Below are 144,179 nucleotides of genomic sequence, written 5' to 3'. Positions count from 1 at the left end.
TAGATAGATAGATAGATAGATAGATAGATAACACTGTGGAATATGGCTGGCAGCTTATCCCGGCCAATACCCCTAAGCCGCCAGATGGAGCCCTCCCTGCAACATGGAGGTGCCCCGAATTCCAGCAGGGCATCATGGACTTTGGAGTTTTAATTCACAGCCCTGCTGGATACCGTGGGGGCCGCCAGAGGACGCTGCAGGGAGGCTCAAGGACTTGTATTTTCCATATAGCCCGGAAGTACGTCCCAGTCACGGGGACAGAAGAAATGATGTACTTCTGGGCTGAAGAAAAAGGAGTTTTTTACCCGACCTGGAAGTGTTACAAAGTCACATGGACTGAGGGACAGAAACACTTCTGGATCAAAGACTTTAAAAGGACTGTGGGAGATCCCAGCAGGGAGCCGAGTTGGGAGGAAGGGTGACTGAGTTGCTGGGAGGTGTGGAGAATGATGATTATTGATTTATTGTATTATTATTGTGTTTATTGTATATAGTGGAGGTGAAGGTGCTTTGTGCGCATTATTATTATAATAAATTAATTATTGGGACTTTTACCTGGTGTCTGATGCATTGTCTGAGGGGGTCAAGGGGACGACAGCGCCCCCTATCTGTCACAACACACACACACAAGGTCAGGCACATAAAACCTTTTCTTACAGAAAGCAATAGTGAACAGCGAGTTAACAACAGATTTCATGTGAATTCTGTTCAAATATGTTGAGAAAGTCAACAATATCCACGGGGTGTACTTACTTTTTCACATGAATGAATGCTGTTCTTAAATTGGTCTGCTTATTATTCGTTGTTAAATAAACAGACAAGGCATAAAGAAGGGAAAGAACGGACCATGAAAAACGAGTTCTGCAGGTTTCATCAAAGAGAGAGCGAAAGTACAAAAGAGGGAAAGACGTTCTGTTGGAGGCAACAAGTAATTTACAAATTAAGAACTCAGTTGGAATGAAGCTCAATAATCGGGGGGGGTCTAGTTCAAAGGGATCGGGTGGATGTGGGGCGTTTATCTGCCTTAAAACTCACACAAATTTAATTCATTAAAGTGAGTCAAAGACATTAAAAGGAATTTGCAAAAATAAATACATAAATAAATAAACGGATGAAAGAATCTCTTGAGGGGAATTTTTCACAGCTTTGACTTCCTTCTTTTAAGTAGGTCAGGCAAACAGAATAGCTTTATACAGTATGAAGGATGACCCCAAACACTGTAACGCTTTGTACAAAAAATATGCTCTGTGTTATCTAAGGGAAAAAAAAATGGAAATGGCAGCCACCTTGTGACTTTTACACCCAGTTCTTAAATCAACACGCCAATCCTAAAACATCAACGTCTGTGCGCCAACCCACACTCTCCAGGATGACCGGCAGTAAATGGTCACACAATGTCCTCTCAGCCTCTCAGTGTCTCTCTTATGGAAAACCATTGAGAAACCAGGACCCCTCCATTTAGGTACAGCGGGAAGAAAAAGTAGAAGTGAACCCTTTGGAACAATCTGCTCGTAAAATGTGATCTTGATCTGTTTATCAAGCATCTACAAGTTGAAGGATGGTGCGGACTGGCTCAAAAGTCTCGGAGTGACGCAGATTCGGTCCAACTCTTAGGAGGAGAAGTAATAACATTTGTTATCAATTTTCCTGATTTAGGAAACTACACCTAATGTCCTCCAAGACATAGGTAAGCTCATGAGCTGTCCTGACTTGCTACGAGTAGTGATGGGCACTTTGATTTAATTTACTGAATCGATTCTTTTGAACTACCCACCTTAAATGAATTCATTCCTTTATTTTATTCTTTTTAGGGATAGCTTGGACTGTAGTCCCATGGATGCTCGCCCAGTGATCGCCTCACAAGTATTTAATTGCATATGATTAATTAAATCATTTGAAATTATATAATTAATTTCATATGTATGCAGACATAAGCAGATTTAAAAAATACATATATATTTACATATACAAAAAAATAAGTTTAAAGTTTCAAATTTAAAATAGGACATTACATTACAGAATCACAAGTGAATGGTAATTGTGTAACTAAAAATGATTTGTTCATGTTAGGTACTGACTCATTCACAAATCAAACAAATAATCGTTAGACTGATAATGTGGTACTGACATGTTCACGAATCAAATGAGAATCCTTAGGCCGTTAGTCTTATCAAATGAACAAGAATCATTAGACCGATACTCAGATCAAATGAAAGAAAATCGTTAGACTGATTCTGGGGTACTGACTTGTTCACAAATCATATGAATGAGAATTGTTAGACTGATAGGTGTATGAAATGAACAAAAATCGTTAGACCGATACTCAGATCGAATGAATGAGAATCGTTTGGCTAAATCTGTGATACTGACTTGTTCACGAATCAAATGAACGAGAACTGTTAGACTGAAACTCGTATCAAATGTTCACAAATCAAGTGAGTTTGAGACTCACGAGTGAATTTGTCACGGTTCTTGCACATGTACTTTACAAGGCAGCAGGAGTGGCAGTGAAACAGAAGACAAGGATTACATCACGCAGAACACGCATACACTTTAGCATTAGTCTCATTGACGTCCAGTGAACAGATTAATTCATGCTCACAAATCTGTTCACATAATTCAATGAAAAAGTCGTTGAAAAAGAACGAATCAATCATGAATCACCCATTTCTACCTAGGAGCTGGCGTTCAGGCAGAGATTGGTGCACACACATCCCAGAAGAAGTAAAAAGGTTTGGAAATGCTGAAAAATTAACTCGTAAAAAGATATCGATTAAATAGAGATGGAATGATATTCGTAAAAAATCTGTCACATGATCAGTTCATCTACACAAAGAAGCCATGTGCTGTCAGACAAAATGAAAGTGTTGGTAACATTAGACATTTTAGGAATAGAAAAAAAAACGCAGCTTTGTAATAGTGATAACTTAGGTACATTGCAACCAACCATTTCTCGAATTTAAGCACCAAGGTTTGAACTCCTTTACAACGTGAGAAATGTATATATTTTACTTTCCTATCACTTCTGGACACTAGGCTATGCAGCAGGACTTATAAAAGCTCTCTTTCTCTCTTTTATTTTTTTTGGCAGACAAGTTGAAATGTAAAAAAGTCAATCTCGTATAATTGGAAAAATGGCAGAAAATAACCAGGCTGTCAGGTGATGTCTTCACAACCACGAGTCATAAAAACGCGACTGCCGACTTCTGGTGGCGACATCCCTTTTGAATAGCGCCAGCAAGAAGAGGCGGGGTTTAATGTTTCAGAATCAGAATTGTCAGTCTTCTAGTGTGAGGGTAGAAGGATAGGAGAAGTAGTGGGCGAGAGCGCCAATCCTTGACTTGGGGTGGAATTACTCTATAATAGGCCCTGAGCTTGTCTCCCATTCGCACATGTGTGACAGCTGGCTTGGCGTTGTAGTATGTGGATGGGTAAAAACGTAGACTTTTGAAAATGCAGGCTCTAACTCTGCTTTGATTACCATATATACTCACGTTTAAGTTCTCTCTCGGATAAGTCAGGGCTTGATTTTACCGTAAAATTTACGGTATGTTATAATGTCGGTCGTATAAGTTGAATGCGGTCCAAGAGATTATGATATGCTAACGTCCACCTGAGAGAATAACCATGGACCACAAGGCCTTTTTTTCTATGTATTGTGCCTACATGACCACACGGTAATACCCGAATTATTTCAAAGGGAGGTTTGCACTGTTTTGTGTTTTTTTTTTTGTATCTCATATACCTTTATTGTAAGAGCATCCCTTATCTACAATAGAGTGTTCGATCAGAGGAAAATATGAAGCTGATATAAAATTCAATATGTCCGAGAAACTAATGCGAAATTTGAGTAAGCAAGAAGACGTAAAAAAAATAACTAAATTTAAGTGTCACGTTTTTGAACGGGCATATAAGTCGGGGTCTGATTTTATGGCGCATTTGATCAGAAGAAAAAAAGGAAGGTGGGTCCAACCATCCATCCATTATCCAACCCGCTATATCCTAACTACAGTGTCACGGCTGGGATTGGCTCCAGCAGACCCCCCAACACAGGGCGCAAGGCAGGAAACAAACCCTGGGCAGGGCGCCAGCCCACTGTAGGGTACACACACACACCCACACACCAAGCACACACTAGGGACAATTTCGGACAATTGGACTGTGGGAGAAAACCGGATCACCTGGAGGAAACCCACGCAGACACAGGGAGAACATGCAAACTCCACGCAGGGAGGACACAGGAAGCAAACCCAGGTCTCCTTACTGCGAGGCAGCATCGCTACCAATGCACCATCGTGCCGCCCTAGAATTATTGTTTTTAATGTAATTAATTAATGTTCTTCATCAGCAATTTTAAGATTGTTACCATATCATGAATGAATCGTTAAACTAAACCGTAGAGATTCTGCTGTCAACAATGACCTGTGCACAGGCCCACCTCAACTGTCTCTCAGACAAGCTTAAGCACTTGAAAACATCACAGAGTGAGCGTAAAAGATCCAATGGCAGCCTACATCTATAGCACCTGAGAATATACAGTAGGAGACTCTGAGGAATGTGAAAAGGGATCAATTAAACATTCCCATATTTACCTGGTAGCACTGCGATAGCAGCCACCTAAAAAGCCCCGTTACACCCCTTCAAAAGAGCTGCTTACCAGAAAATGAAATAGGGGCAAAAGAGTGAATATTCAAATCAAAGATAGAAGTTACAAGCTCATCTCAAGGTGGAAGCGGTGAAGATCCGGAGAGAGAATAAATGTAAGGTGGAAAGGATTCAGACCTGGGGCCTCATTTATAAAGCTTGCATACGCACAAAAAGAGGCTCAATATGTGTGTATGTAACTTCCCTGGTAAATGTCAGGATTTCTCAAAGAAATCTATAGGGTGCACATGCGTATATTTATGTTAACTCTGACCCATGCGTGTGCAACACCGTGAAATGAGGACACCTTTGATCAAGCAGGCAAAAGCAGCCAAGCCAGCTAAACAATGACTCGCACGCATTACAAGCCGTTATTATAATTTGTGTTGAGATGGCAAACACATTACACCTCAAAAACGATGCACATGAATATGATGGCCAAACTCTATCTTTCTTAAGAGGGCTCAATGCTATGTATTTGCACTGGAGACCTTTTCTGGTGTTTTGTCAGTTTACATTGGCTACTTGTTGTCACTTCTCAGGGAGTTGACGGTGGTGGTTTGCTTGTTGGTAGGGTAACTTGATGAACCGTCAGTGTTTCATATGGCAGGTACTATTCATCATAACAGCAATCACATCATTACATGTGCCAGGTGATAGCAGCTACCCACTGAGACGATGGCACCTTACACCTTTCCTGGACCCCCAAAAGAGCACAGGGCATTACAATGCTGTACATGATCTTGCACTCCCAGTTGCAGAGCACAGTCACCTACTCTTGAATGCCAATGGTGAGGTTGCGACACATCAGGAGGAAGAAGCTGCTGTACCAGCCAGTGAAGTTCTGCAGCATTGTGATTGCATATGTATGAGGTTGATTAGCATGCTCCATATATGGGTGTTTCAGGGCGGTGTTTGAGGCGCACTCACATATGCACATTTACAAGGTGACAGTGATTTATAAACCATAAATTGCAAAGAAATGTGTGTATGACAAGTTTTATGAATCCGACTTTTTTTTTGCCAAAAGCATTTTCCTGTTTTTTTGCCCTGTGCATATTTTGACACTTGAATCCCACACCACATTTTATAAATGAAGCCCCTGGCCCGACTTCATATAATGAGGAATGCTCCATTGTTTTCATATAAGTTGCATGAGGTGTTATATCTCTTAGCAAGCTACAGCAAGTTCAGGTATTGAGATATTTTGGGTACTGTGAAAGCCGGCTTACATTTCAAATGTTATTTTAATACTGGATGGGTTTCATCAGACGGAGTGGAAAAAGCAGGAGATTTTTGTGAATGTGCAGTGGTGAAATAGGGGGCATGGTGCAATTAAAAACCAAAATTCAATGGTCAAGAGATTTTTTCGTGAAGCAAAACACTGAGTTTCGCTGTGAATTCGGTTTCGCACAACCCTATTTACAACGCTCAGGCCACATTTAGACCTTCTAATGTAACCATCACAGATACAGGATCAGATTTCTTCACCAATTCTGTTTCAGACATTGAGGTGTAAATTCAACCTTGGAGTCACCAATCAACCACTACCCTTGAGGAGCAAAATATGATTCACAAATGAGGATACAGGTCTGTGGAGAATCCGTTAAAAAATTCTGGCAAAATAAGCCATTGTACGGCTCTAACCCCCGGGCCTTCTTCTTAAAACACCTGCTTACAGTTTCTCCAGGCCGTGCACTTAAAACCTTTGGGGTTTCAGGGAGTGAAAATGAAACTGAACAACCAACTTTAAGCTGAAAGAAAATATAAGTCTAAATGTGTTGTTCTTCATTCAAGAGCTCGGTAGCACAAGGTAACTGAAGATTAATAATTAATTTTTATGTTGTAATGAGCGCTGCGACAGTGGAGGCAGACAGACAGACACAAACATAGACCTCCGCTGCTACTGGGCTCCACACATTTGAGAAGTCCATCTGTCTGCTCTGATGTCTTTCTGTCATTTTGACTATTGCATCACTCTGTGAATTCGCAACAGCAAATCCAGTTGTGGTCCCAGGATGGGAGTTAAAAAGCTGCAGCTATTTTGTCATGGACGTGCATTATCAATTAGACAGTAACGTTAACTTACTTTAGTTATTCGTTTAGATGAGCAGTCAGCAGGTGGGATGATGTGCATCCTCATCTGTGCTTCTACTGGGGTCGTCAGACAGATTTGTTGATTTGGGTGTTTTGAGCCCTGAAATCAGCATCTCCTATAGCTCTTCATTTACAGCTTTCTTAACAGCAGTCCTTTTGTCGGAGCGTGACCCAATGTTTACTTCTAATGCATATTTTGCAGTTTATTTAAATATGAATAGAGCCACCAGTTCTTTCAAGTTTACATTGACTCCTATGGAAGCCGAGAGAGGACGTGCAACATTGTTATTTTTTTTTATCGTTTCCTCGAGACAACAAACTAATTTTATTGAGATCTTGAGAAAATGAACTTTGCTTTCTCGAGATAACAGAATAATTTTATTGAGCTCTCGATAAAACAAGATCTTGTTTCCTAAAAATTATGAAATAATTGTATCTGACGTTTATTGTTTAGCTTATTGAAGCCACGTCCAGCTTGAAATGACAGAAGAGCAGAACTGTATCGATCAGCGCGTCACATTTTTGTTCAATCAAGGGCTGATGCAGGCTGAAATATGTTTATACCTTAGTTTAGAAAATAACGTTAATGTCCATCATTTAAGAAGATGGTTAGCAAACCTTCAGCTGTATAGGCGTTGCAATCTAAGCGAGCCTGATGCAAGGAGCAAAGGTTAAGTTTTGTTTTCTCAAGATCGCAATCAAATTATTTCATTATCTCAAGAAAAAAAAGTTTGTTTTCTCAAGATCTCGATAAAATGAGTCCGTTATCTCGAGGAAACAATTTTAAAAAATAATGATATTGCACGTCCTCTCTCGGTTTCCATAGACTCCTGCACCATCATCATAAGGGTGAAAAACAGTAAGCACACACAGCACCTGCGACATTCATTAACATTTACAATTCATCCGTTGAATGCCAATGTTTAATCTGATGCCATGGAGAGATTGGTCCCTTGCAACAGATTCTGTTCATTTTTAAAACATGCAATGTGCTCTCTGCACATGACACACATTTATATGGCTAATAAGATTTTTTTTAGAAGATTTTCGACTGTAGGCAGTTAATCATAAACAGAAGGTCACACCTCTGATCTTTGCTGATCAAAATCTCTGCCCCTACTTTGAGCGCCATCTTCATGAGACGTTGGATTGGTTTAGAAATGTGAGCCATCTAGTTGTTTCCACCCACTTTTAAGCACAATTCACTCTTGGTTGTCTCCAAACATATATGTTATACACCTGGCATCAGCTAAACTACCAACCAACCAAACCTGCACAACTGTGAGATGTGGAGTGAAGGTGGGATTACCTGGAGAAAATCCACATGAGCACAGTGCAAATGTGTAAACTTCACCCTGTGAACCCTGGACCTTGGAGCTGTGGGTCAGCAGTGTTAACCACTGCACTGCCATTCAATTACAACAAAACCCATTAAAATTATTTATTCTGTTAATGAAAGAAATGGTTACTTGGTAATCCTAACTTCTAAAATATAAAGCTGAATGTGTACTTGTGGGCTTTTGCGTTTGCATTTTCCCCATCAAAATTTTACATGAATTCCCTTTTTGTACACGGGAAGACAATAAGCTATTTGTGTTTCAAATTTTTTCTCCCCTTGACGAACTTTACGTAATGACTGCACCTGCGATTTAGGAGGGAACTGCCAACTGGATTCATTTTCGGGACTTGGCACATATATGAAATTTCGCTCCCGACGGTGGGTTGAGTCAGTGAAGTTTTGGTTTTCCTCCTGAGGAAATGTATCTGGAGAAGTTTATTTCTTTGGAGGAAGTCTGAGCAGGTTTGGAGGGAAAAACGTGCAAGTAGGATGGTGGGGCTTAGGCAGCAAGGTGGGAGGGTGCTCTCCAACATAGGAGGACTTGGGGATCTTCCAAGCAGATACCAATCACATTCAAAGTTATTTGTCAAAGCTGTCTATGATGCCCACCCAATTCCTTCAAACCTCTGTATCTGGAGAAAAGCAAGACAGCTGTTTGCCCTCAATTCGTTGGGAATTGTTCATTGGAACACCTCTTTAGTAGTTGCCCAAAGGCACTTGAGAAACCTGTTATCATTGCTTGAGAAACCTGTTATCATTGGCAATCTTTGAGAGTGTAACCACTGTACTCAACACCAGCAGACACCATTGTTCACCGAAGATGATTACCTCCTTCACCAAGGTAAGAGAGAAACCTAAGCTCAGCTGAATTCTAGGAATAGTCTCCTCACCACAGCCTCTGGCTGGCAAATCAGAGTAGATCTGGGCAAGTAGTTAAAATTTCCAGATTACATCTTGCCTGAAGAAGGGGCCCGAGTTGCCTCGAAAGCTTGCATATTGTAATCTTTCTACTTAGCCAATAAAACGTGTCATTTTGCTTAACTTCCCACTACATCCATAATGGCTATCACAGTACAACACTCTTGTGCAGATTACATAACATATTCAACAATCTGACCAGATATGATCTTCTTTACAGAAGCCACCAAATGATTGATCGTGCTGGAACTCATAATGCCCTAGGAAGAACGAAGAGGCAAATGAAAAAAAAAGAAAACAAAATACCAGGAGGTTGTGGAGAAGAAGGTTGGCAGAATGTCTGTGAGCCAGACAGGGTGGGATGTCTAGACTTCGCAGGGTGTTATCTCTTCCGGGGGATAATGGGGGCTGCAAGGAGTAGGGTCATGAGAGCTGCAGAGAAAACCACCTGGTTGGCTATGGATCAAGAGTGCTGATCCGTGGCAGGTTGCCAAGAGGATGTGATCAACCCTAGCTGGGTGGCCTGGGAGGGGGAGACCTGAAACATCCGAGGACCCCAGAAACATCATTAATGATGCGTCCAGGTGCATACAGAAGATGCATCTTGGAACCAAGAGATTGTATGTGCAATTCTTACCATCCCAGACAAAATTGGGTATTCCTGCTATAATGGAATAACCAAAAAGTCAGATTGCCCTTATGACCCCCCACTGATTGTAGCTCAAGCTCTTCTGCAGAGCAGACACATAAGAAACGTAACACACACAGTGCATGCTAGCTTGGTTAGATAATCTAAATTGTAAAAGTACACCCTGTGATGGACCAGAGCTCTGACATGGGCTGGTTTCTGTTTCCTTCATAAACCTAATTTGGATAAAATTATTCTGATAATATTAAAATAACAATAAATATATATATATTCATTGCATTCATAGTCTAGTCCCGACATGATTGCATGGGTGGTTACCTACCAGGTAACGCATGTGGTTGGTCTGCCATTCGGCAAGCATCCACCATGGATCCATCCATCCATACATATTAACAAACACACACACACACACACATGCATAGTATATATGTATATATAAATAAATTAATGAACCCATCCAATTTTTTTATAGTCATGGAAACTGGAGTTTATGCTCCCAGTATCTGCCAGAAGGCAGGAGTCAACCTTGGATGGATCAATAGGGTATCATGAGCACACTCAAAAACATCCAAACATTTGCAAATCAAACTAACATGCATGTGTTTTGGGATGTGTCTGGGATCTAAAGAACCTAAAGAACCCCATAAGAACACTGGGAAAAGATGAAACCTCTACAGGGATGGTGCTCACAGTATAAATCCAGGACTCCACAGCAGAAGGACTAACCACGCTAGCATTCTTTTAATTTGATCAATGACTTACCAGTCTCAAGATGATGGCAGCTAATCAGTTCCTTCATATTACAGTACAACCCCAATTATCCAAAGTTATGTGGACCGATGCTACCTTGGAAAACTGAAAACTCAGATAAAAACGGCTGGCTGCGGCCCATTTGGATTCAACATTATGGATGTAAAAGGTGTTGCCAGCTTATATGGTAGAGCATCATTTGTAAGCCTCTTTTCATACCTTAGTGAATTTAACGTTTCTCGCCTTTTCGATAGATCTTTATTGTCATTGTCACTTTTACAAAGGAACAATGAAATTGAAGGTGCAGTTGACTCAGTGTGAGGCATAAGAGTTAAGAAGACAAGAAGAGAGAAAATAATAACAAACCGAATAGTAATAAAAGTACTTTACAAAATATACAAATTGCACTTGTTGACTTAAGGTCTATATTGCACATTGGGAGAGAATGATATGGAGCAGTTTTCAGGGCCATGATTGCTTTTGGATAAAAGCTGTCTTTAAGGCGGTTTCTCCTGGTTTTCATTGCTCTGTATGTCTTGCCCGATGGCAAAAGCTGGAAGAGGCAATGACCGGGATGTGATGAATCCTGTGAAATGACTATTGCTTTTTTGCGGCATCGGGAGGTGTAGATTTGTTCCAGAGTGGGGAGGGTACAGCCAATTGTTCTCTCCGCTGTCCTGACGACCCTGTGGAGCGCTTTCCTTTCTGAGTAAGTCCAGCTGCCGTACACAGTCCATACGTGAGCACACTCTCAATGGAACAGTGATAAAAGGCAAGGAGCAGATTTTTGGGGAGATGGTTCTTTCCGAGGAGTCTCAGAAAATACAGTCTCTGCTGTGCCTTCTTCAGCAGCTCCTTGGTGTTGGCGCTCCAGGTCAGGTCATCCTCCAGCTCAATGCCCAGAAACCTGAACACCGGGACCCTCTCCACACAGGTCACGCCAATGATGAGTGGCTGGATGTCAAGTTTGTTTTTTCTAAAGTCAATAACAAACTCCTTCATTTTTGTGGTGTTGAGGAGCAGGTTATTGACTGCGCACCACTCTGACAGCTGCTCTACCTCATCCCTGTATGCCAGCTCACCTTTCTTGCCCGTGATGAGTCCAACCACCGTCGTGTCATCTGCGAACTGTATGATTTTGTTGCTATGGTGAGTCATATATGTAGAGGGTGTAGAGGAGCAGGCTGAGCACACAACCCTGCAGCGTCCCAGTGTTGAGGCTGAGAGCAGTGCATGTGTGGAGACCCAGCGTGACACTCTGGGAGCAACCAGACAGGAAGTCCAGTATCCAACTGCAGGTGAGTGATGGAAGTCCCAGATCTGCCAGATTGGACACCAGTCGTTGTGGGAGGATGGTGTTAAATGCCAAGCTGAAGTCTACAAAGAGCAGTCTGACATAACTCCCCTGCTGCTCCAGGTGGGTCAGGGCAGCATGAAGGGCTGTGGCCACAGCATCCTCCATGGATCTCTTTGCTTTGTAAGCAAATTGAAATGGGTCCAGGTCTGCTGGCAGGCAGGCAATGATATGACTCCACACCAGTTTCTCAAAGCACTTCATGATGACAGATGTGAGTGCCACTGGACAGAAATCATTCAGACTGTTGGTGATGGATTTTTTCGGCAGCGGAGCAATGATTGAGGACTTGAGGCAGGATGGGACAGTGGCCTAGGACAGGGATTGGTTGAAAATCCTAGTGAAGATTCCAGCTAGTTGATCCGCACAGTCTTTCGGCACCTGTCCAGCCATAGCGTTGGGTCCTGCAGCCTTCCTGTGGTTCACCTTCCTCACCTCACATTCTTCCACCATGAGTATGTTGCTGTTGTGAACAGGCGGCCGTAATGGAGCTTCTCTTGGTGTCGCCTCAAAGTGGGCAAAGAAGATGTTCAGTTCCTCTGCCAGAGAAGCCTCTCCCTCAGTGGCCGAGGAGTTGCTAGATTTGTAGCCGGTGATGTGCTGGACACCCTGCCACACCTGCCTGGTGTTGTTGCTCCTCAGATGGTCCTCTATCCTCCTTCTGTACATTGCCTTGGCCTCTCAGATACCTCTCTTCAGGTTCACTCTGGCTAAACTGTAAAGAGCCCCATCCCCAGACCTGGAAGCAGTATTCCTAGCTTTCAGCAGACTCTGGACATCCCTCATCATTCAGGGCTTCCTGTTAGGATAAATCCTTATGTGTTAGTCCCTGGTGACGTTGTACATGCAGAACCTGATGTAATCCAGGACTGTCGTAGTGTAGTTCTCCAATTCTTCATGATCGAAAACCTCCCAAATCGGTTCTCTGGAAGCAGTCCTGCAACTGTTGGGAGGCCTCCTCGGGCCATATGGTAACAGTCCTCGTCGTAGTGGAGATCAGAAGCAAGGACGTGTGATCAGACTGGCCAAGATGTGCTAGGGGTTTAGCCCTATAAGCCTGTCTGATGTTTGTGTACAGCTTGTCCGGTGTTTTTACTCCCCTGGTTGTACACTTTATGTGTTGATGGAATTTGGGGAGAACTGCTTTCAGATCTGCATGATTAAAGTCCCCAGAAATTATGTGAACAGCCTCAGGACAGTTTTGTTTACTGCTGATGGTGTCATGCAAAAGCCCCAGAGCCAAGTTAGCGTTAGCATTTGGTGCTATGTACACAGCAGTTAGCAATATGGCGTTGAATTCACGGAGGAGGTACAGTATATGGGTCTGCATTTAATTGTCATAAACTCCACGTCTGGAGAGCAGTGTCTGGTGACTATGGTGGAATTTGTGCACCAGCTATTGTTCACATAAATACAGTGGGTACAGAAAGTATTCAGACCCCCTTCAATTTTTCACTCTTTGTTATATTGCAGCCATTTGCTAAAATCATTTAAATTAATTTTTTCCTCATTAATGTACACACAGCACCCCATATTGACAGACAAAAAAAAATTTTTGAAATTGTTGCAGATTTATTAAAAAAGAAAAACTGAAATATCACATGGTCCTAAGTATTCAGACCCTTTGCTGTGACACTCATATATTTAACTCAGGTGCTTTCCATTTCTTCTGATCATCCTTGAGATCACCTTCATTTGAGTCCAGCTGTGTTTGATTCTACTGATTGGACTTGATTAGGAAAGCCACACACCTGTCTGTCTATATAAGACCTTACAGCTCACAATGCATGTCAGAGCAAATGAGAATCATGAGGTCAAAGGAACTGCCTGAAGAGCTCAGAGACAGAATTGTGGCAAGGCACAGATCTGGCCAAGGTTACAAAAAAATTTCTGCTGCACTTAAGGTTCCCAAGAGCACAGTGGCCTCCATAATCCTTAAATGGAAGACGTTTGGGATGACCAGAACCCTTCCTAGAGCTGGCTGTCCGGCCAAGCTGAGCTACCGGGGGAGAAGAGCCTTGGTGAGAGAGGTAAAGAAGAACCCAAAGATCACTTTGGCTGAGCTCCAGAGATGCAGTCAGGAGATGGGAGAAAGTTGTAGAAAGTCAACCATCACTGCAGCCCTCCACCAGTCAGGGCTTTATGGCAGAGTGGCCTGTCGGAAGCCTCTCCTCAGTGCAAGACACATGACAGCCCGCATGGAGTTTGCTAAAAGACACCTGAAGGACTCTGAGATGGTGAGAAATAAGATTCTCTGGTCTGATGAGACCAAGATAGAACTTTTTGGCCTTAATTCTAAGCGGTATGCGTGGAGACAACCAGGCACTGCTCATCACTTGTCCAATACAGTCCCCACAGTGAAGCATGGCGGTGGCATGCTGTGGGGGTGTTTTTCAGCTGCAGGGACAGGACGACTGGTTGCAATCGAGGGAAAGATGAATGCGGCCAAGTACAGGGAATATCCTGGACAAAAACCTTCTCCAGAGTGCTAAGGACCTCCGACTGGGCCGAAGGTTTACCTTCCAACAAGACAATGACCCTAAGCACACAGCTAAAATAACGAAGGAGTGGCTTCACAACAACTCTGTGACTGTTCTTGAATGGCCCAGCCAGAGCCCTGACTTAAACCCAATTGAGCATCTCTGGAGAGACCTAAAAATGGCTGTCCACCAATGTTTACCATCCAACCTGACAGAACTGGAGAGGATCTGCAAGGAGGAATGGCAGAGGATCCCCAAATCCAGGTGTGAAAAACTTGTTGCATCTTTCCCAAGAAGACGCATGGCTGTATTAGCTCAAAAGGGGGCTTCTACTAAATACTGAGCAAAGGGTCTGAATACTTAGGACCAGGTGATATTTCAGTTTTTTTTTATAAATCTGCAACAATTTCAAAAATTCATTTTTTTTGTCTGTCAATATGGGGTGCTGTGTGTACATTAATGAGGAAAAAAAATTAATTTAAATGATTTTAGCAAATGGCTGCAATATAACAAAGAGTGAAAAATTGAAGGGGGTCTGAATATTTTCCGTACCCACTGTATATAGCTCCCCTCCTCTTTTCTTACTGGAGCTCTCTGTCCTGTCTTGCCGGTGTGCTATGTAGCCTGCTATCTTGATCGCCGTGTCCGATACGAGTGGATTAAGCCACGTCTCCGTGATCAGCAGGATGCAGCAGTCCCTGATGATCTTTTCCATTGCAATCCGCAGTTTCCACTCATCCAGTTTGTTTGCCAGCGACCTCACATTTGAGGAGAAAATGCTTGGAAGCGGTGGTTTGTGTGGCTGTTTCCTTAGCCTCACTAGCACGCCACCTCGGCTCCCTCCCTTTTGTTTACGTTCTTTGCACCGCCGCCAGCTCCTCAAAGCTGGGATTGTAATCCACGGAGAGCCCGGTGTTCGCGCAATGTCGTCCGGAATGTTGTGGACGAGGAGAAACTCAGATGTCGAGCAACTCTCGCTCCATAAGTCGATAGATAAAATATTCTGCCAGCTACACGTGTATTTATCCAGGCAGGGTGAAAAAACCAAACTCTGAGTCGGAGAGCACACAGCCGCAGCATCTAAGTGCACCGCCATTGTCATTCCTCCATTGCATAGTCCCATCAGCATCAAAATGTCAGCAAGGTGTGGTGTCTTTCTGCTGTTTCGTTGGCATTTGACAGTCTGTATAAGAAATCGTCTGTGGATTTTCTGTGCAGTCCTCATTGTCGCATAAACCCTAAATTAAAGAAACAGGTGAGCATTTGTTCACAGTCAATGCTGGCAACACACTGAAAGTAGCCAAGGGGTGCAGTTGGGGAGTGTGCCACGCCCATATTCCCAGAGTCACCAGCTCCTCGACCACTTGCTCGGCAGAGTTAAGGTTAGATGTCTAGTATTAGTGTGCTTGGTACAGTAAGCTTTTAGGAGTTAAAAGAGAAGTATTCTATTACCCTTACAGGTTGGCCTTGGGTAATGCAGAACTTCGATTAATCTGACCAAATTCAAAATGACCTCACGTGAGCCCCAGAATGTACTTTTTGTTGATGGGGTTCAACATACTGGATCTCCTCTCGCCACTCTTGCTTTCTCTTCACTTACAAAGCTTAATCCCAAAATTTAGTATCTAGTTAGGGGTACCTTCATGAAACATGACGATTAGTTAGAAGTGTCACGCACGTGTGGATTGGGTAAAGCTTAAGGGCTCTGGTAAACTGTAATTACCCACTGTTCCAGGAGTTGGCGCTGTGTTCTAATGCCTTTTCTCTTTCTCCAGCTGCAGACTGAATGATTGACAGCTGTAACATCTCTGATGTCACTTCCGGTCTCTGTCTGCCTATACCTGCCACTTCTTGCCAATAAGACATATGAACGGAAGTTCACCCATTTTGAAGTCTATTCATGTTGGAATCCCTGCCTGAAAAAATGTTTAATCTGCAATCACAGCTCATTTATTTACTCGACTGGATTCCAGTTATACAGCATCACTGGGTGGTGCCTCAACTCATTATTGTGGTCTGTCTAATCTCTTACAGATGTTGTTGTGTACATGAGTGTGTCCCATGATGAACCTGGGATATCGCTTTAGATTAGGTGTCCCTAATACTCTGTACTTACCATGTAATTACTTCTATAACTACAGAGTAACTAGGTGTTATTACCTTGTACTTACTGTGTAATACAGTGTTAATGCTATAATTAATTACTCAATTGTAATTGTTATTCCACAATTTTTAAAAGTACGTATGTATCTAAACTGTAGAATATCAATTTCAATAGCATGTTTAAGCACAGCATTACATTGTGTTACACAGTAAATACAAGATAATAACATCTAGTTACACAGGTAATTAAATGGTAAGTACAGCTTTATTAGGGAAAACCGAGTAATAATTCGAGTAATACCCGAACTTGGCATCTCAATTCAGAATTTGTTCCTGCCTACTCCATAATATTATTTGGAAAGGCTCTGGCTCCCAAAGGCTGCTTTTTGGAAAAATCTGGCTTAAATAAAGCTGATGCCACATTACGTGACTTTTTGTCATGGAGTGTGTCATATGTCAGATTCGCCAATTGCAGTCGCTGATCTCATTGCTGCGCCATTTCAAATCGCAGCCCATGTCACATTTCCCAGCTCAGTGCCCATCTTCGCGCCCCTTTCCCTGACAACCAATAGCATGCTGCCTGATGGGGTTGGCGCTCTACGAAGTGTTAACAGCTGCAATGGGTCCAGAAGTGATCTCTACCCTTTAATCCTTTTTCCTATTGTGTTATGGTATGTAAAATATGAGACATCAGACAGACAAGCTGCTCTTCCATTCGTGAGGTCCACAGCCCCCGTGCTGCCTGACGGAGTCAGTGCTGGTGCCGTATCGATGTAGTGCGAAGAGTTAATATTTTCAGTGTGTTCTGCAGCAGTCTTTGGCCGTATTGTTTTCCCATTCTGTTTTAGTACGGAAGATACGAGACGTCAGACAAATGAGCTTCTCTGTTGCTTGTGAAGTTCAAAACACACATGTTCATCATTTATTATCTCTACTTTCTATGCATTGTACTGCCACCTGATTGGTTCTCAACTTTCACGCTCATAAAGCCTGCTCATCCGACCCAAGAGAAAATCAAACCTGACTGATATCATCTTAGCCACTCACAGCCTACTGTATATACTCATGTATAAGTCGGTCTTGAAACCCGAAAAATCGATTTTATGATCAGACCCCGACGTATACACCCGTTCAAAAATACGACACATTTTTTTATTTTACATCTTCTTGCTTCCTCCAATCTTGCACCAGTTTCTCAGACACATCGAATTGTTGCAGCAGCACAGTTACCAATTTCTTTCGCAACTTCAACGGCGTTTAATTTAAAACCAGCTTCATATTTTCTTCTGATCGAACACTCCATCGTAGATAAGGGATGCTCTTACGACTAAGGTGTAACAGGGTGAGAGATACAAACAAACACAAATCAATGCAAACGTCGCTTCAGAATAGTTTGGGTATTACCGTGTGGTCACGTAGGAACGATGCATAGAAAAAAAAGGCTGTCTGCTCCATGGTTACTCTCTCATGTGGGCGTTAGCATATCATAATCTCTTGGACCAATAGTGTGAGTTTTCCGCATTCGACTTATACGACCAACATTATAAAATACCAGAAATTATACAGTAAAATCAAGCCCCAACTTACTGTATCTGTGGGAGAACTTAAACGTGAATGTATACAGTAGTTTGTTAAAGTCGTTGGGTATGTCACATTAGGCGTTCACAGGAGCATACCATCGACAACCACCGACTGGCTATGATTATGGAAATGAAAGCCACGACCGAACACCACTGGAAAAGTCGTCTAATGTGACACAGCCTTAATGGACGGTTGGGAAGACTTTGTCTCAGTACACCAAAATTACAATTCACACAACAGCTCTGGATGCCATCCCACCAGGTCTGTAAGCCTTGCAAATCCCAATAAAGAAACATCCCAAGTCTCCTTTAAACAACACTTCCAATTTTAAAAGGAGAAAGAAGATGAGTGTTGCTTACCCTCCGGCCACCTGGACCACTGGACTTCTGCCCAGAATCGGCTCTGTGTATTTGGTCGACAATGTTGGATCGTTGCCTGGGCAAAGCTCCCGGTCTTGCTTCTGCAGTTTTTCTGCTCCATTGTTATTATTATTGTTGTTATTGTTGTTGTTATTATTACTGTCATTCAATTGGAAATGGCTGAAAGCGGGTCCAGATCCGGGGCTCTTCAGGCTGCTGCTGCGAGTGAAAGATCTCCGATGTGCTCCGGTTGCCATCGAAAACCCATAAGGCCTGGGACCAGCCAGGGAGTGGATCCTTTGCGCAGAGGGCACCTCGGGGGACAAAGGTGATTGCTGGGTGGGAGAGGTGCTTTTTTGTCGTGCTACCCCACCGCTAAGAATGGCCGCCACACTAAGGGGATGTGGCTTGGGAAGAACGCTGGGTCTTGGACGTTTTGCCGGAGCAGATCCCTTAGCAGCATCTGAAAAAAAGACAACAAGAAAGAAAATTAAAATGTTGGGCCATTTCTTTTTTTTTTTTTTTTTTAAATGAAGAACTTGCCCTTCCATTAACCTCCTGAACTGGTCCTTCTTCTAACCAACTGGATGTGCTCTATTTCTGCCATCTTGAAGTGCCCTTCTATTAAACTCCTGCACTTGACCTCTGTAACCACCTGAGCTCACACCCCCATTAACTGAACGTCACTGTCACCTCCTCTGCCTGCACTTCCATGAGCCTCCTGTACTTGGCCTTCCACAAACATTTCCACTCTTGGCATCTTTCACCACCCCTTCTTATAGGCTCTTGAACGTGCCTGACTGTAGGCCTAAATCTGTTCTGTCCCATCTTGCAGAGTCATCCTCCATGTGGCACCCCTTTCATGTGATTCCTTCCTATTCCTTTTCAAATGGCCGTGCTCCAACTTGGGCCTCATGAACTTGTTCTTCCATTACCTGGCCTCCTGGCACCCATTATAAATTTCCTTTCCTTTTCATCCTGATCGTGCCCGTCTTCCAACTACCTGAACCCGAACATCTTCTAACCCAAGCTCTTTCATCTGAGAACATGTCCGACTTATGAATCCTGTTGCATGAATCCAAGTGGACCTGTTGTCTCTTCCTTCACAGAGCTTGAACAAATTAGACTACATGTAAACCAGGTGCATTCTGGGTAAATGCAGTCTAAGTAGACTGAGCTACCGGTTAAGCCAGCCTTGTTTGGTCACCTCCACATACTGAAGTGAATGCCAGTGCTTTCGCATTTGGGGCTTACTTTGATACTCCATCCCCATCAAACCCCAAATGAGGACTTCCAAGCCAGTTTTAAGCAAGTGGACAACTCAAACCGATTCCCCCAGTGCTGCTATCAATTCTTTTATCTGCCACCAAGTCCCGGGACAAAATCATCATGTACCTGACTGGAGGGATCCCACACTGGATAGGTCATCCATTGTAACCAGTGAAGCTGCAGCTGGGTCCTGCTCTGATCCCGATGCCATCATTGGCACGGCGTATTGTGCTTCCAGACAGGGTGGCTCACTCAGAACAGAGTCTTATCTGAAGGGAGACAAAAAAGAATTAGTACCAGTATCAGGTGGCATCATACCCAGCAAGCAGCGCATCGCAACCTGATCTCCGCTGACCACATCTTTGGTTTCTTCCATTACTAGAGAGCTGGTTGCTTCCATGTTTGGTCCATTTCTGTATGTTTCTCATTACCTCAATTCCTCCTCTCACTGGCATACCAGGCTGGTAAATCACTGCTGTTGTTCATACTCTTCACATATGGGGGCACCGTGCACCTCAGCCGAGGCCTTTGTCCACACCTGCGTAACTCGCAGAACCCCAAACAGCCTGTTGGGTGTGGACAGAAACTCAAGCAGCACACTCCTTGCTCGTCCGCCCCCCTCGACATACGAGTTGCAGTATTGAAATCCAGAATTTGAATATGCAAACCAGCCGAAAGGCTGAGCTGCCTGATACAAGGCGTGCAGCAGAATGGAGGGAGAGAGGCAGCTGGGCAGCCTTACATGGCTTGCACGCACGTCGCTACAAGTTAGCTCATTCGTTTTGGACGTCCTGCCAAACAAAATAGTTTGAAAATAGAAAGCAGATGTTTGTTTGCATTTCAGTTCCATTAGATTTGGGTTGTGGAACTCAAATGCGCATCTGCCTCTCGTTCCCAGAGAGGACAAAGAAAACGGAAGGAAACGGCTTAGTGGCAGAGACTGGCGGTGTTGTCAACACAACTAGGACACTCTGTAATTATCACCTTGGACACATAATCAATGGGCCAGCAGGGGTGCCTATAACGTCCTAACCATCCGCCAAATGGTATCAAGGGTCTACCACACAGACCGCATGCTTGGTGTGGCGACAGACTAGAAGCATTACATCATCTGCCAACAGTGACCGCAGTACCAGCATCACCCAGCAAGACACCAAGCACAACAAGGGGCTGGCCACTTAATATTAATACATCGCAAGTGACACCCAGGCCGCATGCACAGTGGGACTACCGTCTGTGGCAGGGCCCATGATGTCATTTGGCTCAACCATGTGCCAAATAACATCATGGGCCTGCCACACAGTATTAAACCAGACCACATGTCCTGGGTGGCCACATGCCAGCAATACAACGATCAGCTATTAAGTCGGACTAAAGAACCAGTGACTCCCTGCAATCTGCTAAGTGCTATGACAGCCCAGCAAATCCGTGCCAATAGAGGGCAAACGACACCAAGATCATATGCTAAAGAGAAATAGCTGCCCAGACTGGTAACCATGTCAGTTATTGCCCAGTGAGAACTTTTCCTTCACATTATAACATTTCTTACTAATGAACAACGTAATTCAGTTCCATAGCAGTGAGGTTATGAATAATCAAGCAGCATTACAGTGGGATTTAGACTCTAAACAACCACATCGTAGCTCTATAGGTGCCATCTACACTCAGTAGCATTATGCTACCATCTACATTCCAAGCCTGTAACAATATCATGCCATCTACGCTATGACCTATCATTTAGAACAGTGTGCCATGGAGAGCAGAGTGCACTGTGAGAGCTACCTAGGCGTGCCATGGAAATAATGGGATAGCACACCAGGGTCAGAACCCAAGAGGGACAAGCTCCATAGGCGGTCAAGACCTGTCTGAAGAGGGCAGTGCTACCTGGAGAAGTTGGCATAATAGAAGCTCTGCAACCACTATGCTGCAGATACAGCAGTTAGAGCAGTTCAGATGTGACTCCTGGCTACTGGAGTCCATCTGCCCGAATGTGTGTGGTCACCAGCTAGTCTCACAGAGCCAGTGGACAGTGGGCATACGAGTTGCCTCGGAGGAAGATGGGGGCATGCAGAGGGACAAAGCAGCTGGGGATGTGCCCAAAGTGCTTACTAAATGATGTGTCTGCAAACGCTGATCCGAGAGGTGCTTTATTTTTACCAGCTTCTCTGATAGTCCTGACCCTTCAGACAGTTGAGCACATGTATGAGATAGAATGTGTTTGTGGTTAGTAAAATATTGGTGAGCCTTGGGATGTTTTTGGTTACACAAAGTGTGCCATCACAGAAAAAATGTTTGGGAAACACCGATTTAGCAGAATCATCTTGACATCTTTGCTTTGACCAAACACCCAGTGACACTGAAGTGGTGTTTACATTCTAAATAATTATCTTGTAGCTCTATAGTGCCACCTACTGTTCACCCCGACTTATCATGGAGTAGCATTACGCTAGCAACTATGCTCTCACTAGACACCCAGAAACAGTATCACAGCATCTATGCTAGGACCTATCATTCATTAGAATCATTATGACATCTTAGATCTGATCAATAAATCATAGCATTACAGTAGCATTTACGCTCTAAACAATTGTCTTGTAGCTCTATAGTGCCATTTACTGTTCATTCTTACCCAGGATTCAGCAGCATTACACCACCATTACCACTCTAAACCAATCGCTCAGTAACCTTATCATGCCAACTACGCTATGACCAATTCCTTAGTACAATCATTATTACATCTTTGCTTTGACCAAAACACACAGTAGCATTTCAGTGATAATGAGACAGATGCATGTAGAAATAATTCATGTAAATACTTCAAGACTGCACTAAATACCTTTCTTCTTGTGCCAAGGGTATGAACTTCGCCAAATTTTGTAGCAGCGCTACATAAAAAGAGACAACATATCCCAGCGATCCCAGCAGCATAACGCTATTGCACAGTTTTGAATGGTGCAGGGGCTGCTAGGAAGAAGGTCAAGCCTGTGCACCCTTTAAAAATGGAAACCAGCAAGTCACGAGGAATTATGATCGTCCATTTCTCTGTTCATAATGCTGTTCTCACCTTGTTTGGATTACCCATTGATTATATTGGATTACTGTTCCTGTCTGGCTGTATGGTCTGTCTTCTGCCTGCCTGTTTGTGTGCGTTTGTACAGATTGGATACGTCTTCATCAGCAGGAGTGCTCCCAATCACCTCATCCCAAACCACATCGGGAAACTGGTAGTACAAAACTTTACATTTGCTTACAGTGAACCATTCATAGGATTTTTTCACTCACCCATCCATCATTAACTGCCCCTGGTTACGACATTGTTTCTTGTGTTGCCGTTGGATTTGTTACCACCATCAGGGGAACTGGGGAGTATTGTTGCATTCGTGTTTTCATTATATTACATGTTGTTTTTCCCTCATTTGATTAATATATTTCAATATTATTTATCGAGTCACTGGACCAATAACTCTGTCTCTGTGAGTAGGTGTGTTCCTGGAGTGCCCACCATTAAATAAAGAAATAAATCACCGTCTTTCTGAATCTTAGCAGCACCGCGACCCCTGTAACTTACTGTATGTCATGATATTTTTTTCTGTGAATTGATGAATTGCTGCAAATTCAGATATGCGCAAATCATTTTACTCATCTCAAGTTCTGACCGGTGATGAGTGAAGCCCATTGAAATCACTTCACTTAGAGTTTGGAGAAATCTGAAAATGTTCAATAATGTCGCTGAACTCAACAAAATGCATTGACGTCAAAGGGGAAGAAGGAAATCAGTTACATTTGAGTGGATTACAATGGAGGGACAGTCCTTTAAAGCGTTCCTTAGTGCTAGGGAAGTGTCTACCAACTATGCTGAGCTGATTTTTGTGGAAAAAATGTGACCTGACCGCTGAGGCAGCAGTGTTAACCATTGCACCGCAGTGCTTCCCTTAGATAAAAGACATAGAATTAAAAATCAGAGCTGCAAAATTTCTTGTAAACAATGACAGCAGCAGCAGGAAACACAAATTCACTATGGCTTGTCCCCTCAGATTCTGATCACACCATTCATTGCTTTTTGAGCGACAATGGGCTCAACAGAAGAACACCCTTTACAACTCCACTGTCGAAAGTAAAACATAAAAATGCCACACTGAAATTTACTAAAATGCTTATTGATAAGCCACATTGTTTCTGGGAGAATTTCCTTTGGACCGATGAGACAAAACTGGAGTAGCAAGTCACGTCATCTCTTATGTTCACAGATGAAAAACGGAAGCTTTCAAAGAAAAGAACACCTGACCGACTGTGAGACGTGAAGGAGGCTCATGTGATTTTTTTGGGCTGCTTTGCTGCGTGTGGCATGGGGTCCCTTGAGTCTGTGTGGAGAACGATGAAGTCTCAAGACTATCAAGACATTCTGGAGCAAAACGTACTACCCAGTGTCAGAAAGCTCTGTCTCAGTCATAGGTCATGGATCCTCCAACAGGATAAGAAGCCAAATCACACAGCAAAAAGCACCCAAGAATGACTAAGAACAAAACACTGGACTATTCTGAAAAGGCCTTCTATGAGCAGTTATTTGAATCCTATGGAATGTCAATGGAAAGAACTGAAACATGCCATCTGGAGAAGACCCCTTCAAACCTGACCCAGCTGGAGCGGTTTGGTCAGGCAGAGTGGGCCACACGAGACATGGACAGGTGCAGAAGTCTCATGGAGAGCTCCAGGAATCGCACTTGTGCCGTGACTGCAAACTTGGACAACAAAATATTAGGTTAAGGGTTCCAACATTTTTTTGTCCCATCATTTTCTTAGAAACATCCTGTTTAATCCAAACTCTAAAGCAAAGTCAGATTTTTGTTGAATATGGAATAAACAATGATGGGTGCCAATTTCTTTGGCCAGTTATTTCAAAGACAATTGTGGGTTCTCCTTTTTTTAAGGAGGTGTACCAACAAATTTGTCCATGTCTGTCCATGTGCAAGTGACCTGGCGGCTCCAGTTACAGTTCAAAGTGCCTGGTGAGGAATGTGACTCTTCCCTGGGAAGTGAGCTGCAGATGAGAAGTTTGCACAGGTTAGGGGGTCGACATAAGAGGAACAAGAGAGGGTTAGGAAAAGAGGCTCCTGTGGGAGGATCAGATTGCAAAATTGGGGAATTTTGTTCAATGACTGTGACACCCTGTGAAGTGGGAAAGCAAAGCAGGTACCAGACTACACACTGGCTGTCTTGTGGTTCAGGACCGATCAGGATTAGAAATTAGAGACGTTAGACAGGGGGGTACAAGCACAGAAAAGGTTGGCTTTGAAAACAAAAGTGGGTTTTCCATTTACAAGGGCATCATCAAATAGTGTCAGGTGGGCTTATTACACTGTCCTCACTGAAAATAGAAAACAAGCTCACTCAGAATAACATGAAGGATGTCTGGAATGGAATGGGCATCATTGCTGAACTCAAGCAATCTGGGGCTCAGATGCTAGAAGGGGGTGTGGAGAAAGTTAACACCTTGAACCAATTGTTTAATAGATTTTCACATTGTGGTGTTCTGTATCATTTGTTCAGTCTGTTCCTAAGGTACAGCTATAGAAAATATCCTGCACTGCTCCTCTTCCAGAGAAGACTGGTGTCTCTTCACCTAATGACTACAGACCAGTGGCACTTAATTCTCACATCAAAAAGACCTTTGGAGAGGCTGGTCCTGGACTAAATGAGTCCTCTTGTGGTAGACCACCTGGACCCACTGTAAGCTGCCTATAGGACAAAGATTGGAGTGGAGAATGCAATGATCTATCTGCTCCAGAAGGTTGGACAAAGATACCGGCACTGTGAGGATGATGTGCTTTAATTTCTCCAGGGCTTTCAGTGCCGTCTAGCCATCTCTGTCCCTGCAGGTGGATGAGCCTGTGGAGTACTGGATGATGGTCAGGCAGACTGCAGTTTGTGAGACTCAAGGACTGTGTGAGCAACACTAGAGCACCACAAAGGAACAGAACTGTCTACTTCACTCTGAACACCTCAGACTAGAAATATAACAGCAGGTAAAAACACTGGCAGAAATTCTCTTATGACTCTGCACTTATGGGGTCTATAATTATATTAAATAAAGGAGAGGAGTCAGGTGGAGAACTTTGTATCTTGGTGCAAAGAGAATTGTCTGCGTCTTAACAACAGTAAAGCCAAAAAAATGGTCATTGACTTTTGCAGCACCAGAAAGACTCTCACTGTTCAGGAAGTGAATGTTGAGGTGGTCCACTCCAACAAGCGCTTGTAAAACATAAAACAAGAACAAGAAGAATAAATGTAATTACGCAAAAACTGGCAGTGTTCCTCAATGAAAAATGCAGACGGGAAGATACTACACAACAGCACAGTTCTACCAGCAGCAAGATCCACGAAAAATATTTACAAAACAGAAAAACCAGCATATATAAGACAAAAAGAGTACCACAATCTCAACTCATATAAAAATATTTCCACCAAAACTATACTATATAGGATATATATTAGATATATATTTACAGTATATATATATATATATATATATATATATATATATATATATATATATATATATATATATATATATATATATATATATAGAGAGAGAGAGAGAGAGAGAGAGATGGAGATGAAGAAAAGGACTTTTGATCTGACCGGGAAGTTATAGGAGATCATATGGACTGGGGATTGGAACACTTCTGGGTCATATATATATATATATATATATATATATATATATAGATAGATAGATAGATAGATAGATAGATAGATAGATAGATAGATAGATAGATAGATAGATAAATATAGATAGATAAATATAGATAGATAAATATAGATCTATCTATATATATATATTCTTTAATAAAACCCCTGTGTGCGTCCAGGTGTTTGTGTGTTTTCTGGTGAAGTGCGCATGCACAGGGCCACACAGCACGTGTTCAATCTCTTCCTGCACATTCCCTGTGCAGAGAGATACACACACACACACACACACAGGCTCACGTGAGGCAGACACAAACACACACACACACACACACACAGGCGCACGCGTGCATTTTTGCAATGTTACTTTTCTTGGTTGTTTATTAAATTACGGATTTTTCAAATGCTCATTTTTTTCCCTGTGCTTAAAACTCATTAAAAAAAGGTGTTTTCGGCGAGTGGGTCGTAAGACTATAGCGCAAACTCTTGCAGTGTTAGTTTTCTCTGTTGTTCAAGGTTTTCTCAGTGTTATTCAATGTTTTTACATTTAGTTTACTATTATGCTGTGCATTCTATGGTATAATTAACTATATTTGTGCTTAAAAACTTAAATATATATTTACATACAGTTCATATGGTCTGGAACGGATTAATTGTATTTACATGCAATCCTATGGGGGAAATTACTTCAGTTCATGACTAAATAGGGTTCTTGGAATGAATCATGGCCGTGAACCGAGGTTCCACTGTATTACTGTCAGAGAAAATTAAAGGCACACAATACAGTGACGCATATTACAGCCACATACAAGGTTCCTTGCTATTTAATATAGACTGTTCCTACTAATGTTTATGCACTACTGTTCTAGCGCCTGTTATGGCTAATATATATATGACACACAGTATAGTTCCTATAAGTGGGGCCGTGGACAGAGCTGGAGAGAGGACTGGAGGCTGCCAGGAAAGAAAGGCACAGGAACTGTGAGCTTGGACTTTGGGGAATCGGTGCAGAAGGCACTGGGGTTTTGTGCACGTGTGTAAATAATTATTGTAAATAAATAGTGTGTGGTGATGAACAATATGACGTCTGTCTGTGTGTGTCCAGGCCAGCGTTCACAATATATATATAAATATATTGTGAACGCTGGCCCGGACACAGGCAGACAGACAACATAGTTTCACCCAACACACCGTTTATTTACAATATTTACAATAAATATGTGCTCACAAACCCCAGTGCCTCTTGCACCGATCTCCCAAAGTCCAGGCTACACATTCCTTTTCCTGGCCGCCTCCTGTCCTCTCTCCAGCTTTGCCTTCCTTCCTCCCGACTCTCGCCAATGACTGGAAGGAGGTGGCCCCTCTTATAGGAACCCGGATGGGCTCCAGCTGCTTCCCCGCAATCAGTCTTAGCCACACCCCAGTGTGGCAGAAGTGCCGGCTGCGCACCCAGAAGCCATCCGGGTGTCCCCTGTCGTCTTCCCCCCAGCACTTCCTGGTGTGGCAGAAGTGCTGGGCTCCAGGGTTCCTCAGGCACCTGGGCGCCGCCTGGCGGTGGCCACGGGCCCCTACAGGGTTGGGCTTCCAAGCCCTCTATCCGTGGCCCCCCACATAACCAGGACGGACGCCCCCTCGCGGTCTGGGGAGGCACAAGCCCTCCTCTGGTCCTCCTGGGCGTCCCGGCTGGGGACCACAGGGGATATTCCAGCATCGGGGCACCGCCTGGCGGTGGCCACGGTCCCTACAGGGCTGGGCTTCCAAGCCCTGTACCCGAGGCCCCCAACATAACCAGGACGGACGCCCCCTCACGGTCACGGGGACCACAATATATATTTATATATATATATATACACACACACACACATACACACAGGGTTAGTCAAAATTATGTTAACATTTGAGCGGCAGAAACAATTTATTCACAAAACATACTTAAACCTATTCGCCATCATGTTCAACACAAGTACCATATGTGGCACATAAATTGGCCACAAAAATTGTAAATAAGTATATACATAGCAGTATCATTAGTGTTAACATAATTTCTACTCACTCTGTATATGTATATACAGTACAAAAGGAAAATATGCACAAAAATAAGTCAGAAGGCGCTATGCTTAATATACTCTAAGGCTGGGCTCCACCAAATACTCACCACCATGACTTTGTCAAAAGACGATCCCTGAAGTGTCTTTTTATACTCAATGTTGTTTTCGCCGACCAATCCTGAAGCTCTACATTTCTCTCTGTCCAATCGCACATTCACGCGTCACGTCGCATCCACATCTATTAAAATGCAAGCAGCCTCGCTGACGCACTCACACACTGGAGTCGATTCTGTATCAAAGGGACACTAATACCTCTCTTTCTAAACCCACGCTTTGCTTAACCTGCTGGATTCCTTTACTTTCCACAGTAAACTAAACTAAATGCTGTGCAACTCTTTTCTTACTTCAGCAGTGGGTGGTAACGATCAACCAACCGGACTGCGTGTGAAGCCACATAGGCCTCCATTGCGAGCAGCACAGTACTAAAACTTCGTCTTGCAGATACTTCCATCCATCCATCCATTATCCAACCCGCTATATCCTAACTACAGGGTTATGGGGGTCTGCTGCAGCAGACACAGGGAGAAGATGCAAACTTCACGCAGGTAGAACCTGGGAAGCGAACCTGGGTCTCCTAACTGTGAGGCAGCAGCGCTACCCACCGCACCACCGTGCCGCCTTGCAAATACTTAAAAAGTTGTGTTTTTTTTTTATTTCTTTGGTAATGCCCAAGTAGGCACAATGTGTTAGGGTTAAATAGGAGGACTAGCAAGGTGTGGGTTGCATTATCAGGGTTCCTCCTAAGAGTGGATGTTTCGATGGTTTACTCCTGACTTGATTGAGGACCCTGTCCACAATATCAGAAAGGTATCCTCCGTCAATAATGAAACTCCTCGTACTTCAGTACAGAAGTCAACCTCATCCCTGCAGAAGTGGAGGAGTCTAAGGAACTATGGAAGAGGACGAGAGTTTTGAGTGTGCAGGAGATAACTGTGCGAGTCGGTGGGCTTCTAACAGAAATCACAAAAGAAACATAAAAAAGGGAACATAATCTGGCAGACTCATAACCCATCTACACTTTCACGTGTCACTTGGAGCCAAAACAGACTACCAGTAGCTCTGCACCCAGTCACCCAGTGAATTTACAGTGTCATTGAACCCTTCACCAGCCACCAAGTAAACACTCAAGTGGCATGGCATGAACGCCATGCACGGCTTGACAGTTTGTAAATCAGTAAGCAGCAGAGCACTCCCACTACCGTTTCTGCTGTGCCCACAACAACTTGACCAATGGTTTTGCGCTAATAAAACAAGCTTTTTGGCATTAAAGCTGCTCTGGTAGCTTGAAAAAGGGTCAGCACCACATTTCCTGCGGTTTGCTGCTGGCAAACACCTTCACTCCCATTTTTTTTTTGCATGGGTAACTGTGCTTATTTTTTGATTGAGCTGATAAGGCAGCCCTTAGAAACAAAAGGCTATCCAAACAGAACTGGTTAAACAAAATGATTCAGCGAGCCAAGAGCACCCGTGCAGGTGCCAGACTCAAAGGGGAGCTTACCATCTGCTGGCACATCCCAAAAAAAGCCACTCCTCGGTTTCAAGAATTGAGTTTAATGGCACTGTACATACTCACACACAAACACACACACAAACACACACACACTTTCTCCTGCTTGTTTATGGTTCTTCCGCCAGTAACAGACTCTCACCAATTTCTCAAGGACAAGTCTGCTTTCAAATGTCCACAGAAAACAAGGCCAGACACCCCTGTGAGCAGGCAGAGAGTCTGTCTAAACATTAGCACGGCCTTGCAAACTTCTGGGTTATTCTTGGAACACATCTCAAGCTGGTGCCATTTCAAGAAAGAAAAAATAAAAATTGCACCGCAGTGAACAAACGAGCCAGGCGGCCGAGCCGAGCCGCTCTTCGTCTTTCACTTTCCTTGGTGCCGTCTTTGTCCCGTGGCCAGCAGGAAATCCTGAAGCACTTAGCTCTCATTAAGTGATTCAGTCGCTTGTATATTTACTCTTAGGACAAGGAAGTGCCTTCTTTGTTAAGAAGATTGTCGTTTATTACCAAACAAGAAAGAAATGACAAACAAAAAGGCTGGTTCTTAGCACAAATTGCCCCAAGGACCCTAAACAGACACGTGACTGCCGCTCAGTTTTTTTTTTTTTTTAAATTTTGTTTACTTGAAAACTAAAATGCTTGCAAATCGGAACATTGACCTGGCCTCTAGTTCAAGCCTGAACTAGGACAAGGCTGGGCTTTAGGCCATCAGGAAATGCAATAGTGGGCAGCAAGCCACTATAATTCAGTCTCTGGTCATAAGGTCGTGGTGGTCACAAAAATGCATATCTCCTTGTGTGAAACAATCCAATGACCCTGAGAGAGAGGATCATATCAGATCCAGGTCTTTACTTTTCCTGGGCTTTTCTGTTAGTCACATTTTGTTTAAGCCAATGTTTCTAGCCCCTGATGACCCCGACTCTGTTGTTTCACTAACACAATGTCTTACTTGTGTTTCTAAATGGTAATAGTAATTTTCTCAAGCTAAATAAAGAGAAAACAGAAATTTTAGTGATTGGCAATAATGGATCTAATGAGGTTATTAGAAATAAACTTGACGCATTAGGATTAAAAGTCAAGGCAGGGGTAAAGAATTTAGGGGTAACTGTTGGCTGTGACCTGAATTTTAAATCGCATATTCATCAGATCACTAGGACAGCATTTTTTCACTTAAGAAACATAAGTAAAGTTAGACCTCTTATATCATTGAAAGATGCTGAGAAATTAAATTCACGCTTTTGTTTTCAGTCGACTAGATTACTGTAACGCACTCCTCTCAGGACTACCCAAAAAAGACATCAATCGATTGCAACGAGTGCAGAATGCAGCTGCTAGAATCCTAACTAGGAAAAGAAAATCCGAGCACATCACCCCAGTTCTGATGTCACTACACTGGTTACCGGTGTCATTCAGGATTGATTTATAGTTTACAAAGCCTTAAATAATCTGCTCCATCTTATATATCGGAGTGTCTGACATCTTATATTCCGAATCGTAACCTTAGATCCTCAAATGAGTGTCTGCTTAGAATTCCAAGAGCTGAACTTAAAAGAAGTTGCGAGGCGGGCGTCCTCCTGCTGTTATGCACCTATAATCTGGAATAGCCTGCCAATAGGAATTCGCCAGGCTGATACAGTAGAGCAATTTAAAACACTGCTGAAAACACATTACTTTAACATGGCCATTTCATAGCTTCATTTTAGTTTAATCCTGATGTTCTGTATATTCAATTAATTATCATTACTATTCATGATGACTCCAAAATCCTTACTGACCCATTACTTTCTCTTCTGTTCTTTTCTTGGTCTTCTGTGGTGGCGACTTGTGCCATCACCACCTAATCAAAGCACCGTGATGTCCTTACATTGATGGATTAAAGGCCAGAAGTCTACATGACCATCATCATCAAGTCCTTCCATGAGAACCCTAAATACAATGAAGACTGATCATTTATGTTAGGTAGAATGCCCAGAGGGGGCTGGGTGGTCTCGTGGTCTGGAACCCCTGCAGATTTTATTTTTTCTCCAGCCATCTGGAGGTTTTGTTTTGTTTTTTCTGTCCTCCCTGGCCATCGAACCTTACTTTTATTCTATGTTAATGAGTTTTATCTTATTTTTCTTATTTATTTATTTTGTCTTTTTTCTCTTTCTTCATCATGTAAAGCAATTTGAGCTACATTATTTGTATGAAACTGTGCTATAGAAATAAATGTTGATGTTGTGGTTGTTGTTCTCCAGCCTTTTTGGTGTTGCAACCTATTTTTTTCCCATACAAATGTCTTTGAAACCCACTATGGGGAGCAGGATCGATAAGGCCCCTTGGTGAATTCAGTGGGACCATCAGAGCATGGGGTAGGCGTGGAGGATCCCCATTGGTGAATTGAGCTCAATCATCAGAGAGCGAGTCCCGGTTGCGGACTCAAGCACAATTATCAGATCATAGGGGTAGAGGTGGAGGAACCTCCTTAGTGAATCAAGAGCAATCATTAAAGCAGGACCCCCTTGTTGTATCAAGAGTGATTGTTAGAGCGTAAGGTAGGGATGGGAATCAATGGTGAATCAAATTCAACCAACCAACAGAGCGGATCCCCTTTGATAAACTGAGAGTGATCATCAGAGCAAGTCCCTACCTTGGTGAATCGAGTGTGATCGCCAAAGCAAGCCTCTCCTTCATGAATCAACCACAACTGTCAGCACCTGGTGAAGGGGTCGAAGGTCTCCCTTGGATAATCGAGTGCAATCAACAGAGCGGTTCTCCCTTGGTGAATTGAGTGTGATCGTCAGAGCGGGAGGTGGGGGTGAAAGGTCCCCCTTGTTGAATCGATCATGATCCCCAAAGCAAACCCCCCTCTTGATGAATCGATCATTATTGTCAGAGTGTGGGGTAGGGCTGAATGGTTAACCTTCACAAATCAACCACAAATGTCAGCACCTGGTGTAGGGGTGGAAGGTCTCTCTTGGTGAATCGAGTGCAATCATCAGAGCGGGTCTCCTTTGATGAATTGAGTGTGATCATCAGAGTAGGAGGTGGGGGTGGAAGTTCCTCTATCATCAAAGCATGGGATAGGGGTTGAGGGTCCCCCTTGGTGAATCAAGCACGACAGTTAGAGGGAAGATGGAGTTCTCTGTTGTTTGATAGATAGATAGATAGATAGATAGATAGATAGATAGATAGATAGATAGATAGATAGATAGATAGATAGATAGATAGATAGATAGATAGATACTTTATTAATCCCAAGGGGAAATTCACATTTGCTTTGAAATTTCAAACTGTGCCGAGAAGACGTGAATCAGTCATGTAACCCGTTATACCTCACGAATCCTAGTCATCTATTCTGATATCTTCACAGCAAAGAGATCCAGCAACTGCAGTCATTAGGTCTGACATGCTCTCTGACTCAAAGTCACGTAGTGTGCCACCAGCCTTTTCTACATTTCCTCTTGAGGCTAATTGCAAATGATTTTGTTTTATAGTTAGGGACTGATCCCTCCAATCCCACATGAGATATAACTTTCTTAGCTATATCTGCAGAGCAAAGTGCTAAATAATCCAGTGAGGAAATAGTCCTACTGGCAGCATGGGCTGCTAGATATGTTTGCAAATAGAGTAGCAGATGGCCTATATTTTTGTGACCATGCTTAGCGTGCTTAACGTGCCTCAAGTACAAAGAGTGAAACAAGATATATAAGCCATAAGCAGAACTTTTATTTTCTTTAATATGAATTTTTTTCCATTTTTTCTGTGAACTACTTTGCCTTGAATTTTACTAAAACTTTTAAAACGAAGATGCTTGGTCTGTGGAATTACCTGAACACGCGCCACACTATTGCCTGAATCATCCTATGAAGCAAACTAAAAGCTGCAGAACTTTAGCAACTTTGGATAAATGCAGCTACAGTGGTTTTTGCTCCTGCACGGCTTGTGAATTGAGTGGTAGAAGCAAGCAGCATGGCCTGTTCTCCTCTTCTCAGGATGGAAAGTGACAGCAAGACAAATGCAACATTTCTTTGCAAGCCTCTTCTTACTGTGGTTCTGCAGGCCTTGACTCACCCATGAAATAGTTCCGACACAGTGCCAAAGTACACCCCTTTTGTTATCAGCATTTTGTCCAGTTTTAAAGGATACACGAATATCTTTTTAGACATACAAGAATGAAAGGATATACAGGTAATCAAGTCGTAATTAAGCGAGACAGTTCTTGTTTCAACTACCAGGTGGCTCTCCGTCTTATCATGTTCTGCGCTAACCTTCCAGACACCAGGGCAGATCCTTAGCCTCATTTATCCACAGTTTCTCCACAAGCAAAAATTAATATCAGTTAATCGAAGCAATTTGTATGTCTCTTAAGATGGATTCTGGTGTCCATGAAAGCAATTTGGTCTCCATTTTTAAACTACACGATATTGTAAGATGCCATTAAAAATGTAATTTGTGTACTCCTCAAATACATAATAGAATTGCATTGGCAACTATATTTTTGAATACGACTATTACAAAATATTTAATAAATGAAAAAGTGATATCTTTCTCTTTGACTGAGTAAATAAGGAAAGAGTACAAATTGGTCCCATTTTGAAAATTGTCAACTAAATCCCCAAACGCAAACAAATGTTATGCCATGCATGCATTTTCTATTGTGATTTGACAGCTTATTTTCTTCTTGTTACAATATTCTTAGTGGAAACTATGTGAGGGAATATTACTTTAATGCCTTGTGGAGCAGTGTTTCTTAGAAATGTACTTTTGAGTCATAGGCTGCTGCCGGTTGGACGCGAGTTGCTATTGCTTATAATGGTAGTGGGTCACAAAGTGGACATGTGTGATCGTCCTACTGGGGGGTGTATGTGCACGATCAACTCACCAAGGGAGACCGCTCTGAAGATAGCACTCCATTTTCCAAGAGGTCCACCACAAACACCCCGATATGGGAGAAAAAATTGGTCAAGACACCAAAAAGGTGGAGAAAGACTGTTGTAGAACATTTCTAGTTGACTTTGGAAGTCTGCTCTTGATCTAGGAAATGGTGTATTTTTATTATTATTATTATTATTATTATTATGCCTTCATCGTTCCGAAACGGCATTTTATTTATTTTATGGTCGCTGTCATTTTGTTTCCCGGTTACCAGGACACATGATTTCACATTAAATGCTCCATTTACCATCTATGATTTGAATAACCTCGAACTAAAAACAACCCTTTCCTTCATGCATTTATTTTTTTTTTCTCTGGTTTCAGATTTCTAGCTTTTTCGTTTTGACTACGAGTTTGATTGCTGTTTTGGTTCTGGTATTTGATTTCTTTTTGTTTTATTTTTTTGTTGTCTTCACGATAGCAAACTCTTTCTGAATGCAACCTTATCTTTTTTCCTGTTCCAATGAGTTCACGCATTTCTCACTGTTCAGGTTCTGGACAGAGCAGTTTCTAACATGCTGAATTTTGTGGTTGCACTTTCATTTTGAATTTTTGCCAGTTCAGGTTACTCAGAAAAGCCAGCAATGCAGATATGGCAAATTGCCAAAAAAAAAAAAGTCACAAGACTTTATGCCATCCAGAATGTGGATTTGGTGCCACCACTGAGACAGGAGGCATAATGAGGGCTGAAGGCACTAGATATGAAAAAGCCATTGGTGTTCTTTTACACCTTCTGGAAAGGTGAAGTCAAACAAAGGATTAATATCCCATAAAAATGGCATGGGGAAAGAATCCAATTATGGACCACCTCCATCTGGAAAATTTAAATTGCTTTGATGTCCTCATTTTAAATACAGTAAGTGTCTTACCTAGGGAAGCAAGGATCTATTGGTAATCTATCAGCAACACATCTAATAGGATTGACTACTGCAATGCAGTGTTCACTGGATGTTCAAACTGTTCTTTATACAGCCTCTAGTTGATCCAAAATGCTGCTGCAAGAATTATTACAAGAACAAGAAAATACAAACACATAACTCCACTCCTTAAATCCTTACACTGTCTCCCGGTTAAGTTTAGGGTAGATTTCAAAATCCTACTTTTAACATATGAAGCCTTGCTTGTCTGAACTTACCATGACTTGCAAACCTGAATGTACATTAAGATCTCAAGATGGCAGTCTGCTTATGATTTCAAGGATTAATAAAATAGCAGTGGGAGGTTGAGCTTTTAGTTACAGGGCCCCTAAACTGTGGAATGGTCTGCCTTCAGTCTTAGCTTTCAGATCTTGGCTGAAGACTCACTACTTCAGTTTAGCACACCCTGACTAGAGCTGCTGATTAACTGTATAGACTGAATCTCTGTTTTAGATCATTAGCACTAAAACATAAGTTATATGATCGTTATAATTTGTTACTAACCCTCACCTGTTCTGTTTCTCTTCTCGTTACTCAAGAGATTGCCAAGTTATTTTGCCTGCCTAAGGTAAGGTCATCTTTGACGGAGGAGCACAGGAACGGTCAGGTAGAGGGGTCCTTTCATCAGATTGGCTGGCCCAGTGCTAACTCAGCTAAGGAATGGCCAATAGGGGGAGGCAGCTTGATGGTCAAGGTCTCCAGGACTCTGAACAAATCCAAATCCTATTATGTGATATCATCTACTGTTGAATTCTGCTCTGTACTTGTAATATATTACTATTGCACTATTATATTGTATTGAGGATTAAATGTGTTCTGTTCTGTGTATAGTATCTCACCACTTTTTTTGACATCCACTGCACACCCAACTTACCTGGAAAGGGGTCTCTCTTTAAACTGCCTTTCCCAAGGTTTCTTCCATTTTTTTTTTTTCCTTACAAAAGTTTTTCTGGGAGTTTTTCCCTAGTCTTCTTAGAGAGTCAAGGCTGGGGGGCTGTCAAGAGGCAGGGCCTGTTAAAGCCCATTGCGGTACTCCTTGTGTGATTTTGGGCTATACAAAAATAAACTGTACTGTATTGTATTGTAATTGTATTGTACGGCCCGGCAAAGACCCAGAGGCATTGTGGTTGGCACAACTACCACGCAGTTCCAAAGTCAGTTGCGTTAGTAAATTAAAGGAGTGGATGGATGAAAACTACCTATCTTTAAACACCGATAAAACAGAGATGTTAATTATTGGAGGGAATGACGCTGATCACAACAATATTTTGTCATCATTTAACTCAGTTGGAATCCCCATTAATTTTACTGAATCAGCCCGCAATCTAGGAGTTCTCTTTGATTCTAGCATGTCATCTAAAGTGCACATTACAAAGTTGTCCAAATCAGGTTTCTTCCATCTTAAAAATGTTGAGAAATGAAGGCGCTTTCTAAATAAGCAGGATTCTGAGAAATTAATTCATGCATTTATTTCTAGTAGGATTGACTACTGCAATGCGGTGTTCACTGGATGTTCAAACTGTTCTTTATTCAGTCTCCAGTTAATCCAAAATGCTGCTGCAAGAATTACAAGAACAAGAAAATACCAACACATAACTTCAGTTCTTAAATCCTTACACTGGCTCCCAGTTAAGTTTTACTTACTTTATTTTTATACTGTATTGAGGATTTGTTCTGTGTTTGCGTTGTGTTGACCCCCTTTTTGTTTTTTTGACACCCACTGCACGCCCAACCTACCTGCAAAGGCGTCTTTCTCTGAACTGCCTTTTCCCAAGGTTTCTTCCATTGTTTCCCTACAAGGGTTTTTTTGGGAGTCAAGGCTGGGGGGCTGTCAAGAAGCAGGGCCTGTTAAAACCCATTGCGGCACTTCTTGTGTGATTTTGGGCTACACACAAATAATTGTATTGTATTGTATTTCCATCATCTAGTATGGGGAGTTTGTAAGACTTTTTATTTATAAAGCACCTATCACAGATAGAGTCACAATGCACTGTACACCATAGAAAGCAAGTAAAACACACAATTACAAACAATAAATAGAATAAAATCAAACTAACATTTCAACAAATGATCCGTAAAGTGGAAGAGCCAAAAAACAGCTACCCATATGCTAACATAAAAAGGTGTCACTTCAACTGTTTTTTTAAATATATCAAGTGTATCTGCAGCACCTAAAGTACCATTTCAGTGCAACGGAATGTAAAGCCTGATCCCCACAAGTCTTTAGCTGGGTCCATGGAACAATAAGAAGGCCCTGGTTAGATGACCAAAGTGAGCGACTGGTAGGTAATGTAAAAAATCTGAAATATATTATGGTGTTTGACAATGCAGAGATCTTGAAGTGATTACTAAAAACGTGAAACAGATTCTAAATTCCACTGGAACTTAATAAAGAGGAGGTTGGGAGCATGCGCTGATACCACTTTGTTGTACCCACCACACAATGAACCACCTGGATTGAGACCTGAGTGCAGCAGGTGACACTATGGTGGCTGAAGTGCTAATCCTGCCACCAAACCCCAGGTTTTCCCTGTTAATCTGAGGACCTGCTTGCAGAGCTGGATGCAAATTGATTTCATATCCAGGACAAAGCAATTGCAGGTTAAAGAACCAGTGGAGTAGAGTCACTTCTGGCATTTACGGGATTCAAACTGGTAACCTCCCGATTTCTGTCACAAAACCCCGGGCCTCAGAGCCGCTAAAGAGAAGATAAAATCGGAATAATGCGAGTCCACTTACTGGAGCAGGTTAACAATCAAGCAGCAGCATTTTGAGTAGACTGAAGACTCAGCAGCGACATCTTGTTAAAAACACGTAAATAAAGAATTACAATAATCAAGATGTGAAAAAATAAAAAAAATATACTCTAACGTCTTCATTTGAGCCTTCGGTACTATTGTTCTTAGGTCTGATATAATCCTCAGGTGATAAAAACCAAGAGTGAGGTAAGGACCTAACATGAGCATCAAGATTTAAAGACTGGTCAAACATAACACCCACATTCTGGAATCGAGATTTAAAGTCGAGTCAAACGGCTGATAACCTGAGACTAAACTCTGCATACAAACTTAAAGGGGCAATAATTAAAACCTAATAATTAAAACCAATAATGTTCCTTCTGTGTCACTATTTTACACCTCTGAACTCTAAATTGGCCAGAGTGACTTCAGACTTGTTGCAGTCCCAGTACAGACAGCTCATGTCAACTCCATTTTCTTGAGTGCTGGGTGGCTTATGAGGCTCATAGTATACTGTATGTAATATTTAAACCTGTATTGCTGTGTTTTGGCAGATGACTCTGCCAGAGGGGATCACAAGGATCTGACTCAAAACAAGACAGTTTCGCAATAGTGAAATGCCAGTAAAGAAAGCTTATAGTATTTGGGTCCCACACCCACACACAAAACACACAAAGTCAATGTTCTAATCAAAGCTGCCAATGCAACTGCAAGGTTTTACTCAATAGACTTAGCAACAGCTCACACTCATGTTCTGCAGGGAAGTGTTGTGAAAATTAAAATGACCAAACTACCTCCACCTTCCTTCCACAAACTCAGACCAGCATCTCTGCTCGATTCTCCCAAGCAAGAAAAGCAAGACAATCCTGCCCGTTCGATAGTAGTGCTGCTCCCCTAGATTTTTCTCAAAGCACCTCCACCAACGGAAAGGACAAACTCGCCTTGGTGGAAAAGATTTGTCCCACCGAGAAGACCAAGTATTGTCTCTGTGCTAACTGAGCTTCCCAATGTCCCTCCATTCTCACCAAGGGATAAAACAAAGCCATTAAAAAACATCCTCGTCTATCACTTGCCGCCATCTGCATTACTCCCACTCTTAGTGGATTTGGAATACTCCACCCAAAAATGAATTGTTTTCTAATGTTATGTACCCCATTTGTTTCATGTTTTCTTGGAGAACAGAGTTAAGAAGTGCTACACATTAATGATGGTGGGCAGTAACCAACGCTGGACCACACCAAACGTTATCAAAATGTCCATGAGAAAATCTTGCATTACTCATGTTGCATGATCCACTCTTCAAATCATCCACTTACATGTGCACAATCATTTTTACGAAACTAGCTACAATATAATAAAAAGCTAAAGGTCTTTCTGTCCAGTCCTTCCGAGCATTCTGATTGGTCAGTTTGGCTTTGGTGTGATTGGTCAGTTTGGCTTTGGTGGCACGATAAAACTCAACAAAACGCAACAAAATGGAACAATGAATAATTCTGGACTAATGTACAACGGCATGTTCCTTTTCTGGACACAACAAGCAGGATTCGATTTCTTCAAATGTTAACACCTTCAAAGGAAATTATGGACAGGTCTGACCATCTTACTGCCACCTATAGCCCCGATATGGATGGCAGCATTTGTTCAGTGTCCAAGCCAGAAATTCTTATGTGTGTGTAGGGTGCTGCTGTTTGTTTTATTATTTATTTATATACTAGCCATGTGCGCCCAACTACGTTGCGTGTGTTAAAGTTGTCTGTGAAGGGCTCCCTGTTTAAACGCGGCTGCCAGTCGTGAATTGGGCCCTTCGTCGCACAGCATTATGATTTTTTATAAGGGAAACAAAATTACAAAAGAAAACCCTTGGACATTAATTCGATAGGAACAGCCTACTCGGAATCACTGTCCGAATCGTAATTATGTGGTGGTGTAGGAGCATTTCTGCTTCTGTCCATTCACAGTCCGTCTCGTTTTCAGGAGGCTGTCGTTTCCTCTCACGATGTCTTCTCAACTTTTCTCCAATCTCGCAGGTTGCTTTGTGGCAATCCAAAGAGTAAGGCAATATACACAGAGCAATGGTTATAAAAGGGGGACACATAGGTATCCAGGCTCTTTAAAGCATAAATAGGGATCACTTCACTGACATGTGAGCAAGCCACGGTACAACTGTGAGACACGCAGCACTCGCCGGCTACAACGTAACAATAATAATTTCTGGAATGTGCTGTTACGTTGTCATTCATTTTACCCACTGTCTTTCTTTCATTCATATGTTACGTAGGCACGTACCTTTTATCTTCGGCAATCTCATTCTCTAACCAGGCCTCAGGAGCTAACCAGCATAACACTGTCCACCACCCCTTTCGTTATTCTGCCACATTGTTGACATCTGTGAGTAACAACAACGTACTAAAATGGAAGGTGGTCTACGCATGCGTGGAATTCGCGGACAAACAAAGATCAAGATCTAAATGAAGATCTCTTTAGTTAATTTAAAGCACAACAATTTGTTTAGTTTGAATGTCTGTGTTTTGAGGAGTGACTGGCGTGCTAAAGTTTTCAGTAGTATAAGCCTGGAGGAGATTCTTAATGCAATGCCTATGTTTTAGCTGTCTCTCTACTGCCATCTAGTTCTTCTTCTTCTAATTCATTCGCGGACAAACAAAGATCAAGATCCAAATGAAGATTATATATAGAGATTACTGACTTATTTCTCTTACTCTCTTGAGCTTCTGTACACAGAGAGTCACCTTCAAGGAAGGAAAGCATAAAACCAAACCGACATACCACCTGCACTTCAGAAGAGGTCATCCACCTGAAACTAAGCCTGTTCAGGCCCAGCCAGTACTTGAATGGTAGACCATCTGGGAAAAGCTTGGGTTGCTGCTGGAAGAGGTGATGGCGAGGCATACCCTGTGGTCTGAATGTGGATCCCAATGCCCGAGTGCAGTGATGTGGGCACGGTGCTGTAAAAATGTCCATGTCCTTCGGATGAGATGTAAAATTGAGTTCTTGACTATCGGTTGTCACTAAAGAACCCTGGGTGTCCATCATAAACGAGTAAGGTGTATCCCAATATCCTGGCTAAACTGCTAATCGTGACCTTGTCATTCCAGCCTCCCTAATAATCCCTTGTCTCTAATTGGCTCTCTAACAGCTAATGCGTGGTGAGTGCACTGGTGCAAAAATGGCTGCCATCACATCATCCAGGTGTATGCCACACATCAGTGGTGGTTGAAGTGGCTCCCCAGTCACTATAAAATGTGCTTTGAGTAAATGAGAAAAGCGCATCATACATGTAAAGAATTATTATTAAAAGGTGTCTCGAAAACATTGACAGAGTCTCAGAATCAGGTGTTACGAGAACACGTTCACGAGAGGGTGCAACGGCTAACAGACGTTCACACACACGTGAATTCAGAGGAGAGGTGTAGAACAAGAGATAGAAAATATTTTTTCATGATTCTATTACATATCTTTGACAGGTCCCATGGCTACTCGCAAACATGAAGACGTACACAAGCATTTAAATTGCAGACCTGCCTCAAAATGTGCAGCATGCGTGCATTTTTTACTAAAATATTGTTAACTCGATTAATCCAGGTGGAGTGCCAACATTTGCATGATGTGTGCCGGCAATGTACGAAATACTGCCATTACGCTATTCCCTTAAATCAGGGGCCTCCAACTTAAGAGACAGCTACTTTTACAAAAAGAAAATGGCCGAGAGCTACTAGTAAGTAAGATTCATAAATGTTTTAGTAAATGATAGTGCATAATCTATGGGAGGTTCTTATAACCCCAAACATCCATCCATCCTGCTATATCCTGACTACAGGTTCACAGGGGTCTGCTGGAGCCAATCTCAGTCAACACAGGGCGCAAGGCAGGAAACAAACCCCGGGCAGGGTGCCAGCTCACCGCAGGGCACACACACCCACTAGGGACAATTTAGGATCGTCAATGCACCTAACCTGCATGTCTTTGGACTGTGGGAGGAAACCAATGGAGACACTGGGAGAACATGCAAACTCCACGAAGGGAGGACCCGGGAAACAAACCCAGGTCTCCTTACTGCGAGGCAGCAGCGCTACCCACTGCGCCACTGTGCCACCATAACCCCCATCACTTGAATTGAATTGGTATATTCTAGTCATTTCTAGCTGCTCTGACTAAACATTATTCTCAGTTAGTGATCAGCCTTGCCACATGTAAGGTGTAGAGGGCACCTGGTTTTAAACCGGGCCTTTCGTGCCTTGTGTTTTGTGTGTCAAGTAACATGCAAGACAAAGCACTTAATTGAAAGGGCTGCACTGTACGTTTAAAGCATACAGAAGAAGTTAAGAATCTTTAAGTATAGAAACAACTAAAGTTTTACAAGAAAAGCGAAGTGTAGAGAAGATACATTTTTCCATTTTGTTTTTAGCTTTATTCTATGTGTGTAACAACTTTCTTTATTCTTGTGTGGATTATTTGCTTTCAAATTTTCACTAAATACAAGTATACTGTCCAATCATCATAGTTGTCCAAGACCTGGAACATAACTAAAAAAATGGGACGTGCTGGACAAAAACGGTTTTCAGATTTGGAGTCAGCAAGTGAAATTTGTTAAAGTACAGATGAAAGAATCCCAGTAGCAAAATACTTATTGACCAGTGAAATGAATGAATGAACAAATGATTTCAAATGTGGCAGTGTGAAAAGTACCCAAGGTGAGGAGAAAGGATTATAGGAATACTCCACCTGAAAATGATCTGTTTATGTTCCTTACCACAAGGAGTGAATATATGATGGCCCAAAAAATAAAAAATTGATATCATTACATTTAACTTTATTTGCTTGGAAGACACTTTTATCCAAAGCGACTTACAGAAGAGGTTATCATAAATCGAGTAACATTAGGCCTGGGCCTGTTGGTTCAGCAAGTGTAGTAGGACAGGTAACAAAAGGCGATTGTCACAAGTGACAAGATGTAAGAACTAATACATTTCACAAACACAGATTAACAATAGGAGTGCTTGGTCATTGTGTGAGCCATCGTAGACAAAATGATGAGCCCATTTCTCAAAACATGTAAAACACATACATTTCCTTATAAATGTAAACTGGACAAATGGAAAGATTAACAATCAATAAAGCAATTAAAACTTAACGCAACAACAAATCAACCAATAGTATGAAAGATCACTGAGCAATCAATCATTTAGACAGATAATCACAGAACAGAGGGGTCTTCTGTTGCTTCTTAAACACAATGAGGGAGTCACGAGGGATGGAGGTGGGCAGCTCGTTCCACCACCTAGGAACTACAGAGGAGAAGAGTCTGGATTGAGACTTGATACCACACAGAGGCGGCATCACCAGACACTCTTCCCTGGCAGACCCGAGTGGGCGAGCAGGAGCACAGCACCTCACCAGGGTCTCCATATACGCAGGGGCTGACCCACTGACTGCGCTGTAGGCAAGCATCAGGAATTTGAAGTTAACGCGTGCTGCTACAGGGAGCCAATGTAGCGACCCGAAGAGAGGAGTGACGTGTACCAGCCTGGGCTGGTTAAATAAAAGACGGGCCGCTGCATTGCAGATCATCTGTAGTGGCTTGATAGCACATGCGGGTCCCCCTGCCAGAAGTGAGTCGCAGTAGTCCAGACGCCACAAGACCAAAGCCTGGACCGAGAAGTCGTGCTGCATGAAATCATCATGCAGAACGGAGATATTTTTGATAGACTAAGGGTTTATGGTGACCAACACTGGACAACAAGAAGCAACACCAAAAAAAAAAAACCATGGAAAAAAACAAATCTCACATTACTTACGTCATGTAATGCACAAGTCAAGTCATCCACTTGTGTGTTCACATTGTGCAAAACTATCTACTAAATATTATTCAGTACATCACCTCTGGAAAATGCTCTCATGAACGTAAATGGAACACGCACAGACGCACACAAGCATTTGAATTAAAGACCTGCCTCCCGTGGTTACAATTCTATTTGTATCCATAAACTAAGTGCCTCAGGATTATTTAGCATCAGTCTGTGAAACCTTCATAAGAGAGAATAGGGGTCATGAGGTCACTGGAAAGGGGTGTGTGGCACTCCTGATATCTATGCAAAAGGACGAAGCTCCAAGTCTTTAGAGTCCTGGTGCTTCCCGTTTGTGAGACATGGGTGCTAGCCAGTGACCTGAGACAAAGGCTGGACTCCTTGGGTACTGCGTCTCTCCAGAAAATCCTTGGGTACCGTTGGTTTGACTTTGTGTTGCTCATGAAGTCCCGAAAGAAGCACATGACCTGCCTTGTGAGGGAGCGTCAGTTACGGCACTACGGCCATGTGGCACGTTTCCCAGAGGGTGATCCAGTTCGTAAGATCCTCGTTGTCGGAGACCAGAGTGGCTGGACCAGGCCAAGGGGTCGCCCACGTAACACCTGGCTGCGGCAGATAGAGGGTCATTTCCGGAGGGTAGAACTGGACCACGCGTCTGCCTGGGGGGTTACAAACTGGGGATCCCGAGTTGTTTCATCGTGTAGTGGGTGAGGAAACGTGCTGTACCAGTGCAGGCTCCCTGACTTGACTTGTGAAACCACACGGATGAATCAACTTTAGGCAGGTCCACAATTCAAACGCTATCTGAATAATGTGGTTATGGTGACCAATGCTGGACAACAGCAAGCAATATCAATAAAAGCCCACGAAACAAAAAGTCTCACGTTACTCATGCGACATAACCCATACGTCAAGTCGTCCACTCGCATGCTCACATTGTGCAAAACACAAGTATATTTACTAAAATATTATTAAGTAAGCCACCTCTAGAAAACGCTCTCACGAACGTAAATGGAATGTGCTCGGAAACAAGTGAGCATTTGAGTTGTAGACCCACTTTCCGTAGTTACAATAATATAATCATATTCACAAATGGAGTACCGCAGGACTATTTAGTGTCAGTCTGTGAAGCTACACATGATGAATTGACCTTTTTCAGACACAAATGAGCATTTGAATTGTAGACCCCGCTCCCGTGGTTACACTTATATATTCATATATCTACAAATGAAATACATCAGGACTGTTTAACAGCTGTCTGTGGAGCTGCACGGGTCAATTGACCTTCTGCTTGTTGAGGTACCTCAGATATGCAAAAGTCCTCTTCCCGATAATGCTTTCCACTTGTGCTTATTTAGCTTTTACTCTTTCATTTTCCTGGGCACTCAGTGCATGTGCAATGTTAGCCGGTGAATAACGTATTAATGACCTGTACTGCTGACCAATGAAAGAGGTGGGGAGGCGGGTCTTCAACTGAAATGCTCAAGAACATCCATTTTCATTCATGAGATCGTTTCCAGTCATGTAAATGGACTCAGTCCAGTGAGGAGATCAGCAGGTCCAGTCAGTAAATATATATATATATATATATATAATTTGTGGACGCTGGCCCGGACACACACAGACGGACATCGTTGTTACTCCCAACACACTGTTTATTTACAACTATGTACAAGTTTTTGTGCACTCACGAACCCCAGTGCCTCCAGCACCGATTCCCCCAATGTCCAGGCCACACAGTTCCCGTGCCTTTCTCCTGGCCGCCTCTAGTCCTCCCTCCAGCTCCGTCCTCTTCCACCCGACTTCTGCCGATGACTGGAGGGAGGCGGCCCCTTAAATAGGAACCCGGATGGGCTCCAGCTGCTTCCCGGCATTCCCCTGTAGCCACGCCCCTGTGTGGCGGAAGTGCCGGCTGCGCACCCGGAAGCTGTCCAGGTGTCCCCTGTCGTCTTCCCCCTCAGCACTTCCTGGTGTGGCAGAAGTGCTGGGCTCCCGGGATATTCAGGCATTGGGGCGCCGCCTGGCGGTGGCCACGGGTCCCTACAGGGCTGGGCTTCCAAGCCCTTCACCCGTGGCCCCCAACATAACCAGGACGGACGCCCCCTCGCGGTCTGGAGGAGGCACAAGCCCTCCTCCGGTCCTCCTGGCCCTGCTGTGCACACCACAATATATATATATATATATATATATATATATATATATATATATATACACACACACACACACACACATATACACATACACACACTCTTCCAGGTATTTTCAGCCTTATCATTCATTTAGATAATCTTAGGAAGCTGGAGGCAGTCAGCGAAAAACTCCCAAGAAGGGAAGTAATCTAGTCTAACATACCCCACAACTAAACAGTTGTTAAGTCTGACATACCCCATGAAAAAACAGTCAGCAAGTCTGTCATACCCAACGAGTAAACATTCAGCAAGTCTGACATAGCCACAACAAAGCAGTTGGCAAGACTGATGTACCCCACAACAAAACAGTCGGCATGTCTGACATAGCCAACGACAACATAGTCGGTAAGTTTGACATACCCAACAAGTAAACAGTCAAGTTCAATGTCAAGTCTGACATACCCCAGGACTAAATCATCAGCAAATCTGACATACCCAACGAGTACAGTCGATGAGTCTGACATACCCCTCAACTAAACAGTCAGCAAGTCTGACGTAGCCAACAACTAAAATTCATACAGTGTGATGGCGGCTTTAGTCAGTAGGTATAAATAACAAACAGAGCACCACCACTTTCTTGAAAACTATGCTACCTCATTTTTTAGGCAATGAAAAGAGGCCATTGTTTAAAATTTCTGATTAACAGAAGACATAGATTTTTTGGCAGAAGTATGGAACGGTGGTCATTTCTAAGGTGGTTGTTGAATGAGGCTTTTTTCAAAAAGAGAAAATCCAAAATTATTCTCTTCCACGTGCTAAAAACTGTCTTCTAAAGTAAAGCAAAACTGAAGTTGTTCATTTTCATAAATAAGTGAAGCAGCCTCGGCTTAAAAATGGGAGGAGAGTTTGGCTTCCCTACAATAATACAAATAAAGCACAGCCTGCACTCACAAGGACAAAGTCTCCCTGCGTTTGATCAACCCTAAATGATCCTTAGCAAAGTTTAGTATGATGGGGGGTTAGAACTGAAATTAATCCCGCTTGATGTTTTCTTAAACTAGAAAGCAGAAGTCTCAGATCACATAATAGGATTACTTAATACCAGCTACCTGCTCACCTCCCTTTTCAGCCGATCTGTGTATAAATAAAAAATCGCCCCCTAGTCCCTGGATCGCAAACCATCCCACCTATCCGAGCAGGTGAATGCAGTATTGATGACATCTCTTGACAAATTCAAACCGGATTAAAGTGGTATTAAGTGATATCCATTTTCAAAGGCTTCTGCATTTTTTCGCCGCAGTTAACAGCTCTAGTCCACGGTCAAGGAAGCAAAATGTTGCAGGGGTAAAAGCAGGAATGATATGCGAGATCGCCAAAGGCAGGCTTTGTCACTCTTGACAGCTTCACTCCCGTACACGATTAGAAATGCCGCCCGACAAGGTGTCCAGGGCTGCGGCACAAAGCCTGCTCGCCCCCCTTCAGCTCCACTCTTTGCAGTTTTCCCTGCGCTTTACTTTAGGCGGCGAAAATCTGCAAGGTTGCGATGGTCGCCAGCCACTTTGGGAAGGCAATTTTGAATAAAATGCGCTTTATGACATAAAAAAAAAAAATGTCGTGCCATGTGCCCGAAATTTCTACCGACTGTTTTTTTTTTTCTGTATAAAGGGTAGAAGTGTCAAAAAAGCGCAGGGGGGTGTAGGGTGTTACACATATTGGACGATCGGACACCCACTACAACCTGAAGAAGTTGCGCTTCTTGTCAGCCCCTATAGTCGCTAAACGGGGCACACTAAACCGCATTGCCCGGGTGCGGTGAGCAGGCTGCTCTCTCTCCGCAGGCGCATTGCCTTTCAGCTGCGGGGATTCTTAGCGACACGGGCGCTCCCCCTTCACTTTCACGACTTCTTACGGTGTAATCTGGTCTCGACCCCAAAGTGTCCTCTGCCCCGCGCCCTCGGTCCTTACCTGGGGTGCTCTTTTCTCGGTCGTTGTCGCAGCCTCGCTGCGTGTCTTCTCTCAAGGAACAGGGATGCCCCGCCCGCTTGCCCGCCAGTCGCACATGCTATTTGCATAGAGGCGCGGACAGAGCTAGCGAGCAGTCTGTCTGCGGCGACGGCGACGGCGGCGGCGACAACAGAGGTTGGTCTGACCAGAGGGGGGGACGTCTCGGGGACGCGCACCTGGGACGTCCACGGAGACCGGAGAGCGGTTCGATCACTCACTCGCACGCGCCCAATCACGTACATCGTCTTCTGTAAATGCTTGAATTCGGAATCGCCATTATTAAACGCGACTGTGCCTTTCCTGTCACACCACATGAAGGGCACGGTGTCTAATCAGTCAAGCTGTCCGATATTCTTTAAAGACGGACATAGGTCCACGTTCTCGATCCATTTTTTTTTTCTCTGTTACAGGTTCGTGAAGAGTCCAACCAACTCGGGACGGGACGCCGGGGCGTCGCAGACGACAAACTCCTCATTGATGCCCTGCAACAAGTTGGCATTATCATCTGCTGCAATACTGGATTCGAGTGAATACTTACCGACCAATTATCTTGTATTTTATATTTGTAATTACAATTTTTCTCAGTTGCTTTAGCCCTTTTCTCAAGGCAGACTTGCATTTCTCAAACTCCATCACCGTGGCTGCAGGTTTTCATTCTAACCCTTTTCTTAATGAGTGACCTGTTTTTGCTGCTAATTAACTTCTTTTGAATTAATTTTAATTGATTTGCTCTTGAAGACTCAGACCCCTTAATTGTGTTTTTTTTTTCATTAATTAGCAGCCAAACAATAATGAGATACAAAATGAGCCAAAACAACTCCATTATACAATATCTGAAAATAAAGTAAGATGAAGGTCTCAGGATTACTGATCTGCTGGGGTCAACAAAACATTTTAACGACGCTCTTAAAAAAGAGAAAAATCAACAATTTCAGAAATGTCTGCTAATGCACCATGAGAGTAGCAACAAGCCACGGAATTAAAGAACGAGTTTAATTAACGACACGACTTGGCACCTCATTGAGCAGCTGGTTGGAGTGAATTTGGTTGTTGTTGAGGCCCTGACTTATTTGGTCTTCTGTTGGCTCCCTCACTTCATATTTCATTTCTGTTTGGGTGCCATTTAAGGGAAGAAATGAAGCAATTCAGAGCAACGAGGAAGAAATTCAGGGAAACAATTCATAAAAAAAAACAATTCAATTAAAATTAATTCACAATAAGTCAATTCGCAGCACAAACAGGGCACTCAATTTAAAAGGGTTGTTAAAATGAAAACCTGCAGCCACGGTGGTCCTCCAGGACCGGGCTTGGTGACCCCTGATCTACAGTATAAACCCCCAAATTTCAGTGTCATGAATGTAAAATGGACATTCATCCAATCATTTTGAATACCGCCTGATAATAATTAGTTAATTATTCTCAGCTGACTCCTCAATAGGCTTTTTAAGGGGGATGGGGGGTGTAAGGGAAGTAATCTCAATATAAGATCAACCAATGTCACCTGCGCCACACAGAAAATCAGAATTCACCGGTGCTGGGCCTGCAAGTGTTAAGCTGATAACTTAGTCTGAATATCGGGGTCATTATTTTGGGTAACAACTGAGGAGGCGGCCAGTGCTGTTGAAGGCTAATTGCCTGTCAGTGAAAGTCATGGTCCTCCCTGAGTGGAGTTTGCATGTTCTCCCCGTGTCTGCGTGGGTTTCCACCCACAGTCTAAAGACATGCAGGTTTGGTGCACTGGCAATCCTAAATTGCCCCGTGTCTGTGTGTATGTGTGCCTGTCTATGACGATGCGGGTTCGCTCCATGCTCCCATCTGCCTTTTGGGAGCTCTTGAACCCGACACTGTCGGTAATGTCACAGATAAGCTGGACAGTGAGGTACAAACAATGTACTGAAATAATCCTGTAAGTGATACCATGTTTTACATAACAGTAGGAAATGTCCACAGTAAAAACAATGGATTTTTTTACACAATATAAATTGTTCTGTAGTATTGTAATACTGTAAAATTCATAAACATTGTTTTTACAGCTTTATGTCAACCCAATTCTGGTGACAGAAGAGCAGTTTTTACATCACAACAGGAGCAAGAAGTCCACAGCTTTGTAATTGCAAATAATGCAATTACATTACAAGAGATTCAACAACAACATTTATTTCTATTAGACATTTACATAAAAACCGGGATTGGTTCCTGCCTTGCGCCCTCTGTTGGCTGGGATTGGCTCCAGCAGACCCCCATGACCCTGTGTTAGGATTCAACGGGTTCCGATCCACCGTCACAATCCACTGCACTAATTCCCTTCATAATTTTAAACACTTCTTTCATGTTTCCTCTTAATCCATCCATCTATCGTCCAACCCACTATATCCTAACACAGGGTCACGGGGGTCTGCTGGAGCCAATCCAGCCAACACAGGAACAAATACCCAGGCAGGGCGCCAGCCCACCACAGGGCACACACATACACACACACTACAGACAATTTAGAATCGCCAGTGCACCTAACCTGCATGTCTTTGGACTGTGGGAAGAAACCCACGCAGACACGGGGAGAACATGCAAACTCCACGCAGTGTGGACCCGGGAAGCGAACCCAGGTCTCTTTACTGCAAGGCAGCAGCAATACCCACTGCACCGCCGTGCCGCCCTTTACTCTTAATCCTCCTTTGTTAAACTGTAAAGGCTCAGCTCTTTTAATCTTTCCTCCTAACTCATCCCCTGTAGCCCTGGAATCAGACTAGTTGCTCTTCTCTGGACCTTTTCTTGTGCTGCTATGTCCTTTTTGTAGACTGAAGACCCAAACTGCACACAGGACTCCAGATGAGGCCTCACCAGTGTGTTATAAAGCTCGAGCAGATCCTCCTGTGACTTGTACTCCACACATCAAGGCGCTATATAACCTGACATTCTGTTAGCCTTCTTAACGACTTCTGAATTCTGTCTGGCAGTTGATAGCTTAGAGTCCATTACGACTCCTAAGTCCTTCTCATAAGGTGTACTCTCGATGTTCAGACCTCCCATTGTGTATTCACTTTTACTTCCTATGTGTAATTCTTTACATTCACTGACATCTGTCACAAATCTGTCCGAGCCTGTCTGCTGTCCAAGTTCCACAGTGATTATCCCACAGATTCTCAATGATCTGCTAATCCACATATCTTGTTATCATCTGCAAACTTAACCAGCTCGTTACTTATATTCCCATCTAAATCATTTATATATTTTAAAAATACCAGCAGCCCCAACACTGCCCCCTGCTGGACACCACTCTTAACATCGGCCAGTTCTGATGAGGTTCCTCATACCATCACCCTCTTCTTCCTGTGTCTGAGCCAATTCTGCACTCATCTACACACCACACCCTGAACTCCCACTTCTTTTAGTTTGATGCCCAACCTCTCATGTGGCACCTCATCAAATGCTTTCTGAAAGTCCAGATCAATAATCTCATCTGCTCCACTTTGGTCGTATCCTTTTGTTGCCTCCTCATAGAATTCCAGCATGTTAGTAAAACACGACCTCCTCATCTGAATCCATGCGGACTATTCTGTAATATTCCTGTCCTTGCCAGGTGTTGCTCAATCTTATATCCTTAATAATTCCTTTCATTTATTTACCTGTGATGCACGTTAAGCTTACTGGCCTATAGTTGCTTGGATCTGCCCGCTTCACACTTTTTATATAACGGGATGATATTTCCCATTTTCCAGTCGTTCAGAATTTCCCCAGTGCGCAATGACGTCCTAAAACTATGCATCAAGGCTTTATATTTGTACTCACTAATCTCCTTAACCACGATTTGATAAATATTATCTGGCCCTGATGATTTGTTAGATTTCAGCCTATTTAATCTAAACCACACTTCTCCCTCTACAATTTCCCTATCTTGAGCTGAAATTATCCTGTGATACCATGTTTTACATAACATTAGGAAATGTCCACAGTAAAAAACAATGGATTTTTTTACACAATATAAATTGTTCTGTAGTACTGTAATACTGTAAAATTCATAAACATTATTTTTACAGCTTTATGCCAACCCAATTCTGGTGGCAGAAGAGCAGTTTTTACATTACGGCAGGAGCAAGAAGTCCGCAGCTTTTTAATTGCAAATAATAATTGCTTCACGCACCAGACTGTAAATGAAACAAAATGAATCAACACAATGGATTCCCTTAAAAACACATACAGTAGTTTGAAAGAATTGAATCAGTAAATTGAATCAACTAGGCCCATCACAAGAATGTAACCCCTGTTGAAGAAGGAAGCATTGCTTTTTTGGTGTAGGGTTTCCTCCAGTATAATGGTACAGTATAATATAATTTACATCATATGTATAATAATGGCGCCCTGCCCGGGGTTTGTTTCCTGCCTTACGCCCTGTGTTGGCTGGGATTGGCTTCAGCAGACCCCGTGACCTTGAGTTAGGATGTAGCCAGTTGGATAATGGATGGATGTGTAATAATAATATACATCAGTTTCCATTGACAAAAATAAAACGTTCAGAACACTCTGAAAAATTACTTTGCTAACTATCATTAAATTTTAGTTTTCTCCAGGTGCAAAAATGTGGATATTATAAAGACGAATTTACAGCCCTTATGCAAATACACTAAATTTATGCAAATAGAGAAAGCCGCGCCACTGTGAGTTTCCGGCAAACCAGCAGTTACAGTTGAAGCAGTTAATTGACATCGACTGCTGGGACTCTGCTGCAGGGTAACCTTACGTGCATTTATCTATTTCATATAATCATTTTAACCGTTAAATCTGTTACAGTTTTGACTGTGAAAATACAGTATATAGTTGATGTCATGTATTTTTATTGACTTTTTTCCACACTGTACATCTTCGCTGCTTGTTAAGAGTTCGTCCAGTCATCCACTGCCTTCGTTACTCTAAAAGGAAATGTTTTCATAAGATGCCCCCTTCTTCCCATGAGTAATTTTTGTTCCGTAAGGTTTACAGATTTAACTGAGTCTAACGAGTAACAGCCGGGGCCCCTTTAGTCAGTGCCCTATCACCACTCTCTGGGGATTTTTGGGATGATGTATGCGTTGAGAATGTCAGCTATTTCCTTATCATCTGCGGGCCCAGCCCATGCCGCCTTCTTTTCGGCTACTCATCTACTGCGTCCAAAGAATCCGCCGACTCGTGTTTACTGGCGCTGCTTTTATCGCTTTCCTGTCTCCCTTTCTATTGGCCACTTCTATCTTATCCCCAGGCGGACTTTTCCGTTTAACCTTTACTTAACGCCGGAGTTAATAGTTAGCTACTTGTGCGCGTAACCTGCCGTGATGTCTTCTCGTGTTGTAGGGTGCTGCGGTGATCTGCCGCCGCCCCCTCAAAAGGCTCTTTATCCTCGCGTAATCCTAAAGCAGTTAATGAAATCCACCTTCCGAATGCCTAAAGCAGATTGCGTCTAACGTCCCGGGAGAGGATTTTCCTTCTTGCATTTATCTCTGAGCCATTTTTGGCTGCCTCGCGTGCAGGACACGCACTCGCATATGAACTCGGCTGGGGCTGAAGACATCACTCCGGTGCGCTGTCCTCGAGTGCACTGTTGCCATCTTTTGGAGGATTTGGAGACCTTGCTGTAGGTGAATTCTAAAGAATGAAGGTGCCAGAGTGGTTCTTCAGAGAGAGGCCATAGGGGAACCATTTATGATTCTCGAAAGGCCCATCTACATGAAGGTTCCTGAGAAGAACCTTTATTTATTTATTTAGATCCTTAACGGGCTTCATAAATAAATAACCATGAATAGATGGTAACAGATTTGCAAAATATGAAAGTTATGATTTTTATCATGCTTGCATACAAAAACGCAGGCTAAGTCCAGGTTTTCCTCTTTTCTGTTAGTGTCCTATAGCCTAACATAAATTAAACATTGATATTATTTTCTACATGTTAGGGAGTTTTTTGAAGCACAAAAAAACAACTTCATATGCACATAAAAAAAAACCCTCCCAGAATGAAATGGGTACGGAAGCGTATTAGGGCCACGGTGAAAAAAAATACTGACACAGCGAAGAAAAAAAATCTAAATGTCGAGATTAAAGTCGACATGTTGACCTTATTCTCGACATGTCCTCTTTATTGTCGAGATTAAAGTCGACATTTCCACCTTATTCTAGTAGTTTATTTTGTAAGTAGAATGTCGCAAACTAAACTTCATCTTCAAATGAATGTTTAACTTACTAGATATTCTCAAACCCCGTCATAAATTAATGTAGCACATTAAATGCTTTGTGTTGTGTTCCCCGACCCAGTTGTTAATCTCTACGAGCTTCTTGAACTGACTTCCTCTTGCACTGAGAGGCGCCGGCAGCGATCGCCGCACTTTGACTTCATGATAGTCCTGCTCTATGAACATTCAGAATACTAAGATAAATACTTGATATCTTTTTCACGATGAAATGCATTAAAGCGTGTGTTAGACATGCGTGGCGGGGGGCACGGTGGCGTGGCTGTAGTTGGGTTCCTGATGTGGCGATGAACGCAGAATTCAATGGATGTTCTTCTGAGCGGGCTTTCTTTATTGCATGCGTGCCGTCTCTACCTGACGTACTAAACCTCCAGTTCCAATCCTTCTTTTTTTATTCTCCACATAACCAATCAGAACACGATAAACGTCTTTGTGAAATTAAAACTGGCAACAAACTCAGACCTCAGAGTTTTCAGAACTTTAAAAAAAAACATCGTTATACATGTTTAACTATGCCATCCATTCAGGATTGCGCCCATCCCAGCAAGCATCGTGTGCGAGGCAGGAGTAAATCCTGAATGGGGCGCCAGCACATCGCAGGGTGAGTACGAGCAACACATACAGTAGCAGGGTCAATAATGCATAACAAAACCCCACATCCTACATGACTTTGAAAGGAAACTGAAGCATGACGAGTAAACCCACCAGAAAAACATGCAAATGCAAGGCAGAGTACACCTGGGACCCCATTGCTCTGAGGCAGCAGTGCAACCACCACGCCTCCGTGCCCCCACATGCTTTAATATATTTAAAGTTCTGACCGTGTGCTGATTGGTTATGTGGAGAATGAAAAAGGAAGGATAGGAACTGGAGGTTTAGTACGTCAGATAGAGACAGCAGGCAGGCAATAAAGAAAGCCCACTCCAAAGAACATCGATTGAATTCTGCGTTCGTGTCTCCGATCACCAGATCACAAACCCAACATTTACACAATATTTAAGTTAAACCTGTGCGATACCCATTCCTATGTTCAGTTTTTTGGAGCCTCGTCACACCTGCCATAAAGTTCTCTACACTGAACATACACCTGGGGACCCTTTAATGCAAGGGAGCAGCACTACAGCCACGCCACCGTGCCCCCCGCCATCCATGTCTAACACATGCTTTAATGCATTTCATCGTGAAAAAGATCTCAAGTATTTATCTTAGTACAGTATTCTGAATGTTCATAGAGCGGCGATCGCTGCCGGCGCCTCTCAGTGCAGAGGAAGTCAGTTTAAGAAACGCGCAGAGATTAAAAACGGGTCGGGGAACACTTAATATAAAGCATTTAATGTGCTACATTAATTAATGACGGGGTTTGAGAAAATCTAGTAAATTAAACATTCATTTGAAGATGAAGCTTAGTTTGCGACATTCAACTGACAAAATAAACTACGAGAATGAAGTGGAAATGTCGACTTTAATCTCGACATAAATGGCGAGAATAAAGTGGAAATGTCGAGAATAAAGTTAACATGTCGACTTTAATCTCGACATTTAGAATGTTTTTTTCTTCACAATGTCCGTATTTTGTTTTTTTCACCGTGGCCCTAATACGCTCCTGTTAAAATGGTGCTTTGTCAAGCAATAACTCTACAAGGAACCGCAGAACCCAGTAAAGAACCATAAAGTGTCATTAAAAAACATTATTATTAGGAGTGTAGGTGGGTTATGTTCTCATTTTTCTTTTCAGTATTTTCTTGTTACAGGAAGCATTTCCCACAAGTCCCTCAAGGACTTTGTTAAATGGTGTGACTCGAACCACCTATAACTGAACACCAGCAAAACCAAGGAGCTGGTGGTGGATTTTAGGAGGCCCAGGCCCCTTATGGACCCCATGATCATCAGAGGTGACTGTGCAGAGGGTGCAGACCTATAAATACCTGGGAGTGCAGCTGGATGATAAATTGGACTGGACTGCCAATACTGATGCTCTGTGCAAGAGAGGACAGAGCCGACTTTACTTCCTTGGCATCCTCCAACATCTGCAATAAGATGCTGCAGATGTTCTATCAGATGGTTGTGGCGAGCGTTCTCTTCTACGTGGTGGTGTGCTGGGGAGGCAGCATAAAGAAGAGGGATGCCTCATGTCTGGAGAAACTGGTGAGGAAGGCCGGCTCTATTGTAGACATGGAGCTGGACAGTTTGACATCCGTGGCAGAGTGATGGGCGCTGAGCAGACTCCTGTCAATCATGGAGAATCCACTGCATCCACTGAACAGGATCATCTCCAGACAGAGGAGCAGCTTCAACAACAGACTGCTGTCACCATCCTGCTCCACTGACAGACTGAGAAGACCCCACACTATGCAACTCTTCAGTTCCACCCGGGGGGGTAAACGTTAACATTATATAAAGTTACTGTCTGTTTAACCTGCATTTTTATCACTCTTTAATTTTTTTTATCAGTATGTTGCTGCTGGAGTATGTGAATTTCCCCTTGGGATTAATGAAGTATCTATCTATCTATCTATCTATCTATCTATCTATCTATCTATCTATCTATCTATCTATCTATCTATCTATCTATCTATCTATCTATCTGTGTGAGCCCAACTTTTGAACAAACTAGAAAGTCGCTTTGGATAACCATGTCAAGTAATCTTTTGCAGCCTACCCTCCCAAACCTGTCAAGTGTTTTCAGAAGTCTACAGTTCGGACCCTTTGGAAGAATATTGTGGAGAAAATTAAATAAATAAACAAGTACACAGATAAATAAAAGTAGTGCGAAAGAACCAACTTCATATGCAAAAAACCCTCCCAGAATGAGTGGTGCTTTGTCAACCAATAACTCTACAAGGAACCACACAACCCAGTAAAGAAAATGTCAAAAAATCCCATGATTATTAGGTGTGTAGGTGGGTTCCGTTCTCATTATCCTTTTCAGGAGTCTCGTGTTACAGGAAGCGTTTACCACAAGCGAACCCAACTTTTGCACAAACCAGAAAATTGCTTTGGATAACTATGTCAACTAATCCGATGCGGCCTTCCCTCTCAAACCTGCCAACCGTTTTTAGAAGTCTACAGTTCGGACCCTTTGGAGGAATATTGTGGACAAAATTAAATAAATAGACAAGTACACAGATGAATAAAAGTAGTGCAAAATTTGACAATACGTTAAAAAGTCCGAATTCATGTAAGCTGCCCTAATTCGGGTTGCCCGCAAGAAATGTAATGATTTACTTCAAGAGGAAAAAAGTTCAAAATAAACATGACAAGTAGCGTCAGATATTTGAAATATTCGAATGTACGCTTCAATTGAAATGTTTAAAGTCGAAATATTCTCGATTGTAATAGAAATGTGTCATTTTTCACCCTCTGATGGAGGTCCATTAAGCTGTAGCTCCCTAGAAAAGGATCGAAGATAACATCGGCCACGTATGTGTGCCTGTGGTATGTATTTCCACCCTGGTTCGAGAGGGGGCGCTAACCTTATCCTCTGTTGCTCCCTCCACAGTGCCTAGAAGATACCCAGTGATTGCAATTGACTCTGCCCCTTCTGGTTTTCCTACTACATATCCTGCGGTTCGCAGAAGGAGGCATCACTGAAAACGAGAATGTGCCACAAGATGGAGTTCCTTCCTGCCATGACCTTCCCAGGCCTACCAGCTGAAAGAAGAGGTTCCTCATGATGCTCCTGCTTTTTGTTTGTTTAGCACCACTGAGCTCATGTTTTTTGTTGGACTCTGGCTTTATTAAATGGGGGTGCCCCAATATTTTCTCTTTGTGGACCTGCAGTTCCTTCCAACAACGTTACATATACATCATATTCGTAATCACTGGCCTTGAAACAGTCTAAAACAATACCCCACATGCTTATGTTTTCCATTTTTAACCTTCTGGAAATGGCTCTTGGAGGGCTAGGACCACCGGTAAAGAATCAAATATTAAAAATATGATCATGTTTTGATCAGGACGTAACAACACTCCACATGCCAATGCTGTTAATCCCCATTTTTTCAAAGTTTTGTAAAAACGAGTAACTTAGTGAAGGAACTCCAGGGGTCAGTTGATGTGGCCTGCACAACGTCCTCCTGATCATTTTTGCTGACAACTCCAATTGGTTTACTCTTTATCATAAGGGTGTAATTTTTTATATGAAAGGTTTTCTAGAGACGCTCCAGATTTATAGGTGGAGAGCAGTTCCTGGTGGTGATTGCCAGGTGGCCCTGCCATTTGGGGTACCACCCACTGTATATATGGAAGCTCACAGAGGCACTGAAAGATAAAAACAAAGAAGGCATAAAACATGAATTTGAGCCCCAGCAAGGGGCGAACCCTGGTTGAGATATAACAGTCTGCGGTTAGACACTTCTCGGTCATTTATGTGTTTCTCAAGACACATATTTTGAAGAAGTACCTTGCACTTCATTCTCACAAAACATATTTACACTATTTAGATAAGATTACAGTTGTAGGAGGGTTATTTGACTCCTGCATAATGACGACTGACTGTTATAAATTAGGAGTCTCAAGTACACACGTCCCAAACAGTAGCAAAAGCACTTCCAGTAATGCTCACTAGAGGGGAAAATACTGCTAAACCCCAGCTAGATAAATGGGCAGAGAAATTTCATAAAAATAGAAAGAGTTATTCTTCACAACAATATTCTGTCACAAAGTAAAGCTCCCTGGAGCTCAACTGCAAAATGGTGTTTCCTAAAAACACAACACAATCCTAGGCAAACACAGTCACCATACAGAAAACACAAGGCCAAGTCAAAAAACCAGAAAACAGAGGTCAAAAATCCAGAGCTGTCAAAAAGCTCAGGACAGGAAAAACATAAGAATTCACCAGTACTCTTAGCGCATTCGAAATGAACTCCCAGAAACTGGGGAAGACCCTCCGAATTTATAGAGAATTTAAACTGGTGATTGGCAGGTGACCCCCACCTTTTGGGGGACCACTTATAAAACATAAGGAAAATACAATTGAAACATAAATTCAAATGAAATTAAATAAATACATATAAAATAATTAAAAGATAGATAGATAGATAGATAGATAGATAGATAGATAGATAGATAGATAGATAGATAGATAGATAGATAGATAGATAATGAAAGGCACCATATAACAGATAGATAGATAGATAGATAGATAGATAGATAGATAGATAGATAGATAGATAGATAGATAGATAGATAGATAGATAGATAGATAACACTTTCTACTCCGTATGGACTTGAGCAAAAAGGTGTCCATTGTCTGCCATTGCCCTTTGGCACAGCACCACTCATATGCCATCCAGATGCCAACAGACAAGCATCAGAACACCACTCTCAGAGTCTTGCTTTGTGACTTACGTGCTGTACATCATAGCTGTGAGCAGAGGAAATGCAATCACCACGAAGCCCATCTGCAATGAAATGGGAGTTGTGGGAGATGGCAAACAGTATGGCGGTGTGGTGCAGACTCACATATTCCATCTGGTGGCTATGAATGGATCTGCAACATTAAAATATTGCAATTACAATACAATTACAATATTTTTAATGACAAACAGAGAGGTCTTTATGTACAGATTTGTATATGCAGTGGATTCCGTAAGTATTCAGACCTCTTCACTTTCTACACACTTTATTGTTTTCTAGATATAATTTAAAATGGATAAAGTTGCCATTGCTGCTCATCAATCTACACTTCAGAATAACACCAATTTATCTCTTGTATAGCTCAGAATCACAAAAGGAATGCTTCAATGGGCTTTAACAGCCTCTGTTTTTAGACAGGGGTCTTGACTCTCAAAGAAGACAAGAAAAACTAAATAAATCTTGTAGGAAATTGAAAATGGAAGAAATCTTGGGAAGAACAATTCTGAAAAAGAGAGAGAGAGAGAGAGAGAGAGACCCCTTTCCAGGTTGGTTGAGTGTGCAATGAGTGTCAGAAAATGGGGTCAATACAACACACAAAACAGAACACAAGTAATCCTCTTCACAAAGCATGATAGCCGATCTATCACAGCCATCTCAGAAATATGATACAACGGTACAAATGACTTTTTTCTTGTACAGAGTTCCTCACCATTTGTGGGTGCAGAGCTCAATGACAACATTCAAGGCAAAATGCAAGAATCGATGATACCACTCACTAATTGCAGAGCTATCACATATGAGGATATGGATTTGTTCCACTACATCAAAAGCAAAGTAGAAATTAATTCATATTAAAGAATAACATCAATAACTGCCCATCAGCTAATTGTAGAACCTTGGCCAGATTGTAGAAGAGGAGTCAGAGACAAACCAGACATAGTCAGAGTTCTGGAGACCTCGGCCAACAACTTTATTTGTCCCCAGGGGGAAATTTGACTTTTTACAGGAGCTTTTTAAATACATACTAGGGGGCTTCGTCCCCTTCTTGCTTCGCTCAGTAACCTGCATGCCAGTAACTTCGCGTCTCTGCCACTCGTGTACGTGGATTTCACTTTCACCAAAAAACAAATCTTTTAATTCTCGCAGATACGCCTCTTCATTGGGAAGCAGTGGTACTTTTCCCTGATGGCAACACAAATTAAATGATCTACCAGTCTCTGACTTAAAGTTTAAATCCAAACAATATATTTAATCTCTTTTCGCTGTTCCGTTATTTTGAGTAATGATTTCCATTTGTTAGCGCTAATGCAATATTTACTATCATTTTTTGAGACTTTCGAATTTCAGTACTTCCATTATCTCTAACCTGCTCTGCATGTGTATCGCGCTAACATTTTTGAATTCTTTACGACGTTCTATTTTGTCATCTACTCTTTGTCTTTTATTTCCAGCATAGTTAAATCTCTTGGCACAAAGTCTTGTGTCACGGGACATGAAAGTGTCTCTCCGAGCAGTTTATTTATATAATAGAGAGAAATAAATACACACACACACACTTTGCTTTATTTAATGGTTCTCATTATATATGAACATAAGTACCTAAGAGAGGGTTAAATCAGAAAAAGTGAAAGGAAACAAGGAGTTATTTGACCAGACTGCTGCCCCCCCTGATTATTGGCAGCCCAATTCTGCTTTCATTTTTCTTTTTATCCATACTTGCTTCCTTCACATGATTAATGGATGACAAGCGCATTGTTGGGAGGTTAGTTTTATTAATTGATGTATGTGAATTTGTCACTTGGTTGCCTGGAGGACATCACTTTGTCATTGTCTGCTGTGTTAATTTGCATTTCTGGCATTTCTTATTAACGCTGCCAACAAAATTGTGTTTGTTCACCTGCATCTTCTTTTTGCCTATTAGGAGTGTACTGCGGCACAGACGCCTTTATACACAGCAGCACCGACCGAGATGGCCTTAAGCAAATGAGCCCACCGCTAATAACTAAGGAGAGGCGCTGCTGCTCCATTCTAATGGAATGGCTCCTTTTTTAGTTATGCAATGGCTCTGTGTAAGTGTTGGTGTTGGGTAAGTGTTGGGTGCATGTGTGAGCGAATCCAGGATTGGCTTATTCCTGCCTATTGTCTGATTTTGTTTGGGTAACTGCTTCCCAATGAGAATCTAAGAATGTTGTGTTTGTTTTTTTTGGTGCCCCCTGCAGGGCTGGCTCTCACATTGCACTTATGTACTTGCCACGCTCAAAGCCAGAAGTTCTTTATTCGTAACTATTTCTTGAATAGCACTTTTCACAGCAAGCACCAGTCAACCCACTATATCCTAACACAGGGTCATGGGGGTCTGCTGGAGCCAATCCTAGCCATCACAGGGCATAGGGCAGGAACAAACTCCGGGCAGGGCATCAGCCCACTGCAGGGCACACACACTAGGGACAATTTAGGATCGCCAATGCACCTAACCTGCATGTCTTTGGAATGTGGGAGGAAACCAATGCAGACACGGGGAGAACATGCAAACTCCACGCAGGGAGTGAACCCGGGTCTCCTAACTGTGAGGCAGCAGTGTTACCACTGCTCCACCGTGCCACCCAGCAAGCACCATCCCAGATATAATCTTAAATACCATAACACCTCAGTGCAGTTCAGTTATTAGTTTTAAACACTGTATCCGACCAAGGGGGCAAATGATCCCTGGGAATGTTTTCTTTTTAGAATAGAAGTTTATTCTTTGAACCCGTACATATCCATTAGTGGAGATATTCAGTCAAAAGTAAGGATATGCAGCCATTCGGACAATGCTCAAAGATTATAACAGAGTTCAGAGATCCTGGTCAGAGAACGTAGCGAATACAACAGTGACCCCTGTATCTCACGGTCATGTGTCTTGTATACAAAGCAGTTGTGTCTCTAAGAGGGAGAAAGACTATTCTGAGATGCTGACCATTATACACTTTACCAGTCATCTTCTCTCACCTTCTCTTGGGAACACCTTGGAATTACCCAAGAAGAGTTGGAACCTGGCGGCAGGGTGGCGCAGTGGGTAGCACTGCTGCCTCTCAGTTAGGAGACCCAGGTTTGCTTCCCGGGTCCTCCCTGCGTGGAGTTTGCATGTTCTCCCCGTGTCTGCGTTGGTTTCCTCCGGGTGCTCCAGTTTCCTCCCACAATCCACAGGTTAGATTCTTAATCGTCCCTAGTGTGTGCTTGGTGTATGTGTGCGCCCTGTGGTGGGCTGGCGCCCTGCCCGGGGTTTGTTTCCTGCCTTGCGCCCTGTGTTGGCTGGGATTGGCTCTAGCAGACCCCCATGACCCTGTAGTTAGGATATATAGCGGTTTGGATAATGGATGGATGGAATTGGAACCTGCATCCGGGAATCTGCAGTCTGGCTTTACCTGCCTGGCCTGCTGCCACCAAGACCCTCACCAGGAAGATGTATTAGGGGCATCAATGACAAAATGACATGAATATCCATCTCACCCCATTAATGGGCTTCACTTGCAAGCACATCTTCATTCATGGATTCAATGATTTCTCCAGACCTTCATATTTTAATATAAAGTACTCAGTAAATGGGGGATGGGGGTGTCACATGTAGAATATTTATATCAATAATATAAGCAAGAACATTTTGTGAAATCTTGCAGCACATTCTCCCGGATTTGCCAGAAATTCTTGATTTTTTTTTTCTAAATTGTTATTATTATGTAGTGCAGCAAGACTGTCATAAAACAAGCCAGACTGTTTATGTTTCACATTCCAAGAGTCAGATCCCAGCAGTTCCGTCTGGGAACTGTTTGTCTCAGGCCTGCAAAGAGTGAACTACTGCTTGGGATGTACATGTTGGTTATGGACCTGACATATACTGGACACACTGTACTTTGAGCAGGTGGCTTTGCAGAGAACATACAGGAAGTGGGTAGATCCGGGGTGTCCAACTCTGGTCCTGGTGGGCCGCATTGGCTGCAGGTTTTCATTCTAACCCTCTTCTTCTTAATTAGTGAGCCGTTTTTGCTGCTGATTTACTTATTTTGCCTTAAATCCATCTTATATTTTGCAATGTCTTACACCTAACACTCCAAATCGTAACCTTGGATCTTCAAATGAGTGTCTACTTAGAATTCCAGGAGCTAAACTTAAAAGTATTGGTGAGGCGGCCTTCTGCTGTTATGCACCCAAAATCTGAAATAGCTTGCCTATAGGAATTTGTCAGGCTAATACAGTGGAGCACTTTAAAACACTGCTGAAAACACATTATTTTAACATGGCTTTCTCATAACTTCTTCTTAGTTTAATCCTGATGCTCTGTATATTCATTTAATTATCATGATCTTTCATGGTGGCTCCAAAATCCTTACTAAACCCTACTTTCTCTTCTGCTCTTTTTCTGTTTTTCTGCATCACCACCACCTAATCAAAGCACCGTGATGTCCCAACATTGAAGGAGTGAAGACCAGATGTCCACATGACCGTCATCATCAAATTCTTCCATGAGATCCCTGAATACAATGAGGACTGATTGAGGTCATTTATGTTAGGTAGAATGCCTAGAGGGGGCTGGGTGGTCTCGTGGCCTGGTACCCCTCCAGCCATCTGGAGTTTTTTTTTTGTTTTGTTTTTTCTGTCCTCACTGCCCATCGGACCTTACTTTCTATTCTATTTTATTTAGTGTTCCCAAATTCTATCCTCTTATTTATTTTATTTTTTTTCTCTTTCTTCATCATGTTAAGCACTTTCAGCTACATCATTTGTATGAAAATGTGCTTTATAAATAATGTTGTTGTTGTTAAGTTTTAATTGACGTGACTCAGACCCCTTAGTTGTTTCTTTTTCCTTAATGAACAGCCAAACAATAAAGAGAACAAAACAAGGAGCCACATGACCAGCTAACCGGAAAATAAAGAAAGGTGAAGGTTTCAGTCATGTTGGTCTGCTCAGGTCACCAAAACATCTTGACGGTGGTCTTAGAAACAACAGAAAATCAACAGTCTGCTGTAGCAGAATGAGAGCAGCAACAAGTCGTGATATTCAATCATTTATTTAACAGCAAGAATTGGCTTCTCCTTTAGAAACTGGTTGGAGTGAAACTGGCTGGAGTTTGACATTCCAGTTTAGCTGGTCCTCTGTTGGCTCATTTCCCATCTCATTTCTGTTTGGCTGCCATTTATTGAAGAAACAAATCAATTCAGAGGACCGAATTTTTAAAAATAGGGCAATTAAAATGAAGGGAAAGGGAGTTAATTACAAGTGAAAACTTATTAGCAAAAGGGTTAGAAAGGAAACATGCAGCCACTGCGGCCCACCAGAGCTGGAGCTGGACACCCCTGGGGTAGATAGTGAATCAATGAATTAGCCTTCTAATTAGTTCATTCAAACCTTTACACAAACCCAAAATCCTCAACGCCTGCGTAGGTGTTGTAAGAAAATAAACACAATGGGGATGATAAAGATTTGGGGCCCACATTGGTAAGGTGACCATCCGGCCCCGTTTTCCGGGGACAGTCCCCGTTTTCGGAAACTGTCCCCACTCAAAAACATGTCCCTGTCTTGTCAGTTTAAGATTTCGTCCCCAGTTTCAGCTGGTTCACTTTTTTGAATGTATCTCATCACCAGGATAACTTGAACTCGGCACACATGCGCGTTGTTTTGACAGAGATTATGCTTTACCACATCCTGCAACTTTCAGTAATCACGTGATAAGCTTTTGCTTTGTATGTAGTCTACGCTCCTCCTGGTCACCTTAACATAGGCAAACGCCGTATACTGAAAGAAAAATAACAAAACAAGTGTAAGTGACTCAAAAACAACTTTCCAGATGCAAGTCCTAATGTTGACTGAGTTCTTGAGGCAACAGCCCTGGTTATTCGGTGTGTGAGGTGGAAGGGGTGGGTCCATCCAGGTGTGTGGAAACAGGAAGTGACATCACTCAGCAGCCTGCCGCTAATTGATGTATTTGCAGGTAGAATGAGAGGCAAGTTGTAGCTCAAAGCAAAGCAGATGCATTTCATTTTCCTTAGTGGTGTATTGTATTTTGATTCAAGAGCACGCATTAATCATGCCAAACCTAAATTATACAGGGTGGCCCACGAAAAAGTAGCCCGCCTTTCTGCCAGAGTGGCGCGCCGATTGACTACCCTCATCACGAAAGCTGTGTAGATGTAGTGCAAACGTGCGAGTACGAGCTGAGCGAAATGTATTCCATTACACGAGTACACCTTCTTCCAACAGGATGGCGTGACTTGTCACACGTCACACGTGTCACTGTCACAAATTCGGGAGACATTTACAGAAGACAGGATTGTCACCAAAGGATTGTGGCCGCCGAGATCGCCGGACTTAAGCACTTGTGACTTTTATCTGTGGGGCAATTTGAAGGGAAAAGTGTACGCTAATAACCCGAGAACTTTACACCAGTTGAAAGACAATATTCGCAATGCAATTCGGAGCATTGGCGCCCCAGAGTTGCGTCGCGTATATGACAACATGTTAAGGCGCGCCCAAAAATGCATTGACGCATAAGGAGATCATTTTCAGCACTTTCTGTAAAGAGTGAGTAATGATTTTTGCATTTCAAGTTCTTTCTTTCTTTATGGAAGGGCGCCTTTTTTCGCCAGGGAGGCGGGCTACTTTTTCGTGGGCCACCCTGTAATTTAAATGGAAAATCAGCATCAAAAGGTGGGGAAAGGGGCATGGTGGAGCAAAACTTACGACACAGGATCGGTGGGCATGAATTAAAATGTACAGGGCTGTTTCTGGGCATATCTGGGGAGGATGAAAGCCACTGTCTAAATCAAGCCACTATCAAATCTCAAGATGTCGGTTGGCTTATGATTCCAGGAATTAATAAAATAACAGTGGGAGGTTGAGGTTTTACTTACAGGGCTCCTAAACTGTGGACTGGTCTACCTGCTACTATAAGAGATGTCCCTTCAGTCTCAACTTTTAAATTCCAGCTGAAGACTCACTACTTCAGTTTAGCACACCCTGACTAGAGCTGCTGATTAACTGTACAGACTGCATCTCTGTTGTTAGTCATTAGCACTAAAACATAAGTAACATGATAGTTATAATTGGATACTAACCCTCACCTATTCTGTTTCTCTTCTCGGTACTCAAATGTGGCACTTGGTGCCACGGCCCACCTGCCAAGTTGTTTTGCGTGCCTAAGGTAAAGTCATCTCTGATGGAGGATCGCAGGAATCGTGAGGTAAAGGGGTCCTTTCATTGGATTGGCTGGCCCAGCACTGTCTCAGCTGTGGAATGGCCAAATGGGGAAGGCAGCTTGATGGCAGGGGTCTCCAGGACTCTGAACAAATCCAAATCATATTATGGGATATCATCTACTGTTAAATTCTGCTCTGTACTTGTAAAATTTTTATTTTTATACTGTATTGAGGATTTGTTCTGTTCTGTGTATTGAATTGTATTGACCCCCTTCTTTTTGACATCCACTGCACACCTAAGCTACCTGGAAAAGGGTCTCTCTTTGAACTGCCTTTCCCAAGGTTTCTTCCCTTTTTTCCCTTGTCGTCTTAGAGAGTCAACGCTGGGGGGCTGTCAAAAGGCAGGGCCTGTTAAAGCCCATTGGGGCAATTCTTGTGTGATTTTGGACTATACAAGAATAAAATTGTATTGTATTGTATTGTGTAGTAAGCGGACTGTATGGTAAACTGGTGTAATAAAAACATTCTCACTCTGAATGTAAAAAAGACCAAAGAAATGACATTTGATTTTACGAGACAGAAATCTGCATGTTCACCCATTGTTGTTTTTGGGGGAAGAGGTAGAAAAAGTAAATGAATATAAATACTTAGGAACTAACTTACTGTAGATAACAATCTTTACTGGAATGCAAATACAAAAAAAAAATTCTCTAAATGCAATCAGCATTTATTTCTCCTCCGTAAACTCAAACTATTTAAAGCAGACAAGGACCTCATGTTGTCCTTTTATCGCAGTCTGATTAAGTCTGTTATCACTTTCAGTTTTATTGCCTGGTTTAGTGGTCTAGCAAACCGAAATTTTAAAAAGCTCCAGCAGATTACTAAGTATGCAGCTAAAGTTATTGGGACTGATGGAGATGATCTGTCTGACGACAGACATCCATTACATGTAGAACTTAACTTCAGCAAATCAGGGAGGATATTTACTTTGAAAACCCTGTCAGACATGTGCGATTAGGAGGCAGCTAAAGGGCTTGAGTAATTGTAATACTGCATCACACCAGGAGGTGGCGGAGTGTGCTGACTGTCTCTCTCAGTCTCTTGCAGTCGAGAAGATGTCATTTCCGGTAGATGACATCATTTCCTCTACCAGCCTTTAAAACCACCATCTTACCTCCACCTTGTCAGTTCTGTTTTAAACTCAGTCTTGTACACAACTTGCTTCAAATCAACCTTTTGCAGCCAGGGCACATTTTACGGGTGGATTCCCCAAACCTTTGCAATAGTCTTGAGTCGTTCTTGTGACAATCCACACAAATTGTTCCAGAAAATTCCTTTCTTCCTAGTGCTATACAACTTTTTAACTGTCTTGGGGCGGATGTCGACTTTTGTTGACTCCAGGGGTTCAGGGCGAATGCTGAACATTCAGGGGCAGAGGGCAAAAAAAGCTGTAAACATCGATAAAACTCACCATTTTGTTATAAGTAGACCCTTCTTTGCTAGGAGGACTGTTAGACTCGTTGACTTGATGTTGAATCCCTGCGTGTGTGTGAGTACCGTAGAGTAAACAATGCCTAGAATGGCATTGACTTGGGGCAAGTTGGCAAAGCGAATTTGCAAAGCAAAATACTCTATGTGCATTTTCTATTTATTTTTGAGTATTATTACTGAATTGAACTCTGACTTATTGAACTCTGATTTTGATGCAAGTGATCCGGATATCGAAAATGAAAGATAGGTACCTGCATCAGCTGATTGGTCCCCAGCTGATCGCAGTCCTTAACATGTTTGTGTAGCTGACACCCCTGCAGCAACGATTGCCCTGGGAGGACTACACAGACACTGAGCCGTGGGAGGCAACTGGACTTCATCAAATCACAAGACGTGCAAGTGGACACGATGGATTACCAGCCACTCGACTGTTTCAAGCATTTTTTTTTTCCCAGAAAGTTCCTTTCAGCTTATGAGTGATGAGACAAACAGGTAGGCAATAAGCATGTGAATTTACACACTGTAGGGGCTCATGAAACACAAAACAGAGTCATGTTTGGCATAAGTGCTGGGAGAGAATTAAAAAAATAATAATTAGTACTAAAAGAGTTAATAAGGAATATCAGAGAAACTGATTAAGGTTTGATATGTATCCTGTAACATTTTTTCTGTAAATACTTCCATCCATCCTCTTCCGCTTATCCGGGGTCGGGTCGTGGGGGCAGCAGCTTAAGCAGAGAGGCCCAGACTTCCCTCTCCCCGGCCACTTCTTCCAGGAGAATCCCAAAGCGTTCCCAGGCCAGCCGGGAGACATAGTCCCTCCAGTGTGTCCTGGGTCTTCTCCGGGGCCTCCTCCCGGTTGGACGTGCCCGGAACACCTCACCAGGGAGGTGTCCAGGAGGCATCCTGATCAGATGCCTGAGCCACCTCATCTGACTCCTCTCGATGCGGAGATTCTGTAAATACTGCCTTACCTTAACCTGTCTTGTCTCTCTTTGTTTTGTTTCATCTTTTTCTGCCTTGTTATGAGATGCAACTGAGAAGGCAAATGTCATTTTCTTGTGTAAACATGACTAAATCAAACAACCTTGAACCTTGAACTTTGAACCTAGGCTGCCCAGACAAGGGCTTAGGTCACCCTCTAGTGGTCAGGGTGCATTACTGCACCCCTCTGTAGCGATTCCTATCTTTATATTGGAGAGGACTGGATCACAAAGAAATGTTTATGTTGTGCACCTCAGCAGCGCCTGCACTGTCTCCTCTATGCACAGCACAGCATGCATGCTGTTGCACACACTAGGCATCCTCATGGGACATAACCTCCTCAGTACCTGTGTACCAGATGTTGGACAGTGAGGCAGAGCCGCTTTGACTTCAGCAATTAGCCACTGCCAGGACCAGGAGTCAAGACTCACCCCGTGGTCTTCTGACATGACATGCAGCCTGCCAGACAGACACACAGCTGGGTCCCAGTCCCCTCCTACTCCTCTTCAAGCACGGCACCGCAAGATGAGTGATGGATGAAACAGGTGCAGCCCACACTCCAGTGAGTGACTGAGTCCAGGCAGCGTCCTGTCATGGTCGGCGCCCACATGGCTTGATCCTCGGGTTGGATGGTACTAAGGAGAGAGAGTGAGCCTGAGGGGAGGAGGTCTTGGAGGCAGGAGCACTGGCTCTGTAGCAGGGACACTGTGGCTACTACACAACCAGGGGTTTTTAAACAAGGCATGGACTCCAGGGGGACATTATACAGGGGCACATTTAGTGGTTCTATTTTCTTACTTTATAGTTCTATAAAGGTTTTGCATGTTTTGATACAGTACATACACAATTTGCATGCAAAAGAGCTCTATTGTTATATTATTGTTATTTTAGTATTCTATTTACATGCATTTATTTTTAATTAAATAAGTGATAACCAGTGCTAGTAGCATATTATGTGTGTGTGTGTCTATGTAAGGTGATGAGTGGCGGGGAGCCTTGAACTTCATAGACAGGTGTGTCCAATCATGAGAAAATGTATTTAAGGTGGTCATTTGCAAGTTGTGCTTCCCTTGATCCTCTGAAGAGTGACAGACAGAGTGGGACCCTCAAAGCAACTCTCAAAAGATCTGAAAACAAAGATTCTTCAGTCTCCTGGTTTAGGGGAAGGCTACACAAAGCTGTCTCAGAGGTTTAAACTGTCAGTTTCAACTGTAAGGAATGGAATCAGGAAATGGAAGGCCACAGGCACAGTTGCTGTTAAACCCAGCAGGTCTGGCAGGCCAAGAAAAATACAGGAGTGGCATATGTGCCGGATTGTGAGAATGGCTACAGACAACCCACAGATCACCTCCAAAGACCTGCAAGAACATCTCGCTGCAGATGGTGTATCTGTATATCGTTCAGAGCATTTTGCACAAAGAACATCTGTATGGCAGGGTGATGAGAAAGAAGCCCTTTCTGCACTCACGCCACAAACAGAGTCGCTTGTAAATAATAATAATAATTCTTTGCATTTATATAGCGCTTTTCTCACTACTCAAAGCGCTCAGCAATTGCAGGTTAAGGGACTTGCTCAAGGGCCCAACAGAGCAGAGTCCCTTTTGGCATTTGCAATATTTCGAACCGGCAACTTTCCGATTGCCAGTGCAGATCCCTAGCCTCAGAGCTGCCACTATGCCCACTGTTGTATGCAAATGCTCATTTAGACAAGCCAGATTCATTCTGGAACAAAGTCCTTTGGACTGATGAGACAATAATTGAGTTATCTGGTAATAACAAAAAGCACTTTGCATGGCTGAAGAAGAACGACGCATTCTAATAAAAACACCTGCTACCTCCTGTCAAAATTGGTAGAGGTTCCATCATGCTGTGGAGCTGTGTGGCTATTTCAGGGACTGGGGCCCTTGATAAAGTCCAGCGTGGGATGAATTCAACCCAATATCAACAAATTCTTCAGGACAATGTTCAAGCATTAGTCACAAAGTTGAAGTTACGCAACAACACAATGACCCAAAAACACAGTTTGAAATCTACAAAGGCTTTCATGCAGAGGGAGAAGTACAATGTTCTGGATTGGCCGTTACAGTCCTCTGACTTGAATATCATCCAAAATATATGGGATGATTTGAAGCAGGCTGTCCATGCTCGGCAGCCATCAAATTTAACTGATCTGGAGAGATTTTGTATGGAAGAATGGTCAAAAATACTTCCATCCAGAATCCAGACACTCACCAAAGGCTATAGGAGAACAGCGTCTAGAGGCTGTTAGATTTGAAAAAGGAGGCTCAACTAAGTATTGATGTCATATCTCTTTTGGGGTGCCCAAATTTATGCACCTGTCTAATTTTGTTATGATGCATATTGCCTATTTTCTGTTAATCCCATAAACTTAATGTCACTGCTGAAGTACTACTGTTTCCATAAGGTATGTCGTATATTAAAAGGAAGTTGCTACTTTGAAAGCTCAGCCAATGATAAACAAAACTCCAAAGAATTAAGTGGGTATCCCAAACTTTTTCATATGACTGTATTTGTATTACATTTTAAAACTATATGACAATTACATGCTGTAGTGAAAAGCAACCGACAATTTGGTTGGTATATTTTTTAAATATGACATATCTGAAAACCTGGGGCACTCCAGCAGCCCCAACCCGACACAGACTGTCAGAGGCACGAGTTCCAGCTCTTTTCACTCACTCCCCACAGCAGCACTGTACAAAGCACCAATCACACAGCAAGTACACAGATCCTTCTTTCTTTCTCTCCTTTCTGTCTCCACTCCTCCAGTGTCAAGCTTCATTCCTCTTCCTCCCGACACTGGTTTTCCAAGTAGTGGCAACTGGCTCCTTTTATAGGGCACCCAGAAGTGCTCCAGGTGCCAGGTGGTCTTCTTCCAGTAGCATTTGTGGGTGTGGAGGAAGTGCTGCACCAAAGGGCCTAGCTGTTCCTGTAATGCCCATAGAGGGCTCTGCCAAACTTCAACTTCCATGGAGCGCTGTTGAAATCCGAGGCATCACAGGGGGACTGCCATCTAGCATTCTCAGGGGCAGTGCACTAAAAAGGCTGCCTTCCTCCACCCTTCCATTCCTTGGGCACCTTGGCTGGGTTGGGCTGCCAGGTGTCCATTACACATTTTAAAACTGTGCCAAAATGAAATGCACCATATGTATGTCCATTTCATTGCAATGTAATGATCTTCCATAACGTTCTGACCTTCTTTCCCGAATAGTTAAGTCTGTCCTGGGCAATGTAAGTAGCCAAAGCAGAAAGACAGATAAAGGTACACTAAGAGCACACATGACTCTAGTTAGATCCATGTTCTTTGCCTGTTTATTTCCCATGCATGCAAAACTTTGAACATTCCTGATGTTCCCAGCAATCTTTTAATACATATTTAGTAGGATGATTATTCTGATAGCCATAAAGATATACCCAATAATTCACTCACATTTATAGTCTTCTCAAATACAGTAGCATTTGTCCCATTTCCACCTGCAATATAGCAATAGGGAAAGACATTATAGCTCTAAACTTTAAAAGCAGAGGAGGTGGCACACCAATGAAGACCACCTGGACCCACTGCAGTTTGCTTGTGGGGCAAACACTGGAGTGAAGGATACAATTTTCCATCTGTTTCACAAGGCTTAGTCCCTTCTGGACAAAGCTGGCAACCCAGTGAGGATTATGTTTAGTGATTTCTCCCAGATCTTCAGTACCATCCAGCCATTCCTGTTAAGGTGTAAACTGAGGGATATGCAGGTGGATGAGCCTGTGGTGTCCTGTATAATGGATTATCTGTCAGGCAGAGCACAGTCTGTGAGTCTCAAGGACTGTTTCTGATACGGATGTAAGCAACACCAGAAAGAACAGTCCTATCTCCTTTTCTCTTTGTTCTGTACCCTCCGAGGTCATGTTACTTGCAGAAATTCTTAGATGATTCTGTGCTTATGGGGTGTATTAATAAGGGAGGGGAGTTGAGACAGAGTATACGAGTCAGGTGGAGAACTTTGTTTCTTGGTGCAGAAAGAATTGTCGACAACTTAATATAAGCAAAACCAAGAAACTGCTAATTGACTTTTGCCACACCAAAGAGCTCCTACTGTATACCCAGTCAGTATTCAGGGAATGGATGTGTTGGAGGGGCATTGATACAAGTACTAAGGGTCCACTTCAGTTGCTGGTTGGACTAGTTTCGTACCACAGAGGAAACTATAGAAGAAAGGGCAGAGCAATGACTTATTTCTTTGGAGACTGCACTCCTTTAATGTGAGAAGTGACATCCTTCACCTCTTCTACCGTTCGATGATTGCCATTGTGATTTTCTACGCTGTGGTGTGCTGGGATTGTCACATCATTTCAAGAGAGGTTCACTGAATTAAGAAGCTAATTAAAAGGGCAGGCTCAGTTATAGGAAGCACTCTGGACCCCCTGGAGGTCGTACTGGAGGACAGAATGATAACAAAACTGAGTGACATTATGAACAAAGCTGCACATCCTCTCTGTGACACATCAACACTGAGAACTTTAAGCCAATGAATTATTCAGTAGAAGCATGTGAAGAAAAATGACTGGAGCTCCTTTATACCAATAGCAATATGCCAGCACAATGTGTCACTGTCACTGGAACTGTCAAGCCAGAAGTTTTCTTTTTTTTTAGCCATTCTTGTGTTATATGTATGTATTCATTGAGCTTCCATAAAAAGGTCTAATTTGCTCCTGGTCACGAATAATTTTCTATCTGGTGGATATATATGATGGATTTAGTCAGTGCATAATAAAAGGCAACCATAAATACCCTACCAGCTCCCCAGTTATACCCCACCAAACATATTAATGACAGCCTTACATTTCTCAAATATTTCACCATTATGATGTTTTAATGTTAGCTTCTTATCCATCCACATTCCAAGGAAAGTTATCACTGAAGACTGTTCTAATGGCGGTCCCTATAGTTCAATATCTATTGTGGCCTTTGTACTCCATGTAAGTGCGGGTGTTAAGAGTCCGCTGCTCTCCTAACCAGAATTTGGCGTCGGTTCTTCTTGTCTTGTGGGCGACCTCGGTAGTGTAGCCAACTGAGTCATTGATGTGTGGAAAGGCACAAAGACATGGTCACCCCATTTTTTGTGGACTATTTGCCAGTTATATTTATTTCTTTAAGAACACAACTGTGGACATACCGCACTGAGCTACACAAATACTACTTCTCTTTTTTTTTTCTCTATCTCCCAACTCCACCCACCAAATTTCTCCTCCCTTAAACAATCTATCAATTAACTTTATTGGAATTTCCTGATATCAACTCCTGCTTACATCCATTTAGTAAAACAAATTATCTTTGTCCTTGATACTAAAAATTTAAATCCCCATTGATAACCCCCATCTCTCTACCTCCTGCAGAGCAACTTGAATCTTAATTACATAATTTCGATTACTTCCTCTTTTCCAGGCTGCCTCATCATCCGCATGTAATAAATTTGAAATCTCAGGTAGCCTTGTGAGCCTACTGAGCAAAGAGACAGCGCTGCCAAAACGCGTTTTCCAAGTGTGCTGGTGATGTTTGACTACTGTTCCGACCCGTAAACATAATCCGACTTTCCGAGTGAGACGTCTCACATATCTATCCAATAAGAACGCACCGGCTAGCTATACTGGCCAATGGGCAAAAAGAGGGATGATCAAACGTCTGAGTACAACCAATGAGCGCATTGTACAGAAGGCGGTAATGCGTATGGCGGAAGTTATGAAGACGTTCTAAATTAATGGACGAGAAGTGTCTGAACTTTGAAAACAACCTAGAAGTATAATCTTTAATATTATGTGCTCCCTGTCGTATGCTGTGATTCTTGTTTAGAATTTATTTAGATACAATACGAAGTACAAACGTTCTCTCTGTAGGTCTCAAAGAAATAAATGCGCCAGATGCTGCTTGTCAGACGCCAGCCATGAAGTGTGTGGTGGCCGGCAGTAACGTGAAAGGTAAGCGCTTCAGAGCACATTTTTATTCACTTCACTTTCTTCGTTTATTTCATATCGTTTGCATACGATAACGCGGTATTAACGGCAATCACGTCAACGTATATAATCGCATTATTCATACATATTCATATTTTTGTTTTGCTCTGAAATTAAATGCCTTGAATGGCACAGCAGCAGTGAGGAATAACTTGATGGTAGAATATCCAATAAATACTGTCACGTGTTTCGCAATTGCATGGACTGTGGGGAACGGAAGCAGGGTTAGGGGTGGAGACTGGGGGGAGCGCTTGTGTGCACAATTGTGTGGGGGCTCAGGGAGACAGCTGAGTGACAGGATCAGGGTGAGATGAAGGAGCAAATGGTTAAAGGGGCAGATAAGCCCAAGGCTACCAGATTTTTTATTTTTATTGTGGAGGTGTCCCTGTGACTGAGACGAGGAGCAGTGGGGCACCGTTTATATCGGGGCACACCAAATAAAAAGCCAGTCGGCATTTTGAAGATTTCCCCAGTGAAGCGACCCTGTGTGTCTTATTCGACAGACCGTCATTCGCCTACATTCTCAAAAATTGTAATATTTTAAACGGAAATTGATAACTTTTTATCAAGGTACCATTACAAAATTAAAATATAGTTTAGACATTACTAGTGTTTTTGGTTCGAGGTCCCTTTGCAGGTGTTGTAATTGCACTGGAACTGCTGGTGTCCTGTCGATTTGTGCTGCCTTGTCAAAGTAAGCTACACATGCAAATATTTACACGTTTAAAAGTGAAAATGTCGAAGTTAACATTAGATTTTTTAGTTATTACACATAATCAGCCAGATTTTATTATTCCAAGGTTGCACATACCAATCATGTTCGGCTTACAATTGTAACAATGCTGGACAAAAAAAAAAAAGACTATAATGGGAAAGGCATTGGATATGGTTGCTCGTAATGGCTTAAACAGCAAATACTCATTTTAGTAGGGTCTGTATTAATTTAATGTGTGTTATCTATTTATTTAAGAAACATATTTATTGGTTGTTTTAGAATAAATGTATACTGCACATGCACAGAAGCACATTTCAAAAGGTTGTGTAGTTTGACAGACACCAGCCAATAAAGGAAGTAGGAGTGCAAGGTCCCACCATTCCTAAAGTTCAGTTCTGTGTTCAAAAAAGGCCAAAATCAAATGGCTTTCGGTACTTGTGTACTAAACGGATGGACGGCATGACAAAGGTAAACAGAAGTGTTCTGACGAATTCATAACATATTTATTGGGATAAAAAAAAAATACATAGAAATGTACAGAAATTGGAATATTCTAGTTCTGGGGTTGGAAAACTAGAGATACAAAGGTTGTGGCACCAAATTGAAGAGGGGCGGTTGCATAAGGTTGTCCCCCTACCCATTCTAGTGTTGGGCTCCGTGGGGGAGGTTTCACTGCCATCTGTTTAGTACACAAGTACCTGGCTTTCTCTAGAAACATGTCATTCTTATTATTTTTTTGTACAGTGAAGATTATTTCATGTGACAGATTACCAGAAAACTGAAGAAAAAAAGAAGAGGAAGGCCCTGAATGCCAACTACATAAGACGAGAAGGGCATCAGCAGGTGTAATGTGAGACGCAAACGTCTTATGTGTCCTCCGTTGGCTTCTTTCTTAAGTACACACCAAACACCACCATCATCTGCAACAGAAAACTGATGACTTCAGGGTGCTGATTAGAATACACTTTTCCAGTCATCTACTGTTCAAAGTTATTTTTTCTTTTGTTTTTATCGCCAATTTCAGAAATGGCTTTTTCTTTGAAACTCTGTCTCTAAGCCCAGAATCCCAGAGTTGTATTTCCTGTGTTGCAGATGACACTGGTATTTGGGGTGCATTTAAGAGAGAAGCCAACTGAGCTGCTGTAAGATGTTTGTTTGTCACACTAATATTCTCATGTCGTCCTCCTCCTCCTCCTCCTCTTCTGCTGTTGTTTCTTGGCACTTGAAATAAAAACAGCAGACTGTCACATTTCTTGAGAAACATTTCATTTTGGCAATTTTTGAACCCAGAACTGATTATTGAGTGACCAGTAACAGGTATCGGTGGTGCTAATGCAATTACAAAGGTTTCTCTAATAACCAATTACCATTTATATATGACTAATTAAGGATGGACTAAGGGAGTTTACCATTAGCCCCCTTGAAGGAATGGCTACTGAAGGTGAGGCGTTACAGTAATACGTCAATAATAAATTACAAGTCAGTCATTTCAAGCTGTAAGTCATTAGAAACACTAGTAATGTCTTGGCTGTATTATTAAATATTTTTCATGGTATCTTGATTAAACAAGGTGGCAATTTCTACCAAAAGCCTGAAAATTTCTTGGTGTGTCCACACTTTTGAATTTTAATGTTGTTAGGTTTTATGAAATTAAACAATACAATAAATTCAATGAAAATGTCTTCTATTTGTCTCTGAATATAATGGAAATGTGTTATTGGCTATTTTTTACCCAAATACTTACAAGTAACAGTACATCTGCTTCCTTTTGGGTGCAACTGGAACTTGGAAGGCTGTTGGGTTAATGGAGTTTTAAACTAGTGATAACCTGGGGGGGGTGGCTAGGGGGTGTGAATTAATCTCATGATGTCATAGCAAGGTTATAGAGTTTGATACTGCAGGCTTCAATATCAACACTGAACAACTGCAAACAATTTTAAAATGCCAAAAAGAAAATCTCATATGGCGTAATCCACATGTCAGTTATCCATTTGTATGCTTACAATGTCCAAAAAACTTGCAGTTTTTGGTAAAATATTCTTAAATACCTGTGAAAAATCTGGATTGTTTGGAAATGTAAATCTTCTTGTTGTTGGGTATGTTAGACTTGCAGACTGGAATTGCTGATCTCGATGCCAGACCATGTCAGTTTACAATGCTGAAAATTGCAGGGCATATCAGATTTAGTGACCACGTGACAACTGTTCAGCACAGTCGAGCTTGCCCTTTTTTGGACAGCCAATAATGTGCACTGTATGAAAGGTTAACGGGTACAGCAAGTTCGGCTGCAATGTCAGATCTTCTCCCCCCACTCCATTGTGACACGTAAAATGTGAGACATCAGACAGAAGAGCTTCTGTCCTGTTTGTGAGGTCCAAAACTTATGCTCCTTATTCGTTGCCACTGCATTATGTGCGTTGCATTACCGGAAGACAATTCATTGGTGGTCAGCTATCATGCACATAGAGCACACCCCTAGGACGAAGGGATTTTGTCAGAGTGGCCCCAGATTAGTTGGAGTGAGTTACTGGGCTTGTTGCATTGCATGACTGCCCTTCAGAGCCCTATGATTCTGATCATAATGTCGCCTTATTTCTGATGATGCAAGTCCACCCTGCTCAGTATTCGTCTTCCCTGCTAAAGGAATGCTTCATCCAAAAATGGTTATTTTTATGTGTTACTTTACTAATCTAGTTTGTAGTGTTAGCCAAGAGAATCTTTTACTGTTATGTTTTCATGCTGAAGGGTGATGAAGTTTCTGGGAATAACAAGTCTATGGTGACCAATGCTACAGTATCAAAAAGTCCATGAAAATTGTCACTCTTGTCTCATAATCTGCATATCCAGTCATCCACTCGTATGCTCACAACATCTCAAAAGTGTATTTTTTTTCTAAAATATTGTTAAATAAACCACCTCTAGAAAATGTTGCTGTAAACAAAAATGGATGTGCCTTAGTATTTGAATTAAAGACCTGCCAGCCCACCTCATTCATTGGTCAGGAGTTCAGCTCAGTAACCGCTTATTCACCGACATTGCGTGACTTGTTTTATAGGAGCGTGCCATCAACTCGCTAAGGTAATGTGAATGAAGGCTACAACTCAAAATCGCTGGAATAGTCGCATACTACATTACAAAAAAAAAAAAAAGTTTTTGCTGCTTAGTTAGTAGACTTAAAGGAAAACAAAAGCTAGACTTGGCTGTATCTCGTCTGATTTAAAACAAATTTTCTCTTCAAATCCCAAGTGGCTATATTCTTCTTCTTCTTTTCTTGCAGTGCTGGGCAAAGCAGTTCATTCACTTTCTCGGATCGGAGACGAACTTTATTTTGAACCTGTGGAAAGTGGGGTAGGTTAAGAGGATACAAATCGCTATGTTGTGGTTAAAGTACAGGTTTTGGAGAGTAGTAATGTCTAATTTCTTTAGTTGTGTCCATGATGCAATTACTTATGATTTTTTTTTTTTTATAAACCTTGTTACGTATAAAGCTATAGCTAATGGTGAAAGAAACGGGTGTTTCATAGTCAGTGTGTGCAGCATCAGTAAGTTGGGAGACCTTAAAGGTATTGACATTGGCTCACTGCATATTTAAAATGTATCTTGATATCGGAAACCTTTCCTTGATGTTCCCATTTCTTGGAATTTAGAGCTGTCTTTCTAGCATTGATGGAGAATGTATCTCTACCTTTATCGGGACCTCTGCAAATGTTCTTTTTCACTATTTTACACTGTAATTATATATGTGAGCAGCATGGTGGTGGCAGTCTTTAATTGTGAGTGTGTAATACATACACTTTAGAAACCCAATAATTCATGTATCCCTGACATTCAAAATACCATGTATACCCTTATTCTGGTGCAAGAAACTGTAATATTGGTCTCTGAGAAACAGTTTAGCATACACAGCTTTCTCCACAAATAGCCCAGTTATGTGGCCATGTAAACTCTTAACAGGGTTACAGTTAAGGATTTCGTTGTCCGCACATGTCCATTGTCCTTTGCACTCTGTTAGACTGCACCGGTGTTAACGTTGCACACGCTTTCAGCAGCCTTAAGTAGAAGTGTCTACAAGATACATTTTTTTTAAGGCAAAGGCTTGGGCGATCGCCTCATTCCTCCTCTTGGCTGGGATAATCCGTCTCAATATTTCAGAAATCACTAAATTTATGTTGATGGGCTAAATGTGGAGTGCTAAGCTGAGCTGCACATTCTCAGGAGACTCGGGCTCCATACTTGTGTTTGGATTCAAAGTGGCCATTGATGATATTTAATCTTCTTTTTTTTTTTTTTTTTTTTAAAAAGCACATTTGTATGACATTATGGCATTTTGCTAATGCATGTAAACACGATTGTTTTACAAAGCAGGTTATTACCTTGGGTAATTGGGTAATTCACATTAATCTGGTTTTCTTGGTGTATGTAAATGCACTCTGCGTTGCCTCACACCTCCAGTAGGTCCTGTTTTTAGTCCAGGAACTGTCCATATAGAGCTTTACTTGTATTGAGATTTACTCTTTTATGAAGTCCTTGTAGGGTTTTGTTTTGAATGATCACATTAGAAATATGTATTTGTTGGAATCTAGTCTGCATTCTACATGTATGTTTCCCATTAGGTGTATTACATCAAGTAATAAGGATGCCAATAATGCTTTGCTTTTTTTTTTTTTTTCTTTTGCTTTATTATATTTTTCAGGTTATGGTACTGATGTACAACATGTTTTGAACACTGTTCTCACTATGAGGTTATGTTCCATATTAATCAATCATCAGAACAAAGTACCACTTTCCTTTCACAGCCCAAAAACATGCAGCTAATGCATTGTCAACTCTAAACGTCCCCAGTATGAAGTACTGATGTGCACAATATTTAAGTGGTGTGTATGGCAAACTGGTGTTCATCTGTGATTGTGACCCTATAGTGGAAAACCTTAATCAGAAAATGAATGAATGAATGAAGGTATGCATGTGTAATAATTCTTGGGCTTCGCAGTTCTGTAGCAAAAATATTCCCATCTTAGAAATTCTACTAGAGTACTGTGACAGTTTCATTTCTGTGTTTTTTCCTGGTTCTGAGCGCCGCCATTTACTTAAATAGTAAAGAGTTAGTAAGGTATGTGACTAACAATTCCTCATGTAATTATAAGCAAACTGATGATGAATCTTAAAATGTCTCGCCGTACCTTAACTTTAAAATGATCACATTTGTCTACTTTTCTTTGTTTTGTTTGAAGTTGGCACTGAGGACAGTAAATTTGTCACGCTCGGCATATGCTTGCTTTCTCTTCAACCCGCTGTTTTTTCAACAATATGATGCAGAAGCACCAAAAGAGGACTCACAGTTCCGATGTAAAATAGCAATGAAGGTAAAAATCAAATTTAATTGTAGGCTTTTCATTTGATAACTTTTTGACAGGTTAGAATTTAGATTCTTGTAGTATTCATGGTTGTTTTGTTAATAATCTTACTATACTGCTGTGCTTGAAAGGTGCTATATAAATAAGACTGACTTAATCTGATTTCTTAAAATCAAAATTCTAGAAGAGAGACAACCAAATTAACATATATTCTGCTTTAATATATTTTTCCCCAGTCTGTGCAAGCCATCTTTAAGTCACTTTCCACTTTAGAAAAGACTGTAGAAAAGTGTCGAATTGATCTAAACCTTGAGCGCAGCAGATTGGTCTTTCAGCTGCTCTGCAAATATGGTAAGTATTTTTGCCTGTAGGGCCCCAAATGTCAATGCTTTGCCAGCATCTAAGTTTTATAACTATTGGAGCTCACAAAATAGTGGCTAATCGCCACATCTAGTCCTATGAGGCAGTGCTTCATCCTCACACTTGAGATGTAAAATGTGTTTGTTGTAGCAACAGTGTCTATATTATATGAAAGATATGTTTTATGGCTGTCTGACGACCCCTAGACTTTTTATGAACATGTTAGCTGAAGCAGTTGATCACAAAAGGTGTTGCATCACTGATTTGTCACTGCTTGCAAATCCATGTTCATTTCTTTACCCTTGATGTAATGTTGCAACATCATTATATATATATATATATATATATATATATATATATATATATATATATATATATATATATATATATATAAAATAGAGAGAGATTTTTTTTTTTTTCCTTTTGGTTAAAAAACTATTGTATAGGAGTTTAATAAGAAGGATAACACATGGGCGGGTATATTGATACAACAGTGCACAACACTATTTTATTTCAAACTGAAGGGCTTTCTTTGTGTGATTTAATGTGCTGCTGTTGTATTAATGTATTTTTACTCAAGATCTCTGATTTCTTCCAGTATTCCCAAGATATTCAGAGCAATCAATTGAAATCTGTAAATTGCTTCAAACGTAAACATTTATGCCTGGTTTTAGCCTTCCCTTCCATTGACTGCCATCCTTTCCAGGGGTCTCTATATTCTCACATAGCAATTTAGAATTTCTCTCTCTCTCTCTCTCTCTCTCTCTCTCTCTCTCTCTCTCTCTCTCTCTCTCTCTCTCTCATATACAGTACAGGCCAAAAGTTTAGACACACCTCCTCATTCAACGTGTTTTCTTTATTTTCATGACCATTTACAGCACTCCATCACTCTCCTTCTTGGTCAAATAGCCCTTACACAGCCTGGAGGTGTGTTTGGGGTCATTTTCCTGTTGAAAAATAAATGATCGTCCAACTAACCTGACTTCTGCACAACACAACTGCTGGTCCCAACCCCATTGATAAAGCAAGAAATTCCACTAAATAACCCTGATAAGGCACACCTGTGAAGTGAAAACCATTTCAGGTGACTACCTGTTGAAGCTCATCGAGAGAATGCCAAGAGTGTGCAAAGCAGTAATCAGAGCAAAGGGCTATTTTGAAGAAACTAGAATATAAAACATGTTTTCAGTTATTTCACCTTTTTTTGTTAAGTACATAACTCCAAATGTGTTCATTCATAGTTTTGATGCCTTCAGTGAGAATCTACCAATGTAAATGGTCATGAAAATAAAGAAAACACATTGAATGAGGAGATGTGTCCAAACTTTTGGCCTGTACTGTGTATATGTATGTATGTATGTGCATATATATATATATATATATAGATATAGATATAGATATATAGATTATAGATATATAGATATATAGATATATAGATATATATAGATATAGATATATAGATGTACACTTGTTTTATAACCCTTAACAGCATAAACTCATAATCCCTAACTCCAGACTCTAGGAGTTACTGTTGCAGCCCCATTTTATCCTTAGTATCCTGACCTTGCACCTCATAAGGAGGCATCAACAGCAGTCATGTAAGGTACGGTGGTCAGTCCCATTCTCCTTTCCATTTATACGAAGAACCTGAAGTGCTTGAACGACACTTGTATAACAGTCAAATGTAAAAGTGACCCTGCACTCTCCATACTATAAGCACAACCCTTTTTGAGGAAGGGACCAAGAGGTTTAAGAAGTACTGTCCTGAACATGATTTTCCACATTGTATAAGGAAAACCCAGTCATCTACCTTACAAGAAACACTGACCCAGTAGAGTCACTGCTCCTCATTTGCAAGGAGGTTAAGAGAATTATCAGATTTATGTGCCTAGGATTTGTAATTGACAATTTCTCATTTCTCAATGTTGTGGTATTGGTGGCCTTCCATCGGGAAACAATAGTAATCTGAGTAAAATAATCTGGAGTCCGCTTTCTGTGGATAGTGGGTTTATGAGCATTAAGGGTGGTTTCACACAATGAACAAAAATTAAAATGACGAGATTTCTGAGGCCCACACTGTTTGTAAAGTCGGTTTTAATTCTTGCTCGCTGAAGGAAAACCTTTTCTTCCAAAATTCAGAGCTCAGTGAAGCTGAAGTAGCTTTATCTGCACTACAAACAGGGCCTTTAAGTAAGTTCAATGTGATGAGGCAGCATAGAAGTACTTTTCAAATGTTGGCTCAGCTCTGTTTCATGTTTTTAAGAAATGCCCGACTATATTGTAGTAAGATTTTGGCATGCCTTCATTTGTCTGCCTATCATTTTATCCATTCATCCTCCTGTAGAAAGGGTGTCCAAATTCAAGAAAGAATTCTTCCTTCCGTAATTCATTCACTTGATTCTACCTGTGAACAATTTAAAAGCAGTCTAGTTTTTTCAGTTCTCATATTTCACTGTGCTTTACTTGACATTTGTGAGCAGAAACCCTTCTTTTTGTGTTGTTTAGCCTCCTTCTTTTTTTTTTTTTTTTTTTTAAAAATCCGTTTCCCATTGAAATGCGCTAAAATGTTACCACTGCCGGCCTTTTTAAATCTTAGAATATGACTGAATATCCTTTCTTTTGGGCTACATCAATAAAAATAAGTCTGTAGTTTTGACAGATCTTTTAATCCAGTTTGTTTTATAGAGTGAAACCTATTTTTAGCAGAAGTAACAGCTCTCTCTCCTATTTATACACACATATATGTCACATTCTAGCACTGAGGTTGCCCGTGACATTTAAAACAATCATTTCTAAGGTTACTTAGTTCTGTAGTTAACCCTTTTTGTGTCATGGCTACCTTGACTATTGTGAACAATTTTTTCATTTAAGCTTTTTAAAAGGAGTTGTTTTACAAATGTGCTTTTTTAGATTTCTGTACAGTATCATGAATTAAAAACTGTTGGTTAAATCCAATTTGGGAGGTTTATAATGTGCCATTGACTTAACAATCTATCAATGAATTCTCTTCTTGGTTAATTACTGTAGTAGGAATGGCCAAAGGGCAAGTAGTTGTTAGTTTTCACATTGAGCACACTTTATCTGCCTGTGTCCTGTGGTGCCAGACATGATTTAACATTGCTTGTGGTGGGCACAGTCCAGGTGAAAGAGTTAGGATATCTTTTGGCAACACAGATTTCAGTCAGTAATTTGTCAATAGCAGCAGTTAACTTAAGCTTAGATTGTAATATACAAGCTGTAAGATTTTTTGGTTATCGATTTTCTGTGTTTTTTTTTTTTTATTATACCTTTTTCAGGAATCACAAAAACACATAAATTGTCCTTCCAGGAGTGTGAATCTTTGCAAGCTGTTTTTGCCAAAGAAGAATGCCTTGCCATCCTGAAAGCTCAGCCCAAGTAGGTGAAGCTTCAATTTCTTCATTGTATATTGTCAGTGCAAGATACTAAATGAAATGTTTGAAGTTTTTATGAAGAAAAGATTTATAGCAATTTTGATTTAACTCGGATGATCCAGTGTTAAAAAATAATTTTCTTTGAACTCTGTTACATATTCTTTTTAAATTTAGTTTATTTTTTTTATCTCTGTGGTATTTTGTTTCAGTTGAGATTTATGATTTTTTTTTCCATTTCTGTTTTAGTTTTTATTATTAGTAACTTCAGTTAGTTCTAGCTTTAAAAAATTGCTGTTTGATGAAGAGTTAGAAATCCATGCTGTGCTTATCCCTACTTGGCAAAGGGATTATAGAAGCAAGCAGATACACCCATGTTCTTTTAGCTTTGGCCATATACACAGAGAATTATCCTCTGAAAGTGTTATAAAATGTGTGTATCTCAAGTTGTAACGCTCTACATCTGTTCATGGAGTGGACTGTTTACTTTGGCAGCACCAAGTATTTTATATTTCTGATCAAACTTTTTTTTTTTTATATATTTTTTTTTTTATATAAATGTACTGTAAAAGGGCAGGTAGTCCACCCATCCTCCTAGACATTCAATAAACAGCTGTGTAAGTGCATGTTTTGTGCTTGACTTACTGAGGTGACCAGACAGCAGCTTTTTGCTAAGACAAAGTTAAGCCTTGTTGACCTTCATAACTGGTCATTTTACTTTTTTCGGTAGTGATTTTTTTTTTTTCCCCTTCCTTCAGCAAATTGTAGTCCACAACTGTTACATGGAGCTTTTTGTGAAAGCAGTTGCAAATTTATTAGGAATTTTCACTTTAATTGAATTCTAGAAACCAGTCTGATTCGTCAACTATTACACACTGGTAGCTGTTACTGTCATTACACAGGATTTTACGAAGGCTTTTTTGCTATCTTTTCATGTTTACTAGCTTGTTCTTTCTAGGTAGCTCGTAACCGTCCTGCATTAGGCTACATAGCCATATAGTGGAAAAGGAGGGACAGCCAACTCCAGTGTAACCTGCAAGGCCCGATATCCTGTGAGCAGCACTTCCTGTCAGTACAATTATCCATTCAATTGTGGTAGTCTCATTTTTTATGCATTACAGCACAAACTCGAAAGTATATTTATTAAAAATGCATATACTGTATATATTTGTAAATATCTACTCACAAACCATTCATTCATTCACTCCTTCATCAAGCTGAACAGATAAAGTAAATGTTGCCCATGATTGGTTTGGATTGGGCCAGAAACAAAATGCATTTTCAGTCCATCCAATCACAATCTGTTCTACAAGAATCTAACAGACTGCATCGCCTGCAAGGTAAAAATCAAGAGAGACACAAAAAAAGTTCTCAAAAAAGACAAAAACGATAAAAGAAAATGAGAGTGAGAAAAGCATTTGGACACATTTGAAAAGCTAGTGGCCATGATCAAGGATGTGTGTAATGTTCAGGCTTCCTATACACAGAGTCTGAGTGGGTCATGGGAGTTCAGGGTGATGGTTTTAGATAGGTGCAGAATTGGCTCAGACACAGGAAGCAGAGGGAGATGGTGTGAGGAACCTCTTCAGAATTGGCCAATGTTAAGAGTGGTGACCAGCAGGGGTCAGTGCTAGGGCCACTGCTATTTTTAAAATATATAAATGATTTAGATAGGAATATAAGTAACAAGCTGGTTAAGTTTGCAGATGATACCAAGAGAGGTGGATTAGCAGATAATTTGGAATCCGTTATATCATCACAGAAGGATTTGGACAGCATACAGGCATGTTCAGATTTGTGGCAGATGAAATTTAATGTCGGTAAATGTAAAGAATTACACACAGGAAGTAAAAATGTCAGGTTTGAATACACAATGGACGGTCGAAAAATCGAAAGTACACCTTATGAGAAGGATTTAGGAGTCATAGTGGACTCTGAGCTATCGACTTCCCGACAGTGTCCAGAAGCCATTAAGATGGCAAACAGAATGTCAGGTTATATAGCGCCTTGATGTGTGGAGTACAAGTCACAGGAGGTTCTGCTCAAGCTTTATAACACACTGGTGAGGCCTCATCTGGAGTACTGTGTGCATTTTTGGTCTCCAGGCTACAAAAAGGACATAGCAGCACAAGAAAAGGTCCAGAGAAGAGCGACAAGGCTGATTCCAGGGCTACAGGGGATGAGTTAGGAGGAAAGATTAAAAGAGCTGAGCCTTTACAGTTTAAGCAAATGAAGATTAAGAGGAGACCTGATTGAAGTGTTTAAAATTATGAAGTGGAATTAGTCCAGTGCATCAAGACTGTTATTTTAAAATGAGTTCATCAAGAACACGGGGACACAGTTGGAAACTTGTTAAGGGTAAATTTTGCACAAACATTAGGAAGTTTTTCTTCACACAAAGAACAATAGACACATGGAATAAGCTACCAAGTCAGTGTGGTAGACAGTAAGAAATTAAGGACTTTCAAAACACGACTTGATGTTTTTTTGGAAGAAATAAGTGGATAGGACTGACGAGCTGTATTGGGCTGAATGGCCTATTCTCGTCTAGAGAGTGTTCTAACGGGTTGTGGTTGAGCTAATCTTCATATCACTAACCTAGCAAGCCCAAAAGTTCACTTGGAAAGTATCTGATGGGCTTTTTGTTGAGGAGAAGTTTGCATAAGTTAGGTAGTCGACGGCGAGAGATCAAGGGAGGGTTATAAAAAAAAAAAAAAGCCTCTTGTGGAAAAGATCAGTCTGCAAAATGGGAGAGTTTTGTTTAATGATCTGTGGGAGAGAGAAGGAGAAGTGTTAGTTGTGCAGTTGGAAGGCCAGTTGGATGTGTGTTTCATTATTGGGGTTCCTGTTAGAGAAGATGTTTTGAGGATAATTCTTGGCTTGATTTGAATGCCCTATCCACAATTTGAGGAGGGTATTCACTCTTGTTGAAGAAATTCCTCATTCTGAGTGCTTTATTACAGAAGTCGACCTCATCACTGCAAATGCTGTGGTGTCTAAGGAACTTTTGATAGAGAGAGTTAGTTTTTATAATGCTTGGAATTGAAAGAGTTGTAGAGGAGGTAACTGTGTGAGTCTCTTTGCTTGTAAGAGACAGAAGCTTTAAGTTCTGGGAAGCAGATGGAAAGACTGGTATCAGAAAATGGTAGAATTGCGGTGGAAATGTCAACTGTAAACCTGAGAGATGGACAACAACTGGTAAAATGAATTGCTGAATTCATGTAGCTGGCTTCTGGAGCTAGAGAGGGCATCACAGTCGTTGGTATATCTTTTGTACTGGTCCAGTACAAAGTGTTGTTAGGAGGAAAAGAAACACTCTTCCACCTGGCAGACAAAGATGTTGGCATAGGCAGTCTAAAACCAAATATGAATATTGGACATTGTGTAGGGCAGTATTCCTCTCCACAAAAAAAAATTAAATACAAGGAAGATTTTTGGCATTTTATGTCAACCAGATAAATCAAAGTGTTTGGCATTTTGTAATATTTATACTGGATTAATTTTTCACGTCAACGAAACGGGCAAAACATAATTATGAAAACATGCCGAGACAGGCAGTCTATAACGTGTAACGAGGCAAATTCAGTCCCACCTTAATTCATTGGTGCAGGCAAAAATAAAAACATACCTTCAGAGGGAAAAAAAAAGGTCTCTTGTGAAAAATTTGTTGAAATGTGAGAGTTGCCAGATTTTGCTACAGTTGGCAGAAGATGCAGTGCTTTAGCTGTAGCAGAGAGGAAATACCTGACAGATTAACTCAGAGACTTCTTCAGGGTGCAAAAACAATAAATTGTTGTTCAGTTGTACCATTTTTTTTTTTATTATATTTTGAGTTGAGTAATAGTTCTTTGGGGGTTTCTGTGTGTTTATGTCCAAAATTTTCATTTCATACTTACGTAGGTAGCCCTTCACTGTAGGGTAATTTTCAATGTTAAGAGTAGATAAATATGAAGTCTAATTAACCAAAATATTAGAAAATCAACCTAAATGACCTAAGCCTGATGAAAGAAAATGTTGAATAATAAACATAAATAACTCTACTGAGCACTGTCACTTCAACTGCAGATGATGATTTGCTCTTATCTTCTAAGCTTAGAAGTATGACTTAATCCATTACACTTGTCAGAAGGAGCCAATAACATAAAGCTATTGTATCAGTTATTTTTTTATTGTTTAAATAAGACACTGTTGCTATATTAACAAGTGATTTGTTAATCAAAACCTGTTGATTTATATAATTAATCTACTGAAAGCATAACTGTGTTTTACTCAGGCCTTCACCCAATAACATACAATGGCTAGTATCAGTACAAGTTGCTGTTGAGTAGCCTTACAACTTGACGATAAAAACCTGTCTTTGAATTTAATGACAGAACAGAAGATGAACAACAGACGGAAAGGAAGTGTTTATAAAGACCTTCCCAGTCCTGTACTAAGGCAGCATGTGTTCAGTACATCTTGAAGAGAAGGGTGCTGTGTCATGTTATGGGCTATTATCCAAAGAAGACAAGTCTGTCCCAGCCCTTTTGGATATTCATGCTAGAACAAAGCAACTGTGGGATGTTTGACAATCGTGAAGAAGCTCACATTAGTTGTGCTTGTCCAAGGTTAGCTATGGAACTGGAGTCATTTTTCTCACAGCCTGACACAAGTGTTCCCTATTTAGAAATCTGGATCACTTTCCCAAGAGACCTGTCCAGAAATTCAGTTGCTGATAGGCTTGTTAACAAAGACATCCCATCAAAATAGAACCAATCTCACAAGATGCTTATTCATTTCCTTTTCTGAGGTGGCCAAATTTCTTAGCTTCTTCAGTGTGGTCCTTCCTCTTTTTCGGCAAGTTACGGTTAACATTTTCATCTTCTTGCTATGAACCAAGAGAGGAATATAACTTAAGACATTATGATGCTGGTTCGTATTTCAGTCACTTCACTCTTATCTATGGACCACTGTAATATGCACTGGAAATTGCAAGCAGATAAGGCAGAAAGGGTAAAATCTGGTTGTCACGATGAATACTTTCTATGCATTGTCTGTGCTTTAATATCCTCTACATGAAAACTTTAAGCAGAAACATAAATGAGCAACAATTACAGTTGACACAAAGTAAATTCTGCAAATACACAAACAAAATGCTATGCAGTATGGTGTCAAAATCTCACTTTTGTCATACATGAGGTGCTGGGGAGTTATCCGTCTCAAGGTGCACAAATCCAGAGAAAACAGGACTGGATGATTGTCACAACCCTTTCAGCTACCCATACTAGAGCAAAGTAACTGTGGACTTTTCCATGGTCTCGAGGGAGCCCACATTAATTGTATTTATCCAAGGTTACCTACCAGCCAGAATAATTTTTCCATCAGCTTGACATAGGTTTCCTCCTATTTAGAAATCTGGACCACTGCCCCAAGCAGCCAGTGGTGAGATTCCATTGCTGACCAGGCATATTAACCAGGACAGGACATCACATCACAATGGACCCAAATCTCAACAGATGCTTCTGTCATTTCCTTTTCTCAGATGGCCAAATGTCTTAGTGTCACTGGTTCTTCAAAAGTGGCCTTTCCTCTTTTCAAAACTTTACCGTTAACATTTTGCCCACTTGCTACAAATAACCTGAGTGACATTGCCAATGTAACTAACTTTTTTTTTTTTTTTAGCTATCTGTTGGTTTACCATAACTACTTAGAAATGAAAATCATTCTGCATGGCTTCACCACTAACCCCACACACCTTTATCAGTGAAATCTAAAGACGCTCTTATTAAGAAGGCATGGAAGGTCTTCTTTTTAATGTGATATCTTCCCTTATCCTCACCCTTGGTTTTCATTAGTGGATGCTATGGTTTCCAATCAACTGTCAGCTATAGCTCCTTGAAGTCTTACTCCGTGTCCATTGAAGACTTAATGTTATGGCACTATCCCAGTCTGGTTCATTTACTAAGTATCATCCTTCGATACCCAGTACTTTTGATGCCCAAACAACCAGTCAAGATTTTCATTCTTGCTCACTGACTGCATTTCCATAACATTTCAAATCCGATTTCATATTCTTCAGGGAAGTGCACTTCTGTCCAGTTCCAGCTAGTACATTTTAACCTTTGTGGGTTTCCACCTCTTATCTCATTACTGTTGTAATTATCTACTGATCTCTTGCATCCTGTTGTGATTACAAGAATGTGTCATGCAAATGAATAGGTGTGCAAGAGTTGATCAGGGTGGCAATGAGGAGGAGGGACTATATTACATTTTATTAGCCAAAAATGCCACCTAGTGGATAACTCTGGCACTATAATTAATATTAACTGACCATTTCAGAATATTGTATGTAGAATATTGGTAAGGAATTTTGAACTTTAAAAGAATTCTGAAATATTCGAATGGATAGCTCTAGAAAATGTAAATAGTGCAATTGTATTTATTTTTTTACTTTCAAGTTATCATTGGTCACAAGAATACAATAAAAAGAAAGCCAAATCTGCTTAAAATGAAAGGAATAATAATGGAGCTTTAGGTTCTGATTTTACTTTATATTCATTTATTAACACTAATAAGCCAACATTTTTCATCAAGTTATTCTTTAATAATGTGAGGTGCCACTTGTTTTCTATCCTTACAAAGCCAGATTGATTTATTAATACATCTTTGACAATTGACTTTCTTCTGCAGGCTGCTTGTGGACACAGTGATGAATTTCCCTGCCACCCTGGAGGAGGTGAATGTTACTGTCACTGGTGAGCGAGTCCTCTTCAGAAATCACCTGGAGGAAGAGCAAGGTGAGAATCTTTGATGTAAATAAATGGCAAAATGCTTTGTGTATTTATTTATTTTGCCGTTCATTTTGAGCAGACGTTTCTTGAGTGATTATTCAAGTAATTTTGAAGGCTTTTGGCAGATCCTAATTTTGTTATGCCACTAGGTTTTACGGTAAGGGTGAAGGGTCAGTGTGAAAAGGACCACCTTCTAAAGGCAAATTATATGGAATACAAAGGGATTATTTATGCAAAACATTATTGGAGGAAGTCTGGTTATTTCCAGAAAGCAAAGGTTGTTGGTGAACCATCCTGATGATGGCTGAGATGTGGTGTGTCCACATCAGTTTGTAATTGATGGTGACACCATGAAATTTAAAGCTGCCTACCCTTTCTACAGCATCTCCTCTGATATGCTGTAGATGTGAGTGCAGTCTACTTCCTGCGTCCTGAATCTTTGACCATGTAATTAGTTTTGTTGACATTAACAGTGATGCTGCTGTCCTTATACCATTGTGCTAAAGAAAGGAGTGTCCTTTGTAATCTCAGGTCTTATTATTGTTATGGATCAGATAAATAATGGTGTCATCTTTATCTTTTACTATGGGGCTTTGCGCCCCCCCGCCAGCGCTACGCGCATTGTTAAGAAGGTGGCTGAACGCACCCCAAGTTTCTCCGAAACCCCTCTTAAATGGTGATACAATGGGGAAACAAATAGGGTTTTTTTTTTTTTACCTCCTCTTTGTTTGATCAGCTGTTGGCTTGCTGCTGTGCCATGTGATTTACACTTTGCTCGCCTACCCCTTCCAATCCGTCAGCGCTACGCACTGTTGTAAAAAGGGGGGCTGAACACATCCCAAGGAGATGCAGTTGCTCCTCTGAAACCCCTCATAAACGGTGATACAATGGGAAACAAATAACAGTTGTTGTTTTTACCTCTTCTTTCTCGATCAGCTGCTGGCTTGCTGTTGCTCGCATGCCGCGTGATCTGCATTTCATCTGTCTTCTCCCCAGACATCCTCAAACACTGTTCTGTTATTTCACCGAGCAATATTTTCCATTTGCGATCTTTATTCTCCTTTTTTTTTTTTTTGAGACTTTTGAATTTTCCACCTTCCATTATTTCTAACCTGCTCTGCATGTGTACCACGGGATTTGCTTCCAAAGGTTGTAAATATGACGTGACTTTACCGTCTCGCGGGACATGAAAGTGTCTCTGTCTCTCTTGAAAAGATCATGTCTCTCTTTTTTTTTTTTATTATAATAGAGAGATATTTCTTTTAAAATATTTCTATTAAACTAATTATCCAAGGAGATGGTAATACGCTTGTTTTTATGTACTTGACAACAAACTTTAGTTGAAAGCACCAGCTGTTTAAAACCTGCAAACGTTCAACTATTACATATATGCAAGTCATCTCCAGCACCATGTCTTTTCTAGTATATTAGAATATTTATGTCAATTAGTATAGCAGATGTTAAGAGCAATAAAAACTTACTTGATAAAACATGTCTCATAATTTATAGTTAGGAGGAAAGAAAACTCATCTACACAGCTGTGAACAGAAATCAGAATGCATCATATAAGCAACTACTTAAACAGAAAACATATTGGCATATTCTGCTATTTGGTTCTAAAAAATAGCATTTACAAAATTACTTGGTAATAAATATTCTTCCTTCCAACTGTATAAGTGGTACATAAAATCAAGTAAACATTCTTGTCTGATGCTTATCTCTCTCTGATTTAGAGAATCAATTTTCTGTTCCTCTTCATTCTTGCTTTCCCTATTTTCTGTGGGTGGATTGCTTTCAGCTGGATTTTGGCCTTTATTCCTTTACCTTCTTCCTTGCATTTGGCTGCAGCCTTTTCTCCTGCGTGCCTGTTAATGGCCAGCTTCTTAACATTTGACTCTGGCTTATGGTTGGACAAGCTTAGCAGATAATCTTGTTGTTCTTTTTTCTTCTTGGCTCCCTTACCACTTCTGTGTATTCTTTGTCTTTAGCACTCTCTGGGGACTACTTGTTTGGCATATTTTTTTCATTAATAATGAATAAAGCATAGACAAGCTAAATGTGATCAGACAAGGTATGAACTTCTTGTCATCAGAACTTTTAGAGATTTGATTGCAGCTGTGTTCTGGTCAGACAATAATAGGTGAACAAGGAGAACATTAGGGAGCTCAGCACATTTTCTGGTGGGGTGCCTATAAGAGGATCATTTTGGCAAAGTGACGCCTGCAGATTTACACATGATAGGGTCTACCTCTTAGAAGGTCCAAGATCCTGTTGCCTTAACTCACAGGTTTAGGTGCATGGTGACCAACTTTGATAGTATATCAGTATTTAATGCTGCTTACTCTTCTATAAAACAAACTCTGGCAAGCGTGTTTTATTTTACAGGTGTCCAAGAAAGTGCAGGGGATATTGCATCCTCTGAGGGCCAGTTGTATGTAGATTGGAGGTGTTCCAAGTTATCTGGAATATTACAATTTTAATGTGTCCCAGTACTACACTCTAACAAATTTCTTCATAATGTGAGGGAGTGCCTCTAGTCTGTATTGTAGACATCCCAATCTCTTCTATTTCAAGAAAGAGATCACCGTTATCTTTTTAATTCAAGGGGTAACCACTCGCCCACAAATAATTTACACTGTTGTTCTTCCTACAAATGGTGCACACAGATGTAGTTGAAATTTTTACTTTCATATACAGAAATGAAACAAAGGTGTTTTTTCATAAATCATAAAAGGGAACAGAAAATGATGCTGCACCTGAAAGCTACAGTATGTAAAGCAATGAGTAATATGCCTGCAAAAACGGTTACCTTGTCCCATGGAATCTAGTACACTTATGGGTCCCATCAGTTTATGACATCTGTCTTGCAGCTCTACAGGCTTAAAACACACTTTCCTTTTATAAAAGTGAGCAAACAGAACAAACATTTAAACTCCAGATGGTAATGCAGTATTCAGACTGTAAAACATAAGCTCACCAGTAAAATGCAGGAACTTTCTAAGTAGCTTTAGATAGATTTTTTTTTTTTATCCAGAGAAATTCAGTATGCCTTTTATAGAATACTGAGCTTAGTGTGGCACAAGCTGCGTAGAGCCATCTAATTCTGCAAGGGGTGCCTTTGGTACCCTGGTTAAAGAGAGAGAGAGAGAGACAAAGTCCGGTCAGAGAAAAAAATTGGATTACATCACATTGTCTGCTGTCAGGCCTGGGTATGGTGCTTGCCAACAAGCGTCTGGTGGTCAATTGACATGACTTAGGCTTGGCTAAGTAGTAGCCATGTTTGCTAGATGCTCACAGAGCAAAGTGTGTGGGTCAGAAGTGATGTTTGTCTAGGATCCAAACAAGTGAACAATGGAAAATTCTACTCAAGATATGGAAAGTCATTTGACTAGTGAGGAAGGAGTAGAGACTTGAGATAGAGATTGACTGGCTGACTGTATCTAGCGAATGTTTTTCAGACTTCTCTCCTCAAGCAGCATCTTGATTCGATGATGCTGTCCCATAGGTCCTATGCATATGGAATTTGTGCCAGGGAAATAGTGGGTTACCTCATTTGAACTTTGTTACAAAAGTTTGTTTTTTGCATATAAATGTCTAAAAGCTATTCAGTGTTTGATCTTCTGAGAGATGATGGGTGTATTGCTTGATAGATTACACGAGGCTCAACATGTCATCCTACTGGTAGACTTCCACCGGCAGGTGATAGAATGATGATGAGTGTGACAGAATGATGATGACTGTCAAATTGTTACTAGATTTCTGTGCCTGTCATGTACTGTCTAAAACCAATGCCATGTTTTTAGTGTCATTATTTAAACTGAGTGCAACATCCCCTACAGATGAGTGTCTCCCACATGGATATTCTGAATAAGCCCTGTTCAAAACCACCATGATGTACTTTGCTGCAAGAAAATATGGCTGGAAAGTGGTTCTGTGCTTGTCATTAGCAGCAATCCTACCACATGTTAGTTGACTCCATTGATTAGAAAATGGCAGAAACATCTTCACGGTATTACAAGGAATGTCTCAGGATAAAAGTGTTACCAGCAAATTGAGAAAGCAGTCAGATGGGGGCAGCAGATGTTTAGTGACTCCTCTGAGAATAGTAACAATAAACATGTTAATTTTAATAAAATATGAATGAAATTAGTGAATGGCTGTCAAAGTATTAAGCATTTTGTCAATGTTTAATGGATTAAGTACAGTTAATTTTCTGTATCACTTTTATTTTTTTTGTAAACTAATATGATCACTTTATTTATTTAAATGTATTTGGAAAGTTTAAACACACCAGTTGGCTAATCTGAAATCCACACAACTGCAATTTTACACAGCAGTTGCTCTTCTTTAAAATGAAAATCCTCTCAAATAGTATTTTTTTCCTCTTACTGATGTTTAAGAATGCTTTTTTCTTTCTCCCAAACCCATAAAAGTCCATCAGCTGTATTTACTTTGCAATTATTTGTTTCGAGCTTTGCGCTGTGCATCAGAATTCTCAGATGCCGCTGGTGGTGCTTCCTGGTATCACATTTCTTCTCAAGACCCTTCATTTTGTATAAGCAAACAAGGTTAGGTAAATGTTGCACGTGTAAGTAATAATTTATCAAAGCAAAGGAGGGCAAGTAACCGTATAGACGGAAGAGTATTTTGGACCAAATCAGGTTGATTTGTTTACTAATGTAAAGACATAAGAGTAAATATTTCTGTTTTTCCATTTTTTTGCACTTTAGTTCTATTTTCAGTCTTATACTTACATTTTGCATTTAATTGCAACATTAGTGACATAAGCAACAAATATATTTCTTGGAAAAATAGCGGAGTTATTTGTCTAGGATGAGTAGATTACAACTACAGAGTTCTAGTAGAATAAACAACATTTGATATAATCTCTCTATTATATAAAAAAAATCCTGGGACTAGACGTAACTTTTTCATAGAGACACTTTCAAGTCCTGGAAGACGAGACTTTGTGCCAAGAGATTTAACCACTCCTGGGGCTGGAAATAAAAGACAAAGAGTAGATGACAAAGTAGAATGTCGTAAAGAGGTTCCAAAATGTTGGTATGATACACAAGCAGAGCAGGTTAGAGATAATGAAAGTACTACAATTCGAAAGTCTCAAAAAATGATAGTAAAGTTCGCATTAGCGCAAACGGAAAATATTACTCGGTGAAATAACGGAACAGCATAAAGAGATCAAATATATTGTTCGGATTTAAACTTTTAAGTTGGAGACTGGTAGATCATCTAAATCACGTTGCCATCGGGGAAAAGTAGTGTTTCTTCCCAATGAAGAGGCGTGTCCGCGAGAATTAAAAGATTTGTTGTTTGGTGAAAGTGAAATCCACATACCTGAGCGGCAGAGACGTGAAGTGGCTGGCGCATAGCGCAGGCCGGGGGGTTGGCGAGCGTTTTTTAAATAAATAAATAAATATGTATTCCACTTTATAATACTGTACAAGTCATTTATTAAGTTTTAGAAAAAATAGAATTAAATTGATAACTATACTGTTATTAAAATCATCTGAGGTAAATAAGCATCAGATGTCAACCAAGTTCTTTTTATGAACATTTTTTATTGTATTTCCGGGAGCTTGTATAAGCAAAGGCCTGTTTGGCCTCCCTTGTGAGCAGGACATATAAAGCTGTCCCTGAAGAAGCAATGTGATTAGAACATTAGAACATTCTAAACGAGAACAGGCCATTCAGCCCAACAAAGCTCGCCAGTCCTATCCACTTATTTCTTCCAAGAATACATCAAGTCGAGTTTTGAAAGTTCCTAATGTCTTACTGCCTACCACACTACTTGGTAGCTTATTCCAAGTGTCTATCGTTCTTTGTGTAAAGAAAAACTTCCTAATGTTTGTGATCTCATAAGATAACTTCAGTATCATTCAAGTCGAAATTATTTCTTTACAATCATGGTGTATATTTGTTTTCCACATGAACTTGCATTCTAAAGTGAATCATATTTTATAAATATTTAAGAAACAATAGCCCACTCTTGTGTTTCCTGATGGAGCTTATGGATACCGGGGTCCCATTATAAAAAGAATGAGCCTTACAACTTAACAAATACATAAATTTTTTAAACCAAAAATGTTATCAGGTATTGATCCATGTTTTGAGATTACACACGAATAGCAAAAGAGTGAATCTGTGTTGTTTTAAGAAGGTTTAAAGTAAAATGAAAGCAATTGTTATGAAATTCGGTCATTTTAGGCGCCTCACTTTGCAAAGTTCGTCTTTTTTTGCCACACATTTTCAGTCCTGGGTGATGATGCTTAGATTTGACTTGCTGTCTCTATGCTGTAAACAACTAAACAGTAATAACTGAAAAAAATCAAATGATTGCTTATATTCTTTCACTATATGGTTGCTTATTTCTCCATTTCACAAAGATTGCCTGCTGTTGCTGGATTGATAATGCACGCTTGTGTTTCAGTGTGAGAGTGCACCCATGTACCATGCAATCCAGTGGTAAGAATTGAACAGATAATAGGCATCCATCTTCCTAACCTGCTTACCCAGGGCAAGGTCGTAGTACAGCTGTGACCTATCCCAGCAATCATAGGAGGGTAGGCAGTCACAACACCTGGACAAGATGCAAGTCCATCACAAGGTAAACGCGCACACACACACACACACACACACACCACTTTAAATCACCAGTTCACCTGAGTTAAATTAGGTTGAAGTTTAGTACAAATATTTTAACATAAGTAGAGTAGTAGCACAGAGCTGTCATTCCTGCCTCACAGTGCCATGTTCTATAAGGAGTTTGTATGTTCTCTCCGTGTATTTACAGGTTGATTTGTGTCAGCGAATTAATTCACTCAAAAACATTGCACTCAGCTTTTTTCTTACCCTATCCTGAACAACTGTGACTCATTGTGCATTAAAAAATAAATAATTGGTCAGTTGCAGTTTAGTCTGCTCTGTCGCACACTTTTTCATATTTTTTTTTTTTTTCTTCAATTATATGTGTGCACATATGATACGACACAAAAAAGTTGGCTTGGCTGTTCCAGAATTCTAAGGCTTTTATTAAAAATATAATGCAGTATAATCAGTTGAGTTTATATTTATCGTTGTGTGCACAAAGTACAGTGAAGCTCATTTGTGCACTTTCTGGCCTTCTGCATAAATATCCTTCCATAAGCTGCGTAAAATAACACAGAATGTAAAGGGCGTTGGGTTGTCATAACTTCACTACTACAAACAAGCAAGGAACGTAAACCTATCTTGAGAAAATAGTACCAAGAATCAGAGATAAAATGTATTATTTCTACTTTCCTTTTGTTATCATAATGATTCCTCATAAACACAGAAGATATGTGTGTGTGTGTGTGTGTGTGTATATATTGTGAACCTTGACCCGGACACAGACAGACGGACAACGGTTTCTCACCCAACACACTCATATTTATTATATACACTATGTACAATATTTACGTGCACCCCCAGAGCCTCCAGCACTGATCCCCCAAAGTCCAGGCCTCACAGTCCAACTGCCTTTCTCCTGGCCGCCTCCAGTCCTCTCTCCAGCTCCGTCCTTCTTCCACCCGACTTCCGCTACTCAATGAAGGGAGGCAGCCCCTTGTATAGGAACCCGGATGGGCTCCAGCTGCTTCCCGGCATTCCTCCACAGACACGCCCCAGTGTGGCGGAAGTGCCAGCTGCATACCCAGAAGCCCTTCGGGTGTCCCTGCTCCTCTTCCCACCCCAGCACTTCCTGGTGTGGCGGAAGTGCTGAGGTCCAGGGTTGTTCAGGCACCAGGGCACCACCTGGCGGTGGCCACGGGCCCCTACAGGGTTGGGCTTCCAAGCCCTCTACCCGTGGCCCCCAATACAACCAGGGCGGTCGCCCCGTCGCGGTCTGGAGGAGGTACAAGCCATCCTCTGGTCGTCCTGGGCGTCCCGGCTGGGTTTTTTTTTTTCTTTTCAAAAACCTTTGCTGGTTTAAAGTGGACATATTTGGAAAGATTTTACGCTGTTTTTTTTATTTTTTTTCACTTTTGGACCCCGGTACCCTTCAGCCCAATTGTAAGATACTTAAAATAAAAAAATAAAAAAAACCTACACTTGAGAACACAGTATGAAGTGATAAATTATTATATACCATGATTATGTAGAAATAATTTTGCCTTGAAAAGGAAAAACCTTTAAATCAGTTTCTGCAATTTCCAATGTCTGACATTGTGATTTATGGTCATAGTGAAGCAGACAAAAATAGAAAATTGCAGATGTTTAAAGAAAGAGGTATTGCTCAGATGAAAACGATTATACCTGTTGCGTTATCTGTCAGTATTTCAGCTTCTATTATATGGCTGCAAAGAGCTGTAAATTTCAGTCTAGTCCCATTCCTGATTTATTTTGACTAACATTTCTCAGCAACATGGTTGGCGAACCTGCTTTCTGCCTATCCTTCTTGAGCATTCCTCTAGTGGTTTCCAGCTAAACGATTTTTATGTTATTCTTGGCTTTCAGAATCCCGTATCAGATGCTTTTTTCTGGCATCGTCAGATCTTGGATTTAAACTGCTTCTCTTTCTTGAAGGCATATTATTTTAAAATAAAAAAGGAAATGGAAGTAGGAAAACATTACTGACTATTTCCCAGTATGTGAATGGCTAGATCCGACCGGGTGTACTCTCCGTGAAAATGTTTAACTGTCAAAGTTTGCGAGTTCATTCCTGGGGGCAGCACCAAGGTGATGCGTACATTGCCTTTTAAGCAAGTCTACCTTTAATCTATACATTATTTTTATAAAAATCTTTTTCTACGCATCCTAAATTTGGGAATCAAAATGTAAGAAAATAATGTGTCACTTAGTAAGATTTCTCAAAGAAGCTGCCCCCAATCCCCCCTCCACCCCCCCAAGCCAAAATAGTAGCCTATACAGTACTCAAGCCTCTGGGGTCAGAAGCGATTGTCAAGTGAGAATACATGTTTGAGAACATCCCATTGTAAACTGTGGCAAAATCCTCCCCACCCCTTCAGTATATGTTTCAGGGAAGTAAGCATGGGCTACTCAATACCTCCCCCGGGACGCTAGATGGCAGCCCCACTGGATTGCAGTAGAGCCTCAGACCCCCGCAGGGCTTCATGGGAGTTGGAGTTTGGTGTAGCCCAGTTGGGATCCGCAGGTGCCGCCAGGAGGTGCTGCAGCAGGACTTGCTGGGCCTTTATGGGCAGCGTTTTCACCACACCCGGAAGTGCAGCTGGAACTAGGCAATCAAGCACCTGGAGCACTTCGGGGGTGCCTTATAAAAGGAGCCAGCAGCCACCACTTGGAAGCCAGAGTCAGGAGGAGGGAGACAAAGCTTGATAGAGAGGAGTGGTTGAGAAAGAAGAAGAGGAAGAATTTGGTGTTGTGTTTTTGATTGTGGGACTGTGTTGTGCCTGTGGGGACGAGGAAGGCGTTGCCCACAGGCGAAGAAATTGAAGTAAAACATTTGTTTTATCAGTGTGCCTTCCGCGTCTGTCTGTCAGGTCAAGCACCAATATAGCGCCTTTTGTTACAGGATGTACAACGTGTTAAAACACTGCAGCTATTCTGGCATGGCATGTTTGCATTTCTAATTAGGCAGTAGGGTTAAATGTATTTAGGCATTTGTTTAGATGTGCAGTCAGAAAGTGGATAATGTGCAGCTGAATCTGTCCATCTCCTGGTAGATTCTTTGATTCAGGTGTTTTGCGCGGTGAAATCTGCATCTCTTGTGGCTCGTTCTTATCAGCTGTCGTAACGGTAGTCCTTTTGACGGAGTGTGACACACTGTTTACTTCAAATGCATATTTTGCAGTTCATATTTTCATGAATAGAGCTGTCAATCCGTTCAATACTACAATGATAGTGTAGGAATCAATATAACACTGAACAACAGAGAGCGGACACACAGGACCTGCAACAACATATCATTCACGTTCACCATTCATCCATTGATAACAATGAATGCCAATGTATAATCTGATGCTACAGAAAGATATTTTTTCCTTGAATCAGGTTTTTATTCTTAAAATCGGTTATGTTGATTTTTAAAACATGCAATGTGCTTTCTGCACATGCAACACACATTTATAAGTCGTAATAGGGTTTTATTTTTTTAAAGGAGTTTTTTGACTGCAGACAGTTGATCGTAAACAGAAACTTGCCTTCTGTCGGATCAGGTTAATTTGAGCACTGCTGCTCCTTGCAGTTCAAAATTACTGCCCTTAAGTTGAGCTCCGGCTTTATGAGGCATTGGATTGGTTTAGAAATGTGGCACTTGGCCATCAGTCATTTTCTAAACTGCTTTATCCTGTAGGGGTCATGGGGGTTGCTGGAGCCAATCCCAGCTAGCATAGGGTGCAAGACAGAAACCAATCCAATCCATTTCTAGATGAACACACACACACACACACACACACACACTCGTACTCTCCAACCACACACTAGAACCAATTTATTATCACCAACCCACCTAACTTTCATGTTTATGGACAGTGGGACAAAACAAGAACACCCAGAGGAAAAGCACACAGACACAGGGAGAACAGGCAAACTCCAAACAGGGAGGACCCAGGATATGAACCCAGGTCTCCTTACAGCAAGGCAGCAGCACTACAACTGCACCCCGATGTCGACTGCGATGCTCAGCGAGCCATCAAATTTTTCCAATCCAGCTTTAAGCAAAGTTCTCCCTTTGTTGTCTCCAGACATGTATATTATAAGCCTGGCTTCAGCGTGGCTACCTACACTGTGACCATAACCAAGATAAATATACATACCATGTAAATCGGCTCTAGAGTCATGACCGGACCTAGAGACAGACATCATTAGCTTTATTTATGTAGACTAGGTCAGCGGTTCCCAAACTGTGGTATGCATACCACTGGTGGTACGCAGAGACTTTTCAGGTGGTACACATCGTGGTCCCTGAAATTTAATTTATCTGTGCAAAACCCTTTATGACAAACCTGTTGTGAGCAAAAACCAATGAAACTGTTTAAATACAATAATTTGTGGATTCCCAAATTTGTGTGTGGTATGAAATTTCGTCATCTGAATAAATAAAACCTATTATTCGAATCAGTATTTAGTTCATTGAAACGCTACCATAATTCCGTTTCGCGGAAGTCAACTTCTTCACTGTTTAAGCTTTTGGTCACTAGATGAAAGCACAACGCCGACACTATTTAGTCTTCGGTAACTCTGCCTCACAGAAACCGCTCGTGTTTGTTGTTATACGTGCACTGCCGCTGTATCGCATCGTAGTCACTAGATCTAAGCACAACGCCGATACCATTTCGTCTTCAATAACTGCGTCACATACAGGCCAAAGGCAGGATTTAGTTTCTGGGCGGAATTTGTCGATTTATGTACATACACAAATTTTTTCATTAATTTTTTATGCATAATTTCTTCCAATTCTTTAACTTTTATTCAGATTTCGGGGCGGTTTAGACCGGAACTTCCCCCCTTTACAGCTCTCCCTCCCTTTCAACAAGGTGCAGGTGGTACGCAACACAACTCACTTAACCTCAGGTGGTACTTGACGTCCAAAAGTTTGGGAGCCCCTGGACTAGAGGACTCTGCCCCCTGCTTGCTTCACTCGCCCACCTCCGGGTTTGGTTTACCGGATATACAATTTTAAAGAGATTGTTATTTTCATGGGAATTGTTACATATGCACTATTTTCACTTTTACTTTAAAACTTTAGTTATACAATATTTGGTATTAACGTTTCTTGAAGATCGCATTGAATTTTGATTCCATGTTTGGACTTACATCATGACAAAGCAATGTGTAACTGCCTGTGAGTGAATATCGTTTCTTCTCTCTAATAAATAAAAATTTTTTTTTTGAATGTTTGTCCATGCTCTTTCTTCTTCGCTTAGTCATTGACATGTCATCTACAACGTATAAAATTATTGTCCTGAACAAATTTTTAAGAGCTGAGAGCGCAGGAAGTGTGTCTGACGAAAGCATTCACACAACTGAGGTTAGATGACCGTGATCTTGTTTGAAAATAGTTGTAAGTAGGGCGCGACTATTTATGTAGATATGATCTGTTAAATCATTATTAGCTGTCCATGTAAGCTCACTTAACATTTCAAATGGTTCCTTTTATTTTTCATTTAGGAGACACTGGCACCTTGCTTTTCCTTTTTACTTTCTCGTAAACCAAAGTATAGGGAAATTATTGTAATTGTCCAAAGATTTGATGTCAAGATTTTGACGAATCTCGACGATTTAGACCTGCCCGAGTCCGGAATTTTTGGAATTATGTCTCTGTGTGTGTGTGTGTGTGTGTGTGTGTGTGTAAACGCAATAACTTGAGTACGCTTTCACTTAGGTCAACCAAATTTTGCATACAAGTATTAGGTATAAAACGTAGATTTCTGTCAATGCTTGGGCTGTTTCTGCTAACTGGAAGTGGTACTTCACCTTTTATTCATGCAGCTACAGAGTCCAATTTATTCAACTTTACTTTTATAATAATTGTTCAGTGTATTATTTATTTGATTTGATTTGTTGCTGATGGTTCTTTAATGTACATAATATAAAAATATAATCATTGTCTTTTTTTTTTTCTTTTCTGTAAAGTGCTTACTATTTCAGAAAAAATAGTGCATCTAGAGAGAAAAAAGTATGGATGAACAAATATATATATATATATATATATATATATATTTTAGTTTAAAAAATCAGTGGTTTTCTGTTTTTTTTTGTTTTTTATGCCTTGAAACTTAGCCAGACGAATGGATAAAAAAAGAGCAGAAGCAATATTTTTAGAGTTGATTTTTTTTTCCCCTCCTTTGGAGCACATGATGCATAGCATGAGACCATATGAGGCAGCATTGTGATTATTCAGCTTGTGTGTAAACCCTGCTAAATTATGAAGGGGCCCAAGATTAAATTCCACGAATATGTTAAGAATTTGTACTTGGATTAAATCAGGCAGTTTCCTGAATGTCCATTTTCTTTTCTCTCTTTCTCTCTCTCTGTCTTCCCATACCTCACAGATATAACTAAAATGATGGTGACTGAGATGAGCATTGCAGCTGATGAATTTGATCATTTTGAAGCACAAGAAGACATTAGCATCACTTTCTGCCTAAAGGAACTGCGGGTATGCAATTGGAGGTCTGTCTTCATTTTGTACAAAAATGTGGCAGGGTATCTGGTTGGGGCGAGGAAGGAAGGGAAGCACAATATATTAATAAAAGAAGAACACAAGAAAAATTTGTTCATGCACCTGAGCAATTAATCTGCCATTATCTTTCATGTACCATTTCAAGAATTTTTACAGAGTAAACCAGATTACAGTCCCTTCACTTTCAATCCACTTTTTCTGATTAGGGTTGTGGTGAGAAAGTGCAGACCTGCATAGACCAGGCCACCCTGTCCCCGGCCCTTTTTCCAGCACTTTTACAAGAGTTCCAAAAAGCTGGTGATTTTATTGTTTTGGCCACTGCCCAGAGTTCATGGTCATAAACAAAGATGAGAATGTAGACTGACTGGTAAGTTGAAAGTTTTATCGGTACTCCTGCAGCTGCATTGATCGCTACTTGAAGTGCCTTGACCTGCTGCTTTGTAGGGAACCGATGCCCCTTGAAAAATAAGTGTTAGATTTTACTCAATTGCACACTTACAAGCAGATGGCAAAGGAGAAAATACTACTAATAACAGAAAAATAATATTTTGTATTGAAATGCTGATTTAACTTATTGATAAAACAACAACTGTTAAAGGAATACTCTTGTCAAATATTTTGTATATGTTACTTACCTCATGTAGTGTGTACTGGTAGCTGAGAAAAAAAATTAATCTTGTTTTTACAAACAGAGCAGAAATGACACATTTTCTAACATAACAGGGACCAATGGTGACCATTGTTGGACCACACCAAACAGTTTCAAAAATTCAAAGAAAAGAATCAAAAATCTCATGCTACTCATGTCACATAATCAACATCTAGTCATATTCTCATGGTGTTCCAAATACATGCATTTTTTTTTTTTACTAAAATATTGTTGAATCAAATACCTCTGGAAAATGCTGTCTTGAAGATTACAACAAATTACACATGGTGTAACTGCGGGTGAGTAAGGCAGGATCAATCACGGGTCAGATGTGTGCTGAAAGAGATCCCTCGGTCCAAAGTTTAAAGATTTAGTGAAAATTCTGAACGCATGCTAAGGGGATGCGGTCGGATCAGCTGCTGTCTTGCTGCTGAGCTGCGTGTTCTGCTCGTCGCACTGCACATCGGTCATTTAAAAGCCTGTACAGCAGCTGTTCTTTTGTCTTACTGCCTTGTCTCACGGAACATCGAAGTGTCTTCCAAGAAGATCACATCTCGACACAAGATTTTTATATTATAATAGAGAGAGATATTTGGGTGGAGCATTACTTTGCAGTACAAGGCAGCACCTCATCAAGATAAGATCTCTGGAACAACAGAATCATGGACGTGTTTCTCGTGGAATAACATGGTTGTGGCTCTTAAGATGTGTTTGGTTACTTAGTTTGGTTGAAAGGCTAGATGGCTTGATACATTCAGACAAGACAGCGCTCTTTGATAGGCAAACAACTTGCACTGTGCTGCAGTCTTTATCAATATTCACGTTGTTTAGTCAGTTGTAGCCCATATTAGGCTAATTGTGAATGTTTTGCCAGTTCTCTGTGTATATGGATGAACTTGAGTTTGACCTTCTTGTGAGTTTTAATCCAAAGTCTGTCTCTAGATATTTATCTCAAAAGGATTTGTCCCACAGCTGATATACCATTTAACATTCCTAGTTCCTTGAAAAAATTTGTATGTGTGGATAAATGCAAACTAAATATTTGAGTAACTGTAGGCAAAAATTACATCACTGTATGTCTCCATAACCATTTTTAAAGCAATATAAAAAAAGATTGGTGCCTAACGTAAGAACAAGACCCAGAGGTACCTCGGGCATGTAAGCATGTTTGGGCCTGCCGAGTACTTCAGTAGGAGACTGCTGGAAGAGGTGTTGGTGAGGCCATCAGGGGGTGCTTACGCTTTGGTCTGTGTATGGATTCTAATGACCCAGTGCAGTGACAGGGACACTGTACTGTAAAAATTGGCACCGTGCTTCAAATGAGATTGACTGTCTGTGGTCATAAAGGATTCCCAGGCATCCTTTGAAGAGAGTTCTCTAATGACCGGTCTAAATTGCCCAATCATGGCCTCATTCAATCAGGCCCCCTAATCATCCCCTGTCTGTACTTGGCTATCTGTCTCGCCCTTTCGCCACATAATAGCTGATGTGTGATGAGTGTACTGTTGCAAAATGGATTCCGCTGTAGCATTCAGGTGGATGCTGTGCATGAGTGATGGTTGAAGAAGTTCTTCAGTGTCTAAAGTATGTGGAGTAGCTATTAAAATCTCTGTATATAACCTTCATTTGGATCTTGATCTTTGTTTTTCTGCGAATGAATTAGAAGAAGAAGCACTAGATGGCAGTAGAGAGACAGCTAAAACATAGGCATTGCATTAAGAATCTCCTCCAGGCTTATACTACTGAAGACTGTAGTACGCCAGTCACACCTCAAAACACAGACATTCAAACTAAACAAATTGTTGTGCTTTAAATTAACTAAAGAGATCTTCATTTAGATCTTGATCTTTGTCCGCGAATTCCACGAATGCGTAGACCACCTTCCAGTTTTTTAGTACGTTGTTGTTACTCACGGATGTCAACAATGTGCCGGAATAATGAAAGGGGTGGTGGACAGTGTTACGCTGGTTAGCTCCTGAGGCCTGGTTAGAGAATGAGATTGCCGAAGATAAAAGGTTCGTGCCTACATAACATATGAATGAAAGAAAGACAGTGGGTAAAATGAATGACAACGTAACAGCATATTCTGGAAATTATTATTGTTACGTTGTAGCCGGCGAGTGCTGCGCATCTCACAGTTGTACCGTGGCTTGTTCACATGTCAGTGAAGTGATCCCTATTTATGCTTTAAAGAGTCTGGATACCTATGTGTCCCCTTTATAACCATTGCTCCGTGTATATTGCCTTACTCTTTGGATTGCCACAAAGCAACCTGCGAGATTGGAGAAAGGTTGAGAAGACATCGTGAGAGGAAACGATAGCGTCGTGAAAACGAGACGGACTGTGAACGGACAGAAGCAGAAATGCTCCCACACCACCACATACAGTAATTACTATTCGGACAGTGATTCTGAGTAGGCCATTGCTATCGAATCAATGTCCAAGGGTTTTCTTTTGTAATTTTGTTTCCCTTATAAAAAATCATAATGCTGTGCCACAAAGGGTTCAGTTCACGACTGGCAGCAGCATTTAAACAGGGAGCCCTTTACAGACAACTTTAACACGCGCAACGTAGTTGGGCGCACATGGCTAGTGCTATATAAATGTAATTAAACTCTGCCTAGTGGAGCTGCTCACTTTTTGATTGAGATCAGCATTTTATTCTGTTGTGGGAAAGGACCAAAAGCTGTACTATGTATTTGGCCTCCTACAAGGTGAAAAGTGAGGGTCGAGTACTTTGCCATTTAAGTAATGGGCAGGAGCAAAATGATTACAATAAAGTAAAAAATGTACTAAAGAAATTAAGAGTTTTAATATAAAACTGCAAGGAGGGGCACATGGTAAAAAGGCAGCACATGATAAATAGGAGGTAGCTGTCCAAGTTAGTCCTGTTGCTGGCACACTTTTCAAGTCCCGTGATTGTTCATTTTACACGGTACTATTAAGGTATAGCAATACAGTAAAAAAACTAAACAGGTGGGCCTTCATTCTAGATCTGAAGATCAAGGTGAGATCAAAGTGGTAATATTAGGCAGAGTGGGCTTCTGACATCATATTAGACCCCGACTTACAATATACGCCCATTCAAAAATGGGACACTTAATTTTTTTATCTTTACTATCTGTTGTCAGCTTCTCAGATACATCAAATTTTGTTGCAGCAGCGCAGTTACCAATTTCTTTCACCACTTCAACGACTTTTAATATAAAACCAGCTTCATATTTTCTTCTGAACACTCCATCGTAGATAAAGGATGCTCTTATGATAAAGGTGTATGAGGGTGTGAGATCCAAAAAACAGTGCAAATGTCTCTTCAGAAATAGTTTGGGTATTACCGTGTGGTCACATAGGCACAATACATGGGGAAAAATAAGGCTGTGTCATAATCTCTTGGACCAACAGTGTGAGTTTTCCGCATTCGACTTATACGACCGACATTATAAAACACCAGAAATCATACAGTAAAATCAAGTCCCAACTTATCTGTGAGTATATACGGTATACACACACACACTACCAGTCAGACATATTAGAACACCTCAGTTTTTCCAGTCTTTCTTCAAATTTATTTAATCAGTTGAAATGCAATGAATGACCTAAAATGGTGAAAAAGTAAGCAGTAAACGGGCAGGGTTTTACTTTTAAAGTTTAGGTTAGTAAAAAATCTCAGAATATTACAAATGGGCCTTCTTCATGGAAGAACTAATAGGTTACAACCTACAGATGCTCTGCAGCAATTCAAGTAAATGAAGCTTTGCAAGTTGAAGCAAACAGTTTCTGCGGGTGTCCCAACTTACTTAAAAACCCTCTTGTGTGTCTTAAAGCTGAGTTGGAAGAGACCGTGTTACTACACCCTCTGAAGTCCTACTTGGACAATATTCTAGTGATAATGGCAAGAAATAGGCAATTACATGAAATGAGACAGAGTGTTATTATTACAGTTAAGAAGCATAGCCCTTTCATTTAGAGAAACTGCAAAAAAGTGTCATTCACAATTCCAGTTGTCATGAGGTCACTGGTTCAGTTTTGAGGATAAAAGCATTTGACGATGGCGAGTACAATGGTGTCCTACCTACAGTACATAATCCAAAGGCAACTGCAAACTGGAAGAAACCCTGCCAGGAAGAAGAGATCAGGCAGACCCAAAGTCACGGGTCAGTGGGAGGAGTGTCAGTTTGTACTCTTCCAAATTCATCTTATTTGACCAACACTATACAATACCGGAAATTATATGGTAAAATCAAGCCTCGACTTATCTGCGGGAGAACTTAAACGTGAGTATATACGGTAATTACCAGAAACCAGAAGACACGTACAATGCAAGCGCCAAAGAGAATGTTTTAATTCTGGACACCACTGTCCACATTTGTCATATTAAGTACCACTATGAGTATTAAACTTAAATAAAAATTAACTTTAAACAGTGGCATACAAGTGCCATTTTTATGAACTGTCATTTGGAAAGTAATCTCTAATCAATCCATAATATTATAGAAGTAGAATTCCACCATCATCAATTCCACATGTGGCAGGAACATTGGGACATTTGAATGCCAAGTATGTGAGATAACCAACAGGTACAGCAGAAAAAAATAAGTTACTTACCCACTATTTAATCTCTGTGGTGTGTTTTATCTATAGTGTACTGTCACTATTCAACCTGTGAATGTGAAAAGCGTGGTGTAATATTCTCTTTATTTTGCCAGGGCCTGCTCAGCTTTGCAGAATCATCTGGACTGCCTATAAACATCTACTTTAATGACCCTGGCAGGTAGGACAAGTCATTGTCATCAGTGTTGTTGCTGCTGCTCCTTGTATACGTTCCAGAAAAGCACATGCAGTATTGCATTGTATAGTAATAGTGTATTTTGGAAAACCTTTGCTGATCCACCATGGTGCTTATTGGGACGATAGCAGTGGGATAATTTGAAAATCACTTTTCTGTGTGAAAGGTGTAAAAGGATTTTGTGAGTACAACATTGACCCTTCTTGCAACTCTGTCTTCTTTTAGGCCCGTTATTTTCAGCCTTGATGATCCCGTCCTTGAAGTGAACTTTGTCTTGGCGACTTTATCAGATGAGGACACCAGACCCCATGAACACACTGGCGCAAAAAAGCGGTAAGGTTTTAAAATTGCCATATTAGCCAAAGGTTTAGTATCAGATTATGGCCAGCTTCTTAAATGTTTGCTTATTCCACAGATGTCCTCCACAGGCAGACACTACTAACAGTACATTTCTCAGTGATGACATTGACGCTTACATGATTGAGATGGAAACTACTGCTTTGGAAGAGAAACAGGAGCTGCCAGCTGACGTGCCTAGCTGCAGTACCGAAAGGGGAACCCATCATGCCTTAGACTGCTTTCAGGAGAATTCAGGAAGTGACACTGAGAATGAAGAGGATGTACCAGGAACCCCTCCCCAAAAGAAGGTGTGTTCATATTGCATTATAGCCACCTGTGCAAATGGAAAGAATGAAGATGGTGACCACCTTTTTTTTCTTTTTCATCTCTCCAGTTTCGTTCTCTGTTCTTTGGCTCAGTCCTCTCTCCCGCCTCTCGGGGAGCTGACCAGACATTACTGAATCAGGAAGTACTAGCTGAAGCCAGCGATGAAGATGAGGCACCCAAATGAGGACTTTTTGTTTTAACCCAATTTGCTCAAGAGATGCATCTTCATGAATGCAAATGAGGTAGAGGTCATTACAGCCAGTGGGCCTGCACATTGAAAGGTACAATGGTGGGTTCCGTGTTGGTCTCTGGAGTGAATTATGTTTTAAAATAATCACAGTTTGGACTAGACCTAGCATGGACAAGTCCACAAATCTGATGACCTGGTATGGTGTGGCAGGTCTCTGTACTGGTAGAGACCACAGACAGTATATATGATACTGTTTTTCCATTTCAATAAGGATAACCAAGGGGCAAAATAAACAAAGCAAGAAACCACTTGTTTCACACATGTGGGTTTTATTACTAGAAAGTCTGTTATACAGAAGTTGCTGAAGTATTGTAAACAGGGTAAAAAAAAAAATACCACAAGAGAAAGATTGTCGTTTAATATATTGGTTAGAGAAAAATGACATGAACATAAAATCTGTTTTAAAAAAAAAATGTATTAAAATTTTTCAGGAAGAATTTCTTTTAAATCAGACAGTAGTTTACAGTTCACAATGTGCAGCCTTTTTCTGAGGGAGCGGCACAACTGATTTTTATGAATGGTTCATTTTCAGTATTTTGTTAAACAGGGGGATCAGGTAGCAAATGCTGTTGTATATCCAAGCCCCACACCCGTACATTTTAGATTCTTGTTTGGTGGACGCCTTTACTGCTCAAAAGTCTACTGTCTGCAGCCATGTCATGAAAGACTTGTGCTGTTGCTTCTGCTCCGTAATAAATTCTCCAACACCAAAAGCTCAGATCTTCACCATTCATGCCATGCCTGTCAGCTTTCCTACTGAATTATTTCAGATTAGTTAAAAAAAAAAACCTGCCACCCTGTGCGTTATTGAGGGAAAACACTCAAGTCTGATTTTCAGTTTTAGCTTTAGCGTGTAGGGGCTGCTGGTGTTCATTCATGGCCTTCCTTCAATTTGGAAGCGAGGTAAATTGACTGGGTGCCCTCAACACAGACACCTCTGCATCAGAAAATGTTAAGCTACTTCCAATGGCTTACTGCTCAGTGATTTTTCAAGCAAGGATGTACAGATACTTAAATAGCAGCTAATTAGCATCTTCAGGGAATTCAATGGGGCTGAAGAAACTCGCATACAGCAGTGAAGTCCAGAAGGTTTATTGTAGTCTTTTCCACATCTTTGTTTTAACAAGTTATGATCTTAACTGAGGCAAGATAAACATCTAAACTTATTTGCAACGATGTGCCTTTTAATTATTACTTTTTCACTGTTTTTATTTAAAAAGTGGTGATCTTGGGCTGCAGAAATACTCTTCCACGAGAGAAGGTGGCAAAATGTGCAGCCTGAATGAAAGCCTGTAAAGACCCACCTGGCACACAGGTGAAGAGACCATTTTATATTTTTTAGAAATATCTGCTAGCAAAATATTATACAGGATAAAAAGGCAACTTAACCAAAATGCTAATGGTCACATACTTTTTGGGAAGCTGCGTAAGGAGGGAGAGCCGCAGTGACTTCAGGTTTTCATTCCAACCCAATTGCTTCATTAGAAACCAATCTTTGGCAGTCTCGGGCCTTAGTTAATTTTATGGCTTGCTAGTCTGCAATGTCAGGTTTTTATTTTGTCGATTTGTTTCGGTTCCAAGGGTATCATCCAAATGATTTGAAGCCTAAAACTGATCATTTTCAGTCTGTCACTTTTTCTATTAAGTGTTTTATTAAACTGCGGTTGGCTGGCACCCTACCCGGGGTTTGTTTCCTACCTTGGGCCCGGTGTTGGCTCCAGCAGACCCCTGACACCCTGGAGTTAGGATATAGCGGGTTGGATAATGGATGGATGTTTTATTAAATCAAACAGTGCCTGATGAACACACACAGATGTAAATGGGAGCAAGTTAGCTGGAGAACTGCTGCCTGCTTTAACATTTACATCTTCTTGCTAAGAAGGAGCCATTAAAATACTGAAGGTAGCTCTTTAAGATTAAAATAAGCAATTAAGGGAGGGAAACTTAACAAGCAAAACCACTAAAATGAAGCATCAAAATGTCACTGAAGTCAATTATTGCTGACGAAGCACTTATTGCTTGTAATGAAGAAACTGGGCTGGAACAAAATCCTGCAGCCACTGCAGCCCTCCAGGTGCTTACTTGTTCAATTTGTTTTTTACCTTCATTTAAAAACTGAAGTGGTTGGCGGTGGAGTAACTTATTTTTTTGGTTCCAACTCAACTGAAGCCACTTTGCATATGCAGTTCCTGTGTGTCAGTTGGGCAAATGTGATACACTTGTCAGCTTAAATAAGTGCTTCACTAGTTGTCATAAACGCAAACCCATACAACGATGCTAAAATGCAGTGAGGTAGCAGAAAACAAATTGCTTTCCTTGCTCTACTTATGGATACTACTCACATGAGGTAATATGCTACAGCAGTCGGGGCTCATTTCATTTTTAGATAAGCTAAGAAAGATCATAAAATCCAAACCGACAGCCTTAGTAGCTGACTAACGCTACGATAAATGGCAAGTTGAGTCACCAATTTGCAGGGGGTGTTAAACTACTTTTAGTTATTGTACCTACACCGGATTTACTTACTAACCCCATCCTAAAATCCCATGTACCCCTTCTGCACTACTACTCATGACAGTGTTTGGGATGTGCACTGCTTTGGCCAATAAACACAAAGAGGTGACATTTGAATTTATGAAACTGGCCCCTGGACTAGCCATCCCTTAAGTGTCGGGGAAAATCTGTCCTAAAATGCAAGTTAACAAAACAGAAAAGGCCACGTCATATAGGCACTTGGTTTTAACTGTCAAGTTTCTTAAACTTACACCGAGTGCGATTATATGCACTTTAAATAACCAGGTTCCCAAAAAAAAGCCACATCAACCCTTAACATACACAGATTGCTTAACAAGTAACCAGATTTTGTGACCATGTAAACCTTTAACCACCTTGTAGGAGGGCACACTCTATGCCTATGTATGGTTCCCACATGCATTCTGCAGCCATTGGGTATATAAAACAAAAAGAAAAAAACACTGTGCTAGAGCGCTGAAATAATATCCATATTTAAAAAAAAAAATTAGCTAAATTCATGTTGAGTAGCTGAACATACAGTGCTAAGCTCAAGAGACTCCATTCTTGTTTTTAGTTTCACGATGGCCATTCACTTTTTCTGTATCTTTTTTTAGTGAGTTTTTGTGCCAAGTTGTGCATGTAAACAGGTGTGTTGAAGAAATTGTGTGCGTCTGCCTTAACCGGGTTACTCACATTATCCTGGTTGTGTGTACGGGCAGGTAAACTCACTCCCTGAGAAGCTGAATTTTTATGTACACCGTAACGAAAATCTTCCACTGAAAGAGGTAAAAAGAGAAAGCAGCTTTCTAGAACAGGGTATCACATGACAGCTGCCAGTGCCAAAAAATCACGTAGTCAGCACACAGACACACACACACACACAGAGACAGAGAGAGGGAGGATGGACAGGGACGTAGAGAGCACCTGCTTACGTAAAATTATGCAGGCCCGTGTCAACCTGAGCTGAAGGCGTCCTTGAAAAGATTGTGCACTACAAGTGATAAATTGCTTACCTACATCTCACCACCTTTTGCCGAACCTTTCTAATACATACTCGATCGTCTTCTGCAGTGTCTCCATTTAGTTATTTCTGTTGGATTTACTGCTGGGTGTAAATTGAAAATATTTAATTTAACATTTGCCATGTTTCTACTCAAGTTCACATGTTTGGGTAGCAGGGGGCTCTCATGTTCAAATAGACCAGGCAACTGAGCTCAAAATGATCTTTTTACTCCAGTTCTAATATTTCAGATATATAAAATACTATGCAGCTACAGCATTGATATGCACTGCCACTCCATTCAATTTAGTTTGCAACTTAACACTCGATGCATCATGATTTTCAAATTTCATTTCACAAATACATCATTGTGGTTCTCTCATAGGCCAGCTCTGCATCAGTTATCAGTCGCAAGCCCCCCCTCCCTACCCGCAAACAGTTCATATAAAAGAAAAGGAGGAAAAAAAAATATATATATACACAAATAAAAATTGAGAATTTTAGCTTGCAGAACGCCAGATGCATCTTTTGCACCTGAACTTGGACTCTGAAAGGTGAGATTATCTTTTATGCAATAGCCTCCCACATTAAACTCGCATGGGACTGGACACTTGGCATCTTGAGCCAAGGCAACACTTCAAAAGGTAGGCACTCGAGCTCTTGGGCAAAAGAACAGAGCCCACCACTTTGATAGTAAAGACGGCCCTGGGGGACGTAACGGAGTTAAAGTTGCAGACAACAGATTAACAGGTTCTACACATCAAAACTACACCTGTCTGTAAAAGATCAGAGAGAATACCAAAATCAAAACTTCAAAAACTTGGTTGGGAAATAAAATAGAAAATAGTTAATAATAAAAAAAAAAAACAACAACCTTCCTAAAAAACGCTGGCACACACCTGGTCGACACATTACCGTTAGGCTGCAGGCATACAAATCTGGCATAAGTCATGAACAAAACATCTAACATGATCATTTCCGTATCGACTTTGCTTGGGGAGCAGGGTCTAAGCCAGGGGGGTAAGTGGCATTGTTGGCTGGAGGTTACAATCTGTCAAGTTTTCATTTCGAAAGACAAGTAAATACTCAATTTTGACCAGTTAATATCTCTATAGACACCAAAAACAAAAATAAAGGCACTGGATGTTAACTCTTGTCTGCCCATAGTTCACCCATAATTAATGACTGCAGACCCAGAAACCAATTACTCAATCTTCGACCTTCTATATAAAAGGAAAGCAATATTTAGAGGCGGGCTTGGGTCGATCCAGCCCCTCTAATGCTTGGTAATCTGAGCTGCAATGGCTCTGATTAAATGACACCAAGCATCTTTAGCATCAACCCAAAAAAAAAGTGAACAAGCTTTTCCAAACCTTTTTTCCTCCAAACAATCCATCCACCAGCCACAACAGTAATGTTGAGTGGTTTTGATAAGTTACTATCTAGTGGTTTAGTGAAAAGGAAAAAAGGAAATGGGTGTGGGGTCAGTCATCAAGTGAGGGGCTTCACAACTATGTAACTTTGCAAACCTGGTTGTGCCCACAAGTGGAAACTTTTGAAGAGACTCCTTTCGTGGTTTCTCCCAGCAGAGTAAAAATACAGTATTTAACATTATTTGGAATCACGGAGTAGAAGGACCATGGAAATTCAGGCTACAGTATCGAAGCCCAAAATACATTTTTTCTTCTTGCATGTATGAAAAGGTGTGAGTTGTTCAGAAGGAAGGCTAACGTTACAATTACCAATCCACTCATCTGTTCCACAGTATCTTAGAAGTTGCTGTCCTCCTCCAGCATATCCTCTTACTTCTTTGCTTTGGTTGCATTCCTCGGAGGAGTTACAGGGCGTCCAGAAGCATTATAGCCCCCAAATTGACCATACTTTGGTTTATTTTTGTCAGCAGGCTTTAATATCTTGAAGAAAAGAAAATGCAAATTATTAAAAAAAAAAAAAAGTGTGATAAGCGATGAAAGGTGCACCATTTCTCTTTAGGACATCAGCTCACCTGGAAGGAGCACATGAGGCTCTCGTCTACACTCATCATGGCACCTGCATTGTCAAACTCGCCACAGTAGTTGGGTGCTGAAAACAGTGTTACCAGCTGTCTTTTGGCAAAGAACTCATAGCCATCTTCCACCACCTGGCAAGGGAGACGGAGCTCTGTGTTAAAATGTGTATAGCATAAGGCAACTGCTTAACAGATCCCAATGTGAAATCTCCTACCTGATGTGCTCTGCAAATGAGGTCCAAATCATGTTTATGTAAAAACTTGGCAACCACCTCAGCCCCAAAGGTGAAGGACACACCCCGGTCATTCTCTCCCCAGCCCTGTACATCCTTGTCGGGGTCTGACCACAGAAGATCACATAGCAGACCCTGATCTGGCACATCTGTTGGACGCATGATCCTGCGAATCTGTTCCATTGACGTTAGGTCTGGAGACAGTCCTGGAAAAGACCAACGCATCATTATGAGTTGGAGCAGAGAATCTATACTAATAAAAGGCAAAGCCATCACTAATTCTCCAACTTCCCGTGTAGGTAAAAGGCTGAAATTTGGCAGGCTCATCCCTTACAGCTTACTTACTAAAGTTGGGGAGGTTTAATTTCAAAATTCTACACGTAATGGTCATAACTGGAACCTATTTTCGTCTACATACTGTAATAGACTGCAGGTCAATGGCCGTGGGAGGCGGAGTTGCGCGTCGCGTCATCACGCCTCCTACGTAATTGAGTGCCTGCCCATATAAGGTAAATATTCGTGGGTGAAGGACTGTGCTTAGCATATTCATAAGTAATATCAGTTTGTGATTCAGACATTTTTCATTATATTTTGTCCATGAATACTTAAATAATTACAAATAGTCTGTCTGCTTCCTTTCATAGCTTTTCCGATGGTTGTGCTGCTTCCAGACATGTATTTTCGTATTAAAGCATTTAACCAATCACATTTCAGCCATCATTTGTTGCCAGGCAGAGAGGACTTTACAATCCGTTGTGCAGGCACTAACACAGAATAAATGTCGATTAGCCTGTTGCTTCAACCAATCAGATTTTGAGTTGGTGTCATTACAGCCCTGTAGCAGGCGTACGGCGACGTCACCGTATTCAGACCCATTGATTGGCTAGAAGCTGCAGGTTCGATTTTCAGCATTAGCTTCGATGGCGATAGAAAAGGGACTTTTTGATGGAACTGAGGTGCATGGATAATCCGTACGGTACGACAGGGTGATTGAACTGTTTTTGAGGAAAGAGGGGAGGATGGATTTTGTTTACAAATAATCCAGATTTTTGGGGAGTAAAATGTTGCGATTCTATCTGCGATGCAGCAGCTCTTTATATTGTATTTCTGTATATTAAGATGGTTTTTATAACCATAAATTAGTTTTTGAGGGGCGGGTTGATTCAGACGGAGCACTGCTGAAGGTCTAGGTGTGAGATGTACGGTCCGCCAATGGACCAGATGATACGTAAATTTAATGAACATTACAACCCAAAAATAAAACTGTAGAGAGGCCCATGATTAAATGAACGGTAAAAAAGTAAGAGCGAAGCAATGGTGACTTATTGAAGCACAATAGCACGGGGCTCGATGTGGTCCACGTTAAGTCGATCTAAAATGCGCACTCAGATTCCAAAAAAATATATCTTTTCAAGTTCTATTTGGATATAAGTAGGTTCTATTTAGTTGACAGAAATATCTTTGGTAGGAATGCAAGTTGAATTTAGTCTTTACATTTCTATGGTGAAGAAAAATGTATACAATGATGACTAAATTCAACTTGCATTCCTACCAAAGATATTTCTGTCGACTAAATAAAAATTCCTTCCATTTAAAATTTAAAATAGAACTTGAACAGATACAATAGTTCATAATGCCCACGCAGCACTACGTGCACGTAAGAGCAGAAGTCATCCATTTCAACAAGCAGCGTATTGCACGGATACGAAATAGCCTGCCCTTTTAATTATTTAGGAATTGATAGATAAATTATAGAATTTGTACCGATAATGTTGTTCTGTTTTCTTCCTCGATGGTTTCTGGCATGCCCAGCAACAGCTGCTGGACCCCAAAGGGTGTAATAAATAAATAAAAATATCTATACACACACTCATATATATATATATATATATATATATATACACACATACACACACCCACCCTTTGGTGCATGTGTGTACATATATATAACACTCATAACAGTGACAACTACATTGACAATCATGTTACGTTATTTTCAAAATGTTTCCTTTTCTTTTTCATTACTTCTTTAAGACACTATTTCTCCGCTGCAAAGCACGGGTATTTTGCTAGTTAATAAATAAATAGGAAGCGTACTGTAGGCCACTTACCACCATGACAGCAGAAGATTTTCTCATCTACAATTGCTGCAATTGGCAGGCAGTTGAAACAGTCTGTAAAGGTCTTCCACAACTTGATGTTGTATCGTCTTTTACCTACATAGGACAAGACATGCACAGGGATGACCGTTACAATATCGCCATGAAGCCTCAAAAAAAAATGTACTATTTACACAGCAGGGTAAATATGAAACACATCACCGTTTTTCTCAATAAATATTTCTAATGCAGCTGTTGACACGAAATTATCAAACATCTAACAACCCAAGTAATCCACACATTAAAAGAAATCGAAACAAATAAGTCCATAAATTAAGTTTGTGTAGTAAAGTGGAATAACGCACAGAAAAAAAGTATTGAACAGATGAAGAAAAGGAGGTGCAAAAAGGCATGAAAAGCAGCGGACATCTGTCAGTATTTAGAAAAAATCCTGATATTCATTTGCACTGTCAGCCGCTTTAGTCCTAACTGATGGCCTGTCATTTCCAAGGTGTCACAAGAAACATCTCATGATGGTTTGTAAAAGCAAAGAGCTCTCTCAAGACCTTTGCAACCTTAGTGTTGCCAAACATATTGATGGCATTGATGACAGACGTATTTCTAATAAATGTGCACCGTTGGGGCCACAGAAGTGGAAAGAACATCATTTCACCATAAACCGGCCATGACCAGCTGCTCCTCGCAAGATGTCTGACAGAGGAGTCAAAAGATGCAAATCAGAAGAGTCGTCCAAGAGTCAAGGACCACTCGCCGAGAGCTTCAGAAAGACCCTGGAATGAGCAGGTCCAGTTGTTTCAAAGAAAATGATTAGTCATCCACTCCACCGCACAAGAGTTCACCGCTATGAAGCTCATTTAAAGTTTGCTGCACAACATTTAGACAAGCCAATGAAATAAATACTGGGAGAACAGAGAGCCTGGTCATAGGAGACCAAAACTGAACTATGGATGGCACTGCACACGCCATGTTTGGAGGAAAAATGGCACATCACCCCAAAATACTAGCAAGACATCATCTAATTGAAGGAAGGAAGAATGGAGAATTGTACCAGGACCTTCTTGATAAGAATCTGCTGCTATCTACCAGGATGCTGAAGATGAAACCAGGGGGGGTGCATTTCTGCAAGACAAGGATCCCAAACACACAGCCAAGGAAAACTCTCAATAAAGCTGCTAGAACGGGCCAGTTAGTCAATCACCTGACTTGAATCCAATTGAAAAATCTGTGGAAAGAACTGAAGATCAGAGTTCACAGAGGAGGCCCCCAGAACCTTCAAGAATTTGAGAACAGTTTGTGTGAAAGAAAATAAAAAAAAAAAAAACCACACCTGAGCAATGCATGTGACTCGTTTCTCCATCCAGGAGGCGCCTTGAAGCTGTCATCACCAACAAAGGCTGTAGGCTCTAGTTACCCAAGATTCGTAAATGTGTTACTAAATGATGGTGCATAATCTATGGGAGGTTTTTATAACCCCCATAAGTTGAATTGAATTGGTATATTCCAGCTATTTCTAACTTCTCTGACTAAACATTATTCTCAGTTAGTGATCAGCCTTGCCACATGTAAGGTGTACAGGGCACATGGTTTTAAACCGTGTTTTGTGTGCCAAGTAACATGCAAGACAAAGCACTTAATTGAAAGTACTGTGCCGTACGTTTAAAGGGTACAGAAGTTAAGATTCTGAAGTATAGAAACTACTAAAGTTTTACAAGAAAAGCTAAGTTTAGAGACGATACATTTGTTTCTTTTTGCCTTTTATTCTACGTGTGTAACAACTTTCTTTATTCTTGTGTGGATTGTTTGCTTTGAATTTTCACTAAATATTTTAAAACTTTTGCACAGAGATTGAACCCGTGCTTGAACTCGCCTTACACGCCTGCGGCTACAAAGGCTTTTCTACTAAGTGTTAAATAAATGTCAGTAAGCGTGTTCAATACTTATTCCCGGTGTCATTCCACTTTATTACACATATGGATTTATTTGTATGTGTGGCTTACTTGGGTTGTTACCCATGTCTGGTGAAAATGTCATGTCAATAGCTGCATTAGAAATATATTTACTAAGAAAAACGTTGAGTTCAATACTTATTTTCCCTGCTGTACCTGTGACTAAATAGCAGACAAATTCTTTATCCTTTTGAATGCCTCAGTCTTGATGCCATGCCCTCTCCCTTCGCTTCCCAGCCCACAACACTTTACTCACACTCGTCATAAAAGCCATAGATACGATTGATGGAGGCACACTCATGATTGCCACGTAGCAAGAAAAAGTTTTCTGGGTATTTGATCTTGTACGCCAACAGCAGGCAGATCGTTTCCAAGGACTGCTTCCCACGGTCCACATAGTCTCCCAGGAACAAATAATTACTCTCTGGGGGGAACCCCCCATATTCAAAGAGCCTCAGCAAGTCGTAATATTGTCCATGAATATCACCTGTGGTCAGCAAAAGAAAATAGTATGCAACAAGTGAGGAAGGATCCACATTTTTACAGAACGATAGGGTTTGGTTCCTAACAGGGGGCAGCAAGTAAACAACTTACCACAGATTTTCAGAGGTGCCTCGAGCTCCAGCAGGATGGGCTGGCTCAGGAAGATCTCCCTGGATTTCAGACACAACCCTCGGATCTCATTTTCAGTCAGTTGCACATTTTTTCCTGGGCGAGAGCCTTGCACTTTAAAAAGGAAAAGCAAAAGTTCAAGTTAAAAAAAGGCTGAACTGCAAGATCAGCACAAGGTCCACGATAGCCGTATGAATAAATCTGTGCATTAGCGCCCTGCCATCACAACAACCGGCCTGAGACAATCCAAAGATAGTAAAGACCTGCGATTTCGACTGGGGATGAAGTACAATTCTGATTTGTCCAAAAGCGTTTTATCAATACACCCATTCATTTATTTTCTGGCCATGCTTTTCCCAGTATGGGACAGAGGTGTGAATGGGTGGATAATACCAGTCATAAAGTAAAACAAGCACATGCCTGTACTTTATAAACAAGAACCTGCACTTCTCATAATGCTTCATAAAAAGTTGTTCTTCCAGTTAGGCAGCGTTTTTGGAAAGCCCCAGAACATACAGTTCCCTTATATTAGTCTTCGAGCAGATGTTCAAGCAGAGTTTATTTTCAGCGAGGAGAAAGAAAGGTCAACGACAACCAACGAGTCAGACCTGGCAGTACCACCACCACGTACATAACAAGCACCGCTGTAACGGGTGTGTTCCTATGTTAGGGAGACGTAGTGTTCTTTAAAACTCTTCTCTTGCAGTAATAGGCATTCATGTTTAATGAATTCCTAAAACTCAAGTGTAAATAACATTGTTATTAAACTTATAAAATTAAAAAATAAGTGAAGCCAGGGTTCTTTATATCCCAGAGTGCTGCTGGGGTATGTGGGAATACTCACCTTAATAAAACGGGAAGTGTCTGTCTGTCCATCTGGTTGCAATATCTGTCGTTCCAACAGATGGCGCACCACAAACATTAAAACTGCTCTTATGAATCCCACACCAAATGGCATTTAACACAGACACGTGCATTGCATGGTGTACTGCAAAGGTTAATGTCAAAGTCTACGTTAATTACTTAGATATTAAATGTTCCATGAAATTTTCTGTTGCTTGCCTTTTTTTTGTGTTTACCTTCACTGCTTGCCAACCCCTTTCCCAAACCCCCCCACCGCCAGCATTACACACCATTGTGAAGAGGGGAGCTGAACGCACCCAAAGGAGATATGGTCGCTCCTCCGAGACCCCTCTTAAACGGTGATACAATGGCAAACAAAACACATTTTTTCCCCCTCCTCTTTGCTCGATCGGCTCCTGGCTTGCTGCTGCCGTGCCGTATGATCTACATCTCGTGCGGAGCTTCAGGAATTTTAAAGCCTGCACAGCAGCTGTCCTTTTGTCTCACTGCCTGGTCTCTCTTCTCCCCCAGACATCCTCAAACACTATTATATCTGTTTTCGTTGTTCTGTTATTTCTCCAAATATTATTTTCCGTTTGTTTGCGCTAATGCGATCTTTACTCTTTTTTTTGAGACTTTCGAATTTTCCTACTTCCATTATCTCGAACCTGCTCTGCCTGTGTATCACGGGACTTGCTTCCAAAGTTTGTAAGTATGATGTGACTTGACCGTCTCGCAGGATGTAAAAGAGTCTGTCTCTCTCTTCAAAAGATCTCGTCTTGTCACAAGATTTCTTTTTTTTTTTTTAATAAAATATATATATATATATATATATATGCATTTCAGTGACAGTACCCACAGAATTACACAATTAAATGAAAACTGTCACTTTCTTTTTTTACAAGTCAGAGCTGATAGTGGCTCTAGTAGTAAATCCTGCATGTTGATTGATGAATCATCAGTGAGGTACACAATGACAGTTGTGACTGTGCATACCCGTGTTTGACAAAATTAAGCGGACCAGAATTACTTCATAAACTGAATCAGGTTTAAACAAAACTAGTAACACACACACACACGAAATGTGTATACAGTACACAACTCTCCACGCAAAATGCCAGGATTAAATAAAAAAAAACCAAAAAAAAAAAAACCAGGAGAACCTGCATATATTTACATCATCTCTGATCCACCCGTACACAACTGGGACATGACAACACCCTTGATCAAGTAGGGAGAATGCAGCCAAAACAGGCTAAATGATGACTCACATGCATAATAATAATAATAATAGTGCATCACCGAGCAGTTACTACAGTATGCACGGACTTGACAAACATTACACCTCAAAAGTGATAAATGTCACGTACAGACGGTGCTTTAGTTCCCTTTTAAGAGGGCCAATGCTGCGCATTTGCACTTACGTACTTTTTTGGGTTTCATAAGTTACAACAGGTAGCTGATATAAAGCTGTTCGAGGGAACTGGCCAAGATTATGTCTGTTATGCTTTGTTGGAAGCCATTAACCAACCGTGGACACACTGCACCCACATTGTTACAAATTGCCTTTTTAACATAATTGGGGTGATTTACTGCACTGCTATTGGCAAATTAAATAAAAAATAAAAAACAAGGGGGGGGGCGCACCTCAAGAGAATGATGGCGCTTTTGAGCGGCGACATTCAACTAACATACAAGTTGACTGCAATGCCAAGATGAGATTGAAACGTCATAGCTCAGTGGCCCGGGTCAAGCTGTGATTTATTTAATTAGAGCAAAGTAGCTTTGGTAGACGTGAAGGTGTTAGACAGGACAGCTGGACCCTCACATTTTCATATGGCAATCATGTCATGACATGTGCCAGCTGATAGGGCAAATGCAGACGACCGGCGCGATCATGTCTGCATGATCTTGCGTATTCAGTTGTAGAGCGAAGCCTTGAATGCAGGTGGTGGGGTCTCCCTGCGTTAGGATGGAGCTGCTCTACCAGCCATTGAAGCTCTGCAGCGTAAGGACTGCGTATGTACGAGGTTGCCCCGCAGATGGACGTTTCAGGGTGGCATCTGAGGCCTGTTCACGTACGCACATACATAAGGCGATTGTGATTTCTAAATGGTAAATTGTAAAAATGAAATGTGTACATGCCAGGTTTAAATCAGATTTTTTTTTTTTTTTAATATAAACGAGAACCCAGGAATCTGCATCTGAAGTGTCTTCTGTAAATGATAGCTGTAGTACGAGGATGTCGTACCGTGTTAGCCATTATGAATGTAGTGAGAAGTCAAGCAAAATGACACCTTTTATTGGCTGATTATCTATCGTATTGTGAAGAGGGGGGCTGAACACACCCATAGAAGACGCGATCACTCCTCGGAAACCCCCTCTTTAAATGGGAATACAATGAGAACAGTTTTTTTTTTTTTTTTTTTAACCACCTCCTCTTTGCTCCATTAGTTGCTGCATCATGCATTGGGGCTTCAAACATTAAAAGCCTGTACAGCAGCTGTCCTTTTGTCTCACTGCCTTGTCTCTCTTCTCCCCCAGTCATCCTCCGCTTTATTATGCGGTTTATGTATAAAGTTGAATTCTTGAAAACCCTGAATGAATCGAATCTGTGCAACTGTGTGAACCAGGCCTGATCGTATATGCTCAGATATAAGTCGGGTCTTGAGACTTGAAAAATCGATCATGAAATTAAACCTCAACTTATGCACCCATTCAAAAATGCAACTCCAATCTCGTATCAGTTTCTCAGAAGCGTCAAATTTTGTTGCAGCAATGCAGTTACCAGCTCCTTTCATCACTTCAACGACTTTCAGTTTAAAACCAGCTTCATGTTTTCTTCTGATCCAATGCTCCATTGTAGTTAAGGGATGCTCTTATGATAAAAGGTGTATGAGGATGTGAGATACACCAATAGCATGAGTTTTTCGCATTTGACTTGTACGACTGACATAAAATACAAGAAATTATATGGTAAAATCAAGACGCAACTTATCCACAGGTATGTACGGTACATCTTGTCTAAAGGGGGCCCGAGTTTTTACTCGAACTTGCATATTGTAATCATTTTAGTTAGCCAATAAAAGGTGTCATTTTGACTTGACTTCTCACTACGCAAATGATAGCAAAAGATTTATGCCCACTTTCAGTGTTGTCCTTCGCGCTAGTGCTATGATCATCTAGTGACAGCTACTGAGGGGAGATCAAGTGCAGACATTCTTTGCAATCAAGTGACAAGAACTCAATAGAAGTTCTAGGTGTACTATAGCGGATTGGATAATAGATGGATGGTATGCATTTAGTTTTAATCAGGTTAAAGTTTAGTACAGATATTTTAACACATAGACAAAGTGGTAGCGCAGAGTTGGCATTCCTTCCTTACAGCATCACTTCTATTGGGGTTTGCATGTTCCACCCTTGCATTTCTGGACTGATTGGTTTTGTGTTTAAATCAGCATCACCACCAGTCTGTGTCAGTCACACTTTTCAATCAAGATTATACATTTAGTCCAGCGTGAAGTATGTAACACGCATCTTCATTTTCCATGACCAATCTGAGCCCCTCAGGTAAACACTGGCCGCTGCACCATCAGATCATATCGTTTTAAAATCTCTTTAGCTTTCTTTCAGTTATTTTCTAAACAGACCCTTCATTTATAGGTGGACTGCATGCAGCACACCTTTCTGCTTTGTGGTGCAATTGAGCCCCTGAAAAAGGATCGGCGCTCTGTCTGCATGCAAATGCATTCAGTAATTCAATAAGCTATCCAGGTTCTTAAAGTGGGATTTAAACATCAGTTCATAGAGATACAAATCCAAAGATACACAAGAACAACAAATTCAAATTGAGAGAGAGAAAGACAGAGCAGAGGACAGACAGCACACCTGCATTTCAGGCCGCATTGACAAAAGGGTCAACATTTATATGAAAAAAAAAAAAAACCACACAAATATTTGCTTAATTGCTTTAATCCATTATACAAATATACCTCGGAAACACTGTGTACTTCCTTTAGTGTGTCTAGAATTGGACTGGCAGACTGAAATTGGCGGACCTTCTACAGACAGTTTTTAAAAACTAGTACTGACCCCATTCTTGGCCAGTGGCTACTCTGCACAGTTTACATTTGTGTGCTTGTAAATATTTCATCAGGAAAGCATCTCTTAACGATAAAGAAACTGAAGGGGTGCTTAGGAACAGCGAGGGGTACTAATCTACTACGATCAATAAAACAGCAAAATGAAACCTTAAAGATTAAATCCCTAAACGCGTACCCAAGGGAGACGATGCAGTAAGGTTAGGCTCTCAAGTGTTAAGGTTAACTCACAAGTCAGAGGAAAACCACTGAAGCATTTTCTTTAGTTTCCATTCTAACCAATCTCTCTCTATAGAATATTAGAAAACAACTTGTTCCTTTTAAATGGAGCCCACTCAACTTAAATGGACTGACTGGTTTCCCGTTCAAGTTAAATGGGGGTCTGGTAAAAGGAAGAACTAGCTTCCAATTTAGAAATAGGTTAGAATGAAATTTTAATCTTCCGTCACCTTAGAGGATATCACTTTGTAACTTAAAAAAATAGAAGCCGCACATGAGCTTCTGGGTGGCACGGTGGTAGTGCTGCTGCCACGCAGTTTGGAGACCTGGGTTCATTTCCCATATCCTCCCTGTGTGAAGTTTGCATGTTCTCCCCGTGTCTGCGTGGGTTTCCTCCCACAGTCCAAAGACATGCAGGTTAGGTGCATTGGCGATCCTAAATTGTCCCTGGTGTGTGCGTTTGTGTGCCCTGTGGTGGGCTGGTGCCCTGCCCAGGATTTGTTCCTGCCTTGTGCCCTGTGCTGGCTGGGATTGGCTCCAGCAGACCCCAACACCCCCCTGTTAGGATATAGCGGGTTGGATAATGACTGACTTTAGGTTCTCTTCAAACACGGCACATAAGCAACTATAATTATGCTGCAGTCAACATTAAAGCTTCAAAACACAATATAGAAACAAGTCTCCAATTCTTGTTCTCATAGAAAGAAATTCTATTGTGTACTCAACGTGAGCCACAAAGCTAAAGTTACCAAGCAACGGAGTGAAGGGAAGCGCACACACGCATACAGAGTTTCAAACAAGCGCCGTAACTGGACAGACAGAATGCTTTACACAACAGGTAACTTTTTTCCTTTTTTTTTTAGTTGTGTCCCCCACCCGGTCTGTGACAAAATGAGTAAACAAATCAGCTTTAAAACACAACACAATGTAGAAATCTTGACGTAGAGGTAATCCATATACGGTTGCTGGTCAGAGAAATTATGAAAATAAGGGACAGTTTGATCAGGCAGTAAATGTCAAGCTCAGGTATGCAGCATACTGCGGCCATAAAGTATTCAGCGAGGTGCCAAATCTGTGTGGATAATCTGTAGTCTCTGCATGAAGTTAGAAATCTCACCCCTTGACACAACATTAAAATGATCATAAAAGATAGACCGTGGATAGATTCCAGACCCCGTGATGCGTTACAGCGGCCAGTATAACCCAGAATTGCATGATAGCAGGCCAAGGATGAAATGTTATTTTAAATGTTGGCTCAAGGTGTATACTATTCTATTCTATGTAATGTTAAGACGGCCAGACTCGGGGGCGACATGTACCGATGCGTGTTTACAGTGTTAAGCCAGAACAACAATTGGGACAGTATTCTGATGCCATGTGGCGTGTGTAATAACGATGTGGTTTATTTACCACACTAAGGCGACTCTTCAATATTCATGAATGAGGCATGTCAAGGAGAAGCCATAAAGCCAGTTTTAGAATAAACTGGACCAGGAGACGAATCACGCAATAGTGATGATAATGTGAATTATCCGTCGGCCGTGGGCACAAATAATGAAATGGATGCATACAGCACTGTACGCCTGAACTGCCACATGTCTGGTGACTGAATAAAGTTGCAGCAGCGTGCAAGTAACTGCGTATCAGAAACGCAAACAGATCACGTGGAAAGACAAAAACAGGCATTAGTTGCTGTATTCTGAACAGTGCTCAGGGGGTTGCCAGTCACTAAGCCTTGCGTTGTGGCAGCCTAAAAAAAAAAAGTCAAAGGGAGTGTCGATCGTGCGGATCAGGAAAGGACATTCAACTCTCTTTTGTTTAAGAAACAGAAAAATATATAAATGTGCAAAGCAACTCTCTTCCACCGTCTATGCGTTGACCATTTCAAAACATGCATCACACAAAGGGCGAGTACTAAATCTGCATCGGTACAGCACTGGACACTAGACAGACCTGTCCTACTGTATTAATCGATATTTTCATATTTTCATTACAAGTAATAACATTTCTTAGCGTAGTAAAATATTCAACATTTTGGACTCGTTTTTCCACATAACGTGAAGGAAGCTGCCCACATACTTGCAGTGGCCAAGAAGACAATAAAATTGTGACTGCCCACTCAACTGGCTTTTTCATATTCTGCGTTCTTTGCATTTCTATAGCGTTTTTCTCATTACTCAAAGCGCTCAGCAATTGCAGGTTAAGGGCCCAACAAAGCAGAGTCCCTTTTTTGGTGTTTACGGGATTTGAACCGGCAACCTTCCGATTGCCAGTGCAGATCCCTATCCTCAGAGCCACCACCCCGCCTGCCTTAACCCTCCAGTAGGTCGATACTCACACAGACCTCGTCTACCCATCAGACACTGCATTCCTTTATGCTGAGCCAGGCTACTCTACTCGAGCTGCCACGTTACTGAATTTATATAATCTGTACTTGGTAGTGAAATTAAAGTTATTTGTTGTTAGTCTTTTTGGTGTAAAACTATTCTGCAGTGATAGTGCAGCTTTAGATAAAGAAACTGAAAATAAAAATAGACAATATGCAACAAACTGAACACACAAATCAGACAATACAAGAAAACTGTGCAGCACATAGCCAGCAAAGTTGAAAGGGCAGTGAAAAGTGGCTGGGAATGCAGTGCTTGTTCAAATAATGGAATCTTGGTCACAGGTCAAGTAGACAGATGACCGACTTGTACGCGTGTTAACAGTTCAATGACCAGGGTTTAAAAAAATAAAAAGAAAAAACTGGCTTGAAATTCTGCAGGGGTGGCATTGACTTTTACGATATTTCACTCGCTGGGGTTTGTGGGGCCCGAGAGGAGCGGACACCTCTTACATTGATGCTGCACTCGCATGCTATGTGGGACAAGAGGAACACAAGCTTCCCAGTTTAATAAATAAAAAAAGAGAAACGCGACTGTTTCTTTTGTACATATCTTTATCTGACTGTACCAGATGGCGACATAACCCCGACCATTCAGCTTGTATAAAATTAAATTCAGAGGAAATGTTCCATATGTTTGACGTCACAATGCATCTGCACTTGTGTGGAAACGGCTAATGCTTTTTATTTCCACGGAAGGGAGGAAGAAGAAATAATAAATCAATCAATCTTCGGACAAGATGCGACTTTTTCCAGAGAGACACGTTCACGTCCTGCAAGACGAGACTTTATGCCCGGGGCCGGAAATAAGACAAAAAAAAAAAAAAGGAGTAGATGACAAAGTAGAATGTCGTAACGAATTCAAAAATGTTGGTGCAGTACACATGAAGAGCAGGTTAGAGATGATGAAAGTATGAAAATTCGGAAGTCTCAGAATAAATGATAGTAAAGATCGCATTAGCACAAACGAAATTGTTATTCAGTGAAATAACAGAACAGCAAAAAGAGATTGAATATATCGTTCCGAGTTAAAGACTTGCAAGATCGTCTAATTCATGTTGCCATCAAGAAAAAAGAAGCGTTCTTCCTAATGAAGAGGCGTATCTGCGAGAATTAAAAGATTTGTTGTTTGGTGAAAGTGAAATCCACATACGCGAGGTGCAGAGATGTGAAGCGGCCGGTGCGTAGCGCAGGCAGTGGGGGGTTGGCGAGCGAAGTGAGCAGGGGGTGAAGACCCCAGTAATTCCTTAATTACAAACCAAGCAGCAAAATTGCAATCCAGTTTCTTCCAAAGCTTTAAACACTTGATCAAAACAAAGTGGGACATCCAAATTTCACAAAGGGTCACCTTAACCGCGTGTAAACACAATGCAAGTAAGCCTACAAAAAAATAAAAAAAGCAAAATCACTTCAGATGGAATGGCAAGCGGTTACAATTATACATCAACTGGTCCGACATGCAGACCACAACCTGTCCATTTAGCAAATGTACAGCGATTTCCCAATAAAAGGATTCTTGTAGTAGAGCCAAGTCGCACCTCACAAGGGGACAAGGGAGACACTTGTAACGATACTCGAGTCATGAAGTCCGCCACCACAGGGTTTACACGCGAGGCCCAAGCGCAGCGAGTATTTATATCCCCCCTGGCTGGTATTTACCTTAAAAGGCCTCTTCCAGATACAAACAGTCATCTATATGATCAACCCGATTTCCACGCAGTGGGCTTCCCTTAAGGGGAATGAGGTGGAGGGGGAAATGTGAGAAAAAGATGATTGTAGAGTTTTTTATTTAAACTTTCTCAAACATTTGGAAGCTGGGGAACACCACGGCTCAACTATCTTCAGTTTTACAAACCTTTTATTTGATACAAGAACACCCCAAGCTTATGTTCATTAGCTCCCAGTCACATTTTTATAAATTACTTATAAATATAAATTAAATAAAAAAAGTATATATATATATATATATATATATATATATATATATATATATATATATATATATATATATATATATGTATATATATATATATAGATTTTGTTTTAAAACTTGGGAGGTTCTCATCCCATTATAAAACTGGAGGTTAGAGGAACTGTCTGGTTGACGCAGATTCGGTACGGCGGAGTGTGCTCCGGGTGGCCGTTAGATCTTTGTAACTATCCGACTACTGGGAGACAGAGTAGCACCCAAACCACATTCGTTACCGGCCGTGTACTCCGTTCTGCTAGACTGGGCTCCAGCTACCTACGACTCTAAAAATTGCATAATTTGTAAATGGATGGACACGTTTAAAGTCATGTCAAGCTTCAGCTCACTTGACTCACTCCATTACTCGACAAAAGCCTGCCATGCCAATGGAGCGTCATGAGTGAGTTTGTCCCACACCCCACATTGCAGTCCATCTTACTGGCCTGTCATCTCCTTGTTCTGATTAAATGTTCAATTTCCAAGTCTACTAAAGTACTAGGGTGTTGTACTGTGTGAGCCATTATGAGTGTAGTTACAAGTCAAGCAAGACGACCCCATTTTATTGGCTAACTAGAAAGATTACAATATGCCAGCTTTCGAGGCAACTTCCTTATTATTACATCTTACCCAAAGAGGTGTTATTTTGCTTGACTTCTCACTACAAGTCCACTAAAAAAATTGCTTGTCTCACCTTTTTCTTAGTCGGCTTAAAAATTACCTTTACATAACACATGGAGAGAAGACTCCTCCGACTGTGATTTGCTACACATATACCTAAAACGTCATAAAGGGGTTCAAGGACCATTCCAATCCAAGTGGCAGTTTGCAAGTTTTATTATTTTTTAATTTTCCCCGACACCTTTATCCACGGTGACTGACGACATTGGAGATGCAATTGGTTACATTGTTCCCCCCCCAAATTTGAGTACAGGCAGGTAAGAGTGGCTCTCTTATGGTCACGCAGCGTCAGCTGCAGGATTTGAGCACACGACTTTAGTGTTTCAAGTCCTAACCCCACTGCTACACTTTTCCGAATCAGAATTTGCCGAAGACAAGAAATCTCCACGTAATGCAAACGGGACTGGCCAGCAGACATTTATCTGTACATTTTCTAGCCAACCTATTCAGTTCAAGGCAACCTTCTATGAAACCGTGTCAATCAGATTACACGTTGTTTATCAACGGGGTGTGGAAACATCACAAACAGCAGGCATGACAACAACAACAAAAGGGCGACATGACGAATATCTGACAGGCACCGAAGGGCCAAACACAGCCTGAAGGCTAAAGAGGTTGTGTAATCGCAACGCAGAACAGAAACAGCCGGTGTGAATTCGAGGGAGTCAGGTCATGCAGTCTTCATCTTTTCAGTCAAAGGTTTGGTCAACACTCTAAAAATCATACAGACTATTTTTAAATATCTAGTTACGTCCAACATGCCCATTTAATAAATAGTATCGCAGAAAGCATTGGTTATTCTCTCATAGTGAACACATTCACAATTCCAGGTGTTGTCATGAGGACACACGTTCAAGTTTGGGTTGGGGTTGCTTCGGACTCAAACATGCCTACATATTAATCTTCTAAATAAGTTTCAGAAAGCATCCGATAAAGTGCCACATGGACGGCTGGGCATCCAACTAAAAGAACTGGGGCTTCATGGTGTGGTGTGCATATGGGGGCAGAACTGACCAAAATACTCAAAGCACAGAGTGATGGGTGCAAGGAACCTCATCAGAATTGGGTGATGTGAAGAGCGACATCCCTCACGGGTCAGTGCTGAGGCTGCTCCTATTTTTCATGTACCGTATGTACTCGTGTCGGGTCTGGAAACCCGAAAAAAAAAAATCAATCATAAAAATCAGACCCCGACTTATACGCCCGTTCAAAAATGTGACAATTTTTTTTTTTTTTACATCTTCTTGCCTCCTCCAATCTCGTATCAGTTTCTCAGATGCAACGAATTTTGTTGCAGCAGCAGCACAGTTACCAATTTCTTCTGCTACTTCAACGACATTTAATTTAAAACCAGCTTCATATTTTCTTCTGATCGAACGCCCCATCATAGATAAGGGATGTCTAACGATAAAGGTGTACGAGGGTGTGAGATACCAAAAAACATAAAACAGTGCAAACATCGCTTTGAAATAGTTTTGGTTACTCTCTCAGGTGGGCATTAGCATATCGTAATCTCTTGGACCAATAGCGTCAGTATTCCGCATTCAACTTATACGACCGACATTATAAAATACCAGAAATTATATGGAAAAATCAAGTCCCGACTTGTATACTGGTGGACGAGTTCTCCTGTGAATAAGGTATTTGCACCCTCTGTGAAGGATACCTGGGCAGCAGCAGCAGGCCCCAAATCCCCAACATGAACACACAATCACAGTCCCAGTTTCAAATAAAGGTCGGTTTATTAAACCACACCTTTATACGTTACAAAAAAAAAAAAACACACCACAAAACAAAAGGTTCTCTCCTAACTCTAATTTCTCTCACCACCGCACTGCCCTCCTCCAGTCAAATGTTGCCTCTCTACCTCCCAGCTCTGACTCGCCTAGAAAAGGAAGTGCGGTCCCTTTTATTACAGCTCTGCTGGCTTCCCACTGGGCACGGATATTTGGAACGGCTGCCATCCAGTGTGCTGGGGGGAATAAAAACACCCGAGTGATTTCTTTTACATGGAGAGAGAGCGCGAGAGAGACCCTGATACAGCGCATTGCCACACCCATAGAGTAACCTCGGAGCACACGGCCTTATTTCTCTCCGATGGCCGTTATTATATCAATCTGTTGGACCAACAGTGTGAGTTTTCCGCATTCGACTTATACGACCGACATTATAAAACACCAGAAATCATACGGTGAAATCAAGTCCCGACTTATCTGTGAGTATATACGGTATACACACACACACACACACACACTACCAGTCAGACATATTAGAACACCTCAGTTTTTCCAGTCTCTCTTCAAATTTATTGAATCAGTTGAAATGCAATGAATGACCTAAAATGGTGAAAAAGTAAGCAGTAAACGGGCAGGGTTTTACTTTTAAAAAGTTTAGGTTAGTAAAAAATCTCAGAATATTACAAATGGGCCTTCTTCATGGAAGAACTAATAGGTTACAACCTACAGATGCTCTGCAGCAATTCAAGTAAATGAAGCTTTGCAAGTTGAAGCAAACAGTTTCTGCGGGTGTCCCAACTTACTTAAAAACCCTCTTGTGTGTCTTAAAGCGGAGTTGGAAGAGACCGTGTTACTACACCCTCTGAAGTCCTACTTGGACAATATTCTAGTGATAATGGCAAGAAATAGGCAATTACATGAAATGAGACAGAGTGTTATTATTACAGTTAAGAAGCATAGCCCTTTCATTTAGAGAAACTGCAAAAAAGTGTCATTCACAATTCCAGTTGTCATGAGGTCACTGGTTCAGTTTTGAGGATAAAAGCATTTGACGATGGCGAGTACGGTGGTGTCCTACCTACAGTACATAATCCAAAGGCAACTGCAAACTGGAAGAAACCCTGCCAGGAAGAAGAGATCAGGCAGACCCAAAGTCACAAGCCAATCAGAACACAAGTTTCTGAAGGGTCTCCCTCTGGCTTGTGTGATCACAGGCGCCTCAATCAGCTTAATAGTGCAGGTCGGGAGTGTCAGTTTGTACTGCAGGTTTGACATGGCGAGTGGCAGGAAGAAAGCCAACATCAGCTGTGGACTACTGGAAGAAAGTCTTATGGACCAATGAATCAAAATTTGAAATTGTCAATTTGTCACGCAGGGTATTTGACAGTTGGTGTCACACATGGAGGATCCATCCCGTCACCGACCCGATGGCATACAAACATGGAGGATGCAGTATGAAGGCCTGGGGTTGTTTTGCTGGAAGCAGAGTTGGTGATTTGGCATTCTGAATCGAAACGTTTACCACAGTTTGGCTGTTATATCGAAAAAAGGTGCAGGCTACTTTGATGAATCAAATTTCAACACACTTCATCATTCTTTGCATTTTTTTTTTTCTTATTTGCCACGGTTTATCTGTTCTATGCCTCGATTTCATGAGAGCATTAAAGTGCATGCATTTCCATAAAAACTGAGGTGTTCTAAAACTTTTGATTGGTAGGGCATACATACATACATACATACAGAGAGAGAGAGATATATATATACACACACACACTTATAAATAAATGATCTACACAGGAAGATAAAGAAAATGGTTACGTTTGCAGAGGATACCAAATTCGGTGGATTAACAGATAATTTAGATACCACTGAATCATCACAGACGGTCTCGGACGCCATACAGGCTTGAGATAATTTGCGGCAGATGAAATTTAATGTAAGTAAATAACACGCAGTGCACGCAAGAAGTAAAAATCCATTTGAATACACAATGGGAGGTCTAGGAGTCAGAGTGGAATCGTCACTGTCAACCTCCAGCGACGTTCAGACGCCATTAGGAAGGCTTACTGGGTGTTGGGGCACACATCACGATGTGCAGGGTACAGATCAGAGGAGGGCAAGATGAAGCTTCATAACCCACAAGTGTGGCCTCGTCTGGAGTGCAAGCTGCAAAAATCAAATCTAAAGTAGCACTAGGGAAAAAAAAATAAAAATAAAATAAGTGCAGAGCGACTAGGCCGCTTTCTAGGACTGCAGGGGATGAGCTGTGAGGAAAGACTGAAGAAGCCGAGCTTTTTAGTTTAAGCAAACCGAGATTAAGGGGAGACCAGACTGACGGGTTTTTATTTATGAATGGAAATGAGACCAGTGGATCGAGTGTTACTAGAAAATGAGTTTGAACAAGACAACGGGGACACAAAAGGAAGCTTAAAGGATGCGTTTGGGCGGGCCCCCCGTTGCATTTTCGAAGCGAAACTGTGTTCTAAAGTTCAGCATTTTCTATAAATCTTGAGAAATCTCTCACCCTCACTGGCACTTTACAATGGAGGTGAATGGGGCAGGCGGGCGGCACCACAAGAAAACCAAAGTCTAAACACTTACTGACGAAGTGGCAAACGTTTCAAACACAACTTCCACGTCTCAGAAGTATGTCTGGGACAACAAAAGGGACCTGGAAATCAGTTTCTCACATATTCCTGGTGCTCTCCTCCTTCTCATGGTTTGGTCACATTTTCTATTCACTAGCGCGAGTTCTAAATACGGAAGTTTCAGGTCGAGGTTGACTTCTGTTTTGTTCGGTTTTGTTCCGTTATATATAAAAAAAGGCTCTCTTTTGTAGTTTGACAATAAGTCAATTGTTTTACAAGTTTGTATGCAACATTATTTTCTTCAAACATGAAAGACAGAAGGAAGGCATAGATAGAAAGATAGATAGAAAGAAAGGAAAGGCACCGATAGATAGATAAGATATGAAAGGCACTATATAATAAGATAGATAGAAAGGCACTATATGATAAGAGATAGATAAGAAAGGCACTATATGATATATAGAGACCACATGGCATAAACAGTTCACTGTGATTTGGCCTTTCCAGAGGAATCCACAGCCTGACGGTGAAAAGATCACAGCCGATGTGCACAGCCGGTCTTTGAAAATAGCAGCAGCTCATAATTTTATTTACTTTGAACAAAAGAGTGCCAATGCCACGTATAAACTATTTTACAATGTGTATGTGGATCAGTACTCGACAAATGTCATGGACATATTCTAAAGTTTTTTCAGCTTTTATTTTCTGGTTTTGCCCCATTAGCCTCCACAGTAAAACACCAAGGAGGGCATTTTTTTTTTTTTTAAATTAGAAAACTCAATGTTAGAACAGATTTTACGTCGCAAATGTCTGTACAATATACAATGTTTACTTTGGGCCACCAAACCTACCCGTGAAGGGTGACTGTCAGACAGATGTTTAACTTTACACAGACAGACAGACAGACAGACAGAGGAAGGCGGCACAAGCTGGGTGACTGACAGCAGGGACCTTCAAAACTCGAACTGATGTTCCTTTGGAGGAATTCGGTGGATAGGATTTGAGAATTTTATCGGGCCGGTCCTCCTCAAAAGTGTTTCTAATGTTGTAAGAATTTTACTTTAATTGCCACCTACGAGGTTACCTTAGGAGTGTCCTTCATTAAATTCACATGCGGTAAGCAGGACTTCATATTACATCATATCTGTTATGCTCAATTCTGTAACTGCTTGTACGGTTTGTTTGATGGCAGGCAGAGTTCTTGTGTTTCTCGTCTTTTTCCTTCTCTCGCTCTCTCTGTAAAAACGTTTGGTCAAACTTCTTAGCCACTGTATTGCAATGCTTTTCGCCCCTCTCATTTTTTTTTTAACTGTTTAACGATACTTTTGTCTAAAAGCAACAGATGAGTCGGACTTGTGAATCGCTCTCGCACGTACAGCCATTTAATGTACACCTCGCTGGTTAAATATTTTTCAGCCAACGTAAAGGAGTCCCATTCGTAGAGTTAACTGCAGAGGCGCTTTAAGGCTTCAAATGTTACTAGAAATGAACAGCAGCAGACGAGAAGTCTATTAATTAGCTGTTGTGCCAGGCAACTCTAATGGCATTTATTGGGAGGACTGACTTTTCCCAACACGATCGGCCTCCCAAAGCGAACATACGCCGCCGTGCTCTACAGCGCATCGTAGCCCGCCAGCTACAGCGAGTCAGGAAACATCGCGGATCCGAGACGGGCCTAAGCGCAGAACGTCCGCCTCGTCCAGTGGAGACGACCGAAAGTTGCAGAAAACATTTTTTAGAAGAAACCCGCCATGTCGCTTCATTTATCCGAAACCTTACGACTGTCTCGAAACACTTTTTTTTTTTTTTTTGAAGTTTCATCCAAGTCTCTGACGCCACATCCGATCACCGTCGCGCGCGACACAAATCCGAACATTCCAATGTGAATCGTACCTTCCAGCAATCGACTGATCACCGAGTCGATGTTAAGTTTGTCCACCTCCGCCATCACCTCCACAGCTTCCCTCCTTCTTCTTCTTACACTTGGACCCGTCGAAATGGAACAGAACAGGGTGGGGGCGTCGCGCCGATCTCAGGTGGGGCTCCCGAATTCACTCGCTTGTCCGCAAGTGGCGTTTCCGTCTATGCTGGGCGGCGATTTATAACAGCTGTGGCGAATTACTTTAATAAGCCAATGTAACGTGTGTCGCCCTTTTGATCTTCTTGATTTGCTGGGGACTGACTTGATTTTAACTTAACTTTTTTCCCCCCGCCCTCATCCCAACCCGTAGAGGAAGTAAGTAAGAGACAACGCCACTTCGTCACTCTTTTATATGGCGCATTCGTGCCCTCAGGACCTTTTGGTGCCCTCTGCAGGGTGGAGTGTGAATAGCAGTCTATCGCGCTCGCTCTTTTTTTTTTCGCGCTGCTTTGTTTTTCACGTCTCAGACTTTGAATTTGCCACACAAGTACAGGGTGGCCTACGAAAAAGTGGTGCGCCTCCACCGAGACGACTGCATTACGTGGTGAAGAGAAAAATGAACAAATCTGGTACTCACATTTACAGAAGATGCTGAAAGTGATCTCCTTGTGCGTCAACACATGTCTGCGTCCGTTTCAGCATGTTCATGTACACTCTTGGTTCATGGCCACCCTGCACTTCTCAACATGAATCACGTTACTGAGTCCTGGCACGTCCTTTTTTGACTGATCATGGGCGACGGATGCGCCTCTTCATCTACTGACTTACAGACCAGTGACACTTAACCTCTCACATCATGAAGACCGTTGAGAGGCTGGTCCTGGACTATAAGGGTCCAGCTGTGGTAGTCAGGGGCCGATCTGCAATAAAACTAGTGAGTCTTAAACTTCAGGGGGCCCTTAATTCCGGCGATTTTTAATTTTAACCCCCTCACAACTGGAAAAGTATAAGGCATAGGAAATTGGTATTCACAACAGTGAGGATGACACGTGAGATAATACAGTACAGAGTGCGTAAGAACATAATCAACATCTGAGATGTATTGGTTACATTTACAAAAAAAAAATTAAAAAGTCAGGTGGTCTGTCGTGGAACAACCCCACTGAAAAAGATAACAATGGTTACCCTGACCTTGTTGCCCCCATAACAGTTCAAGCTTCAAGATTCCAAGAAAAGAGGACCCACCACTTGGTTCTGACAGCAACTGCTATTGAACACAACTCACCCACCGGGCAGATTTAGGTGGGCAGTCTTAAGACTTAACGTTTTTTGGTAAGGACAGCACTGGACTATCAACGATGGGATAATCTGATTATCTGGTTTGGATAATAAGGCGGTAGATCCTGCTGTGGACTTTCTGTGGCACTGACCAGAACACAGGAGACAGAGCTGGAGGTGGCAGAGTTAAAGATGCTAAGATTTTCATTGGGGGTGACAGGATTAGAAATGAGGACATTAGAGGGTCGGCTCAAGTTGGACGGTTGGGAGACAAAGTCAGAGAGGCGAGATTGAGGTGGTTTGGACATGTGCAGAGGAGAGATGAGGGGTTTATTGGGAGAAGGGTGCTAAGGATAGAGCTGCGAGGCAAGAGGAGAAGAGGAAGGTCTAAGAGAAGGTTTATAGATATGGTGAGAGAGGATGATGGTGATGGGGGTGACAGAACAAGATGAAGAGGACAGAAAGATATGGTAGAAGATGATCCGCTGTGGCGACCCCTAACAGGAGCAGCCAAAAGAAGAAGAAGATCCTGCATTGGACTTTCAGTGGCATGGTGGTCTTATTGTTTAGTTTCTTATATGTGGTCTGCAGTAAACAATCCTAACAGTGAAATGCTGAGAGGAAAATGACTCCTCATGACCACAGGAGTCCAGACCCACAGTTTAGATATTAAACCGGCCAACCTTAGACTATCATTGATTTGAAAGCCTAGTCTTGGGGGTTAAAGTCTTTGTCAAGTTTGAAAGGTGGCTTGATGGATGGATGGATGGATGGATGGATCTCTTCTGGTACGGCACACGCCGTGTGGAGAAGGTGGGGGCTGTCACAGGGAGAGATCAGCTGACGTCACCACTCACTGTGGTCTGAGACGGGCTCTGGATGGTCCTACAGATTTAGCTGACTCACAAAGTGCTCGCCTCTGAGATGGAGACTGTGACTTCGAAACTGACCACCGACAGATCGGCACACAGCAAATCTTTGAACTGAGACAATTGGGTGGGATTTGCACTGTGGCCAGGTGGAGGAGGTGCACAGAGAAGGTGGGGGCTGACACAGAGAGGGGTCAGCTGACATCACCAGGACACACACACACACACCACTCACAGCGGTCAGAGACGGGCCCCGACTAAAGGAGCTCTCCGTTTAGCTCACATTGGCAGGCGCTTACCTCCGAGCTGGAGAAAGACCACCGACAGCTCACCACAGACAGTGGCGTCACAGCACGGAGAAGTTAGAAGCTGAGGTCACCAGGAGCGCGTCCCGCTCACAGTGGTACCCACCGACTCAAGGAGCTCTCCATTTAGCGCTCGCTGCAAGGTGCCCGCCAGAGCCAGAGACTGCGGGTTCAAAACTGACCACCAACAGTCCATCCCAGAGCAAACCTTCAAGTTGAGTCAATGATGCGTCCCTGGTGATGTCATTGGGTTTCTCCAGGGCCGTCTCAACGCATAGGGACCCCTCGCTAATCTTCGTATGTTGTGACTTGGTGATCTCCAGCATGTTGTTTAAAGTTTAAACACTGATTTTGTACCAATACAATAAATAGATGTTTCATTTTATCGACCATTTACATTGTTATTCCTGTGAGTGGTTGCATAGGCAGCGGGGCCCTCAGTGCACTGCTTTGCCCGGGGGTCCTATAATGCTGTTAAGATGGCCCTGTCAGCCCCTACTATCTCTGTGCAGCATTGCATGTTTGCCATTTACAACCAGTCATTTTCACTCACTTGAATGGTGGGCAGCCTCACCTGTGGTCCGCGGCCCGGCTGGTCAGTAAGCACATTCATTGTTTCAGGTGTGTCAGCTACAGCCGTCTGTATCTCCTGTGGCTTGTCATTATCAGCTCGCTTAGTTTGACTTCTTCTCACCTCCTTTAACTTGATGTGACGCCGTACCATTCAACTGGTAGGGCAGATCTAGAGCTGCCAGTTCTTTAAGTGTCACATCTACTCCGACTGTGAGTGACACAGAGATGACATACTGCCAGCGGCGCCGTATCGTTCACCTTCATCACGAGTCCAGTGATGTCTTTGAATGCGAAATTATAATTTGGTTAGCTGAGTGGTTTTTCCTTGCAACAGGCTATGTTCATTTTTGATATACACCAATCAGCCACAGCGTTAAAGCCACCTGCCTAATATAGATAGATAGATCTGAAAGGCACTATATAATAGATAGATAGATAGATGTGAAAGGCACTATATAATTAATAGATAGATAGATGTGAAAGGCACTATATAATTAATAGATAGATAGATGTGAAAGGCACTATATACAGTGGTGTGAAAAACTATTTGCCCCCTTCCTGATTTCTTATTCTTTTGCATGTTTGTCACACAAAATGTTTCTGATCATCAAACACATTTAACCATTAGTCAAATATAACACAAGTAAACACAAAATGCAGTTTTTAAATGATGGTTTTTATTATTTAGGGAGAAAAAAAATCCAAACCTACATGGCCCTGTGTGAAAAACTAATTGCCCCCTGAACCTAATAACTGGTTGGGCCACCCTTAGCAGCAATAACTGCAATCAAGCGTTTGCGATAACTTGCAATGAGTCTTTTACAGCGCTCTGGAGGAATTTTGGCCCACTCATCTTTGCAGAATTGTTGTAATTCAGCTTTATTTGAGGGTTTTCTAGCATGAAGCGCCTTTTTAAGGTCATGCCATAGCATCTCAATTGGATTCAGGTCAGGACTTTGACTAGGCCACTCCAAAGTCTTCATTTTGTTTTTCTTCAGCCATTCAGAGGTGGATTTGCTGGTGTGTTTTGGGTCATTGTCCTGTTGCAGCACCCAAGATCGCTTCAGCTTGAGTTGACGAACAGATGGCCGGACATTCTCCTTCAGGATTTTTGGTAGACAGTAGAATTCATGGTTCCATCTATCACAGCAAGCCTTCCAGGTCCTGAAGCAGCAAAACAACCCCAGACCATCACACTACCACCACCATATTTTACTGTTGGTATGATGTTCTTTTTCTGAAATGCTGTGTTCCTTTTCCGCCAGATGTAACGGGACATTTGCCTTCCAAAAAGTTCAACTTTTGTCTCATCAGTCCACAAGGTATTTTCCCAAAAGTCTTGGCAATCATTGAGATGTTTCTTAGCAAAATTGAGACGAGCCCTAATGTTCTTTTGCTTAACAGTGGTTTGCGTCTTGGAAATCTGCCATGCAGGCCGTTTTGCCCAGTCTCTTTCTTATGGTGGAGTCGTGAACACTGACCTTAATTGAGACAAGTGAGGCCTGCAGTTCTTTAGACGTTGTCCTGGGGTCTTTTGTGACCTCTCGGATGAGTCGTCTCTGCGCTCTTGAGGTAATTTTGGTCGGCCGGCCACTCCTGGGAAGGTTCACCACTGTTCCATGTTTTTGCCATTTGTGGATAATGGCTCTCACTGTGGTTCGCTTGAGTCCCAAAGCTTTAGAAATGGCTTTATAACCTTTACCAGACTGATAGATCTCAATTACTTCTGTTCTCATTTGTTCCTGAATTTCTTTGGATCTTGGCATGATGTCTAGCTTTTGAGGTGCTTTTGGTCTACTTCTCTGTGTCAGGCAGCTCCTATTGAAGTGATTTCTTGATTGAAACAGGTGTGGCAGTAATCAGGCCTGGGGTGGCTACAGAAATTGAACTCAGGTGTGATACACCACAGTTAGGTGATTTCTTAACAAGGGGGCAATTACTTTTTCACACAGGGCCATGTAGGTTTGGATTTTTTCTCCCTAAATAATAAAACCATCATTTAAAAACTGCATTTTGTGTTTACGTGTGTTATATTTGACTAATGGTTAAATGTGTTTGATGATCAGAAACATTTTGTGTGACAAACATGCAAAAGAATAAGAAATCAGGAAGGGGGCAAATAGTTTTTCACACCACTGTAATTAATAGATAGATAGATGTGAAAGGCACTATATAATTAATAGATAGATAGAGAGATGTGAAAGGCACTATATAATTAATATATATATAGATAGATAGATAGATAAGAGAGATGTGAAAGGCTCTATATGATAGATAGATAGATGTGAAAGGTACTATATAATTATTAGATAGATCTGAAAGGCACTATATAGATAGATAGATAGATAGATACTTTATTAATCCCAAGATTTTGAATATTGTGCAGGTCCCCCTCCTGCTGTGGCCCGTCCAAGCCTGGACTCCACAAGACCTCTCAAGGTGTCCTGTGGTATCGTAAGACATCAGCAGCAGATCCTGTAAGTCCTGTTAGCTTGAGCGGTGGGGCTGTTATGGATCGGATTTGTTCCCACAGATGCTCCTGGGAAATTTGGGGGCCAAGTCAAAACCTTGAACTATTTGTCACGTTCATCAAAATACAAGTTTTTACAGTGTGGCCAGGCCCATTATCCTGCTGAAAGAGGCCACTGCCATTAG

The 144,179-nt window shown here is 41.4% G+C and overlaps 2 protein-coding genes across 3 annotated transcripts; one reads left to right on the top strand and one right to left on the bottom strand.

Annotated features, from left to right (window-relative positions):
• Window positions 1–75,304: 75,304 nt before the first annotated feature.
• rad9a (RAD9 checkpoint clamp component A) lies at window positions 75,305–112,474 on the top strand. 2 transcript variants are annotated; one of them, XM_039767539.1, is made up of 12 exons: window positions 75,309–75,395; window positions 75,493–75,573; window positions 79,602–79,672; window positions 81,556–81,687; window positions 81,915–82,029; window positions 85,335–85,434; window positions 92,097–92,203; window positions 105,205–105,311; window positions 110,691–110,755; window positions 110,996–111,103; window positions 111,186–111,417; window positions 111,504–112,474. In XM_039767539.1, exons 2-12 carry the CDS (start codon window positions 75,540–75,542, stop codon window positions 111,618–111,620), a joined length of 1,188 nt encoding a protein of 395 aa, XP_039623473.1. In that variant the 5' UTR covers window positions 75,309–75,395; window positions 75,493–75,539; the 3' UTR covers window positions 111,621–112,474. The 2 variants fall into 2 exon arrangements, with proteins under 2 accessions (XP_039623472.1, XP_039623473.1); XM_039767538.1 differs by having other exon boundaries at window positions 75,305–75,573.
• A 1,370-nt stretch (window positions 112,475–113,844) lies between these two features.
• Window positions 113,845–138,882, bottom strand: LOC120538109 (serine/threonine-protein phosphatase PP1-alpha catalytic subunit). Its single transcript, XM_039767537.1, has 7 exons — window positions 138,532–138,882; window positions 122,102–122,233; window positions 121,764–121,994; window positions 119,553–119,657; window positions 117,424–117,647; window positions 117,206–117,340; window positions 113,845–117,113 (listed from the first exon to the last, which is right to left on the bottom strand). The coding sequence occupies exons 1-7, from the start codon at window positions 138,584–138,586 to the stop codon at window positions 117,003–117,005; spliced, it is 993 nt and encodes a 330-aa protein (XP_039623471.1). The 5' UTR covers window positions 138,587–138,882; the 3' UTR covers window positions 113,845–117,002.
• Window positions 138,883–144,179: the final 5,297 nt, after the last annotated feature.

The sequence above is a fragment of the Polypterus senegalus genome, chromosome 10 (assembly GCF_016835505.1).
Source record: "Polypterus senegalus isolate Bchr_013 chromosome 10, ASM1683550v1, whole genome shotgun sequence".
Classification (NCBI taxonomy): domain Eukaryota; kingdom Metazoa; phylum Chordata; class Cladistia; order Polypteriformes; family Polypteridae; genus Polypterus; species Polypterus senegalus.
This window is presented reverse-complemented; position numbering and strand designations above follow the sequence as displayed.

Bases quoted from the DNA above. Each gene is read 5' to 3' on its own strand.
- rad9a (XM_039767538.1), top strand. From the start codon at position 75,540: ATGAAGTGTGTGGTGGCCGGCAGTAACGTGAAAG. The intron at 85,435-92,096 runs GTAGGTGAAGCT...TTTCTTCTGCAG, and splicing joins ATCCTGAAAGCTCAGCCCAA to GCTGCTTGTGGACACAGTGA. The intron at 111,104-111,185 runs GTAAGGTTTTAA...CTTATTCCACAG, and splicing joins CACACTGGCGCAAAAAAGCG to ATGTCCTCCACAGGCAGACA.
- LOC120538109 (XM_039767537.1), bottom strand. From the start codon at position 138,586: ATGGCGGAGGTGGACAAACTTAACATCGACTCGGTGATCAGTCGATTG. The intron at 122,234-138,531 runs GTACGATTCACA...TCCTTTTTAAAG, and splicing joins GATCAGTCGATTGCTGGAAG to TGCAAGGCTCTCGCCCAGGA. The intron at 121,995-122,101 runs GTAAGTTGTTTA...TGCTGACCACAG, and splicing joins GGCACCTCTGAAAATCTGTG to GTGATATTCATGGACAATAT.